The 144,179-nt window shown below is 40.1% G+C and overlaps 1 pseudogene; it reads left to right on the plus strand.

Annotated features, from left to right (window-relative positions):
- The first annotated feature begins 17,982 nt into the window (after window positions 1-17,982).
- LOC148539273 (uncharacterized) lies at window positions 17,983-59,209 on the plus strand (annotated as a pseudogene).
- Window positions 59,210-144,179: the final 84,970 nt, after the last annotated feature.

Here is a 144,179-nt window from a genome sequence, read left to right on the forward strand (position 1 = left end):
TATACAATAAATGAGCATGTAAATTATTATACAGATAGTTATCAGAGGTATCTGTTTAATACATTTTTGAAAAAGAAGTATAGAAACTGTTTATTTTTAAACTTATTTCAAAGCACTAAATATAAGAATTTAAACTGCAAGCATTCCAGAAACTGCTCAGTTGCAAAAATTCTAAATCCAATTTGCAGAGAAGTAACAGCAGTTTATGCATTTGAGGCAGCCCCTGCCCTTAATCATAGCTCTGTTGGGCTGGCAGCAATGATTAAGGGCAGATGCTGATTTAAATGCATAATCTGCTATCACTCTTATGTTAACATGTAAATAAAATAAAAGATTTAAACCTTTTAAACTAAGCAGTTCCTTAATGATATACTTTCTTTTTTCATATTTTTTTTAAACTGGACTATCAAGTTGCAAGTCCATGTGGAAATTGCAGTTATAATCCTAAGCTTCATTTAATTAGACATAACTGATTTGTTAGCAAGGGCTATTGTATATATTCGTTCACTCATTCTAAAGCTAAGCAATGACTGAAATGTTATGAATGACATTGGGCATAGGCAGGGCCATAACTAGGGTGGTGTGACATGCCACGGTACAGAGTTCTGCAAGTCAGGGGTGCTGTTCGATGGCACCTATCAATTTTCTATTTTAATTATTCTCTTCTTTGATCCCCAGCATATTCTCTTTGCTTCTGGTCACACCCTCTGCAGTATCTCCTCCCTGGCCATCTCTATCTCCCTTTGCTACCTGGCCACCTCATCTTCCAACCCTAAGTGACCCTTCAGTAACAGTCTCTTAATTTTAAAATACTGTCATACCTGGGATTAAAACCCATCACATCTAGCATGACAATCAGACACCATACACATGGAGTTATTTACTCCTGCAAAGAAAACCTGCAAACTCTAACTGTATGAAGCTATATATTTTTTTTTCTGAAGAACCAAACCGCACATCTCTAATATATAAATTGCTTATCTGTTCAAAAAATCTTCTACTATGTCTGAGGCTGCTGCACCTCAAGATGAATTTTTTATTTTGAGTTTTTTCTCCATTTATAAAATCAATTGCACATATTTTTTCTTCTTTTGTCAAAAACAAAAAACCTACAGTCTTTTCTAATTGAATTTAAAAATTATATTGTGTATTTCAAGAAGTGTGTGTTCAGACGAGTGATGCAACATATGTTACTGTTCTGTTTCCCCATCATCTGTACCACAAAACAACTCTCAAAAAGACCTGTTCCTCCAAATGCATGAAAACAATTACCAGTATTATTTAAGCATAGTGTATTGTGTTATCCTTCCAGTGTAAGTGATCATGTGTGGTGATGTCCCCCAATCATTTTGCACCCCAAAACAATTCTCAGGTGTAAATAAATAATTTCATGGATGTAAAAAATAAAAACAAACATGGATCAGTCTATAGAAGAGCATGGGCAACAATCAAGTACTAGTGCTGCAGTACGATAGTACTTCAACATCTACTAAAGGAGCTCAAGGAAAAAGAAGGTTTAAGAAAGGTTATCTAAAATATAAACAATATTTCACAATGTTAAAGAAACAAACATTACTTCTAACAATAAAGGGGAAATTTACTGCGGAAAAATTTAAAATTGCCAAAATGACAACTAGAAGCAGCATGGATAGATCCCAGCACATGCAATCTCCACTGCCAACACCTTCATCATCAATATCCTCATTAACAATCGGAGGTAGTCCACCTGAATCCAATTTGTGAAAGCTAACCAACTCATCCTCTATCTAGGATTTCCCTGAAGACTCCTTGTGTGCTCGGGCTGCTGCTGCTGCTAGGGGTGAATCTTCATCACAGAAGGAAACCAAGAAGACTAGTAGTATCAAACAACAACTGACTGTGAAACAATCCTTTGCAAGAGGATGCAAGTATGAAAGCAGCCATCTATTTGCACAGCGGGTCACTGAAGCCATGACGACTATGCTGGCATTAGATTTGCATCCAATATCCTCCACCAAATCTAGTTTCAGACAGTTATTTGAGGCCCTGTGTATCCGATGCCAAATTCCATATTACCAGAACAGCAATTCCTCGTTATTACCATGATGTTAAAAAAAAACGTATTCTTGGCCTAAAAAATATCACAGTTATAAGTATCCACTTCACTACAGATATGTGGACAAGCAGTACTGGTCAATTAAAAGATTACATGACTGTGACAACACACTGGTGTATTGCCTTCAACAACATCAGCAGTATCTAACACACAATACAGCTCAGTCACAGGCAGGCTACTCTCTGTATCACCAATTTCACTCAGAGGCATACTGGTGTCAACCTTTTAAAAAAAACTCAGCAATGTGATAGTAAAATGGCTTACTCCGCTAATACTCTCCTAAGGAATTGGCATTTTTGATAACGCAAGTAACATTAAACAGATGTGTCCTCATACTTCTAGCCTCATTACACATGCAGAGTGACTTGCCTGGCGTGAGTGAGCAACCAGGTCTCGTGTTACCCTGCTAGTGTCAGGTGTCTTGTTTTGCAAACATGCATCTAGGTCACACTGTGATGCAACTAGGATGCACCAGTAGACTGTACTGATTAATTTGATATGCAAAACTTATATACAGTATCTGTGTGCATCAGAGTCTGTATATGAACCATAATGGAACTTTATACATTCATATATATTCATACAAGTATTGTGATTTGTGATGCTGTCGGCCATACCACAGTGTAATATTCATACACGTATTGTGCGCTGTAGGTCATACCACAGGGTAATATTCATACAAGTATTGTGACACTGCCAGCAAAACCGCAGTATAATAATCATACACATATTGTGACACTGTAGGTTCATACCGCAGTGTAATATTCATACAAGTATTGTGCTGCTGTACTGTAGGTCATATTGCAGAGTAATATTCATACAAGAACTGTGACACTGCTGTCAATCAAAATGAACTACAAATTCCACAAGGAAGACCTTTACCGCCAATTATGTCCAAAAAATACAGAGGCACCTGTAATGGTGGATTCCACCGGGGACAAATTAATATTGTGTGAAGATGAAGTGCACACTGATGAGTGTGTGGAATCTGATGATGGTGATAACATCTTGCCTCTGTGAAGCCAGTTTGTGCATGTAGAGATCATTGCCAGCAATGTAAGCTGCCCATTGGTAGCTTGTTTTCTGGGAGCCCAAACAAACCAATCGCTTCAGCCACAAATTGACAGTCCTTGTCGCTGAAGTGATTGCTTTGTTAAACTGTGCATGTCCTGTTTAATATATACAACGTAAGGATGGGTGGAAGGGCCCAAGGACAATTCCATCTTGCACCTCTTTTCTTTGCATTATGCACTGTTTGGAGCATTGCTGACTATCTTTGCGTAGACGACAAACATTTTTTGTAGTTTATTAAACTGCCATCCTGTCTGCCACTGCACTGCCACTGTTTCCTAGATGTGCCATGTTGGAAGTCACACTGCCACAGCTGCTGAAATCTTCTACATGTGGTTGATGAATCCCAAAAATGTCCAGAAATTATTATGGCTACATACAGCATCCCCTGTATGCTCCTTTCATTTAAAAAAAAATAAAAATCTGAACCATCAAGTTGATTGGGTGAGCAAAACATGGTTGATTTTAAAATTTACCGTTTTTTTAATTGCTCTTCCCCAACCACAATCGGTTGCCCCCGGATCCTGGTGAATTAATAGGCTGTTATAAGTAACGGTTCAGCTCAATAAACCCCTTCCCTCTTTTGTATATAGGTGACTTTGGGCCTGATTCAGAGACAGAGGCTAATGTGATCGCAACTGCATTTCCATATGCAAAACAGCTGCGAAAATATGCTAATGTTAGCAAAGATCACCTAAGCATAAAGACTCCCACTGCTGCCTTCTTACCTGCGTGCAACGATGCATATCTACGTAAACATTGGTAACATTGAAGCACATTGGTGACCATCCTTCCCTTGTGGCAGGTTAGACCTGCCGCAGCCTTGGGTGCTCTTCTGACATGCACAGCTGCGTATGCAATCGCAGTGGCTAATTTATGCATGCCCATGTAACAGTGTTTAAACGGACAGATACGTCTGCATTTTTGTGACCACTCCCCATTACCACCCAAGAACACTGCAGTCTGTCACTCACTTAGCGATGGAAATACGTTTAAAACAAAAATTAGTTGTGTATATTGGTCACATACATACATATTTACATGGTACATACCGTGCTTAAAGCAGGCTGAGGTAACTTGAGGCTTGCCACCAGTTGTTGACAAACAACCAAATAACTCCCAGTAGGCCCAGCAAACAGCAGGAATGCTGGGAGTTGTAGTTCTGCCAGAGAGCTAAATGCTGCTTTCCTCTGATGTAAACAGCAAGTCTTGGACCCATTATCCCTAGCAACCTCCCTGAGCACAAAGTAATTGTCTGTTTACAGTGTGTACTATTTAGCAGCACCTCCATAAGCAAGGCCACCATATTCCTATTAGATGTATAAAAAAACCTCCTCCAGATCAAAGATGTCTTTCAGGAACTGAAGAACTTGATCCTACATTGATCCTCCCTCATAAATTTTCTTTAGAATCAAAACATTAAAATAAATAAATTAAAAATAATCAATCCTTCTGTCCTTTCCCTCTCTTCAGTCCATATTCCAACTCCATCAGGCCTCTGCCCAAGTTCTTGATTAATGAAAGCATTCTTGGTTTTTAAACTTCCTATGGAGTCGTATAATAATAATAATAATAATAATAATAATAATAATAATAATAATTTTATTTATATATCCCTTTTCTCCCATAGTATAGTTTATTAAACTGCTATCCTGTCTACCACTGCAGTGCCACTCTGTGCCATGTTGGAATCTGGACTGCCCACTGCTGTCACTTAGCTTAGTCAACCAGCTAGCTCGATGCAACCTTTTGGCCTAAACTAGATGAAATCAATATTGTGAGGTGGTCAAAATTGACTGCAAATGAATGGAAATAAATGTTATTGAGGTTCATAATACTGTAGGAACAAAAACAGGCCCAAATTATGTGATTTCAGCTGTTTTTATGATTTTTGTAGAAAAAATACAGATCCAAAACCAAAACACGCAATGGCGGTTTTGGCAAAATCAAATCCAGATCCAAAACACGATGGAGATACAGATCCAAAACCAAAACCAAAACACAGGGTCAGCGCACATCTCTATATATTACTCTATTTTACTGGGGCATTCTTGTTCTTTTGTATTTTGCAGTGCTATCCATCAACAGCTTCTCATTCATGTACACATGCCCCATTAACTGTAGCTTTTCAGCAGATACAGACTAGTACATCAAATCATATAATCATATAATTAATCATCCAATTTGATTGTTACTCTGAATTAAATCCTGATGAATCAATCTCATTGGGATTTTGGATGCTTGCTTTTTAGTAGTGTTTTCAATTTCTCTGCTTTAGTTTTTTTATAGTTAAATTATTAACACTGATCAATCGATCAATCAATCAATCAATCAATCAATCAATCAATCAATCAATCTCATTTGGATTCTTGTTTTTTAATGGTTTGTTCAATTTATTATTTTTTTAATTTAAAGTTATATTATGAAATCAATCAATCCTTCTTAATTAAAAAATACATTATATAGCATTGTATAGTTTATATGAAACTGCCTTCCTGTCTGCCACTGTGCTACTGTGTTTCCTAGATGTGCTATATTCTTTTTTAAACCGCCATGTGTTTGTTCTGCTGCTCTGTCGCTTCGTTTAGCCGGTCAGCTTGCTGCAGCCATTGACCAAGATGGGGGAAAATGGGATGCGGTCAATATCCCGACCACGGGGATTCCAGTGCTCAGAATGCCAGTGCCTGAATCTCGACAGGCGGAATCCTGACCTCCAGTATCCCGAAGGTTAGTAGCGGATTTGGGGGAGGGTTAGCATTGGTGTTAGGGTAAGGCACTAGAGGGAGGGAAAGGGGGGGGAGGGTGCGGGGAGGTTAGGTTTAGACACTAGGGGGAGGTTAGGGTCAGGTACCGGGGATGGAGGCTTAGGGTTAGGGTAGGTAGAGAGGGGAGGGTTAGAGCACTGACCGACAAGTGTCAGTATTCTGACCCTATCGGGATGCGGGCATCAGGATTCTGACCGCCGGGATCCCGAGCGCCGCCATCCAGTACCCATCCCGATGAAAACAATATTGTGAGCTGTAAAGTGGTCAAAATTGACTGGAAGTGATGGGAAATTATATTTTATTAAGGTTAATAATACTGTAGGAATAAAAACAAGCCCAAATTACATGATTTTAGCTGCTTTTATCAAATTTTAAAGAAATCCAGGTCCTAACCCAAAACATCTGAGGTTGGTTTTGGCAAAACTAAAACCTTTGAGAGTGGTTTTGGCAAATCCAACTCAAAACAATGGGGTTAGCACACATCTCTACTATTTATTAGTACCGTATATACTCGAGTATAAGCCGAGTTTTTCAGCACAAAAAATGTGCTGAAAAAGTACCCCCTCGGCTTATACTCGAGTCAAGTGTAGCGCTGACCGGACGGAGTTCGGTCAGCGCTACACACTGCCAAACACACAGCCGCCGGAGCCGGCAGCTGCGTGTTTGGTGTAATCAGCAGCCGCTGAGAGTCTGTCAGACTCTCAGCGGCTGCTGCTGCTCCCACTGCGGGAGCCATCTTCCGGCTCCCGCAGAGGGTAATGGGAGACACGTCGTCATGACGACGTCTCTCCCATGCAAAGCGGCCGGAGGAGCGTACAGCGGCGGGACAAGGAGCGGGAGTTTCAGGTAAGTGATTTTTTTTTTTAATTCTTGTCACGCCTCTCTCTACTGCAGGGGGGGGGAGAACTACAGGGGGTGATTATTACAGGGGGCATTATCAGGGGGCGATTACTACAGGGGGCACTAAAAGGGGGGATTACCACTGGGGGAACTACCAGGGGGGGATTACTACAGGGGGGGATTACTACAGGGGGGGATTACCACTGGGGGAACTACCAGGGGAGGATTACTACAGGGGGCACTACCAGTGGGAGATTACTACAGGGGGCTCTAAAGGGAGGATTACCACTGGGGGCACTACCAGGAGGGATTACTACTGGGGGCACAACCAGGGGGAATTACTACTGGGGGCACTACCAGCTGCTGCCATTTCCCACACTAGGCTTATACTCGAGTCAATAAGTTTTCCCAGTTTTTTGTGGTAAAAGTAGGTACCTCAGCTTATATTCGGGTCGGCTTATACTCGAGTATGTACGGTACTTTAAATATAGATATAAATAAAATAGAAATATGTAAATGTATGGTGACACCATATTAATTAGGGATGTGCAGGCTCGGATAGGTTCAAGTTTGCACGTTGAGTTCAGATTTTTCCCTCCAAAAAAACGGAACTCAGAAAGAGGCAAAACGTCATCTTGCATGGACGAACATCATCATTCCTGGACAAAAGTCCAGGAATGATGATGTTCGTCCATGCAAGATGACAAAAGTCCAGGAGTGATGATGTTCGTCCATGCAAGATGACGTTTTGCCTCTTTCTGAGTTCCGTTTTTTTGGAGGGAAAAATCCGAACTCAACGTGCAAACTCGAACCTATCCGAGCCTGCACATCCCTAATATTAATACTGCACTGGACAATAAGTTACATAAAAATCAAATTGTGCAGTTTTTGTCTTGTTACTCATTTCTCAACATTTGAATGATTAATAATTTCTATCATACACTGCATTTCTGCACATTGGCACCACATATTGTTTATGCTATACAACAAGCTCAGCTCTCAGAGCTCTGCAGTGCAGTTACAGCAGGCTGCAGTGGCTGACATGTAAATCTACACAGGCTGTCATTTTATTGTCATGGGCTGTACGCCATCTGAGGATGGCCTACAGTAATGACACCAAGTTCCAAAATTAATGTTTTTTCAGAACTTGATGAATAGTCCTGACACTTAATTTATACAAAGTATGTGAAAGTGTTAATTTTCACCTGTTTTTGTATACATTAAGTGATGATGAATGGACCCCCAAGAAACATTTCTTTAATTCAAGTTTCTAAAGTTATCTAATGTGAGATTCTCAGGAGCCTATTCATCAACTCGCTGCAAGTTCAGACAAAGTTTGGGAGGCATTCATCATGCCTCCTGTCTTACACTATCACTTCCGAAAAAACTGCTGTTTCTACAATGTCAGTTTTTCGGAAGTGACAGACTTTTCTCCAGCTCCTTCAGTTTTCACTGCCTGCCTTCAGGCTGCAAAGATTCTCACAAGACCGGAGGAGAAGGGAAAGTGCTTACACATGGATAAGTTGTTACACTTACCCCCATGTTTGTATGTCAGGCAGCTGTGTAGCCTCAGCATCTGATACATGCCCCATCAGCAGCTACTGAAGTCATTGGGTTCCTTGCTCCAGTCAGCAGCAGGCTTGTAATAATAATAGCAGAGCCTGGAGACCTGGAGACTACTGCCCACTCCCATCACTCTCCTGCCCACTCCCATCAGGTTTAACCAGCTCCTCAGCCCACAGATCCAACCTTCTTCCAGCAGCGGCAACAGCCTCGGCCAAAACTGTTCTGCCTCTGCTTGCCCACATTTGCAGTATAATAAGGTGCTGTTCACTTTATTTGTGTGACTGACCGGCCAAGCTCTGACACTCACCGCTGGCATGAAGACTCCTTTTATGCAGCGGTGAGTGCAGTGGAGCCAGGAGGAGGGATAGGGGAAGCTGGCAGCTGCAGGCAACCAGGACACAGCCGGGACAGATCTGAAAAGATCCCTCTGCTGCAAAACTTGCCATGTAAATGACAGATTGTGAAGATATTTGGGGTGGCGTACAGCTTCACTGTCAAGTTTAGAACAGAAAGCATTTTCGGAACTTCATGAATTACATAATTTCCACATCACCATATTAAAGTAAGGGGATTGTGGAAATTTTTTTTAATATATGGGATATTGCAGGGTTTTTTTTTTAATTCAATGCTCAGTAATGCATATAATTTCCACTACGGCATCAGGACCAGCAGTTTGCTGTTACACTAATCATTGCCTTGTTTTCTTTTTATCTCTAGTAATATCATTCCTCGCACTACATCATGTTACATTACAGTGTTTACGGCCCAAGTGCATCACAGACTTGTAAAATCAGTTTGCACTTTGTGATCTGTATTGTGTTGCTTGCACTGATGAATTGCAGTGAGTGATTAAAGAAAGGAGGTATAATAATAATTTTACCAGTTTAATAAAGGACATAGAGGACAAAGCTGATTGACAAATAAGTGTGGATAAACCCATAAATGAAAGATATCTAATGCTTAGTGATGCCAAGCTCTTTATTTCCCAAAAGCAATTTGCCACTGAGTTTTACTTTCTGTTTAAGTCTATGTATAATACCTATTTTTCCCTATAAACCAGTCAATTTATGACATCGCAAACTAATCCTGATAGAATAACTTGTGATAGAAGCAGAAAAATCTTTGTGCTCCACAATATTGTGGCATTATGTTCTAGAGATAAATAAAACAGCTGAGATTAAAATAACAGTAACCTACTTTAAGCTTCTCCTAAATCACCTTTAGATAATAAAGATACAACTGTATACATACAAGTCAATCTCATCCGTTTAACTGCAAATCTCTTTATGTCTTTCACTCTCTGAGGGGTACAGTATGTACAAAGTTCTGAGATTACGGAACGTGCGTGATTTCGTCGAGTTTGCCACTAAATTTAAAGCGTCAATTTGTTATGAGGCAAAACTAGCCATATAACTGATTGCTGATTTTAATTTAGCGGCAAACCTGCCAAAACACGCCAGTTGTGTAATAATGGAACTTATTACGTACCATATGCCCTCTGCCTCTCTTCTCTGTCTCTCCCTGGTTATTTATTAACTAGAGAAAAACATGGGAAAGCTTTTTTAACAAGGATATTTAATAAGTTCCATCTAAATCTTCTGCACTCTCAGGATCACGATAGCAAGAGATATTCAATAAAAAGGTGGTTTATTTATTTAAAGCAAGTATTTTTATCAACTGATAATATAAAATTTATATTTTTATATAGTATTACATATTGTCTTTAATCGTTTTCTGTTACAAGTGCAATTTAAAGCCCAAATCAAGGTCCATTGCCTGAATCTGCTAGCTGTGTCACACGTGTGCTTACTGTATTGGTCCAGCAAAGTGCAAAGTCTACTGATACCACTCCAGGCCGGTATCATCATGAAGCTGAACTGCCACAGAAGTATTTTATTAGTAAATCATGGCAATGGGAGTTTTTATATTGCTACATTTAGAAAACTATGCCCACTGCAACTTTTTAATAAATAGGCCACTCAGATTTTTACAAATTATCATTCGGTTATAACGCAGCTTTCACAACAATATCAGATAAAGTGAATATGTCCTCAGTGCATACAAAGGGAAAAAACACCCTTAAAAAGCATGTTTACCTGTATATGATGAGATGGATGAATGTCAAGATACATCTAGCTATTAAACAGTAGTAGCCATGGGCATATCTATAATGGGTGCAGGGTGTGCGGAGCAGGTCCAGGAGGGCCCACCCTTTAGCCCTTTAAAATTGTTGCCTCTACATTGGCGCCACAGGTATCCCTGGAACATGATGCAAGTGCCATATTTTCAGAAATCTTCACATGTGCACTACCGAAATTACTGGGAAAATGGCACCCGCACCATTTTCCCAGAGGTCGATCCATGCACAGTAGACCCCTAAATGAGAAAGTGCTTATCACCTTGGTCATAATGTTTTTTAGACATTTATTTTAAACAGTAGTGGGCAGGGGACTTTTTTTTATTATGGAGAGACCTTAACATACGAGACTTCAGATTACATATCATATTTACTTTGAATAGCAATGTATGCTGACCACGCAGAAGCTACAGAGGCAAAGCTAAATGTCCAGACTACAAGATATAACATAGGTGGATTTCAACCAATGCCACTTTACCTTTATCATTGCCTCTGGCTCTCATTGTTGTGTAACTACAAAAGCACAGTATGTCCTAGCAGGGGGCAAGCTGGAACTTGTAGTTCTATCATAGCTGAAGAGACATAGGTTACACTGATCAATAGTCAGCCACAAAAGTACTTAAAGTGGGACTGGTAATATACTATATTATTTGTCCCTAAAACCAATGGGCCACTTTTCATACAATGAGGCCACCGAGTTGATCTTTGTCCCTGGTGACAAAATGTTTAGCTTCAACCCTGCCCAGACTGAAAATGTAATTTTATGTAAAACTACAAATTATAATGCACATCCATATAGCACTTCTATGAGTTAGCTTTCTATTGCCAACTTTATTTTAAACAGTGCTGAAACTATTTTTCTTACACTGAAAACAATATGTAAAATCTCTGTGAATTACTAATCTAAACTCAATATACATAATAGAAACCAAATGCATATGATGAATAACATACTTTCCAGAAAAGGTCTAAACAATACCATAGCCGTTGTACGGAAATTAAAATAACATGATTTTATTTTTTCGCCATCATGTTAGTTTTGATGTACTACACATTTTCCATTAAGAATATAAAAGGCAAACATTCCTGCTTATGAACCATATAAAACTGAGATAAAATACAGTCATTAATCAGACTAGTTTAAGGAGAAAATTTAATTTACATGTGAGAATAAAAAAAAAAATCACACAATGTAATTGTAGGTGAGACAGACAAATTTTAGCACTATGAAAACTCAGGGGTATATTTACTAAAGTGAGAGTATTTAGAAGTGGAGATGTTGCCCATAGAAACCAATCAGATTCTACTTAACATTTGACTAGCACCTTCTAGAAGATAATAGCTAGAATCTCATTGATCTTCCTGGCACCTCTGTACCCTTCGCTAATCCCCTAGTGTGTCCTGATCACTGTGGCCAGCAGTGATCGGGTAGCCCAACAGCACCCCCCACCTTAAAGCCGTCGGCATAGTGTGAAGACGGAGCCAGTCGGCTATTGTGTAATCCCGGTGGCTGTTCCCTGCAGCCAGGGTAATGGTATAAAAGGAGCCAGAGGGCTCCTATCTGTACCCGGTGGCTGCTCTTCTCTGCAGCCACTAGGGTAGTGTAAAGATAATCCCAGTGGCTGTTCCCAGCAGCCTCTGGGGTAATGTCATCAAAAGAGCCAGAAGACTCCTGTCTGTACACAGCAGCTGCTCTTCTCTGCAGCCACCAGGGTAGTGTGAAGAAGGAGACTTTTGCTCCTGTGTAATCCCGGTGGCTGTTCCCTGCAGCCGCCAGGGTAATGTGATAAAGAAGTTGGTCTGCTCCTGTCTGTACCCGGCGGCTGCTCTTCTCTGCAGCCACCAGGCTAATGTGATAAAAGTGCCCCTGTGAATACTGCCCCCAATCCTACCCCACCCCACAGTGACTCTGAAGGTGGGTTGGTCCTTACATGCAATACAGAGAGGCAGGAATGGCCATTGACAATTGTTGATTTACAAACCATTGATTGGTAACCACCATTGGTTGATGAGTCTTGCCATCAATGGGGAGAACCAATGGTTTGCTCCCATTGATGGCACAGAGCCCATCAATGTCTTTTTTTAAAATCTCTTCAGTGCTGGGACATGGAGCACGGCTCCGCGTCTGATGCAACCCCACAAAACCCTGCCCTCGACTGTGATTGATCCAATGTCCTTTGAGTCAGAGAGCAGGGATGACAATTGGTGGGCAAAACCATTGATAGTTCCCTATGGATGGTTTCATACCATTGAGGTTAGCCACCAATGGTACCATCAATGGTTAATCTACCGATGGCCATTCCTATATAGCAGTGCCTCTGTTCTCCCCATGTGCAATGAGTTTCCGATATATTGTTTTTGTTTGTTTTTTTGGGGGGGGGTTTGTGGGGGGAGGTCGATATTAGTATTGATGGTTCCATGAATCTTTTTGATCATAGTTAAATAGTTTAATTTTCATTGATGTACAATATACCATAAAAATGACTATTTTTGTGGTATACTGTGTTTAAAAAAAAAATGTATTTTTTAATTAAATTGTGTTGGATAAGTGTTAAATAGATGTTCTTGACCTAATTCAATCATAAAAAAAATACAATTGTGGTTTTTGGCCCCCCAGTAAAATCCACTACTTTAGTGAGCTAAACTGTGACTGGAGGTGACTTCCCATTGGAAGCACCACCTACCAGTCACACACAGGAGAGGCAGCCCAGGGGGAGGTGTCTCCTCCCTCTGGGACTGCCAGTGAGGGCTGCGATTAGCAGAGAGCGGCTTCTAGTGGAAGCTGCTGCTCTGCCTTTCGGGCAGCCCTACAGGGCTTCTCGGGGCTGCAACCAATGCAGTCCCCAGAAGCCGGGGTGTAATGCGCATGCACTGCACCACCGCCGCTCATGTACATGTGCCAGCCAAAGCCAGACCAGCAGCAGTGGCAACCCCCCTCAGGTAAGATGGCAGGAGCAGCTGCTGGGTGGGACCACACAATTTGATTAGCAGGAGGGCTAATTTTAGTGTAGTTAACAATTTAAACACCCAGGTTTACCCATGATCCAGTTCCATTCCTAGAGGAGGGGTGGGGCCCTCAGACAGTGGGGCCCAATGGGGATTTCCCCTGTACACCAGTGGGCCAGTCTGACCCTGATCACTAGGCATGAAACGTCACAGACTAAATCATTTGCAGATGTTAAATTAACCATTAAATGGTCTGATTTATAATTTATCCAGGTAAAGTTCACATCTGGATGCAGTTCAGTGCCTATTTATATCTCTCTCCCATCCAGGAGGATGTACTGTACAACATATATGCAACTGCAGTATTAGTATGTTGTAGCACTGGTTGTTGGTACTGTGTTAGCTACCGATGTTAAATTAACAATTTAATGGTATGTTGTAAACTTATCAAGGTGAAGATTACATCTACCAGTCCTGTCTAATAACTTACAGTTCAGCGGCTATTTGCATCTGTCTCCCGTGTACATTGTATATGGGACTACAATAATAAAGTGTCATAGCACTGCCTGTTGTTGTATGGACACAGTTTATCAATGTAGTATCATCATGTTAACTTTACTGCTGCCAGGTTTACTGCACATGCTACTGATTGATCCCCAGATCCACCAAATGGTCTCAAAAGATGTGCTCATTTCTGATGTTGTATATGGAATGGGGAGGATGTCAGCGTACTCGATAATGACTAGGAAGAAAATGAGAAACTGATTACCCTGCAGTTGCCATTTTGGAAATGGGCTGAAGCCAGTGTCTTTTTAAAATAAAGTTGATTTAAAAATATCAGTTGGAGGAGTGACAGTTGGACCTGTGGAGAGAGCAGATTGGAAGGGAGGACATTGAGCAATGATAAGCAGCTGAGACAGAGGCAGAGAAAATATAGAAGAGTGGCTGGGTTTTGTAGTGCCACATAGAAAGCCAAGTTGAAAGTCCCGTCCAATTGCTTTCTCTGCCTACCTTTTGGAGGGAAAGTCACATCCTGATTTAGGTCCTCAATTTGGTGAGAGGAACCCATTATTACACACAACTTCCATGTGTGATATAGAGAATCTGGTCTTACGTCTTATATCATTGCTATGTGTCCTTCAGTTGTAAATACAATTTATGGGCCCCAACGTGTGCACAAAGAGTTAAGTGCAACCCAGGGTTATTAATGATATGTCATCTATATTAGGTTATTGGCACATTTTACTAATGTTTAAAAAACGTTGCTAATGTAGTCTAGGGAATAGTCAATTAGAAAAATGGTAATAGCTTTTGTTATTGTAATTTATGCAAATTATTGTGTGTTTATTGTTTATTGAACTAAACCTATTATTCTATAGCAGTGACCTATTCCAGTAATTTGGTTTACTAGAAAGAAATAAAGTGTTGTCTCCCATTGTGTGTGTCTGGTTGTGGAATCCTTGCTTCTCTGTATGGAATGAGTAAGGAATTGCCACCACCTTACACCTGCACCACACCATCTGTATCCTTACCAATGGAATATTACAATTGAGCCATTGATATCATGACCAACTCCCATTTCCAAAATCTATATTCTTATATTTATCTAAATGTAAATGAACTCTATGCGTCCTGCTTGCTCGGCCTCCCTCTTAGCATCATAATTATAATTATCTTCAAAATCAGAACACTGACTTAGTACTTCTGAATTTGGCAATCATACAATAGCACCTTCCAAGGCATTTGTAATCATTTGAAAATGCTGATTGCCTACACTAGCATCACCAGTAAATACCATATTTGTATTGTTTTTAACAACATTATGCTGTTATTTGTATCTCTGACTTGTGTCAACAGCAACAGGGAATAGTGCATTATACTCTTCTCATTGTCAGGTGGTGCTGGTGCTGCTAAGGAAAGAGAGTTACTTTACATTCTTTTAACACCAGTGATGTATAAGTCAGCTTGTTACATTGAAAATGTGTACCTCATTTCACTTTGTATACTTTCCTTCTCATTTACCTCATTAAGTCTAGATGGTTTTCTAAGCTACTGTAAACTAGATGGGTTTCAGAAGCTAAGACTGTTGAAAATATCAGTGTAGCGTTGCATACCTTTAGGTTTCTTTACTTATATAGTATTTAGATAATGATTTTTTATAACAGTCACTGTTTTGGTCCTGTATTTTACAACACTACGGGGTAAATTTACTAAGATGAGAGTTCTTAGAAGTGGAGATGTTGCCCATAGCAACCAATCAGATTCTAGCTATTATCTTCTAGAAGGTGCTAGTTAAATGTTAAGCAGAATTTGATTGGTTGCTATGGGCATCATCTCCACTTCTAAAAACTCTCATATTACCACTATTTGCCTGTTTCAGCAGGTTTAGTCAGTATTATTAATAGAAAAAACAAATATATATATATATATATATATATATATATATATATTGGAAGAGTGTGCTAAATATCAAGCAATTAATAAATGTAAAACTGTACTAACTGTAAAATGGCCCAGAAGAAGGAAAAGGCAATTGTTATATAGTGATTTATAGGTGTTTGTTAGCCACTCTCATGGCTAATATAATACTTCCTCAGGAACAAACCAAATTAAGATCAAATTATTTGAATTTCACCTGCTGTACTACAGTTGTCCTTCAGCAAAACCTATTCTCCCCTTAATTGGCTGTGGTGAAATTCAATGTGTGCACGTTTCTGTGTGTGTTGTCAGTACTGTATGTCTATGTGCACCGTCTGAGATAGTAAGCCTGACATGAAGTTGCAAATGTAACTGTCCACTGATATTGCTTTACATAGGTTTTTAAACGCTAATTACTAAATGTAACATGATGAGAGTATTAGCCATAGACCAGAAGACTAAAAACTTAATAATCAGTTCTAGCAACATTAGAAAAATATGATAATGCAAATAAAAATCAAATGTGTGAATCGGATCTTTTATTTTATTGCTACTGCAATGATTTGCTGTACTCATCCTCTCCCCAGTACTCAAACATTTCACACTTATAGACACCGATTAAGTTAAAGCAGCAGTTACGAAGACCAAAGTTGATGTGCATTAGCTGGACAAGTAAGATCATCTGCACACTTTTAGCTGTTAGCAAAAGTAACTTACAACGTAAAACACTTCTATACTTTTAAAATAATTAATATTATTATGAATATATTATGAATTCCTATTTAACCTCTATACAATAAAGTCGCTATTTAGCGTTGCGTACGCATATGAAATAATCACTTTCCAAAATTTGGGTGTGGTTCCAAAGCACAAAAGTTATTATTCACATACAAAGCAGATAGTTACATGCCTTGATCTATAATACAATTAGCACCAAGGTTATATAATATACAAGGTACAGTCGATACATACGCATGCGCTCTGGATCCAGATTTCCAGGAATCAACTATGAAACCTCCGCCAACAGAAAGAAAAGACAACTAACTACCAAATCCAGGGTGCTTGCATATGTACCCTTGCAGAGATAGGCAATACAATAGAACAAGTTGGAATAATCCCATTGGTTCTTCCTCCTGGTTCTTCTGTTACGATACAGTTCATAGGTCAGTTTGTATTGTAATAGTTCAGCCCTCCAACAGCTCTTTGTGTGCATTTTCCCGCCGAAGAACAAGTCTAAACTGGCTAATAAACATTACATTACAGAGTACATTTCAATGCCTATCTCTCTATGATCCATAATTCGCAGGCACATGGTGCGATCTCCTTGCCGATGGAACCGGAATTCTGCAAATAAACAGTGGATTAGAATAGCACCAAACACAGTCTGATTATCATTTACTAAACCCTAGATATCAAAATACCTGCATTTCACAATAGATTTGATAACATATAAAACCTTTAATATTAAACTTAATACTAGGGAACATTTTTTTGTAAGTATGCAATGTGTCAGTGTGGGGATATTAAGAAAAGACGCTAGTATGCTTTGTGCATCTACGTGTTTGTGGAGTACACCATGGTACGTGCTTTGCGGGGTTATTCATATTATATGTAGTAATAAATGTACGTATTTGTATAATGAGGACTTTTAACCTGGGGCAGGGGCAGACTCATTACGCTAATAATCATTACAGCGCTGTACCCGGGGTATCGTACAGTCGCTACTATGCGTGGTGCGTTTTATGTGTAGAGTGCTTTGCTAAACAGTGCAACTGTGAGCTGTGCATCTCGTATATTATATGCATGATTTAATGTGCGTATGGGGTATGGTGGGACTTTAAACAATATGCGGTAGAAATGTAGTCGCACGCTGCTAATAATAGCATATTAGCATCGCACATAATGGTTTCATGCTGACGACGCAAGATGGCATCGTCAGGAGCAACATAAAATGGTGTTGTGCAGATTCTAATTTTACAATTTAGGTCTCAGCCAATCATCTGGCTTCGACTATATATATATATATATGACAGGCTTAATCCACGGCAGTCAACCATCTGGGGTGCCCTTGGTATGTGACCACACCATCTACTTAAAAATATGTATGGATTAAAAAATCATTCAGCAAACACTGGAATATCCTGATGACGGACCCCATTTTAAAAGAGTTATTACCCACGAGACCACAGGTCGTTTACAGAAGATCTAGAAACCTCAAAGATCTGCTAGCTCCAAGCATGTTGAAAAAGAATGAAAAATCAGGTAAAGATGGAATCCAAAAATATAAAGGTTGCTATAAGTGTGGACACTGTAACATATGCAAGTACCTCCATCCAAAAAGAAAAATTTTCACTAACTAGAATGGATTTAAAGAATATGGTAACAAATAATTTCTCAATTGTAATTCAAACTCTGTGATATACCTCCTGGAATGTACATGTAGATTTAAATATGTCAGGAAAACAAAGATAATATTGAAACTAAGAATACAGGAACATATAAGGAACATTAAAAATAAAGGAGAGGGACACGCGGTTTCTAAGCACTTCATCAATCAACATAACTCTAACCCGGATCATCTGACATTCAAAGCTATTGTACATGTTACTTTAGGTGAAAGAGGAGGTGACCTGGGAAATCTATTATCTAACCGAGAGATGTATTGGATTTTTGAATTAAACACTCTTGCTCCCACTAGCTTCAATGAGAGTTATGAAATAGCTCCATTCCTGTAAGAACCGAACAATTGTGGGGTGTGATATCTACAATTATATAAACTAATAAAGAATGCCCTATCTGGAAGCAATACCTAGCTGAGCTCAATAAGTACCTGGAAGGGAGACCTTTAGGGAATACTGAGTACAGTAGATCTCCCCACCCACATGGAATAAGCCTGCTGATTATTTGAGATTAAATGAATATTCAGCAACTACTGATGGAAATTAATGGGATGAAAGGATTAAGGGTAGGAAGCTATGTACGACCATACCACTGTACACATGCTCAATCTCATCTGGTCTTGGAAGCCAAGCACAGACGGGCCTGGGTTAGTACTGGGATGGCAGACCCCCTGGGAATACCAGGTGCAGAGCATACCGCCACCCTGATGTATATAGCATCCTGCCCTTCGAAAACCACCATCTGAAGAAAGGAGAGAATTGAGAATGGAATACATTAAAGGAACTATAAGGGAAGAAGGAGAATAACACATAAACAAAGACAAATATACAGATAAAGCCTTATTGAACTAATTTGGATCCTAAAGATATGAATTTATGACAACAACCGCGTGTCCCTACTATATGTGTATATATATATATATATATATATAAATATTACAATCCCAATACAATAATGAACAACAAACTATAAAGTCCTAACTGCATAGTTTTTATTATTGAATGGTTAGGTCTTGGATTTTATACAGCTTTTGTATATAGATTAGTCCTGTAATCAGATCACTTGAAGATAGGACAGTATAGACATATATAACCTGTTTTTTATATCTACACTCCGTCTTTTAGTAATTTAGTATATCTGGAATTTTTTCATAAGGAATTTTTTCATTAGGTGTGTTTACCCACAAGAAAAAATACTTTTATTCTCGCTATTTATAGAATGTTTTATTTTCAGAGTATACAACAGAGGACGCTGTGGGAACAGTATAAGCCCACATGAATACAGCATGGGGAGCCGGGCGGATGTGACGGAAGTCGGGCAACATGGAGATCGAGTGACGTAGCTTCTTTCCGGAGGATGGTGTCGACGTGGCCCATCAGAAGTTTGGGCGGAAGTGGAGAACACCAGGAGCATGGAGAATAACATCCCCCTGAAGGCGCATGGTTCTGACATGGAAGGTGGAAACCACGTGATGTAGCGTGGTTCCGGAGGCTGGTGATGACGTAGGCCATCTCTATTCCTAGGGGAGAATCAGGGGACTTTTGGAAACAATGGATTTATATGAGAACCATGTGACCGCTACAGCAAGCAATTATGGATCTTGTAGGCATTTTTGCTTAGAGACACTCTGTAGCGGAAAATATACTAGAAAGACAATTCCAGAAATGACGTATAGGATAGACCTGTCACGTGGTCGCCGGAATAGAGAATCATGGGACATGTAGTTCAAGGGTGCTTAGGGAACAGCTGTGACAGAGGGAACACGATTGGATGCAAGTAGTATTTAAAGGCTGTGACGGATCGGTTTTGCATTCACCACTGATATTTACCTTGAAAAAGATTCCAGAATTTCGGGATCGAAACGCGTCGGTACAGACGGGGGACCTCCGCGCTGGCAGATACTTTGCAAGACCCAGACGGTTAAGGAGGTGAGCAGTGCCCAGGAGTATGCCCGGGATACTTACTGATGATTGACATCACACGCTCATTGAGGACTGTCCGTTGACAGGACTCTCCGCCATCCGGTAATTGCAAACATTTGTCACTGTGGATTATCCCACCTAGGGAATGCTTTTTTTAGTATTTTTAATCATTTGTTGTATATGTTGTATATCTATTTTGTAATAAATTGTGCTTCACTATGTACAATTTCTTTTGCTCTTGATCATGGTACATCACTTATGAGAGCCACACTGAACGACTGAATAAGATTAAGGGAACATCACCCCTGTTCGGATTAGCATACCAAGCGCAGGTCATGTGATTTCTGCTTTTTCTATATTTTGCACATGTTGGTGAAGGTTGGGATACCTTTGTATAGAGATCACGTTTGTCCCGCTGCATGAGGTTTTTTGCGCACAGACTGAGTTATCTACACACACTTATATATAAATATTAGTTGTCGCCGTTTACACATATTGTATATATATATATATATATATATATTGATATATATATATTTTAAATATGTCAAGACAGTATGCTAAATATCTCTTTATATTCCTTTATCATGACACTTCAAAATTATTACTGCCACCACGATTATCAATGGACCAGTGAGCGACAAGGACATACAGTAGATCATGCCAATATAATGTGGTGGATGAATACGGTCTGAAAAGAAAATGCTATTTTAGTTATATAGCCACCAAAACAAGGCCACTGTGTATTATTAGGTCTGGATTTAATTGTATCTTTGTGATCTGCACAGGGGGTAAGAATTATAACATCCCGTCAGATGGGAAAACGTGTCACCACTTTTAAAGATTACAGGAATGGGATTATTAAGATAACACTTTAAAAACCCAAGAGATGACAGAAACCCTTGATATGGTTCAGTGCTCTGTGACCACACACATGCAAAATAAATTAAAAGGCATGAAACTGCTCCACTATGTTTTAAGTCATGCTAAGCTAAAGCAGTGAGCTTAAACAGCAAAGCCCCACGGGTTGTATGGATAAGTGATTCCATGCAACTGTTATGAGGACTAAAAAGTACAGTATGTATTTACTTAAACCTATCAAGGAGTAATGTGGGACACCGAAGTGTACAGGTAGCAGATTTTTTTATATTTTTTAATATATATATATATATATATATATATATATATATATATATATATATATATATATACAGGTTGAGTCTCCCATATCCAAATATTCCAAAATAAGGAATTATTTTGGCATGACTGAGATAATGAAACCTTTTATTTTTGATGGTTCAATGTACACAAACTTTGTCTAAGGCAAAATTATTGAAAATATTGTATAAAATTACCTTCAGGCTGTGTGTATAAGGTGTATATGAAACATAAATGAATTTCATTCCTGTATACAAACTTTGCATGAGCCACAAAATTTTTGAAAATATTGTATACAATTACCTGCAGGCTGTGTGTATAAGGTGTATATAACACATAAATGCATTCTGTGTGTATATTTGGGTCCCATTCCCAAGATATTTCATTATGATATGCAAATACTCCACAGTACGGAATATTCCGTTATACAAAATACATCTGGTCCCAAGCATTTTGGATATGGGAGACCCAACCTGTATATATATATATATATATATATATATATATATATATATATATATATATTTATACTCTTCTACATTTTCCATTGATTTACCATCTCCGATATAAGAACTCCAAATTTATTTTTACAAATATCAAAAACTCTAAGGGGCCTATGTATCAAAGCTGGGAGAGAGAGAAAATTGTAACAAAAAAATTACCAACCAATCAGCTCCTAGCTATATTTTTTAAACACAGCCTGTAAAATGTAAATTGGAAGCTGATTGGTTAGTACTTTATCTCTCACAATTTTATCTCTCTCCCAGCTTTGATACATAGGCCCCTAAGAGTGCATAAGAACAAGATGAAGTTGGCATGACTGCCCAGCTTGACATAGAAACATGACTTATATATGCAGTGTAGGGTGGCCGTCAATAGCAAACAGTGAAGACCCTATAACATTTGGAGACCTTATAACATTTATGAATATTACAAATGCTACTGTGAATCAAAGTTTTTGGATTTTAAATAATAAAAAAATTTAAAAGTTCATGAGTTCAAAAATGCAAAAAAATTAATTTTGCTCCATCTGATTGGCCTGTCTTCACACATACCCATATGAAGGCTCTGTGATGCTTTTGCTATATTATTAAATATTTAATAACTTTTTATTTTACGTTCAATACATAAGAAAAAATAGGTAAATTAGGAAAAATATAGACTGTTCCATGATTTTTTCATATATATATTTTGTTACTTCTACTCAATCTGTGATTTCCTGAATATTATTGTAACAAAAATATTGTATATATTTTACTAATCAAACATGTAGTACCATGTGGGACCATGTGGGAAGTAGTCTGATTAATTTTTATTATCAATATTATATTATAGTAATACAGCATAGCACCAACACACCACAGATTTGAGGGGCCATAAATCCCATTGGTAAACTGGGAATCATTTGATTGGGTTGGATACGGGATGCTGGCATTCAGAATCACGATGCCGGCATCCCGAGTAGGTTACAATCGCGACAGAAGCACGTAAGTATACTACCCTTCCCCTACCCCCTAACCCTCCCTCCCTGCTGCCTAAACCTAACCCTCCCCAGCAGCCTAGCCCTAACTCCACCCCTGCAGACTAACTCTAACCCTCCTCTTAGTGCCTAACCCTAACCCCTAAATCTTACTCTCCTCCTATCCCCAATACTTACTGTCTGGATGCCTGAGCGCCATAATTGTGACTGGTGACGATATTCTGGTGCCAGTATTATGAGCGCTGGCATCCCAACAGTTGGGATATAAACTAAATCCCATTTGATTGCATTTCACTCACAGAGAAAGCATACTGTACTTCAGGGCCGTAACTAGGGTAGTTCGACCAGTGCCTTGGCACAGGGCACCGCAGGGCAGGGGGCGCTGTTTGACCCTGTCAATTTTACTGTTTATTATCATTCTTACTTGTTGCTTCCTCTATTTTTATATACAGCATCTCCTGGCCTCCCCTATCTCTTCCCTGGCCTTTCTCCATCAGATCACGGCACTTTTTCAGATGCACTATCTTATATCCCTATTTAAAAAATGGAGGGGGGGGGCGCCAATGCTCTCTCTGGCATAGGGCACTAAAAAGTATAGTTACGGCTCTGATGTACTTCCAGGATTAGAGATCTCAGCTCTGTCTAGGCTGGAGGTTAATCTGTTAATCTGCTCCTGGGACAGTGGCAGGTGGGGAGTTTGACTGGGGTGGTACACCTGTTAAACCATAACGCAGGTGTCCTAAGGTGAGTTCAGGGAGGACAGAAACCTCCCGTGGAGCAAAAGGGCAAAGGACAGGAGCTCTGTCTAGGCTGGAGGAAGTTTGTTTGTTTGTTGGTGTATATATTCCACAGCTCTCTAGGCAAAGCTGACAAATCTTGCTTAGTTATTTAGTATCGAAAAAGTAAGCTATAAGACAACAATGCAACAAAGCGACAAATCTTATATATAAAATTCATTGATCTGTTTGTTTGTTTGTTTGTTTGCCTGTCCGGTTATGCATTCAGACACATCTGCACTGATTGGGTTGAAACCAATGCAAGGTGATCCAGTTGGATCCTGGACAGTTTTTATGGGGGTTAGGGTCCCGGCCGGACCTCCCGTTGGTGTACGCTAGGCAGAACTTTGACCTGGGGAGTCTGGGCCTTCCACTGGATGGATTTGGCTGACATCACATAATAAAATTTAATAACTTGAAGATTTAAACCCGGGAAACGCCAGGTACTTTAGGTAGTACTTTTATTAGATATATGCGCCGAACCTCGTGTTTTGGATTTGGTTTTGGATCTGGATGTCCCCTGGTTTTGGATCTGACTCTGGTTTTATTTTTTTTCCTTTGTGTTTTGTTTTTTGTTTTGGAACTGTTTTTAAAACATCATAAAAACAGCTAAAAGCACATACAATGGGCCTGTCTTTGCTCCTACAGTATTATTAACCTCAATAACATTTATTTCTAGTCATTTCCAATCAATTTGACCACCTCACAATATTATTTTTTTCATCTAGTTTAGGGCAAAAGGTTGCATCCAGCTAGCTGGCTGACTAAGTTAAGCGACACAGTGGGCGGCACTAACGCGGCAGTTCAGCTTCCAATTTCCAACACTGATACAGTGTGTTATACAGTGTGTATGTTGGATACACCAATTGTGAACTTACTGTGACAGCAGTGTCCTCAGTACATGGAATGGCAATGCTGCGGTGCTGGCAGTATCCTCAGTGCAGAGAACCGGCAGTGTCAGCAGAGCGGAGGTGCCAGCGGTGTCCTCATTGCAGGTTTGCTGACTGTGTTGGCAGTGCATGGGTGTTCTCAATGCAGGGTGCCGACACTGTCGGTAGCATGGGGGAGCCAATGGTGTCAGCAGTGGGGCAGCCAGTGGTGTCAGCAGTGGGGGTGCCGACAGCTGGTGTGCCGGCAGCGGGGGAACCAGCACCACATTCTTTTTGGTGTTTTTTTCCTACATTCAAAGGGCTTAACGCTGATTGGCTCAGAGCCGTGACAGACGGCTCTGTCAGCCAAACAGCGCTTTGCCCATTGAAGGCAAAAAGATTTTAAAAAATGGCCTCTCGAGGCAAAACCTCGAGATCCGACAGCAGATCACGAGGTTTTTCCTTGGGAGTGGGATTCGGGGCAGGCAGGGAGATTGAAGCTTTGCTTGGATCGCCCCGGATCCCTGAAATTCGGGGGGAATTCGGTTCTCTGAGAACCCGCTCATCCCTAACTTTTATATTCTTATATTTTTTTCTACATGGTACTTAAATTGGTGCCTTTATTGTAGGATTTCATCACTAAAATTTAATATTTTGTTGTAAATTAACCACCACTTGCAATGCTGTCAGTTTTTTGCTAAATATGAGGCTTGATCTTGTTGCACATTGTGGACTTGTGGTTAGCAAGATTTCTCTACAAGATGTGATAATAACAATTAAGAATTTACCTTAATTTTTCCTGCTTTACATTAATGGACCATAGCCTATATATTATAGTGGGACAAAATATTACGTAATAGCTAAACTGTCATGTACAGAGAATTGTTTTCATTTGATCAGATTCCATAGGTACATTATACCCAGGGCAAGCTAGAAAGGAGTGGTTCGGATTCAGAGAAATCTGACAGAACTGAATTTTGGAGTACCGAGTCGAAGCGAGGCTTCCCTCAGTTCTTCCCAGCTAATTCAGTACTTAAAACAAGATAATGGAAGGAAATGTCGGATCTCGCATGATTTGCATTGCATATAAGTCCCTCCCTGTCATATTCCTTCTACTTTTCATTCATTCCTGAATCAGCTGCGCTTTTGTGCAAACTTTGTTATGTGTTAAAGATAGAAAAATTGGTTAATAAAAAAAAGTGTGGGGTGCCCCCCTCCCCCAAATCAGCAACCAGCCCTGGAACCCTGAGCCTGGACAGTTAGAGGAAATAGGAAAAATGTTAGGATCCCCCTTCTTCCCAATAATCAGCACACGGCTGAACCAGCCGTGGGGTGGGGGCGTATAACGTTAGAGCAGGGAGACACAGTGTAGGGTTCCCCTGACATAATGTTAATCAGCCTCAAACTGGTCAGCCCAGAGCTCCAATCCCTAAGAAATTTACCCATCTTCCCACCTTCCCCCTGAGGGGCAACCACCCCTAGGCTGAAAATTGGTTAACTTTATGGCAGGTGGACCCCATGGTGTATGTCTCCCTGCTATAGCGTTAACTCCCTGGCTGGTTCAGTCCAGCGCTGGTTATTGGGAAATAGGGGGAACCCCATACTGTTTTTACCCCTTATTTATCCAATGTTAGCCCAGGCTCAGAGGTCCGGGACTGGTTACTAATTTTCTATTAGGCCTTTAATTTTAGACTCTTAGTTCTTGATTAATGAAAAAAATCTATAGGGTCATATAGGTTATTAAACTGCCATCCTCTCTGCCACTACTGTGTCACTTTGTTTAATAGATGTGCTATATCCTTTTAAACTGCCATGTGTTTGTGCCGCTGCTCTGTCGCTTAGTACAGCCAGCCAGCTCGCTGCAGTCTTTGGCCAATAATGGTGAAAACAATATTGTGAGATTGTGAGGTGATGAAAATTGACTGGAAACGACTGGAAATTAATGTTATTAATAATGCCGTAAATAATAAACAGTAAACTCTCACACTTTTTAAACTTTGCCAATATAATAGAGTCAGAGAACAGACAAACTCGCATGTTTTTAGACTAAAAAAACTCTCACGATATAAACTCTCATCCAGATATTTTCCCATTTTGAAGATAAAACGTGACAAATGTGAGAGTTTACAGCTAAACTCTCACATTTTCTAAACTCTCACCCTATTATTATTATTATTATTATTATTAACCTTTATTACATTTGGCCCCATGTGTCATCATGTATTGTAGGACAAAATATATAACATTTGCTTAAAGGAATTGACAGTGTACAGTACTGTACATTTGATTACAGGTGTGAAACCCCCACCTCTTTTTCAGGACCAGTCACTTTACTGCATGAAACCACAGATTTCCAGATTCTTCCTTTCCTCCTTTCTCCTCTGTGTAAGTCGGTTTCCCCCTGATGATGGCATGTCACATCTGGGTCTTGCACCACCTTACATGCATGTTATCCCATGTGTGCAGAAAGCAAGAGAAGCAAACTGTCTCTGAAATGTACAGTCATAGATTTAAGAAGGAAGTATGGGTGGAGGGATTTTAACCTCTTCATTGCTTTTCACTCCTGTGCTGAGGCCATTTTTCAAAGCATTCCAACATCAATATCACTGATTTTTTAAGCAGTGCCTACATAAAGTCTACCTTGTTTTTTTTCCAGAAATAAATTTTTTTTAATAAAATAGTATTTTTGATCATTATAAGACATCAGATCATTTTTTTTATTGCATTTTCAAGATAGAAAAACAAAAGTACATTTTATTTTTTTTAATAAAAAAAACACATAAATACTTTGTGGTTCTTGCTTCAGCATTAAGTTGCCTTTCCAAAAAAAAAAAAAAAAAAAAAACGCACTTGAAAATTTATTTTATTATTTATTTTGCTAATTTTTGCTATCTATAATTAAACTTTTCTAAACTAGAAAATGTACTGCATTAAATAATGGGAGAACTTATTTGTTTGACACAAGATGTGGAGGTCTGGTCCTTAGATCACCCCAACTGTGGAAATTTGTATTTTTTCTGTACTATTTTAGTCATTGTCCTTGACAATGACTATCTACTAAAGGGACACACTGTTCTAAAGATGGGTTGATAGGACCCTCCTCCCATTTATGGAAAAAGTTTTCTGTAGTCCAGGTTATTATTGCTCATTGATCAAAGGTGATCACCAGTGAATAATGGTTAAATGAGCATATAGTTTTAGAGAGGGGACTACCTGATATACTGCATATGGTCTAGTGATCACAGATGATCATCAGACAATAAGTACTAAGGGGGATATTCATTTGAAAGAGGTGACCAATCTCTTAATGTTTGTTGGACAAGATCTAGTATGAAAGAGGGGACTTCCTCTCTATGCGCTAGTGCTGGGGACTTACAGTCCATCCCTAATTCCCTATAAATACTTTTCTTATTTAAACTGATGTCAGCATGTATGTGTGCTAGCATCACTGCTCTGATACTACCCACTGGTGATTAGGGCTTGTGAGGAGCAGGTAATTGCTTTTTAAGTGGGACACAGTTTTACAGTGTCTGCAAATAACAAGTCTGTCTCTTCAATGGCAGCATAGTGGTTAATATAATGTGGATGGCGGTTGACTATTAATTAAATAAGGTTTCAGCGGAGGATAATCATTTCAGTAGTGTATAACACATTTTTTTCTTATTGGTAAGGTAATGGGAAAATGTATTTAATGCTTGGTGATCTGGATGCTAGTAATTGAAAGTGTGTCAGAGTGTGAAGAGTAAGAGGGCTATTTATTAAATATGGACTAATAATGTTGTAGCTGTTGGTGTAGGAATAAGTGGGTTTATTACATGTGAATACTATTAATTTAATGTCTGTGTGGTTTTGGGGGTAGGGGAAATAAATGTATTTATTAAGTAAGAATGCTATTAATTTAATATTTGTTGGGTGGAAATAAGTAATTTCATTCAATTTCCAAGGTAATTTATACATCAATTTAATACGTTGATGTATACTATTAATTTGATTTCTTGAATGATTGGGGAAAATAGCTTGATTTAGTTAATGTGAAAGCTATTCATTTAGTAATGTTCATTTAATTTAATTTGCAATTTGCAGGTAAGGAGTAGAGTTGAGCGGGTTCGGATTTCGAAGATCCGAGCCCACCCGAATTTAGCAGATCTGAGTTGGATCCAAGCAGGCTCGATTTTCCCTGCCTGACTCAGATCTCAAACCGAGGCAAAACTATAGAGTCTGAAATCTTGCGGTTCGCAAGCTTTCATCTCTATGGTCAAAGTAGTATATAAGGGACCACCCGACGGACGCCATTTCACTCCGGCTGTGGAGAATGAACAGGGAGGGTGGGTAGTGTAGGGCTGGGAGAGGTGCTGTCTGCTGTGTCCTGGGCTGGTGCTCATCCATTCTGGCTGGGCTGGTGCTGTCACTGTGCTGTCTGCTGTGTCCATCTGGGCTGTTGCTGATCCATCAGGGCTGTCTGTGCTGTCTGCTGTGTCCTGGGCTCATACGTGCACGCAGGGGGGTTTTCCGAGCACCTAGAAACCCCCCCAGCACGCCACTCCATCGCAGCTCAGCTTTATTTATTTTTTTTGTAAAGAACCTGACTGATGCTGGCTGAGCTGGCTGTAGGGGGAGCTGCAGCTGTAATGCGCAGCTCCTCCCGGGCAGTTCCCATGGTGCCCTGCCATTGTGGAAGGCTGAGAGATCGGAGCCTGCTGGGTGAGTCAGTGACCGGCGTTCTCTCCCAGACCCGCACCACAGGTAGGTGTAATGTATTACATGTGGGGGGAGCCGGTGGGGGCGGAGAGGTGATCTGTAATTAGCCATGCCAGCGCTTGTGTCACTGTGTATTTCAATGAGTGTGTGTCTGCTTTGTCAGTGTGTATGTGTGTGTGCCTAGGGTATGTCAGTCTTGTGTGTGTTTAGCATTGTCAGTGTGTGTGTGTGTGTGTGTGTGTGTCTGTCAGTGTGTATGTGTCTAGGGTTTGTCAGTCTGTGTGTGTTTAGCATTGTCAGTGTGTGTGTGTGTGTCTGTCAGTGTGTATGTGTCTAGGGTTTGTCAGTCTGTGTGTGTTTAGGCTTTATCAGTGTGTGTGTCAGTCTGTGTGTATAGACTTAAGTGAAGTGTGTGTGCCTTTGTCAGTGTGTGTGTGTGTCTAGGCTCTGTCAGTGAGTGTGTGTGTCTGTCTGTATAGGCTTTGTCACAGCAGTTTGTGTGTCTCTCAGTGGCGGATCCAGGGGGGGGGGGCGATTAGAGCGATCGCCCCCCCTAGCAAAGTCCGTCCCTGCAGTCCTGCACTACGCATGTTAGATCCCTGGCTCGGTCTGGCTTGTAATGGAGCTTAGCCGAGTTACAGGAGCTGACTGCATGCAGGAATTACTTTCTGTACACTGCAGTCCTCCCCTACCACCGCGGAGCTCCTCGTTCACATAACAGCCTAATAAATTATGCAGGCTGATCCGTCTCTGCAGATTTAACTCCTGAGTTCACACACCCCCAGGAGTTAAATCTGCAGAGACGGATCAGCCTGGATGATTTATTAGGCTGTTATGTGAACGGAGGAGCTCCGCGGTGGTAGGGGAGGACTGCAGTGTACAGAAAGTAATTACTGCATGCAGTCAGCTCCTGGAACTAGGCTAAGGGCTAAGCTCCATTACAAGCCAGACCGAGCCGGGGGTGGGGGGCTACTGAACATTCAGCTCATGGAGCTGCTGAGGCTGAGCTGCAGTACAGAGATCTGTAATAGCAGCAGGTGTGATTCTGTCCCCCCCTCTCTCTCTTGGCCACACTACACTACGCCCTCTCAAGTCTGCACATGAAGCAATATGTTCACCCTGCTCTGCCTCACCCAGGTAAGTGGCTGCAGATTTGGGCACCCAGCTGGGGCTGAAAAATTACTATTGGCATCTTCCTGTGTCTACTTTAAGCAGGTTTTAGTGCTGTTCCTGGGCATTGTGCAGGGGGAACTTCCTGCACGTGTTTGATATCCTATAGAAATCTATGGGCTTCCTTCAGCAGAAATCTCCAGAGAGTGGGATCCTTCTGATCCCTTTTTCCCCCTGACAGCCACGGGCAAAAACATAGAAAGCATGGGACAGCTGTTATCGGAACAGTTGTCCCGTGAGTAAGTAATCATGCCAATATAGATACGGTAAGGGGTGGGATGTACATGATACATCCTGTCTACAGTGGCTGCATAAAAATATATCAGGTTTTTATCTGCAAGTGCAACAAAAAGGAATAAAAAATATAGAAATTGTAATAAGCCATACAATGGACCAGAAAGGGGAGGTGCCAGGACAGGAGTCGTGATAAATTATAAAAATCGCCCCCCCTAAAAGAAAAGTCTAGATCCGCCCCTGGTCAGTGTGTGTGTATATAGGCTTTGTCAGTGTGTGTGTATGAGCTTTGCTAGTGCAGTGTGTGTGTCTGTGTCAATGCGTGTGTGTGTAGGCTTTGTCAGTGCGGGGGTGTGTGTCAGTGTGTTTGTCGGCATTTCCAGTGTGTGTGTCTGTGCGTGTATATATCACTGTGTATGTTGCAGTGCCGCCTTTTTATTTCTTGGAGGAGCTGAAAAGCTCCACATAAATATAGACAAGTAGACCAGCGCTCCAAATTAAAAAAGTTCAACAGCCGGGGTGCAGAGCCTAAAAACTAAGCAGACCGCTCAGTCTTGAACATACAATCAGATACAGGGAGCACTAGTCCTCGGGTACCCAATAATCCAAGCTTGTTAATCCGTTACTGTACAACGTTTCAGATGCAATTATTACATATTTCGCCACAGTAATGGATTAACAAGCTTGGATTATTGGGTACCCGAGGACTAGTGCTGCCTGTATCTGGTGAGATTTTTTGCCATTGGTTTTGTACCCAAGTATTGGAAACCCCCCTTTCAAAATCCTGCGTTTGCCACTGGGGCTGGTGCTGCTTGTCCATTCTGGGCTGGTGCTTTGCTGTCTTATGTGTCCATCTGGGCTGGTGCAGAACTGTAGATACATCCGGGCTGGTGCTGTGTCCATCTGGGCCCAAGTTCTGGACTAAAAAAAAAATATATATATATATATAATATATATATATATATATATATATATATATATAATAAAAAAAATAAAAAATAAAAGTGTCTTTTATATTTTTGTGTGCATGCGTGTTAGGCTTAACTGCAGTGCTGCACAACATCCAGCCAGCAACGCAAGTGCAACCTAGTGCTGCCCGACTCCAGCCGTGCTAAAAAAAAAAAATCAATAAAAGTGTCATTTATATTTTTCTGTGTGTGTGTGTGCATGCGTGTTAGGCTTAACTGCAGTACCGCACAAAATCCAGCCAGCAACGCAAGTTGCAATCTAGTGCTGCTCGACTCCAGTCATGCTAAAAAAAAAAAATCAATAAAAGTGTCATTTATATTTTTTTGTGTGTGTGTGCGTGCGTGTTAGGCTTAGCCGCAGTACCGCACAAGATCCAGCCAGCAACGCAAGTTGCAACCTAGTGCTGCCCGACTCCAGTCGTGATCAATTGGTGCTCTGGGCCCAAGTTCTGGAGCTGAAAATTTTTTTTTTATCTACTATTTTTGTATGTGCGCACGACTGCACGTGTGTGAATTTTGCAACCGCACCTTAGCTACACTATTGGTGCTTGTGACACTGCTTCAAGACCACAGAAAATATGAAGGGTTGTCACATGACAGGAGAGCAAGGCCAAGAACCACATGTTGTAGCAGCCGTCAGCAGTGCAAGGCCGTCAACTTCCTCGTCCTCTATGAAGGCCCATGCCCCAGGGCTTAAGTCACGCCATCGATATGGTTAAGCTACTTTTACTGAAGTTAAGAAAAAAAAATCGAAAGGAAATTTGCCTTTAGATAAACAAAAAATTGTCAATATGCCATTTACTACACGAAGTGGCAAGGAAAGGATAAGGCCTTGGCCTTTCTTTATGAAGACTGCTAGTTCTGATTGTGATTGCCCTTTGCAAAAAACAACTGTGTGCCCTGAGAAATCGAAATCACAAATCCCCGAGGAGAGTGCAAGTGTGTCTGCGGTTGCCATGTGTGAGTCAGGCCTAAATACTAGTGTACTGGAGGATCCTCCAAGTTCCAACATTTGTGTGCCCTCTGTAAATGTGGGGAAGGGCAGTCAACATCTTGCAGACGTAGTCAGTGAGGATGCTTCTGTGGAATTGCACATGGGGAGGAGGATATTTTGGTAATTGAAGGTGCTAAGGATGATGAGGATGTTGTTGATGAAGATGTTGGTGATGAGGATGTTGATGCCGAGGATGTCCTTTGTGTAAGTAAGCCAACAGCTGTTGCCCATGGATTGAAAAAGCCAAAGCCCATTGTTGTCATGCCAGGACAAAAGACAAAAAAATCCACTTCTCACATGTGGAATTATTTCCACCACAATCCGGACAAAAGTTGTCAAGCCATATGTAACCATTGCAAAGCAAGAGTGAGTAGAGGGAGGGACCTAAACCACCTGGGAACCTCCTCCTTGTTATGTCACTTGGAGCGCATTCATCAAATATCAAAGTGTATGTCGCCACGTTCCAAAACTCAAAACGTAACAAGTCCAGTGTCACCTACCTGCTCCCTCTCTGTGGGATCCAAGTGCCTTCGATCTCCAACACCAACACCTGCATCATCATCAACATCCTCATTTGTGATCAGAAGTAATTTAAAAAAACAATTGGCTATTAAACAGTCCTTTGATAGAGGAAGTAAGTATAACAGCTGTCACCCAGTTTCACAGCAGATCACTGATGCCATGACGGCTGTGCTAGTATTACATGGTGATAATACCAAGGAGTATGAAGGGGAAATTTGTGTCCTATCTGACGCTTATGTGGATGTTGATGATAAGGATGTGGTTTGTGTAAATCAGCCACCAGTGGCAGCAGTTCTTGCTAATTATAAAAAATAAAAGCCAGAAAAGCTACGTCTTGGGTGTGGAATTATTTTAATCTAAATTCTGACAACAGTAGTGAAGGCATCTGTTTCATTTGTAAAGCCAAAGTTAGCAGAGGAAGGGACGTTAACCATCTAGGCACCTCCTCCCTGTTATGTCATTTGCAGTGAGTTCATGCAATTTGTTTAACAAAATTATCATTTGTAAATTAATAACAAGCAGTCCAGTATCAGCTTCCAGCAGTTTGGACCAGCACATGCAATCCCCACCACCAACACCCTCATCATCAACCTCCTCCTTAATAATTGTAGGTAGTCCTTCCAAAAAATGTTTTGTGGGGGCCCAAACAAACCAAGGAGCCACAAAAGTATCAGTCCTAGTGGCTAAAGTGCTTGGTTTGTTAAACTGTGCATGTCCTTTTTAATATCCCACATAAGAGTAGGTGGGAGGGACAATTCCATTTTAACCTCTTTCCTTTACATTTGGCACAATTTGGGGCATTGCCAACTGACATTATTATAGTTTATTAAACTGCCATCCTGTCTGCCACTGCTGTGTGGCAATGTTTCATAGATGTCCTATATTTTTTTAAACTGCCGTGTGTTTGTGCTGCCGCTCTGTTGCTTACTTTTGCCAGCCAGTTCGCTGCAGCCTTTAGCCTGTATTGGTGAAAAATAGTGAAATTAATGTTGTGAGCTGTGAGGTGGTTAAATATGCCAAGAAATACCTGAAAATGATTGTTATTAAGGTTAATAATACTGTAGGAACAAAAACAGGCCCAGATTATGTGGTTTTAGCTGTTTATATCATTTTTTGGAAAAAATACAGATCCAAAACCAAAACCTAAAAGCAAAACACCAAGGAAAAAAATCCAAAACCAGATTCAGATCCAAAACCAGGGGAAATCCAGATCCAAAACCAAAACCATAACATGGGGGTCGGCGCACATCTCTAGTAAGGAGGTCTAAGTCTTAAATATGGGTACTATTGAATTAAAACTTGGTGTGGTTTGGGGAGTGTGGCTTGATAATTGTATTTACTGTTGATAATGTGCTAATAATAAATGAGTTATTTTTTACATTAATTTTGTTTTATAATGTATTTTAACATATGTGTTATGGTTAGGTGCCTGGGAGACAAGAAAAAAATATTTCCAGGTAAGTGAGAGTTAGTTTATTAGTTATTAATTAGTTTAAAATTACATTTTAATAGATAGGATAAATTGTCTGCATTACAATGCCATCCACAGTAGGACACATTGCCTGTTTAAAAAAAACTAATGCTCTATATTATTAAAAGTAATTTAAATGTTCTCCATGTATTTAAAGCCATATTCAAATTTAAAATGAAACTAAAAACAATATATTGGCCTGAAATGACTGGTGGCAGATTATAATAATTTGTAGCACAGTTGATGAATTAAGATTAAAGGATATTTCCACCTTTGCGGTAGAGATGAGTGATTAATTTTTACTCGGTTATGTATGGAACTCAAAAATTGCATCTTATTGGCTATCCGGCTCTCTCTGCTTGGATAGCCTATAAGATAAATCCGAACTTGTGCTAAATTGTCGAAAAGAACCAAATAAAACCAAACCACATCTCTACTTTTTGGACAATTTTGTATTTAAATATTTAAATACAAAAGGCCAATAAAATCATACTTTGTTAACTATTTTACATTAATACTGACATATTGTGAAAATGTAACTAATAATGTTTAAAAATATTTTCCACTAGAAAATCAGTGGTTCGTTTTAAAAACAAAAATTCTATACAAATGATCCATTACTGTGGTTAAGATGTAATGTATAGTAATATATGGGGTTGTTATCTTTATTCAATGTTTGGAGAAACCTATCAACAGTAGACTAAGATCACTGATCGAATTAAACATCTTAAAACCGGCTGCATATTTCTTAGTGATTCCACAAGATTCATGATAACTTATTTTAGAGTTTACTGCGAGGTTATAAAAATAAATATGACCTATTAGTAAGAATGACTGTCATGAATCCTAGGCTACATACACAAAATTACTTCAAGATATTATTAGTCTTGTCAGATAGGCCAGACTCCTACCACCATCTATCTGGCATTTTCTAGAGATAGAGTCAGGCATATTGTTACACTTTGTCCCAGAGGTCTATGTGGAGCCTCTATTATGACAGTATATTGTATTTAGTCTGTACAGTAATAGAAAACTGAATATGGAAAACACTTTTTTTAATGAAATGTTATCAAATAACTTTTTGTTTATTACTTTCTTTTATTTACTTGTAGTTAAAACTACTACAACTTATCTCTCTTAGGGGTCTATTTACTAAGCAGTGATAAGAGACAGAGTGAAAAGTGATAAGGAAGTGATAAGGTGCCAGCCAATCAGCTCCCAACTGTCATTTTTCAATGGCACCTTATCACTTTTCACTCTGTCTCTTATCACTGCTTAGTAAATAGACCCCTTAGGTTGCAAATAATAAACAATTGGAATTTGCACAGTATACATAACATTTTGTTAAAGTATACAGATAAATCATATTACTTGGCAATATGAGAATGGTACATTATAAGGCCACCGAACATCACACACATGCAGTATGTGCTTATGAACATCTCATTTCAAAACCTTGGGCTTTAATGTGGAGATGGTCCCCTTTTTGCTGCTATAACAACCTCCATTCCCCTAGAAATGCTTTCAAATACATATCGGAGCATGGCTGCTGGGATTTACACCTATTCAAGCACAAATGCTTTAGTAAGGCCGAGCACTGATGTTCACAAGACTTAGCTCATATTTGCAAACCAGCTTATCCCAGAAGAACTCAATGGGGTTGAGTTCAATACATGTGCATACTTTTTTGGTACACCTGTGGTACAGAAATGCATAAACATGTACATCTAATTCAACATGATCCCCATTATTTTATCCAAAATGTTTTAATTCCATAGAAAATTATTCAATATACAGAGTTTTGTTTATTTAATATCATTTTTAGTATAATAACTATTATTAGGAACTGTGGAAAAGAGAAGCTTTTTGGATATTTGCTCTGAGAACCTTGATGCCGGGTGGGCTCAATGACAGCATAGAGCTCAATGGCATATGTTAATGAAGGTACCTGAAGAGCCGTCTACAATGTCCGAACAGACTGTGTTAGGAATAATATTGCTGTTAATTTGCTGCACTGCCATATTCTGCACTTCTGTACATGGTATCATAATAGCGGTCTATGGCCTGGTGTTATGAGTGGATATTTTTAGATAGGACTCCTTATAGTTAGGTCTGTTTTTCTATTAATTTACTCAGAACTTCAATTTATAATGTTCTTTATTTTATTATTTTATTTCATATTCAGATTCTATATTGAGCACAAAAGAGTCACAGTATAATCTTAATGGGTTTATTTACTAAGCATCAGGGTCTAAAACCCGGCGTGTCCGCTCATGTTTATGCCCAAAATTTAAAATGGCAATGTATTTACTATCCGTGCTTTGCTAGTAAAGTCATTGTCCTTTTAAATTAGAGCATAAACATGATTTAAACCGTCTGGTTTTAGAATCCAATGCTTAGTAAATACACTTCTAAGTTTCACTTTACGATAGGATATAGATAGATAGATAGATAAATAGATACATACATTCATACATGCTGTACATACATGCATACATAATACATGTATTTATACTTTTTTTATACTCACATCTCCATTTAAAATATCAAATTGCTAATATTTTGACTGTGCATGTTAAATGGTCTGAAATTCACAGCCTATTTCTAATGGCTGGGTGTTCTTGTATAAAGCCTGTTTACAAATATTCTGCTGTATCCTTGCAAACTAATATAACTTCCCCTAACCTAGTCATAAAGATTCCCATCCTTTTCCATCATTGCCTCTTGTAACTAAATTGTACAGTGTTGAAATACCTATATAAAAGGCATATTAATTTAATTTGATACTGTAGCCCAGACTAGACTTGACCCATATCCCCACTACACTATTTTAATTCATACTAACCTGTCCCTATTGTTTCCTGAAAAAGGATACGTATGGAGATATTTCACTCCCAGAAGGTTTAATGTATGTCGGATTTAACTTTATTAGTGGAAATGAAAAATGTTGATATATCCCAGTGGACAAGGACATAGGGATCAAAGGAATTTACAAGGATGATCAGCTTAACTAAACAAATTGCAGTCAAACCACCACATATGATCTTTAACACATTTAAAAAATTCCCAAGTGTTGACTTTTGGCTTTCATTTGCTCATTACTACAGCTGTGTTTCCACCTGGTATTCTCCTTACAAGAAGCCAGAAATCTATTCATGATTAAGGCCTCAAAGACAATTTCTCTAGATCCTAAAAATAAATCCCCTATTTACAATAAATAGTAAAGTTCATTTTTTAATGGAATATAATTGATAGCTTATGGTAATTTATTGGGTCATAATAATTGTATTGCTATGCTCATTACCCAATGCATTTTGTAAATGAAATAAATTAAACTGTATGCTATAGAGATTTAAAGTTTGATATGTAAGGATAATCAGTGTCTTTACTGTAATGTCACATAATAATTTAATTAAATATCAAAACCATTGGTGAAGCCCAGATGGATTATTTGACTACATGATTTAATGATATAAGGAAACATTTATCATAGTGCCATCAATAGAATTATATTTTAATGATAAAACAATTACATATTATACAGCGCTGAACTTTCAAGGGTCATAATCGAGACATATTCACCTAAAATGTACTATGTGGCACTGTTCAAGCTTTCATGTCTGCAGTGGTTTTGGCCTTTGGATTTAAAAGGGCAATTTTATTTAATTCAAAGCCAGGCATGTTTTGTATTGAATATAATTGCCCGTCTAAATCCAATGACTGAAACTGCAACAACACGGAGGCTTTGAAAAATGCTGCTTAATAAATTTGGGGTAGAGATGTGTCCTCATACATCTAATGTAGCGGCACAAACAGAAAAAGAATATAGCATATCTATGAAAACAATTGTAAGTGATTGCAAATCACTTCAAGTTTACTTTTAACAAACATAAAGAGCCTGTTTGCACTGTATTGCAGGTGCCAGCTTGTGTCAGACAAACATACACAGTGGCAAAGATGCCTGCAGACTTTTACATGCTTCCCACCCACTAGATCTACCTACTACTCTCTCCAATGGCGATTAGTATGTAGTATTGCAGCATGAACTATAGCCCACACCCTCTCCATACACTCTCCCGTGTGAAATTGCTTGAATTCACGAGGGAGGGACTTACATGTAGGGAGGCCTAAAATTGTCAAGATTTGAAATCTGGGATTGGAGCTTCCAAACCCAAGATTTTGGGGCTAGTGATCGCATACACTGTTTAGTTTTTTTTATGTGGGGCAGCGCTGAGCAACTGCAGCACTCAGATTCTGCCCCGGCCACTGGCTGTGCGGCTGTGCGCAGGGTGACGTGACATTGGAGGTCATGCTGGGCAGTCCACCCCTTCAGCCGCGCCCATCTGCCCCATTGACCAATTTAATCCTGGGTTTCCTGGGAATCCCAGGATTGAGTATTTTTCACTCCCGAATCCCGGGATTGAAAAAATTACCTGGGATTGGCTTCCCTATTTAAATGCAATCCAAAACATGTAAGATCTGTTTCTTAAATCCTAGATCCAAACTTTGCGAGAGACAGGTCTCAGTTGACTTGGAACCCCAATATTCAAGTGTTTCCGGTTTTTAGCAAAACCAAATTTCTCATCTCTAGTAATAATTAATATATAAAGTAGCAGAGTATAAATTTTAACTGTTAGTGGAGAAAGTTTTTTTGGCAGCTATAGAGCGGAATTATTATCAGCCACCAATATTAAAGCAGCCCTTCGTGACTGACATTCTTTTGCAGCTTTTGGTGGTCTGGTGCAGTTGGAATGAGGAGAGAGTGAGAGAGAGAGAGAGAGGAAGTTGGAGGCAGTGTCCCACCAGCCCCCAGTCTCTCTCCAGCCTCCACAGTCTCTTTCCAGCCTCCAGTGGCCCTCTAGCTGACACAGTGGTTTTCCAGCCCACACAGTGGCCCTCCAGCCCACATAGTCTCTCTGCAGCCCCCACAGTCTCTCTCCAGCACCCAATGTCTATTTACCAGCCCCCACAGTCATTCTCCAGCCCACATAGTTTCTATCCAACCCCCCTGTCTCTTCCAGCCCACACAGTTGCTCTCTAACCCACTGTGACTCTCCAGGCCCATTGTGACTCCAGCCTCTAGGGTCCCTCCAGCCCACCCAGTTTCCCTTCAGCCCCACAGTCTCTCTCTTGTCCCCATAGTCTCTTTCCAGCCCCCACAGTCACTCTCCAGCCCACACAGTGGCTCTCCAGCCCCCAGGGTCCCTCCAGCCAATAGTCAGCCTCCAGCCCCTATAGTCTCTTTCCTGCCCACACAGTGGCCCTCCAGCCCACACACTTACTTTCTTCTGGCAGCCCACCATGGCTCCTCTGCTCCGTTGAAGCTGTGCAGCATTGAATGATATCATGCAACTGCGCCACAATAAATGAAAAAATCTTTATTGCACTAGCCACTGCCAGACAGTGTAGTTATATAGGATCTACAGCAGCTCCCCTGATGGATCTCACTGATTGTGCCCTGCTGATAATTGCAGGAGTGTAGGCAACTGTTAGATTTAGTTAATCTGTGTAGTTCTAGGGCTCCCTGGAACCTCAGGGCCTAGTACAACTGTGCCTCTAGGCTCCAGCTGTTGCTGGACCTGCTTGGAAAACCCAGACTTTGTCCTCTGTACACCTACAAATTGGGGCTGACATGCCCCATTTGTAAATCTTTCCCCATCACCGCCCCCAAACGGCTAAAGGCTGTCACGCACCTGATGTCTGCAGCCACACTGTATTCGACGCAGAACCCAATCTGTCCATGTAGCATCAGGTAAAAAAGTACATCACTGAATTATCTCCATTGTCTGTTCATAGATTTATTTTAATACATTTTGATTGAATTTATTATATACTGTAGTAGCAAGACAGAAAAAAAGAAAGGGGTTACACAGGAATTATTACATGATAAATGTGGAATAAAGCTATAATAAATGTCAAGTATTAATTATTGAAAGGTTGACAGTGCTAGTATAGGGTTTTTTATTTTTTCATAAAAGGTATGATAAGGTTCTTTTGGGTATCATGGCAAATTTTATTATGAATGAGATTGAGATTTGTTTGAAGTAAGTATAGAAGTTTTGGTAAAACTATCATTCTGTCAGTTTCTAATCTGCCCAAAAAGGAAATTCCTATAATGTGTTTATTGTTTATCATGTGTTTCATTTCTGTTAATAGAAGATTCATGTGGCTTTCATAGAGTTGAAGGTAGGAGAGGTACAGTATAATGATGCCCAGATGTTAGAGTCTATGCCGGTGGCATATTTCTTAAGCCGCCATAGAAAGCATGTTTATTGTTCAGGTGAGCCATTTTTGCTTCAGGCTCAAGTCGATGTACTTTACCACATTGGTTAAGAAAGTCAGTGCAGGCATTGCTCACAGGCTGCTAGTCCTATTAGTGTCCTGAGAGCATGCTTAGTAATAGAGATGAGCGGGTTCGGATTCCAGAGATCCGATCCCACCCGAATTTAGCAGAACCGAGTCGGACCCAAGCAGGCTCGAATGTTCCCGCCTTACTCGGATCTCTCAAATCGAGGCAAAACCACAGAGACGAAATATCGCGGTTTGCAAGCTTTCGTCTCTATGGTCAATGCAGTATATCAGGGACCACGCGATGGACGCCATTTCACTCTGGCTGTGGAGACTGAACAGGGAGGGTGGGTAGTGTGGGGCTGGGAGAGGTGCTGGTGCTGTCTGCTGTGTCCTGGGCTGGTAACTGCTGATCCATTCTGGGCTGGTGCCTGTGACAGCTGTCATTGTGCTGTCTGCTGTGTCCATCTGGTCTGTTGCTGATCCATCTGGGCTGTCTGTGCTGGCTGCTGTGTCCTGGGCTGGTGTTTTTCATGTCTGCTGTGTCCATCTGGGCTGGTGCAGAACTGTAGATACATCTGGGCTGGTGCTGTGTCCATCTGGGCCCAAGTTCTGGACTCAACAATAAATATATTATATATATATATATATATATATATATATATATATAGTGAAAAAAAGAAATCAATCAAAGTGACTTTTATATTTTTCTGTGTGTGTGCGTGCGTGTTAGGCTTAACCGCAGTACCGCACAAGATCCAGAGAGCATCACAAGTTGCAAGCTAGTGCTGCCCGACTCCAGTCGTGATCAATCTGTGCTCTGGGCCCAAGTTCTGGAGCATAAAAAAATGTAAATCAATTGTCTTTTTTTCTAATAATTGTCTGTGTCTGTGCGTGTTAGGCTTAGCTGCACAAGATCTATGAAGTTGACAACGCAACCTAGTGCTGCCCGACTCCAGTCGTCATCAATCTGTGCTCTGGGTCCAAGTTCTGGACCCGAACCCCCCCCCAAAAAATAATAGTGTCTTTTGTCTATTTATTTTCTGTGTGTGTGTGCGTGTTAGGCTTAGCCACACAAGATACAGCAACGCTACCTAGTGCTGCCCGACTCCAGTCATCACCAATCTGTGCTATGGGCCCAAGTTCTGGACCTGAAAAAAAAAATTGTGTCTTTTGTATATTTTTTTTCTGTGTGCGCACGACTGCACGTGTGTGAATTTTGTAACCGCACCTTGGCTACACTATTGGTGCTTGTGACACTGCTTCAAGACTCACATGACAGGAGAGCAAGGCCAAGAACCACATGTTGTAGCTGCCGCCAGCAGTCATTGTGATAATGCAAGGCCGTCAACTTCCTTGTCCTCTATGAAGGCCCATGCCTTCAATCCTCAAAGGTATCCCAACCATCATCTTTGCACAGTCCTCAACTCTATTAATAATTATATCAATCAGTTTTGAGCCAGCAAGCTGGATGCAACCTTTTGGCCCTTTAAACTAGATGAAAAAAATCAATATTGTGAGCTGTGAGGTAACCAAAATTGACTGGAAATGAGTGGAAATAAATGCTATTGAGGTTATTAATACTGTAGGAACAAAAAAAGGCACATTTTATGTGATTTTAGCTGTTCTTTTGATTTCTTAAGAAAAAAATCCAGATCCAAAACCAAAACACGAAAACAAAACACCAAGGAAAAAAATCCAAAGCCAGATTCAGATCCAAAACCAGGGGAGATCCAGGTCCAAAACCAAAATACGAGGGTTGGCGCACATCTCTACTTATTAACAGTACTGTCCCCCTCTATATATTACAACAATGTGCTGATGTACAGTAATTCATTACTCCTACTCTATTTATTACTCCTACTCTATTTAGCAGTCAGTGCTAAGTTATTAGTCTTCACTAGACTATTCACCTTGTTACTCTAAGGGCTCTATTTACTACAATCCGCATATTGAATGCAGATTGTAGTGTGATATTACCAACTGAATTCACATGCGAGAAAGCTCTTTCCCTGCGAATCCCCTCCGCACACTAGTCACAGTATTTTCGACAAACAATATGTGACTAGTGCCCCATGCATGCGCTGACCGGCCGCAGCTGCTACCCCCCTCGGCGCTAAGCCCCACCCCTCGGTGCTAAGCCCCGCCCGCCATGATTGTGGATCCCCCGCGACCCCCCCTCCTTAATTACACTGATGTGATGTCCTCCATGCCTCCAGTCAGCTGATATCCCGTACTGCACTGGGACCCGATCACCTGATGACCGGGCCGCAGTGCAGTATGGGAGACCAGCTGAACGGAGGGAGGACATCACCGGAGCCCCGACCACCGGTCAATGGAGTCAGGTAAGTAAATTTTTTTTTTACAATTTTTTTTTAATCAGTGTATCAGCGTGTGGTCTGTTTAGACCACACAGCTGATTACTGGGGCCGGCACCGGGCTCTGCTCTCCCCATCAGAGCAGAGTAGGAGTCCGGTAACTGGGGGAGACCCTGGATAACGCCACCTCCATCTGGCGTTATTATCACATGGCCTCCCTAGGTATTTTTTTCACAATTTATTTTTAGTAACTTTAGAAGATCACATTTCCTATTACAATTATGGGAAATGCAATATGATTACTAAAAATAAGTGATACTTAGGGGTTGGAGTAGAATTTTACGAATTCTACTCCAATTGCCCTGTAATAAATATAGGTGATACTAAAATAATGTGAAAATGGTGTGAAAACACCCCTTTTCACTTTATTTTAGTAAAAATAATATTAATAAATAGAGCCCTAAATCTCTGTATTGGGCCTTGTTCTCTTTATCCTGCTTCCCTGTCTACTGGACATTGAATTTGAATCATCCATGTCTGTAATTCATTGTCATGACTTCCAGTTTATGTCGGATACCACCAGCATGGATCGTAATTGCAACCGCGTATGCAGATCGGCTGATTGTTTCGTACTGCCCATGCGTACGCACCGCACTGCACGTGCTTGGTGATCACACTGCGATTATGAACGCACTCTGTGGAATCCATCGCAGAGTGAGTGACAGCAGGCCATGAGCATTTGGGGGTGGTGACGGGGGAGTGGTTGCAGAAACGCAGACCTGTCCGTTTGATCGCCGCTGCATGGGTGTGCATAAGTTACCCACTGCTATTGCCTACGCAGTATGAGTACTCACTGCATGCGGCAAGACTTGCAATTTCTGAGACAGGTCAAACCTGCTGTAATTGTGCGTGGCGGGCCGATGTTCTCTGATGTTACCGATGTATACGCAGGACTGAGTATGTGAGACGGCAGTAGTGGGCGTCTCTATGCTGGCTGAGTGGCAGCAGACATTAGCATATTTTCACGACTTCATTGAGTGCGATCCGTGCTGAATCAATCAGGCCCCAAGTTCACTGTGTTTAATTTGTTTTTATAGTTAAAGCACAGTGCTTCAAAGCTCAGAGTTCATGTTCTGCATGCAGTGTATCCAGACCTATGTCCTGACCAGCAATCAGTTTAGAATGAAATGTAATATATTATTGCAGTATTGTATGGAGAGTTTGTAGGGAATTCTCAGGATGTTTATCATTAACAAGATGTCAGCAGCATCATAATTACAAAGCCGCACTTTACCTGACTATGAGGATTCATAAATAGTCTCACAAACAAAGCAGAATCTGGATTAAATTATCTATTTATTATCTAGATGGTACTTTCTATGTGAAATCAGGTGGATAAATTGCCCTGATAGATCAGTATTCTATGAGATCGGAACTGCTGTTTAGTCAGGATTGACATTTGATCTCAATTGGTTTAGAAGTTGATCGGAGGTGGTAGTCCGGTATATACACAAAACAACCACATTGTTTTGTGTGATTAGAATCCTCAGCATTACTTTGTAATTTCCCACTGTTTTACTATTAATGTAACTGTTTTATATTTATGACATTTTGTGAATCTTTTCAACTAAATGATAAATGATACAATCAACTTAGGACTTGACTAAAGACTAATTCTGAGATGTATGTTCATCTCAGGATATGTTATAAACATTAAGCACATGTGCAGAATGCAGACCAGCCAACCTGCAGCGTGATTAACAAGCTGCCTTGTAGGGCCCAACTTGGGATCCATTTATGCAAATGGAGGTGGGATGGCTCCATTTTCAGTGAGGCATTTACATTGGAGATGGATGCATTTGCCCGGTTGTTTGTGTGTTGCAGTACAAATCCGTGTTTATCTGAACATGGCCCTAAGCTAGACCTTACTTCACCATATATTTTTAAAAATCACTGCAGCAAATTTCACAAAATATAAAAAAAAAATCACACTACTTTACTACAGTATGTACCTTAAGGCACATCTTCTGCCAAATCCGCTAAGCCAGTCTCGGAAGGGCCTTGGATGGAAGAAGCCGCATAATTGACCCAGATGATGGGGACTGATCCGGCAGAGTTTCGACAGGGGAGTAGGGAGGTTGGGTAGGGGAGGGAAGTTGGTTAGGGGAGGGAGGTTGGTTAGGGGAGGCTGAATGTGGAGGGGATGCTGAGTGGCAGGGCCGGCTCTTCGGGTGTTCGACCAGTGCGGTTGAACAGGGGCACCACCCCATAGAGCGCCACTCTTCCCAACATCCTGATTTCATCCACTGTTCCACCCTTGAGCCAAAGTGTCCCGCAGCTGGTCAAATCGGGAGGTTGGGTACCCCCAACACTGCAGTGGACCCCAGAGTAGTTGAATGGATGCGGCATCTATTCAGTGCCGGGAGAGGGTTGGGAGAAGCCCAGCTAGTGACGGAGTGCTGGGTTCTCCCCCAGCCTGACATTACACGGGAGGCGTGCCATGCAGGGACGCCCCCAAGTAATGTCACTTAGGGGGGTGGCAAACGGCACTTCCTGTCAATCATCATTGAGAGGGTCTGCGTACACACTGCGTGTAGTCTGCGTACCCCTACCCGATCGCACTGGCTAGTTCGCACAGGCACAGTGCAATGCATACGAATGCACAGTGCAAAAACATCGGCCGAGTGCGTCCGTTTTCTCACTTGCGTTCCTTGCTGAATCGGACCCAGAGTGATATATTCTAATTGAGCTATCACTGAACCATGGGACTAATGGCCAGATTCAGCAAGGATCGCAATTGCAAAGCTGCATGCAGGCAGCTTTGCAATTGTGATCCTTGCAATAATATGCAAATATTATCCTTACACGCTGCACACAGGCAGCTTTGCAATTGCGATCCTTGACATAATATGCAATTGCAGCAGGAGGTGCATGACACCCACTGCTGCATTTGCTATCCCAGCACTGCGAAGCAGACTGGGATCACCATCGAGACAATCAATGGTCGATCGGCGAGATTGTGGATGGCGCTGGGCGGCCGGCCAGCTGAGTAAGTCTCAACTTACTCAGGCTGGCCGGCTTGTAAGCCCAGCAGACTGCGTACGTCCACACAGTCCCTGGGCTGGCCACTCCCGGAAACGATGCAGACACGCCCCGTTTCCGGGAACGACGGTCGACCCCGACCCTCGCACCACCCCTTAATTGCCTCTGACTTTCAATCAGGCAGAGGCATTCAAGGGCTTGAATGTGTCTTAGCAGAACACTCTCACAGAATGGGTCCTGCTCACGTGCAGATTCCCGATAATCGGGAATCTGCATTCAGCAGTGCACTTGCTGCTAGTTGTAAAGACAGCATAAGCTGTTGCAGAAGTTCCCACCAATGTGTTTATTAAGGCTTATTTATTAACAGTTGTTTTTGTAGTGCACACATATTCCGCAGCACTTTACAGAGAGTATTTCAGTCATTCATATCAGTCCCAGCCTCAGTGGAGCTTACAATCTAAGGGGTCTATTTACTAAACAGTGTTAGGAGAAGTGAAAAGTGAAGAGTTAAAAGTGATAAGGTGCCAGCCAATCAGCTCCCAACTGTCATTTTTCAAACACAGCCTGTGAGATGGCAGTTTGGAGCTGATTGGCTGGCACTTTATCACTTTTCACTCTTCACTTCTCCTAACACTACTTAGTAAATAGACTCCTATGTTCCTTATCACATGCACACACACATATCCACACTAGGGTTAATTTTTTGTCAGAATCCAAGAAATTACGGTTTGTTTTTTTTGCTGGACAGAGGAGCTCCCAGAGGAAACCCATGCAAACATGGGAAAACATACACACTCCACACAGATGGACCATGACCGGGATTTGAATTCATGACCTCAGTGCTTTGAGGCAGTAATGCTAACCATTACAACATCTGTGCTATCCAACTATCCAAAGGCTTGATAAAGCGCTGGACTATGCCCAAAACATTGCTGTTATACTGGTAATTATGATACAAACTTTAATAAACACTTTGGTGAGTTTTTTAGAACCCGGAGTGCCAGGCCTTTTCTACACCCTGCCTTCTCTGGAAATATAAATAATAAAAACTATATATACACATACAGTCATGGCATGTGAGGATTATTACTACTACGGAAAAAGGCACGAGTAAGCATATTGAAGTGATAGCCTCAATGATAACTACCTTTGAACATTTTTGAATGTTCTTGGATGTTTCAATAAACTTGTTTTTATTTTTTCAAAGAGTTTTTGTGCCGGTCAGTCATGCCTAATTACTGATCACCTGTTTTCCAGTGCACTCCCTCCCTCATCAATTCCCAACAATCCCCAAGTCGTTTTATTGCTCGTAACTGAAGCAGTTGCATGTCATTTATGTGTCTGGTTTTCAATTTTTAAAATCTACATCTTACCACGAAAACAAGGGTTTTATTTGTTAACTAAGAAGTTTAGTGGTTTTTAAGCAGTGTTCTAACATATATTAGTAGCAATAATAATGTGCTAAACAACATAAATGGGAAGTGCTATCTCCCATAAAATGGCCACCCACCTCTTTGTCAGCATTCCTGAACAGTGAGAAGTGCTGACACCGAGGAGTGAGGCTTGCTATGGAGAAATTCAGCTGTGCCCAATCAACTCTAGTGCCAGTCTCTCTCATCTATGCCATTAGTTCTTATATAACAACCTTACCATGTGTTTGGTTTTGTTTTTGCATATATCTTAAAATATTTCGTAGTTGCATCTTGTGGGGTTTGTACTGTAGCCTTACTGTTAATTCTGTAGATGGCTGCTTTGTTCATCAGAAAGTGATCACATGAGCAAATAGGCAATTGGCTTCCTACTGTTTATATAACTCCTCTCTTGTGTTTACCCCATGCCTATGCAACAGATTGTACTACATAAAAATGTTCTTAATATATTGTGGACACTGACCTTAGTTTCTTTTTGTATTTGTGCCGGCCAGGGGTATGTGCAGAATCAATGCGGTGCCGACCACAGTTCAGTAGATTATGGCTTAGTGCCAGAATCTACAGCAGTACTGCGCATGAGCAGAGTCTTTGGGAAAATGGCTGCTGCCATTTTCCCAGTGATTTTTGCTGCTCTGCAGCATCGGCAACTTTTTTGCCATTGCCTTTTATTTAGTTACCTTGCACTCCAGTAGTCAGCAGTCTAATAGTAAGGGGTATATTTACTAAAGTGCGGGTTTTTAGAAGTGGAGATGTTGCCCATAGCAACCAATCAGATTCTACTTAACATTTATGTAGCACCTTCTAGAAGACAATATCTAGAATCTGATTGATTCCTATGGGCAACATCGTCACTTCTAAAAACCAACTCTTTAGTAAATATACCCCTAAGACTCATTTGGATCTGTGACCTGATATAACTTTGCAGCAGACCCCAAGTCATCACCTGAGGACCTTTCATGAAAGTCAAGGGTTACATTAGACAGGACTCCACACCTTAAAGGAGGCTATGCCAACCAATAGAGCACAACTCTAACTCTGAGCTTTTCACTTCGATCAGAACATGAATCCAGCTGACATCCACTTGCCAACCCTGCCTATGCAAGATCATTTTAAATATATTAATAAGCAAGAAGGCGGACAGGATAAGATTATCCACCTAATACAGACCACTTTGAGTTATTGTGCTTTCTCTATAGAATTTCAACTAGTTCTTAACTTACTGTTATTTCTCCCACTGCCATGCTGATACTTCTCCTATATCTTCTATTGCTCGCTGAAGTGGGACAGGAGGCTTTTATGGATTTCCTTAATCAGTGCTCCCCTTTTGTCTGTCTGGAAAGTTTTTGGGAAACGTAAGATAGTGCCCTTGCCTTCAGTCTGGATATAAGGCAGGGTACGAGAAACATTAGTATGCTCCCTACCTTTGGAATGCTCTCCCTCTCCCTATCAGACTCTCCACCTCTCTACAAATCTTCAAATGGGCTCTAAAGACCCACTACTTCATCAAGGCCTTTCAGCACTTATCCTAACCCACCTCATGCTCTTTCCTTCCTATCTTCCCCTTCTGTGTCATGCCTGTCTGTCTGCCCGCCCCTCCCCTTAGAATGTAAGCTCTCATGAGCAGGGACCTCTTCCCTCATGTGCTTCTCTTTACATTTTCTTCTACTCTCTACTACCCATTAGGGCACCTTACACGGGACGCCAACTCCCGGCTGCTTATTGTGAGTACTTTAATCACTATTTCAGCAATGTATATAAGTCGTGTCCTTGTCCTGCACTGTAATGTACTGTAAGTTACTTGTTTCTTGTCCACCTATTAGTTCTATGTACTATGTAAGGCGCTGTGGAACACTTGTGGTGCCATATAAATAAAAGATAATAATAATAATAATAATAATAATAATATGGTCAATATGCCTCTCAGGTCCATATCCTAGCTTTTAGATTGGCTAGGAGAATGAGGCACTTGTATCATTGTTTAGGAATGGTTTTATTGGCTGATTTAAGGATTTACTGTAGTTACAGAGAGAGCACTCCCAATCAATCTTAACAATTTGAATTCAGTATTTATCAAGGTCAATATCAAGGGCTCATAAACTGCAGGTCTTACAATTTCAGCTCTCAATCTGGTGATAAATCTGGTCAATCAGGAAAATCATAGAAACACTTGCAGAAAAGAGGAATGATTATTCTAATTATATGGTTCCAACTTCCAAGTGACACTTTTTCCTTCTTAAGGTGCATATCCACTAGCAGACTGTGAAACAACTGCACGATTATGACATTGTAATCGTGCACTCATTTCACAGTCTGTGATGTGCCTACACTGAACAATCAGTCGTTCAGTGTAGCACCCTCCCTCATCCCCGAACATGGCCAATCGATCGTTATCGGCAGATTGACCTGCATGTTGGGGCACTGATGTCAAAAACGACCAGCGGGAGCGCGCATCGCTGGTCGATTTTGACATTAAGCTGCCTGATTTGTACCCAATTAACAAGCGATTGAACGATAACGATGTCATTATTGTTCAATCGCTCTGTTTAATCGGGTAGTGTATAACCGCCTTTACTCTCAAAAATTAAACACTCTAGTCTTCTGGCTTGAAAAAGGCTACATTGTAGACGAAACGTGTTGCTGCTGTTGCTCTTCCTTAAAGGATTTCCTGGATTCCTTCCCTGCATGGTATGAGGATTTATTGACTGCTACACTGGCGTGAGATTTCGTTGGAGAGGCTAAGACTGGGACGGAGACAGGTGTTGACTGTGGATTGACTGTGGATTCATTACATGCAGCTATCCCGTTACTATTCATCACCTGATTGTGCTTCCTGCTTTGCAAATCAGTGAGACGGGAACTGCCGGCTGCCTGCCGCTACTTGTCCTTCAGCCCCGCTTATCAAGTGAGACGGGAACTGCCGGCCACCTGCCACTACACGTCCTTTAGCCGCTTTCGTCCATTACATTTCAGACAAATTATATTTCACCCACGGAGCCGCCGATGTATGCAGCTTAAGTGCCCAACTGTCTCCGGTACTTAGTTCGATTGTCCCCGGCATTTGGTCTGATTAGAGACAGGAGTCTCTTTTGTGGCAGGTTCCTGAGCTATCCAGATACCCTCCGGGGCAGGGCCGGATTAAGGTCTGTGGGGGCCCCTGGGCAACAAACATGTGGGGGCCCCTATTAAATGTGGACAAACTGGGGGCATGCACAATGGGGACCTTATGCAGAGGCCACAGTAGTGGTGCCCCTTATGCAGTGCCCCCAGTAATGTCAGTGCTCACAGTAGTAGTGTCCTATATGCAGAGCCCAGAGTAGTAGTGCCCCCAGGAGTGGTGCCACTTATACAGTGCCTATTCAATACCCCCATTAGAAGTGCCACCTGTAGTCATGCCCCTATTGTAGTGCCCCGAATAGTAATGCCCCCTTTATAAATGCCCCCAGTGGTAGAGCCCCGAATAGTAATACCCCCCCAGTAGTAATGCCCCCTGTGGTAGTGCCACCAATAGTAATGTCCCCTATAGTGGAGCCCTCTGTATAAATACCCCCAGTAGTGGTGGCCCTGTATTAGTGCCCCCAATAGTAATGCTCCTTCTGTAATAGTGCCCCCTGTGGTAGTGCCCCAGTAGTAATGCACCGCACCCAAGTAGAGCCCCCAATAGTAATGCCTCCCCTGAGAATTGCCCCCAGTAGTAATGCCCCCCAAGCATTGTCCCCAGTAGTAATGCCCCACAAGCATTGCCCCCAGTAGTAATGCCCCCCTGAGTATTGCCCCCAGTAGTAATGCCCCCCAAGCATTGTCCCCAGTAGTAATGCCCCACAAGCATTTCCCCCAGTAGTAATGCCCCCCCAAGCATTGCCCCCAGTAGTAATGCTCCCCCCTGAGTGTTGCCCCAGTAGTAATGCCCCCCAAGCATTGTCCCCAGTAGTAATGCCGCCCGAGCATTGTCCCCAGTAGTAATGCCGCCCGAGCATTGCCCCCAGTAGTAATGCTCCCCGAGCATTGCCTCCAGTAGTAATGCCCCCAGAGCATTGCCCCTAGTAGTAATGGCCCCCGAGCATTGCCCCCCGTATTAATGTCCCCCCGCATATTGCCCCCAGTAATAAAGCTGCCTGCACACACACACAAAAAAAAAATAATACTTACCTTAAACCCCGCTCCCACGTCCGCTGCTGCCGTCTGGTCCACTCGGCTGCTCCTCTGCACTATGGGAGAGACGTCATGTCTCTCCCATAGTGCACACTGCGTGAGCCGGAAGTCGGAGCTCTCGAGTGAGCTCCGACTCCGGCTGCTGCTGAGAGGAGAGAGCTGGGTGCACGCTGGTTACCAGCGGGCGACCAGTGTGCGCCCGGTAAATTGACCCTCTCTGCGGCGCCGGACTGAGGTGGCTCGGAGGAGGCGGAACTGGTTCCGTCTCCTCCGGCGCATGTTAACCTCGAAGGGTGTGGGGGCCCTTTACGTGTGGGGGCCCAGGGACGATCGTCCCTGTCGCCCCCCCGTTAATCCGGCCCTGCTCCGGGGTTACATTGTTTTCAACCACAGGTATAATCATATTCCATATACACAAGTGCCTTAATATACGGGACTATACTATTACCTGCAGGGATTTGCATTGGAACTTCTTTAGACCTTTTCTATTATGGTCATATGTGTCCAATTATAATCAACTTTAGTCCATGACTTACATAATACTGTAGGGATATTTATATGTGTCTATTGTCGTGTTAATTGCTATCTCATTTATTTGTACTTTTAAGATTTTTAACTATTTTGCCAAGTGGTGCGCTATATTTGTATGGTTAATGATTTCTATGTGCGGATTAGGAACTCGATCAACTCCTGTCTTGCAATAATCGCTATACTGCTAGTGTGATTCAATATATATGTTTTATTACATTTTCTTATGTGTTTATCCTATGCTAAGGTGGAATAAATTGTCTATTCTCTAGAATATATTTGTGCACATCTATTTGTTATCGTCTATGTCTCAACATAATTATCATAGCGCAGTGTTTTTATGTTTTTCAAAAATTAAACATTCTAGTCTAGGGGATGCAGGAGAGTTCTTGCAAAAATTTTCTTCTAGTTATTAATTTAATTAATTCCTTGTTTCTGCTATTCTGGTATTGGGGGCAGCTGGTAAGAGTATCATATTGACTTTGCCTCTGAAAGTTAATCTGGCTTCACATGCATTGATGGAAAAATTATTAAAATACATGCATTCTAGTTGAACTGTGTACATTCAACTACAGTAAACACTGTCATAATGCATTCTGAGAATTTCTTCTTTTTATGTATTCCTAATGCTTTTTTACCCATGTTTGTGGACTTCCTGGGTTCAGGAGCATGCCCCAGACTTTTTTTTTCTGAGGGGGGTGTTTCAGGGAGGTTGTATAGTTTTCACAAATGCTTGGTTGATTGTCAGCCTATTTTTTCTAAAATTCTTAAATTGTACTAGCCCTAGTTACACAAATCCTTCCTTGTATACAAGTGTGACGAAGGGACTGTGGAAGTTAACATTAGCTCATGTCTTTGTGACTCTTTGCTAAGAAAGCAGATACATCTGTAACATCTAATTTGTGCAATGCCTAGCATTTGTGAGCACAGATTGACATGAGAGTGTAACCATGAAGTGTAAAACACATAGAGGGGTATTCATTATGAAAGGTTAACTTCCCTGGCGAAGTTAACGTTTCATATCAGAGTTTTTTTCTGCGTAAAGGTATGGTGCGCGCTCCCGCTTATCCCCGTAATCAAAATAAAATTAACGAAAACGGGAAACTCCGAAGTTGGATTTGCGTAAAGTTACGAATTTTTCCTTAAAACAATTGTAAGACCCCCCTAAAGTTGTAAAAACATGGGGGAACACGATGGGTACCCCCGTTTTAGCTTTTAATGGAAAGTCGGGGATTTAAATAGCCGCAGCAGGTGTTTTTTTTCCGACATTGAAGAAGTGATGCAGAAGAGCACTTAGGTTATTTTTTTCGTATTTTAAAGTGGTCCCATCAAATTTGGGGTACATGAAAATGGGTACTAGCATATTTTTAAGTCCATAAAGTCAGTTTTAAAAAATTCTGCATTTGTGCACCTGCCGCTATAATTCTATTCTAGAAAACATCTGCCGCATACTTGCAGAATAGCCCTGAACCTATTTCCCTATTGTTTAACAATTTTTTCCCATTTTTTTTTTTTGCACCCCAATTTTGAAATTAATTTTTTGGGGTGTCCCTATTTTTTTTTTAAACTTTTTTTGACACAGTTCTTTTTTAAATGTCAATCTCAGGGGTGCAGGCTATTTTTTTTAAGCCTGCACCCCTAAACCCCAATTCTGCACTTTTTTTCGACACCTATTCAATGGTGAAAAGTTATCACCGTTTTTTATCAAAGACTTTTCAAAACGATAAGTCTTTGATATTGAATACGGTGTAAAACTAAAACCAGTGATATTAACGCAAAAAAGTTAAAAAGTGCGATGTTAACACAAAAAAACGATGTTATCGCACCCATATTGAATACCCCTAATAATCATTTTGTGCAGGCCAGAAATTGCATTGGAGCGTGTAGTTATAGACTATAAGTCAACCCTCATCTGATAAAGATTCACAAGGTTCATTCTGTTGAGCCAAAACCTATGAATGACCTAATGATTTGACAGAGATTCTGTAGGCTAAAATCAGGCCTATTGTGTCATTCTATGTACTGGGTGCACATTGTTAATGAGGTTTTTCAATGATGTGAAAACCTTTGCAGCACATGCTGCTGCTGCTCCTCCTCCTACTTCCTTCTAACCATTTCATCATCCTCAATATATTGCAGATGAATTAAGCCAAGCAAATCAGCCATTTCACCAATCATCACCATTTTGAAACTCCTTCAGTAGCAGTAACATCTAATTTGTGCAAGTAAGGTTTCTGCGTCTTCATATTCCAATGGCATATATATGTGCAATCAGAACAATGTCTAACATTACTGTACTTACATTTTCTGGTAGTTCTATGTACTAAAAGTGCCCAATGTCCCCCATCATGTGAACTGTATACTCATATGCAAAGGGGGTTCTCTTTTCCTAACAATGAGGCCTCTTATCATGTGTTTTCATAAGGTAATGACACCTTACACTACTGTACAGAAAGCACACCAGGGATGGGTGAAGACGGCACAAATGTACCCAAGTTTGTACCCTCATTTAAATGACGCAGTCCATTAGTAGTTATTGATTGCTGATCATATTTTATCACCAGAAAAAGAAACACCCTACACTAAAGAAAACATTAAGGAATCCAGTGATGGGGGATCCTGGACCCTACACAGCATAAAACATTGTCTCCCTAGGACAGGGGATGTTATAAATAATGCCCAGATCTCCACCACTATGGCTCAAATATACTCAGAGGTCATTTCTTTTGGCAGTTGTCTAATTTTTTAAAACGGCATGCTTTGCTGGGCTGCCCACATTATCTCATATACATTTTATGCATTTTATTCATAATTGGGCTTTCTGTTGTTTTGGAAAGATGGATGTACATGTATTGATGCCAAAACAAGAACCACAAATCATTTATTTGTGGTATTAAGAAAAATCAAACACAACATTAACTTTTAATTCACTTTCTGATATTTCAATAAAGAAAGCAAAGTTTTGACCATTATTTATACATTTTCTATGCCATGTGAGGAGGTATAAACAAGCTAATAGTATTAACCACAGTTCAAAGTTTTCTGAAAAAGCAAAGTATAATTTGTGGGTTCTGAAAAATCAAATTGTTGATTTTGGAATATGACCAGAATAGGCCCAGGAAAGTGGAGGTAAATGCATCAGTAGCAAAGTGGTTAAAAAGTGGGGTTGTGCAGGCTCGGATTAGTTCAGATTTTCCCGCCAAATTCTGGTTTTTCCCGCCAAAAAATCGGGTCGCAGAAAGAGGCAAAACGTAATCTTTTTCATGGACAAGCATCATCATTCCTGGACAAAAAGGATCTGTGTTCAATACAAAATTAGATTTAAGATCCTTCTCCTAGAATGTGATCCATAATCGTGTCCTTGTCTACCTGTCGTCCCAAAATATCTCTTGACTTACAGTATTGTATAAGTTTACCCAGGTCAAATTATACACAAGTCAATATATATCCAGGGCTGATGCAAGGTTTCTCTGTACCATAGGCAGAACATCAGCCTACTCCCCCCCCCTCACCCCACCCATAAGCCATCCTAAATGAATTCTAAAGAGGTTGGGCCCGAGAGGCACATGCCTCCCTGTTCCTGTTCCCCAAACTAGCCCACCCCTGCTGCAGGCACAGCTCAGAGCCCTAAGTAGCCCAATCTGTCAATTCCCCCCACCACCACCACCACTATACCCTCAGTAAAGTGACAGCTACAATGTTCATTATTTTTAATAGTTTCATAGATTTTTATTTATTTATGTTATGTTCTGCACATACACCAGGAACCAGCAGACCCTTCTGTTCTGCTGGTATGGTGGTCTTATGTGTAAGATTATATAAAAATATTTTTTTTACTACAGTAGTAGTTTAATTATTTTCATATAAGAGCACTACACAACAGAAAACTTGCTGAGCTGACTTACCATCACTGGCTATAAGTTTTTTTTTATATTCTTCTTCTCAGGCCCAGCTCAACCATAGGTAGCCTGCCAGCCTGCTCCTCATCTTCTGCAAAGGAGGAGGAGGAATTAGGGCAAAGTGAAGGAGAGAGCAGACTGGCCAGAGGGGTGGGTGTCCACATTAATAAACAACAGTGCACTTCAACACTGCACCTCTGATGGCACATGCAGCCAGATGTGGAGACCTCACTCTGGCAGTGAGGTGAATCAGAGACAGCGGTTGATTAGACATGTGACCGCCACTAGCGCAATTGAAAAGAAGGATGTCCAAGACATGCTTCGTTTTTTAGTATAATTGACTCAGTGTCGCCATCCAGTGGCCGGCACCCCAAGGCAGCTACCTAAAGCTGCCTAATGGTGTTGCCGGCTCTACTTATACCATCGGTGAGTTCTGAATAATGTGTTCTATATTATTAACTAGGTAAGGGACCTGGCATATACCAGGTCACCTCAGTCTGTCCCCTGCTCCTCCCCGCCCTCGCTCTGTACCACTTTGCCCTTTTATGTCTGCTGCTCCACCCCCTTCTCTAATTGCTAGGGATGGAAATTGGAAGCCCGGCATCGAATGGTTGCCAGGCTTCCGACATCAAATCCAGCGATCGCATCGCAACTGTTAAATAGTTTAACCATCTCGATGGTTATACTCGTAGGGGAAAAAGGGGATGGGGCCTATGTGGAAGGGGTGAAGCCTCACAGTTCTCCCCATCCACGTCATTGTGGGGGCATGCCCAGCAATCTCCGATTTGTTGGGATGCCCCCGGACTCCCCCTACACAGAGAATAGATGCCGTGCTGCTCACCCACTGCTCTGCTATTAAGAATAGTAGAGTGTGCTCCCCCCACAGCCAGCCATCAGATGGGCATCGGAATGCTGCATCCGATGGCTAGCAACCAATCAAATTACCGATATTCAATGGAAAAAATACTTTGAATAGTAAACATTGATGTTTGCTAATCATTTGTTTGTGATATCTATCCCTACTGACTGCTACTCCAACCCACCCCCTCTCAGCTGCTCTGTCCTGCTCTGTCCACCCTCTCCCAGCTTCATCCTGTCACCATACTTACCCGGTTCTCTGCAGCCCGGCATGTTCTCTGACTCTCCCGCTAGGTCTGTCCCATATCCCTAGCAGTGGAAGCCATTGAATGGGCAGCATGTGCCCTCTCTCCCACTGCACATGCATGTTGGAGATGGGACATACCTTGGCAGATTATCATATAGATGATAATTCAATAACTCTGTCCTTCTATTATTATTATTATTATTATTATTATTATGATTGCTATTATGATTGTTATGATTGTTATTACTATTTAAGTTAATAATAGGAAATATATTTTATTTTGTTATTATCATTGTCATTGCTTCCTTTTAAAGCACCAACATATCACTTTGTGCTGTACATTAGATCATGATACAAACAAATAGCATACAATGACATGAAACTTAAGGTACATCTCAAATATGTCCAAATGCAAATATGGTCTAAGAGATGTTAAGAACAACTGAAGCATAAATTAGTGGAATAACAATTGTAGGTAGTGGTGGGAAAAATGTGTGTTGCTATAGTAAGGCAGAAGCTTTATAAGCTCATGGTGTGGTACAGAGTTCGGATGAGAAGTGGCAGATGAAGTTGGGTACATGTAGAAATGTCTAGACTCTCAGATGCTGGAAACCATAATAGTCAGGTTCACTACGTATGTATTTGAACTGTCGTTGGATTTTTGTGGAGAGTAGGAAAACTATACATTTCTGTAAACGTTATTGTATAAGCAATCAGAAAAAGCAATGTTTCCATTTGCCTAGATACATACATGGCCGCCATCTTGGAATTTACAAAATGGCTGTCGGAAACAATCTATAACTCGGCTTCTAACTAACATAGAAATTTGATTATCACAGCTGAACTATCATTTTCAGGGCCAAAGAATCAAATGCTCCTAGTTGCAGATGTTGCAAATGTGTTGAGACAATTGTTACAGCAGTTCTTGTATTATATTGTAGTTTACATATTGTTGTATACAGCAGTTGTTGGATTATATTATATTGTAATGGTTTTTTTGTTCTATGTTGTAGGCTTTAAACATGAGTGATAAACCACAAGCTGCTGAAAGGGCTACATGTCCAGCTCAGGAGTTTATCAACTGGAAGCAGTGTACTCTGTCAGCCTGGTGCTAACAATGAACAGTTGGTGCTTACATCCATGGATAGACTCCTACCAGCGTGTGCTGGATGTAGTAGTAGAGAGAGCCAGTGTGCATGATGGCAACTATGTTGAAGTTCACCGATGACTGCAAAGCTGTACAGTAAACACACTCTGTGCAAATCAAGCAGTCTATCATCATTGTTGCTATGCAAATGCAATTAACAAGGACCAAATACAATGTGCCCGAGACCGTCATGCACATGCATTAGCTACTGGCCTCCACACTGTCAAGAAACGAGGACAGAAAATAATAAATATTGAAATGGATGAAGCAGGCCCATAAACATCCAGCTATTCAACACCATTCACTAGGTCACAGACTTGTCTACTGAATAAGGAATGCTGTTTCTTCTGTAAGAAAGATGATGATGATGAGCAGCTGTATCAGGTGAGGACAATCAATGCTGGGAACTCTTTTAAACAATCTGTTGAAAGAGGCAATAATGACACACTGAAAACAAGACTGACCTCATGCATTGCACCAGGTGATGCACATTCAATTGATGTTCACTATCACAAAACCTGCTTGAGAAAGAATGTTTTTCATTGACGGCGAGATGCCAGCACCAGTTGAAGCAGAACAGGCAGCAAAGTACCTTTGTTACAGAGTGCAAGTCTGCTTGAGCTGATCAACCTCATGTCCAAACACAGAACCAAGCATAAATACCTATGGAAGATATCGAAACCACATACGTCAATATGCTTGGCACAGAAGGCTTAGCAAATCACGTACCTTCATTCAATTGAAAGTGGGTAAAAGAAAACATCATCAATGCGATATTACTATATTTAGCTTGGTATACGTAACTTACTTATGTATTCATCTCACTAAGTCCTTCATTAACCGGGTTCCACGTGTGTATTAAGTGGGTTACAACTGTTTTTAAATATTTAAACACCATCTCCTATTTAAAGTCCTGGAGTAAAGAGAGGGGTTTACCTCTGAGGAAACAGCTGGTATTTTAGGCTGAGAAACGAGTTAGGTTCTTTACCCCCGCACGCTGGTACACCTGGGACTATTACTACATTCCCATTGATTTTTCAGCTGATTCCGGCACTATCACATGACAAGATTGCACATCTTTTATCCAGCACATTCCTTTTGCTGCAACAGTCTGTGGACATCAATGCTACACCACGGTCCGTGTCTCCACGTGTGAGGACTTAGATACTGACAGATGCCAGGCATTGATGATCGTTTTGCCGAATGATTCAGGAGAGGCCTCTCCCAAGATCCACGCTGTGTCAGCAGCAATACGGTATCATGACTGTCTGTGAGCGGAGAGTGTGTTAAGTCACGCACTGGTGGATCTAGATACATATCCCCAGATGCGACCTATAACAGAGATCATTTATATCATAAATTGAACATATGTTTCTGCAATAAGTTTACCACTAGGTGGCTGTATATATTGAACTTATCCCATGCTATCCCAGGATTAATCAAATAGAACCCATATTTGTTTCTGTTAAAACCTTGGAGAAAGGGAAGGAAAAACAAAATAAAGATATATATTTATATATATATATATATATATATATATAATATATATATATATATATATATATATATATATATATAAAATCCAGAAAACCCGGCACTCATATCATGGGGACAGGGATACTTGCTAGGGTGCCTTTCCAAAGGTGCATGACGCCTCCTCCATATAGCATAAAACAGACGGACGGCACTCCATAGACTGATTTAAATGAATAAAGAGGTCCTTTAATAAGCCGACGTTTTGGGGTTCCCCCCTTCGTCAGGGACAGCAGTACAAATAAAACATACATACATGACAAACATATAAAGCCATATAATCAATCCATAATTAACTCACCAGAGGGACGCCAGCCTCCAACCTCCAGGACCCGCGAGCGGGAACTCGGGCGCTAAGCCCGTGACGTCATCAACCAGCGCCCCGCAGGTGAGCTGAACATGTGATCCTATCACTTAGCAACCCTCTACACAAGACGCTAAGGATTCAATTTTGTAACAACTACGCTATTTAATACATAAACATGGCAGTCACCATCGCATAGCATACGATACTAACAAGGAATTATTCAATAACTACCCAGCAAGCAAGAATCAATAAGTATCAATAGATTATACAAATATAAATACAATAAAATTAGCAAATTAAACTAAATATGCATTTACCATTATTGAAAAAAACACATTATTACAAAAAATACATTATTACAAAAAACATTGCAAACCCAGAGTCTCATTAAGTCCCCTTGGGGCAATAGTATCTAACACATGTATCCACCGGCTCTCCTTTTACATCAAGATTTTATTTCTGTTGCCACCCCTCACAAGTGGGGTACATGATCTATAATGATAGATCTAATAGATGCTACCCCATGCTTAAACTGGGCACAATGTCGTGCCATAGGTTGTTCACTGCCCCCACTAGCCAATGCCTGTCGTATGGCTGAACGATGTAGTGCCATACGCTCCTTAAATTGGCGCTGGGTTTTACCCACATAAGATAAGCCGCAGGGGCAGGTAAGCATGTAGATGACAAACATGGTGGAACAAGTCACTGCAAAATTAATTTTAAAACGTTTCCCTGTATGGGGATGACAAAACGAATTTCCAACAGTTAGACTTCTACATGTGACACAGCCCAGGCAGCGATGACAACCTGCCTTAGTACTCAAAAAATGCACTGGTTGTGATTGGCGATCAAGGCCTGTTATATCCAACCGCATAACACGATCCCCAATATTTCTACTTCTAGTGAAACAAGGCATAAGCCTGGAATCACTCAAAGTAGGTAAATCTCTATCTGAATTAATGATAGACCACCACTGCTTAGCCCGTCTGACATGATGTGGGCTATCATTACAAAATCTATTCACCCACGGAATACAGTTACTGTCAAGCTGCTTCCTAGGTTTACCAGACCTTAATAGATCAGCCCTAGGCATTTGTAAGACCTTATCTTTTAACTTGATTAATTCACGGCGATCATACCCGCGACAAACAAATTTTTCAACCATATCAGTCAAAGCTAGTTCAGCCAAGGCATCATCCGAAGTGATGCGCCTGACCCGTAGTAGCTGGGAATATGGTAAGCCTTTTCTCAATGGCAAAGGATGAAAGCTGTCATTCCTTAGTAGTGTGTTCCTGTCCGTGGTTTTAGTGAACAAAGAGGTGTCGAAACCGTATAAATTGGTTGCGATTGCTTAATCCCATGCCCCCGCAACTCGTCATATTGTGAATGGCGAGCCATGCTTCTGTGCTCACAACAGTTAAGCGCCATTTTTACATTACATAAACACATAAAGTTAGTACAGCAATACTGTTTAAATACTGTTTTGCGTTTCAATCGCATAGCCAGCTTTTAAGTATTATTATCGGAAACCTTACCCCGACGGACAGCAGCCTTTCCTTACAATAAACTTATATCCCATTTAACCCTAAACTGACTGAGATACGCACAATGCTATGTGTTTTAAAGGTATACAGTGAATGTTACATGTTAAATAGCAGTTATATGATATCTGGGATTAGGAATAAGATAAATGGGTCATGAGTAGTATCTACCGATTTCCCTCTGTCTCAACAGGAATATGAAACCAACAGAATGAATATGGAAGGGATCACTATCGAGTTATGAAGACCTGCCAAGAATTATACTCTATACTGTATAAATCACTGTACACCTCCCCTGTAGATTTGCATGCCAAATGTTAGTACAAAGGGATTTTTTTAACAGTTCAACCTCCAGTGACGTCAACCATTTACTAACAAATGAATAGCAACAACCATTGTGACTCAGTAATAAAAGGCCAATAGGAAACCCCTCTGAGTATTCAGCTTATGGTCAAAGGTAATTGTACACCTATAAATTGCCATGCAGTCTGGATCCCTTCCCTTTCCTTTGCTACCTTCCTCCCTGCCTGACCCTAAAGAAACACACAGCAATCCTGATGGACAGCTGATTAGTCTAGGATCCAGACCGCATAGCGAAGTGTTGGTAATTGTATCTTTGTCTTTATCCTGTATATAGCTGCATTGTATAGATTAAGGCTGATTATACCCTTTTTACAATATAGTACCTTTGTGTGTGTTGGAACCGCAAACTGTTTCTGTGTGACAAAGTTATTTTATATTGAAATGGGAGGTATGGGCAATCTATAGCTAGATAACTCCTGTGTTCCCTATTATAGGTGGTACTGTGCTTGCCTTAGTAGGTATTGCTGTGTTCCCTATTTTTAGATATTAGCTAACTGTAGAATAGGTGTGTGGAGGCAGCCTATCGGTTAATTCTTCCACCGGTCTCATCATTGTTGTTTTTTTTTCGCAAAATGGGCGCAAAACAGTCAACAGGGATGGTAGACGATGCGCTGTGTATGCAAGGTCCGACCGGGTCGGCTCTTCATATAATGTACACTAAATATGGTGCGTACGCAACGACGCACTGTACTGTGTGGGTTAAGATGACGGGTAAGAGTGAGAAACCTTTCCCAAAGATTGGAAGCTTTAATATGGAGATTTTAAATAACCTTAGGGATCACATATGTAGAGTGAAATCCCTAAAGAAAAGAGTGGAGTATGATGATTCTTTGAAACTCTGGCTGAATGAGAGTCGCACATGGGTTAATGGCGTGCATGGGGCACCGCGTGGAGCCACGTGCATGCCTAGGGGTGATGCGCACGCAACGCTACACAGCGTAGCATACGCATCACAGGGAAATGCAAACTTGCGGCACGGTAGCGTTGCCAAAGGTATTGCGAATCGCGCTTGCGCACCCCCGCCACCTTATGTGGTGGGCGGTGATGATACATTACCACATAACAAAAACTATAAAATTGTTGTAACTGAACCAAGTAAGTTGTATCCGGTCCTGAGTGAATATTTGGAAAATGTCTATGATGCAGAAAGTGATCCTGTAGCAATGTCTGCTGTATCCCATGCTGTGCAGTTATTAAATGTCCCTTCCCAGCAAGTACAAGTAGCTGCCCCTATGGCATCAAGAGGGGGGGAGGGATCCTTAGCTCATGGGGGGGAGGCCCTAGTAGAACCCATGGTGGGGGAGGCTCCTTTAATAAGGGTGCAGGAAGTATTAGAACCAACTGCTTCAATAGCGGAGGTTACTAATACCGTTCGCTGCAGTAATAGGCTTAAAGGTATAGAGGTGGGAGGCATCCACCCTGTAAGGACAATTATTGTCCCTAATGGGAACGCAGATGCGAATGGTGTCGTACCCACAAGGGAAGTAGCGATGCACTGTCCTTGGACACGGGCGGAACTACATTCCATTATGTCTGAATTTCCTGACCCCAAGAAACATCTGGCAAAATGTCAGCGTTTCATAAAGGATCTAGGCAATGCCCATGAGCCAACCAACAAGGATTGGCGAGTGGTGTTAAGAGCATGTCTCCCAGAAGGTACAGATGTGAAAAAGTTTATTACAGCATGTACTCTGGATGAAGACATCCCTTTAACTGATCAAGGTAATCAGGATTGCATTGCCCATATAGTTGCCCAACTAGCCATATTTTTCCCGTTAGTTGTTAATTGGAGTAAAATCTCCATTAAACAAAAGGAAAGTGAACCTGCACAAGATTACTTTAATCGTGGGCTGCAGACGATCACTCAGTACACTGGGATCGAAAACATTAAGGATAGCACGCACTACCGGGGAATGGTCATCACTGTTCTAATGGACGGTCTAAAAGACAGTTTGAAAGACAGAGTTCAGACCTCACACCCTAGTTGGAGAGGGATAACAGTTGATGCGCTCAGGGAAACTGCAATAGACCATGACAAAAATATCACCAGGAAACGTGAAGCTCAGAGCGAGAAACTGATGGCTGTTAGCATTCGAGCTCTAGAAGATATGCACTTACAGCCAACAGACACATATCCACCTGCACAGTTACAAGTCTTAAACACCTACCATCCTGCACAGGCCCAACCCATACAATTCCCTCACACATACCACACCAGACCACAACACACTCTTCACACACACCCAAAACCATCATACCCACACTCAAAATCCCCTCCTCCCGGACTTCAACAAAATTTCCCCAACAGATCAGCTAAGAAATGTTTTAACTGTAACCAAGTAGGACACGTTAGGAAGGACTGTAGAGTCATAATTCAGGAACCCCACATGCAGCAACGTATTGATGCATCTCGTAACCATAAGAACTACCAGATAAATCCTACCCACATAGTTGCTGCAAATGCCTTGCTGGGGGAAGATAGCCAACTATAGGGGTTAGGTCATACCTGTAGTCTGCAGGCAGGATAACGGGAGGTACTGGGGAAGAGCCGGTAATAAAGGTTAATGTAGCTGGTACTGAACGTTCCTTCCTAGTAGACACAGGGGCGACCAGGTCTGTTTTAAAATCTCTTGAAAATCTACAGATAACAAACCAGACAGTACCAGCAATGGGTGTAACAGGTAGCGTACAGCATTACCCTTTAACCAAACCCACGGGGTTACCATTGGGCTTTTGCATGCCAGGCATTCTTTCCTCCTGGCAGCAACAGCCCCTACTAATCTCCTGGGAAGAGATTTATTGTGCAAAATGGGATGTATTATCTATTGTACCCCTGACGGGATATTTTTGGATGTCCCAGGAAGGTTTGCACATGAGGAAAGGGATGTGCTAGACACTCCCCAAAGGTTAATGCTGCACACCATAACATCAGACAAGGGTTCAGCTCAGGTAGATGAAATGTTAGAACAAATACCTAGTTTCCTTTGGACTAAGGATGGACAGGACACTGGGTTAATGGCAAATGTAGCTCCCGTCATGGTAAACCTGGAAAACGGTAGACACGCTCCTAAAATTCCCCAATACCCATTAAAGCCAGAAGTGGAGTTAGGGGTTCACCCCATAATTGAGCGTTTACTACAACAGGGAATTTTAGTCCATACAGCCAGTGTAGCCAACAGTCCCATCTTCCCTGTGAAAAAGAGTGGTGGGAGGGGGTACAGGCTGGTACAGGACCTTAGAGGGGTTAATAAGGTGGTAGAAAGTCAATTTCCCGTAGTGCCTAACCCAGCTGTCATCCTTATGCAAATCCCATCAACCGCAAACCATTTCACGGTAATAGATTTATGCTCCGCTTTCTTCTCCGTCCCCCTTCATCCTGATTGCCAATACCTATTTGCCTTCACATACAAAGGCGTACAGTACACATGGACACGACTACCCCAGGGCTTCATTGACAGCCCCAGTATCTTCTCCCAGGCCTTACATGATTGTTTACAGTCTTTTCAACCTGCCAATGGATCGGTACTAATCCAATATGTAGACGATTTGTTGTTATGCTCTGATTCGTTTATGTCATGTTTAAATGATACTAAACTTTTGTTGCTTCACCTCTCGCACACAGTGCATAAGGTTGCTAAGGACAAGTTACAGCCGTGCCAGACCAGGGTTAAATACTTGGGACACTGTCTTACCCAAGGCCTCCGACATCTGACAGCGGACAGAATCCACACCATACAGACCATGACACTACCGCAGAACCAGCACCAGATCCGTGCCTTCTTGGGCATGTGTAGGTATTGCAGGTCATGGATACCCGGTTTTTCCATTCTGGCTTTACCACTGCTGGAGTTAGTATCTTCCACAAAACCAGACCGTGTCTTGCACTCTGAAGAGTCAGAGCAAGCCTTCCTTAATCTTAAGGACAGTCTGATAAGAGCACCTGCATTGGGGATTCCAGACTATGGGAAACCCTTTGATTTATTTTGTACGGAGGCTGCTGGTTGTGCGGCAGGAGTTCTCACACAAAAACATGGTGATGCCAATAGACCAGTAGCATACTACAGTGCCCAGTTGGACGCTGTGGCAAGAGCACTCCCAACGTGTTTAAGGAGCATAGCTGCAACCGCACTCTTAGTGGAAAAGAGTGAGGATGTAGTGTTAGGCCATGACATGACTGTACATACACCACATGCTGTTTCTGCCCTGTTAAATTCAGCCCAGACCAAACACGTTTCCTCTGCTAGGTTCACTAAATGGGAACTAGCGTTAATTGCACCGACCAACATTACTATAAAGAGGTGTAATACTTTAAACCCTGCTACATATTTACCAAGTGTGCCTCATGATGCACAAAGGGTGGAAGGTAAAGGTGAATCGTTACCAGTGGTAGAAGGTGAGTTTGGTACAGGAATTAATAGGTATGACTGTATGGAGTATTTAAATCAAATTTTACAGCTAGGCCTGACATTCATGACACACCGTTAGAAAATGCAGACTTAACGTTTTACACGGATGGGAGTTGCCATATACAGACTGATACAGGTGAGTTATGTACAGGTTATGCTGTGGTTGATGACAAGGACGTTATAGTGGCCGAACCACTCGGTCCACCCCATTCAGCGCAGGTGGTGGAACTCGTGGCACTAAGGAGAGCGTGTGAGTTGGCCGAAGGAAAAACGGCCAATATTTACACAGACTCCAGGTACGCTTTTGGGGTGGTGCACGATTTTGGGGCCCTATGGCATCTAAGAAATGTTCTAACGGCAGCAGGCACACCAATCACACATGCACATCACATAAAACGACTGTTGACGGCAATACAGCTACCCAAGACAGTAGCTGTCATTAAGTGTAAAGCCCACACCTGCGAAGATGAACCAGTATCATTGGGTAACAACAGGGCTGATGAAGCTGCCAAATGGGCAGCAGGTTTAAAACTTAATCAAATGGATAAAGTGTTGGTATTTGAAATGGTTGACATGCAGAAACTGGTTGAAATGCAAGGTCTGTGTACCCATAAGGAAAAGGCAAGCTGGAGATCCAAGGGATGTGAGCAAGAGTCCTCTGGGCTCTGGAGAAATGGACAAGGGAAGCCAGTAGCTCCTAAGGCATACTACCCAAGCTTAGCAGAAGCAGCACATGGTCTGACCCATCTGGGTAAGCAGGGTATGTGTAAGTTAGTGAAGGCATACTGGTATGCACCTGGCTTTTCTTCCCAAGCAGAGAAGAGGGCAATGTTCTGTTTGACCTGCTTAAGGAAGAATATAGGAAAAACTACCCACCGAACCAGCTCACATCCCTCCAGCAGACGGCCCTTTCCAGGTCATACAAATTGACTTCATCCAGTTACCACCCTGCAGGAACTTGAAGTATGTTTTGGTTTGCATAGACGTATTCTCTAATTGGGTAGAGGCATACCCAGCTGCTACCAACACTGCTGCATTCACGGCAAAGAAAATAGTTCTAGAGTTTGTATGTAGGTATGGTATCCCTAGAGTAATTGAAAGTGATAGGGGTACCCATTTTACCGGAGATGTTTTTCAATGTATGTGTAAGTTGATGGGTATTAATAGTAAGCTTCACACCCCATATCGACCGCAGGCCAGTGCCAAGGTGGAGAGGGTAAATGGTACTATTAAAAACAAGCTGAGTAAAATCATGGCTGAAACTGGTTTGGGATGGCCAGAAGCTCTGCCTCTTGTTCTCCATAGTATCAGGACCACCCCTAGATCCCCTCTTAATCTTTCCCCATTCGAAATACTGTTTGGGAGGCAACCTCATTTAATTATAAGTCCTCAGGAAGATTTGAAAAGTAACAACGAGGTTACTGTGAGGTACCTTATAGGGATGAGTAAGCAGCTCCAACAGCAGCAGCAGAAACTAAAACTGTTATCACCTGATATGCCTGAAATGAACTGTCATGATGTTGAACCTGGAGAGTATGTTATGATCCGAAACTTTTTACGTTCAGGTTGTTTGACTGACCGTTGGGAAGGACCATACCAAGTGCTACTGACAAGTACAACATCCGTGAAAGTAGCTGAGAGAGACCCCTGGGTCCATTCCAGCCATTGTCGGAAGGTCAAAAATCCTGAGGAGAACCAGACCAGGGGAGAGACAGAGAACCTGGACCTGTCAATTGCAAGCCTGTTCCGTGAAAGCTACTAATTGTATCAGTAGCACTTGAACAAGGCTGGTAAGACCTGGTATGGTGAAGGGGTTTCAGGTTGTAACTGCTTTTGTGTATCCTCCTAGAGTTCACATCATACTGTTGTGTCTCGGGATGTCCTGGTTCTGTGCTGGTGGTCGGAGGATGGAGAGAGAGATCGGTAGTGGTGTTGGTAGAGAGGAGCTGGGAGAGAAAGAGCTACAAAAACAAGGCCAGTACCTGACCAATATTAGCACTGTAATGGTTAAAAGGTCTGCTCTCTTGGAATCTCGGCAGCAGTGTGAAGGTTTATTGTCTGAAGAGTATTGTATATGCGCAAATTGTGGGCCTGTAGTCAATGATAAATGCATCCTACGATGTCAGACCCAGAGTAATTTATACTTGGGCGAGCATCCGTTAGAGGACTACCATTCCCTAGTAGGCAAGGTTTTGAACCAAACCGAATGTTGGGTATGCTCCCAGGTTCCTCAAGGACAGCATAATGTAGGGTTAGTCCCATTCCCCTTAAAGGTCTCTGAAGTCATTGACTTACAGGGAGGCAAACCGGTGGACAGAAAATTTAACATATCCGATTCCCCTAATTTGAAGCTCCACCAATATCAAGTAGATAAATCCCTGTTATGTTTCAACTTCACCAATCCCAACAAACCTGGGAATTGGGAAGTCACAGGAATTAATCAGACAATGACCTTCTCACTGAGAGCCGATAATGTATCTATAGACTCAGCACTTTTATACAACATTGTTACAAGTGGGAAATTCTATAGGTACAGGTATACGCGGAGTAATGTTAAAGTGATGGTTGGAAGAGTACCACCCGGGTACTGTGCAAAGATCATACAACCTGATACTTGTATTAGCCAAATGGAGGAGATAGGGATGGGATCATTCATAGAAAAGATGTGTACCGGTATCATGAAACATTCCATCCCATTCATCCTCCCAGATGATGTATATTATATTTGTGGTAGAAAAGCGTATAAATGGCTCTCTCCAAGTTCCAGTGGACTATGCTATTTGGGAAAGGTACTCCCTGAAGTCATGACTCTTGCACATAATGAAATGATTGATGTCCATAGGAACATACCTTCTCCATACCTTCATACGCATTATGAACACAGAAATAAGAGAAACATGATTCCTGGTGATGTGCATAAAGCCACTGAAATGATAAGTAAGACGACTGGCTTCCAGATTTTAGTTGCACTTGATCCCACCAGGATTGCTCGGGGATCTCTAAATTTTAGGTACTGTATATTCAAGATCTCGCAAAATTAATAGATAATATCACCGAGCTATATGATGACACCTTTAGGTACACTGGTAAGGAGTTGCAAGTGTACAAGAAAGAGCTGGTCCAACATCGTTTAGTGCTGAATTATTTAACTGCTGTCACTGGAGGGTATTGCGTAACCCTAGCCACCCAGTTTGGTGTTCAATGTTGTACTTATATCACCAATAGCACTAGTGGCCCCAAGGAGGTGATAGACCGGAAAATGGATGAAATTCTGCAGTTGAAATGGGAATTTCGGAAGAACCATAATGCTTCAATCGCTGAAGTGGAGGAACAGGTCGAAGAGTGGTTCTCCTGTTTGAACCCTATGAAATGGTTCTCGGGTCTAGGAAAGTGGGTCCAAGGACTGATTGCGAGTATAGGGAAACTCCTGATCCTAGTGTTGGTGGTCATCCTAATAATTGGCATATGTATCAGATGTGTTCCAGGGGCTATGAAGTGTGCAAAAGGTTCCAATGGAAACCAGGAAAATGAAATAATGATGGTAGTTACCCATGATGCTGTGAATACTAATGTAACTAATACCCTACATTATAACCCTGAATTAGAGAGTATGATCTAATGTTTGCTTTCATATTGCCATGTATAATAAAGTATTGTCAATGTTTCTTTAGAACACCCTTGTTTAAATGTAGTCTTCATCTCCCCTTTCTTCCAAGGTTGTCCTCTCCATGGAGTGGTGCTTTCCCACATTAGCTCCCCATTGGTCCTCGACTTAGAGTCCACGTGGTATGCGTACGAGGGGCTACTTTATGTCCCCAGGGGCGCATTATTCAATGATTCAAATGACCACACGGAGTCATATCGTTAAGAACATTGAACAATACTTTATAATACAGTGTCCACATGAAATAAGATCCGAATGATAGTAGAAGTCCCATAAGAACACGTACCTTGTAATGATGTGATTTGGATTTGTTTAGCAGTGCATAAAAGTGTTATTAATGCTATTTCAAAACATCTTAAAATGAAGTCTCTAAACAATTCAAAATTATCCTTATGGGTTAGGTGCATTCCCACATCTAACATATGGTCACGACCTCTTCAGTCTGGCCTGTGGTGTGCACATAAGGCTAGTTTTATGTCCCTTCCCCCAAGAGCGCTTCATTGATGGGTAAATTAACAACTCTTGCCATCCCATAACAATAACATTAACTAATGTCTTATAGTATGGCTAATCAGACAACCAATTATTAATTGTTGCTTGCGTATGGTGATAGCGTATAATTGCTATCAAAGGGTGGACTGTCGAAACCGTATAAATTGGTTGCGATCGCTTAATTGCGCACGAATCGCAACACGACATCCATTGGACGATTTGATCGTCCATGGCCATCTTATGCGAACACAGGCTCCCGCCGCATTTGCGCACGCACTTGCGCATGCGCAATTGCACATGCTCGCTATACATGCACACGCATCCCATGCCCCCGCAACTCGTCATATTGTGAATGGCGAGCCATGCTTCTGTGCTCACAACAGTTAAGCGCCATTTTTACATTACATAAACACATAAAGTTAGTACAGCAATACTGTTTAAATACTGTTTTGCGTTTCAATCGCATAGCCAGCTTTTAAGTATTATTATCGGAAACCTTACCCCGACGGACAGCATCCTTTCCTTACAATAAACTTATATCCCATTTAACCCTAAACTGACTGAGATACGCACAATGCTATGTGTTTTAAAGGTATACAGTGAATGTTACATGTTAAATAGCAGTTATATGATATCTGGGATTAGGAATAAGATAAATGGGTCATGAGTAGTATCTACCGATTTCCCTCTGTCTCAACAGGAATATGAAACCAACAGAATGAATATGGAAGGGATCACTATCGAGTTATGAAGACCTGCCAAGAATTATACTCTATACTGTATAAATCACTGTACACCTCCCCTGTAGATTTGCATGCCAAATGTTAGTACAAAGGGATTTTTTTAACAGTTCAACCTCCAGTGACGTCAACCATTTACTAACAAATGAATAGCAACAACCATTGTGACTCAGTAATAAAGGGCCAATAGGAAACCCCTCTGAGTATTCAGCTTATGTTCAAAGGTAATTGTACACCTATAAATTGCCATGCAGTCTGGATCCCTTCCCTTTCCTTTGCTACCTTCCTCCCTGCCTGACCCTAAAGAAACACACAGCAATCCTGATGGACAGCTGATTAGTCTAGGATCCAGACCGCATAGCGAAGTGTTGGTAATTGTATCTTTGTCTTTATCCTGTATATAGCTGCATTGTATAGATTAAGGCTGATTATACCCTTTTTACAATATAGTACCTTTGTGTGTGTTGGAACCGCAAACTGTTTCTGTGTGACAAAGTTATTTTATATTGAAATGGGAGGTATGGGCAATCTGGTCTGTGCAATCAAATCTCTCTAATATCGATGCTGTTCAAACGGTATCAATAAAGGTTTTAAACAGACCTGCCTCAAAAGTTATATGTACATCCAGAAAATTTACATCTGTAAAACTACATTGATACGTGAGTTTTACTACACTATCAGATTTAAATCATCCAGGAGGGAAACCAACTGTGCTTCTGGACCAGTCCACATAATTAACAAATCGTCAATGTAACGTATGTATAATGCTACTTCAGCCTTTAAATGACCATCCACATAAAATAATGCCTGTTCAATAGAATACATAAAGGTGTTGGCATACGATGGGACCACAGAGGACCCCATCGCACACCCTGCCACCTGTAAATAATAGCTACCATCAAAAATAAAATAGTTATGGGTCAAAATCAACCACAATAATTCAATAACAAATTCCACCGGTGGGCCCATATGTTCAGCATCTTGTAAAATAATATGCTTGACCGCCTCGACACCTGCACCATGGGGGATGCAGGTGTAGAGGCTCGTCACATCCGCAGTGCACATTACCAATGCTTTGTCAGCAATAGTCAAATTTTCCAATCTTAACAGTAGCATGCTGGTATCCTTCAAATAGGCAGGCAAACGTTGTATACAAGGGTTAAGAATAGAATCCAAGTATACAGCAATGGGATGATATAAGGATCCCCGGGCAGAGATTATCGGACGCCCAGGAGGATTAACCGGATCCTTATGCAGTTTTGGCAATACATAAAATAAAGGCACAATAGGAAATTCAACTTCAAGCGAGGACTTCAATGCTAATGTAATCACCCCCTCATCAAGTGCACGATTTAACAGTGCATCTAACTCTCTCTTATACATAGCAGTAGGATCATGGCCCAAACAAACATATGTCGTGGGGTCACCCAATTGGCGATAACATTCCCCCCTATATTGCTCAAGACTTCGCCTGTTTTATGTTATATATATATATATTAACATTTATTCATTGGGACAATTTTTTGTGCATGAATTTTTTCATTTATTTGCCTGTGGCCACAGTGCTTCTTTTTATATATTGATTCAATTCCTTTTGGTTATTATTTTTTTTTATATTTCATACAGTGTATATTTATTATGTATATTTGTATCCATTTTCATTATTACATTTTTATGAATTATTAAATACATGTTAATGTCTATTTAGCGCTCCCAGTTTTTCCTGTATAACAAACACAAAGAAGCAGACACACTATCTACCAGGCTGTCCTGGCATCACAGCGAAACCCACCATGCACGGATGGCTTTCTTCTCCCCAGACACAGATATCCTTGTGTTAGTCATAGCAAACTATGACCTCATGCTGAAGAACACATCCATTTCCATGGCCTCTGTGGTTATGGAGATAGAGCCAATATGGAGAGCCATAGGGGCAGAAAGAGCAAAGGCTTTGCCAGCATTCCATGCATTCACTGGCACTGACACCACTGGAAGGTTCTCTCGTATAGGCAAAGCAACCTGGCTGAAACTCTACATGAAGGCAGGTATAGATGTAATACACTCTCTGCAGATGCTTTCAACAGAGACAGAAGTGATGGAAACTATGTTGGTCACTCTGGCTAGCTTCGTCTGTGCAGCCTACTCCCTCAAAAGCATCCACATCAAGACAATCCCCAAACTACGATGGCATCTCTTCTGCAAGCATATGGTGGAAAGTGACAAGCTACCTCCTACTCTTGAAGTTCTGAGACAACATGTCCTGAGAGTCCATATCCAAGCCAAAATGTGGGGACAGGCAGCATTGCTCTGCAGGATCTTCAGTTGGATCCACTTCAGAATGGCTACCACAAGCAGTCCGATGGCCAGCTGAAACCAACCATGACAGTTGCCCTTCCAGCTTCAAAGGCCATCATTGAGATGGTTAGCTGCAAATGCAAAACAGAATGTTCTTCTGCCAGATGTTCTTGCAAAACAATTAACTTATCCTGCACTGACCTTTGTCTGTGCGGCAGTGAGTGTCAGAATGATGAAGACATACAGAATAACTATAGAAGTGATGATGATGAAGATGGCGGCAATATGTAAGACTCATTGTATTATTGCATTGAAATTGGTTACAAAATTAATTATACATTATACAAAATTAACATTTAATATTATATATAAGTATAATAATACAAAATACAAAATTGAACCCATTTCTGTCATGAAGAGTGTTTCGGTACTTAATGGTCACTTCCTCAGTGCAATGTTCATGTATGATCGCTTGTAGAACATTGAATAAAATGGAAAATATCAGTCTAATAGGTTTGTGGTTGCATCTACTTTATCTACTTTGGTACATTTGATTCTTTGGCCCTGAAAATGGTAGTTCAGCTGTGAAAATCAAATTTCTATGTTAGTTAGAAGCCGAATTATAGACGAAAACATTGTTTCTGGCAGCCATTTTGTAAATTCCAAGATGGCAGCCATGTATGTATCAAGGCAAATGGAAACATTGTTTTTCTGATTGCTTATACAATAAAGTTTACAGAATTATATAGTTTTCCTCCTCTCCTCAAAAATCCAACAAAATTACAGAGTGAACCTGACTATAACTGTCCTTTACAATTTATTTAATCTGAACCTCCCTCATCATTTGATTCTAGAAAAGGCTTTTCCTTTTGTGGTGCATGGGCACTCCTATGCAGGGCCGTAACTAGGGTGGTGTGGCCGGTGTGCCCACACAGAGTGCATATGCGCATAGGGGGAATTCAATAATGACCGTTAACTTAATAGGAGTGTAAAAGGGAGGTAGCCTCTAGCTTTATCGCCTGAGGATATTCAATTAGCCTCCCTTTTTCATTTGCCATGTTTTTAATACCCGTTAAATTAATGTGTTAAAGGCCGTTAACACGGGTTAATGGTGGTCAATTGGGTACATAAAAGATTATCATACTATTTTATCTGTTTTACATGAAGCAATAATTGTCACAATTCAAAGTGTTCTACCTTTTTGTTTTTATTTCTTCTTTAGCTATTTTTAAAATTGTATAATCAGATATTGCCAGATTTCTGTGATTGGTTACCTCATACTGTAAATCACATTACTGAACATTTTGTAAGTAATATACATATGAAAAGAATATCACTCTGTACCTTTTTAAGCTATGCTAGTTCTCTTTATATCACAGTATAATGCAGATGACTTCACCTATATATTTCTTTAAGATGATATATGACTGTTAACATACTGAGGAAATGTTATTAATTGTTAAGATCATTAAAAATTATTATGCACGGGCTAAGTAATAAGGTAACTTTTGATCTTCATTTATTGGTCAGTATATCCTGTGCACACTGTGTATGTATTTCTAACAACAGGAGAACATTTGTCCAAATACTTATCCAAATGTGCTCTACAAGGAAAAGCAGCTTAACATGACATACCGTTACCATATAAAATACAGGAATTTACCATATATGTTTTATAGTTTATCTCACGGAGAGCCTAGAAAAAGAGTCTGCTGAACAATTTATGATAAAAAAAGAATAACATGTTGAACTATTTGTAAAGGTCATGAGTTTATACATTTTGAAAAATGATTCAGAGAGAAATGTGTAACATGGTCAGGTGCAAATATGGGAATTTGGAAAAGTAAGTTTGTTTGTCCTTGTGTGCAAAACTGTATGTTACCTATTGTATGAGGATTTGTGTTTTATTAATAGGTAGTGTTCATAAAATGTATTCTATTTTGATTGTATTATAAATTTCAGGACGTATGCCCATCTTAAGATTTTGGAAGCCCCCGTCCCTAGAAAAGTATCAGTTTACACAAAAGAAACACAACAATCATTCTAATAATGTACTGTTGTATAGTTCAGGAATCTGGAACAGTATAGATTAAACAAAAGACCTCAATGTCATATATCAAAATGAAAAAAAAAAACACAGTTTACTGGTCTTGTCTGGAAATATTGGACCACAGACATCTCAGGGCAATGTACTCTATAACCTTTAATGGCTCTCCTTTTGGGTAGTAAAACATAAGACAGAAATCAGAAGTCTCCATTACAAATGCAGATGTCAGTAAACCAATTTCTGCAATATAAAAGTATACCCTATGCATTTTCCCTATGCGCTTTGGTTCCATCACCTTACCACTGGCTGCACTGCTGCTGCTGTCTTGGGGTGTAGGTGGAATCCATTTGGAGTGCACCAATTCTCCTGGATTCTTGGTATGGTTAGTAACTTAGTAACAGGCTTGAGTAACATACTTGGAGTGAAGAGCTTAGAGGTATCCAGCACATTTTGTCCTATGTTCGGACACTGAAACAGTGTCTTAGATGCCCACTATTTAAAGGGACATTCTTTCAATAAATTTTAGTTATAAAATTGCATATAAAAACTTTGATAGCTTAATATTAAATTACCAGAAAATAACTTTGGTATGCACGCAGTTCAACTGCGATAGTATGTTAATTAATTGCGATCACAATGCCATATGTAGCACTACATAAGGACACCCACTTTACCTTACACATATGCGTAATGCTTAGCAAGACTGTGGATACATCAGTACAATCGAGTACCATCACAGCCTCACACACACTAGCACAAGCCCTGACCTTACTCAGATATCGCAAACTACCACGCATGCTATCAGGCCTCAGGCTGCACAGGCCATCGCAGTGGATAATTTATGCATGCCCCTTTAATGGCATTGAACACACTGGCACGCCTGCGTTCGCCCGACCACACCCACATCACCACCCACAAGCGGCACTTCCTGTCAATCACTCTGCCATGGGTTCGCATAGTCACTGCGATTGCAGTCCTAATCGCTATGGCTAGTTCAGACACATGCACTGTGATGCATTCGCATACGCAGTACTCAACAATTGGCCAATTGCGTGCGTAATCGCAGTTTAGAGTCATAACTAGAGAGTATTGGTGCCCCCCACATTTTTTAAATAGGGACATAAGGTAGTGCACCTGAAAAAGGGCCATGGCCTAATGGGAAGGGTCAGGGAAGAGAGGGGAGGCCAGGAGATGTTGGGGATAAAAGAAGAGGAAGATACAAGTGAGAATGATAATAAACAGGAAAACTGAGAGGCCCAAACAGCACCCCTTGTCCTGCTGTGCCCTGTGCCATGGCATAGGCCGCACTAACCTAGTTACGGCCCTGTCGCAGTTGCAAATGGTAGTGAATCAGGCTCTTTATTCACATTTTTAAAATAAATGTTCTCATCTCTCTTAGTTAAAATAATAACTTTGTTCATTCCAGACTGTATTATAAAACTATAAAAGGTCAATTTTAGTAAATTATAAATTAGACCAGATAAAAAATAATTGTTTTCATCTCCTCTCCAGCAAAATGTAAAACTGTGGGGTCCCTACTAAGTAAATCAAAGATTAATGAAAACATAATGGGAAGATTTTCAATTGCAATTTTGTTGGAAGTTTGCACAGTGGGCCTGATTCAGCAAGGATCGCAATTACAAACCTACATGCAAGCAGTTTTGCAATTGCGATCCTTGCAATAATGCAAATGCAGCAGAAGGTGTATGACATCCCCTGCTGCATTTGCGATCCCAGCATTGAGATGGAGGTCACAGGCTGGGATCAACATTGTGACCATCGGTGGTCAATGGTTGCAATGGTGGGTGGCACCGGGCAGCCTGTCAGCTGAGTAAGCCTCAGCTTACTCAGGCTGGCTGGCTTGCGAGCCCAGCAGACTGCATACATCTACAAAGTCCCTGGGCTGGCCACTCACGGAAAATGGGGCAGATATGCCAACTTCACCCACGCATCGCCCTTTAAATGCCTCTGCCTATCAATCAGGCAGAGGCATTCAAGAGCTTGTGTGCATCTTGGCAGGACCCATTCTGCACACTTGAAGAATGGGTCCTGCACACGCGCAGATTCCCGATAATCAGAAATCTGCGTTCAGCAGTGCATTTGTGTGCACTACTGAATCAGGCCCATTGTCAGATTAACTAAACCAAACTGTTAAAAAAATGCTGTTTTTCAAACCTTGGCCTTGGACATCTTCATTCAGATTTTATTACATGGTAAGTTTGGCAAACCATAGGATATTCTGTAAGAAAAAAGAGGTGGTTGTCACAGGCAAAATTACTTAAATCGCAGGGAAATGGTACAAGCAGCAGGACTCACTGAGGCCATGCAGAGTCCGTGTTTCTTGATCACATTTTGCCCTAGACTCTCTTTCAGTTGAGTGAGTTATTTTGAGTGTTTCTGGTGAACTGCACAAACCTACTGAACCTTTATGAGCAGGTGTGCGATGATTTGGAGTCTTTATTATCATGATTCAATGCAATATCCGGGCTATACACATTATGTTCTGTGCACTCTTGAATAGTAGGCATAACAATTTTTTTATTTTCAAGGGACTTTTCTGAAATGATGGATACACTAAAAACACTGTTGCATAGATTACAGTATTTTTGGGAAAGGAAATACTGTATATTTTGAAATAAATACAGTATCTATTCATAATCCTTGCCAGCCAGGAGGTACAGTGCTATGAGTTAAAGGTAGCATTCTTTAAGCTTGAAGGGATACCTAATGTCTTGGGAGCAATAGATTGCACACATATTGGTCTGAGGTCACTTAAACACAGAGCTACAGTCAGTTGTCACCATTGTCACTTATCTGAATGAGAATTTGGTCTGTGATGCAAACATGCATGTTTCAAATATTGTATAAAACTATTCAGGTTCATGCCATGACTCCTATATCTTACAACCCTCACATTTCAGATCTGTGAAATGCCTATTTCAATATAAAAGACCTGATTCAGAAGCCTTGATAAATCAGGTGGAGTGTCTCTAAATGCTCCAGCAAATATACAGTATACTATATATACATAGATATATTTGTTGGTTGATGTCTACTGCATACATTTTCTTAACAACATTGCATTTGGACTATTGAACTAGACAGCAAGGAAGCAGGGTTCAGTAAACCATCATCTTATTTGGACAACAGAGAGGACGGAGGCAAGTTAGGAAGTCAACCACTGTTAACTATTTTGCATGTAAGGGTTTTCTTTTTTATGGTGGAAATAAAAATACTAATACTTTATTTTTTTATTTCCCTAGATTGAAACATGAATCATTTGGGATGAGGCTACTCTGGTCTCTGATCCTGAGTTTGTTTGTGAACTTAGATTGTAAATTCTATTGAGAAATGACCTATTGAAAGTTATATTAAAGTATGTTGTTGCAATATAAAACAATATATATATTTAATGACTATGGTATTGATCACTAAATTTTCACTCACGAAAAGGGCAAACATATAGCACATCCCTTTACTAAATGAGAGGGACTACTAAATACATATTTATAACATTTGTATACAATAACTTTTTTGAGCATTGTTATTCATACTTTGCTACCGTAAACCTTGTTTCATCTGTTGTATTAATAATTTGGGTTTGTGTTTTTTTTAAATGTTATATAGCTGTTCTCATGTCTACATCAGGTTCCATTAGTGGTGAAGGGAGGACTCATTTCCTGCTCAGGTTGCTGAGCATTTGGGGCTTCAGTTGCTATAGATGGGTTAGAGTCAACATGAAAACAATCCAGGATTATGGGGATTTCCTCCTCTGCCTCTGCTGGCATTTCAACAACACCAGGTTCCTGCTCTACAGCATTGAGGTTACTGTAAATAAAAAATTATTTGTTTACACACATTATATTTATGAAATGTTTTATTGTTTGGCCACACAATTGTTTTTCCTTTTTTGGAGAGCAAATGAGGTTTGTACAATATCAGTGTTGGCATAACATTTTTTCTTGTTAAGTTGCAATCACCTTGCCATCTGCTCAATTATGGCATGCTGTCTGGGTGTGGAAACATTAGGCTTTTAGGGGTATTCAATATGGGAGCGAAAACATCGTTTTTGCGTTAATATCACACTTTTGGCATCATTATCACAGGTTTGACTTTTACACCGTATTCAATTTCAAAGACTTATCGCAGGTTAGAAAAGTCTTTGATAAAAAACGGGGATAACTTTTCACCATTGAATAGGTGTCGAAAAAAAGTGCAGAATTGGGGTTTAGGGGTGCAGGCTTAAAAAAAATAGCCTGCACCCCTGGGAATAACATTTAAAAAAGAACTGTGTCAAAAAAAGTAAAAAAAAAAAAATAAGGACACCCCAAAAAATTAATTTAAAAATTGGGGTGAAAAAAAAAATGGGAAAAAATTGTTTAACAATAGGGAAATAGGTTCAGGGCTATTCTGCAAGTATGCGGCATGTGTTTTCTAGAAAAGATTTATAGCGGCAGGTGCACAATTGCAGAATTTTAAAAAACTTACTTTAGGGACTTAAAAATATGCTAGTACCCATTTTCATGTACCCCAAATTTGATGGGACCACTTAAAAAAATGAAAAAAATAACCTAAGTGCTCTTCTGCATCACTTCTTCAATGTCGGAAAAAAACACCTATTTAAATCCCCGCATTCAATTAAAGGCTAAAACGGGGGTACCCATAGTGATCCCCCATGTTTTTACAACTTTAGGGGGGTCCTACAATTTTTTTAAGAAAAAATTCGTAACTTTACGCAAATAAAACTTCGCAGGCTCCCGTTTTCGTTAATTTCATATTGAATACGGGGATAAGTGGGCGCGCGCCCGATACTTTAACGCAGGTAAAATCTCTGATATGAAACGTAAACTTCGACAGCGAAGTTTACGTTTCATATTGAATACCCCTATAAGTGTTGAAACCTGTGAAATGAACCATGATACAAGAAATATAGTTATTTATATATTTTCTGGATCTTTGAAAGGGTGAAAAAGATGGTAGACAAGGAATTGTTCTTGTTTAGTTTGTTTACTTAATACTAAATGTTTTGAAAGTTTGGACAGTTATTTTTTTTGAATCACTTTAAAGTTTCTGGTAGGTATTACTCTGGTTAACAGCATGTAATTTCATTGAGATATTTATCTGTGTATAAACTGATCAGGCCTCCATTTTTGTCAGCTGGATTTATAACAATCTCCTTACATATGTGCAATTCATGATCACATCAATGATAAAAGATATATCACAACATCCTTTATGGCATCAACAAGTACATTACCATCAAATTTGTGACAACATATGCATACTGTATGTATGATCAATATAATAATTTTGTAAGGCTGTCTTATCTCCACAATGCGCACACAATGGAAGCCTGGATGCACAACGCAATGGCTCCCGCTGTGAGTGAGGGAGATGAGACAAACCTGGAAAAAAAGACTGCTTGCTGGTGTAAGTATGGGAGTGGAGGTGTCAAGACAAAGCCATGTGCCAGGGGTGGGGGTTGGGAATGAGCCATGGTGGGCGAGGAACAGCAGGGAGGAAGAGGGGGTGGGGCCAAACATAAGATGGAGACAGAGGCCCGTTATACAATTATATAATAAAATAAGATCATTAGATTAATTTAAAGTGATACATATGAAATTATTCATGAAATGTAGATATACATATATATATACATATATATATATATACAGGGTTGTGGGACTCTTGGTGTAAAGAAGCAACACACAGCACACAGAAGATAAACTTCAACATTTCAATCTTAATCGATTTTCTTCAGGAACTTCCTGACAAAAATTGATTAAGATTGAAATGTTGAAGTTTATCTTCTGTGTGCTGTGTATTGCTTCTTTATGCCGAGAGTGCCACAACCCTGTGGATATATTGTGCTTGCTTGCATTGTAGGGACACCTGGCTAAGATTAATACTTATAGTGAGTGTCGGACTGGTGACTGCCTTGCCTTTAAAAGCCATTAGCTGGCAGGTGAGCTTTAAACCAGTTAACATTTTTTCAGTTTAAACTCTGTGATAGCAGCTGCCAGGTTTGCATAATTATGACAGATAGTGTAGGACCTGCAGAGAAGTGGGGTCCCATGATGTGGGCTGCAGGCTTAAATGCATTGATCAATCCATGAGCCAAAACCCCATTATTTATTATATATTGTTGTGACTGATTTAACAATTGTGAGTGCTGAGTTTTCTGTTTTTATTTATTTAAGCAATGTGGTCAGAAGCCACTTGCACCCCATGCCTGGGAGTGGCGAGTGCAGTGGATTTCTGACTTTGTATATTTGGTTAATTTTTAATTAACCTTTTGTGATCATAGCTTTCTCATGCACCCCTGTGCAAGCTCATTTATAATACCAACTGTCTTTTTGGTTGTATGATAGAAGCTATGTTTGGTGACTGCCTTGCCTTTCAAAGCCATTAGCTGGCAGGTGAGCTTTAAACCAGGTAACATTTTTTCAGTCTAAACTCTGTGATAGCAGCTACCAGGTTTCCATAAGTATGACAGATAGTGTAGGACCTGCAGAGAAGTGGGGTCCCGTGATGTGGGCCACAGGCTTAAATGCATTGATCAATCCATGAGCCAAAACCCCATTATTTATTTATATATTATTGTGAGTGATTTAATAATGGTGAGTGCTGAGTTTTCTGTTTTTATTTATTTAAGCAATGTGGTCAGAAGCCACTTGCACCCCAGGCCTGGGAATGGCGAGTGCAGGTTTGCCCGCCAAATCTGGGAGTGGCTAGTGCAGTGGATTTCTGACTTTGTTTATTTGGTTAATTTTAATTAGCCTTTTTGTGATCACAGCTTTCTCATGCACCCCTGTGCAAGCTCATTTATATTAACCTGTGTCAGCTGCCTTTTGGTAGGATGATAGAAGATATGTTTGGTGACTGTCTTGCCTTTAAAAGCCATAAGTTGGTTGCAAATAAGCTTTAAACCAGTTAACATTTTTTTAGTTTAAACTAGGGGTGAGCGGGTTCGGATTTCGGAAATCCGAACCCCCCCGAGCCCCCGATCCGAGGCCGATCCGAGTCAGGCTCGACTTTTCCCGCCTGACTCGGATCTGAAATCGAGGCAAAACGTCATCATCCCGCCTTCTGGGTCTCGCGGGTTTTGGATCCTATATAAGGTACCCGCGTTGGTGCCATTTTCTCACTCGGCTGTGGACAGTGAAGAGGGAGGGTGGGAGTTAGGGCTGGCTGGGCTGTGTAGTGTAGTGTAGTGTTGTGCTGTGCTGTTCTGCTGTTGTCCATAGGGGCTGTGTCCACTACTTCAAAGTCCATAGGGGCTGGCTGTGCTGTGCTGCTGTTGTCAATAGGGGCTGTGTCCACTACTTCAAAGTCCATAGGGGCTGGCTGGACTGTGTTGTGCATTCAGTTGTCCATAGGAGCTGTGTCCATTCCAAAGTCCTGTGCAGTGTCCCAGTCCTAAAGGGGTGCTGTAGTGTTGTCCAGGGGGTGCTCTATCCGTCAGGGGTGCTCCCCCCAAGTGCTAAAAAAAAATATTTTTTCTGTGTTTGTGAATTGTGTGCGCAGTAGCCGCACGTGCATCAACAAAGTAGTGCCAAGCATGCGCCTGTGTCATAAGTAAAGGGCCGGCTGGCTTGACCGTTAAAGGGTGCTGTAACCCCCAAAGTACACTCCAAACCAAATAAAAAAATATTTTCTGTGTTTGTGAATTGTGTGTGCAGTAGCCGCACGTGCATCAACAAAGTAGTGCCAAGCGTGCGCCTGTGTCATAAGTAAAGGGCCGGCTGGCTTGACCGTTAAAGGGTGCTTTAACCCCCAAAGTACACTCCAAACCAAATAAAAAAATATTTTCTGTGTTTGTGAATTGTGTGCGCAGTAGCCGCACGTGCATCAACAAAGTAGTGCCAAGCGTGCGCCTGTGTCATAAGTAAAGGACCGGCTGGCTTGACCGTTAAAGGGTGCTGTAACCCCCAAAGTACACTCCAAACCAAATAAAAAAATATTTTCTGTGTTTGTGAATTGTGTGCGCAGTAGCCGCACGTGCATCAACAAAGTAGTGCCAAGCGTGTGCCTGTGTCATAAGTAAAGGGCCGGCTGGCTTGACCGTTAAAGGGTGCTGTAACCCCCACAGTACACTCCAAACCAAATAAAAAAATATTTTCTGTGTTTGTGAATTGTGTGCGCAGTAGCCGCACGTGCATCAACAAAGTAGTGCCAAGCGTGCGCCTGTGTCATAAGTAAAGGGCCGGCTGGCTTGACCGTTAAAGGGTGCTGTAACCCCCAAAGTACACTCCAAACCAAATAAAAAAATATTTTCTGTGTTTGTGAATTGTCTGCGCAGTAGCCGCACGTGCATCAACAAAGTAGTGCCAAGCGTGCGCCTGTGTCATAAGTAAAGGGCCGGCTGGCTTGACCGTTAAAGGGTGCTGTAACCCCCAAAGTACACTCCAAACCAAATAAAAAAATATTTTCTGTGTTTGTGAATTGTGTGCGCAGTAGCCGCATGTGCTTCAACAAAGTAGTGCCAAGCGTGCGCCTGTGTCATAAGTAAAGGGCCGGCTGGCTTGACCGTTAAAGGGTGCTGTAACCCCCACAGTACACTCCAAACCAAATAAAAAAATATTTTCTGTGTTTGTGAATTGTGTGCGCAGTAGCCGCATGTGCATCAACAAAGTAGTGCCAAGCGTGCGCCTGTGTCATAAGTAAAGGGCCGGCTGGCTTGACCATTAAAGGGTGCTGTAACCCCCACAGTACACTCCAAACCAAATAAAAAAATATTTTCTGTGTTTGTAAATTGTGTGCACTGTGGCTGCACGTGCATCAACAAAGGAGAAGTGCCAAGCGTGCACCTGTGTCCCATAAGTAAAGAGCCGGCTGGCTCATTTCTAAAAGGGTGGTGTAACCCACAAAGTGCACTACTCTCCAGCAAAAATTAAAAAATATTTTCTGTGTTTGTGTGCGCCTTAGCCGCACATATATATCAATATAACATAAATGGAGGACCAAACTTTCTCCGATAAAAATAAAATAGGGAAAGATCAAGAACCACTTCCTCCTAGTGCTATTGCTGCTGCTGGGAGTTGTTCATCATCCCAGAGAGGAAGTAGGAACACCACTACTTTTACTAAACAATTGACCCTCCAACAGTCCCTAGCGATGAGGATGAAGTACGACAGCAGTCACCCTGAAGCAAAACTTATAACTGAGGCCTTGACTGCTATGTTGGTGTTAGCCGTGCTTCCGGTATCCGCCATTAGTGCAGTGGGATTTAGACAATTGATGGAGGTAGTGTGTCCCCGGTTCCAAATCCCGTCTAGATTCCACCTGCATCCTCAAAGCAGCAGCGACAAGCGTGCGTCTGTCTGTTAATGGGTGGTGTAACCTTCAAAGTGCGCTCCACAAATAATACAAAAATTCTTCTTTTTTTTTCTCTTTGTGAAATGTGTGGGCTGTAGCCGCACCTGCATCCTCAAAGCAGCAGCGACAAGCGTGCGTCTGTCTGTTAAAGGGTGGTGTAACCCTCAAAGTGCGCGCCACAAATAATAAAAAAATTCTTCTTTTTTTTTCTCTTTGTGAAATGTGTGGGCTGTAGCCGCACCTGCATCCTTAAAGCAGCAGTGACAAGCGTGCGTCTGTCTGTTAAAGGGTGGTGTAACCCTCAAAGTGCGCTCCACAAACAATAAAAAAATTCTTCTTTTTTTTCTGTCTTTGTGAATTGTGTGGGCTGTAGCGGCACTTGCATCCTCAAAGCAGCAGCGACAAGCGTGCGTCTGTCTGTTAAAGGGTGGTGTAACCCTCAAAGTGCTCCAAAAAATAAAAAACAATTTTTTTTATGTGTTTGTGACTTGTGTGCGATGTAGCCACACGTGCATCAACACAGTAGCAGCGCCAAGCGTGCGCCTGTGTCATAAGTCAAGGGCCGGTTTGGACATCTGGTCTGGACTGAAGGACGTGCCAACAATTTCTGACAAGTCTACTGTCACTGCATATGATACTGTCCTCAAAGCAGCAGCGACAAGCGTGCGTCTGTCTGTTAAAGGGCGGTGTAACCCTCAAAGTGCGCTCCACAAACAATAAAAATATTCTTCTTTTTTTTTCTGTCTTTGTGAAATGTGTGGGCTGTAGCCGCACCTGCATCCTTAAAGCAGCAGCGACAAGCGTGCGTCTGTCTGTTAAAGGGTGGTGACACCCTCAAAGTGTGCTCCACACACAATAAAAATATTCTTTTTTTTCTGTCTTTGTGAAATGTGTGGGCTGTAGCCGCACCTGCATCCTTAAAGCAGCAGCAACAAGCGTGCGTCTGTCTGTTAAAGGGTGGTGACACCCTCAAAGTGCGCTCCACAAACAATAAAAAAATTCTTCTTTTTTTTTCTGTCTTTGTGAAATGTGTGGGCTGTAGCCGCACCTGCATCCTTAAAGCAGCAGTGACAAGCGTGCATCTGTCTGTTAAAGGGTGGTGTAACCCTCAAAGTGCGCTCCACAAATAATAAAAAAATTCTTTTTTTTTCTGTCTTTGTGAATTGTGTGGGCTGTTGCCACACTTGCATCCTCAAAGCAGCAGCGACAAGCATGCGTCTGTCTGTTAAAGGGTGGTGTAACCCTCAAAGTGCGCTCCACAAACAATAAAAAAATTCTTCTTTTTTTTCTGTCTTTGTGAAATGTGTGGGCTGTAGCCGCACCTGCATCCTTAAAGCAGCAGCGACAAGCGTGCGTCTGTCTGTTAAAGGATTACATCAGTGACAGCATCCAAGTAGGCATGTCAGACAGTCCGTACCTGTACTTGCAGAAAAAAGAAGCAATTTGGAGGTCCCTGTACAACCTGGCTCTATTTTACCTGAGTTGCCCCCCCTCCAGTGTGTACTCCGAAAGAGTGTTTAGTGCAGCCGGGAACCTTGTCAGCGAAAGGCGTAGGAGGTTGCTTCCACAAAATGTGGAGAAGATGATGTTCATAAAATGAATTATCAACTCTTCCAGGGAGACTAGCCTCCAGAACGTACAGAGGGACCTGTGGTTGTGGATTCCAGCGGGGACGAATTAATACTCTGTGAGGATGAGGATGTACACAACACTGAAGAGGGTGAGGAATCGGTGGATGAGGAGGATGAGGACGACATCTTGTCTCCATAGAGCCAGTTTGTGCAGGGACAGATTAATTGCCAGCTTGTTTTGTGGGGGCCCAAACGAACCAATAATTTCAGCCACAGTCGTGTGGCAGACCCTGGCGCTGAAATGTTTGGTTTATTAAAGTGTGCATGTCCTGTTTATACAACATAAGGGTGGGTGGGAGGGCCCAAGGACAATTCCATCTTGCACCTCTTTTTTTTCTTTGAATTATGTACAGTTTGGGGCCTAGTTTTTCAAACTGCCATCCTGTCTGCCTCTGCAGTGTCACTCCTAGATGGGCCACGTGTTTGTGCCGCCCACTCATATCTCTTAGCATAGTCATCCAGCTACCTCGGTGCAACCTTTTGGATATAAAAACACTATTGTGAGGTGTGAGGTGTTCAGAATAGACTGGAAATGAGTGGAAATTAAGGTTATTGAGGTTAATAGCATAGGAGCCGAAAAACCCACAAATTCTGTGATTTTAGCTGTTTTTATGCTTTTTAAAAAAAAAATACAGATCCAAAACACAAAACCCAGAACCCAAAACACGGAAGGGTGGTTTTGGCAAAACCAATCCTGATCCAAAACACGAAGAAAGATCCAAAACCAAAACACAAAACACCAAAAGTGGCCGGTGCACACCCCTAGTTTAAACTCTGTGATAGCAGCTTCCAGGTTCCCATAAGTATGACAGATAGTGTAGGACCTGCAGAGAAATGGGGTCCTGTGATGTTGGCTGCAGGCTTAAATGCATTGATCAATCCATGAACCAAAACCCCATTATTTATGTATTACTGTGAGTGATTTAATAATGGTGAGTACTGTTTTCTGTTTTTATTTATTTAAGCAATGTGGTCAGAAGCCACCTGCACCCCAGGCTTGGGAATGGCAAGTGCAGGTCTGCACCCCAAATCCGGGAGTGGCGAGTGCAGTGGATTTCTGACTTTGCATATTTGGTTAATTTTTAATTAACCTTTTGTGATCATAGCTTTCTCATACACCCCTGTGCAAGCTCATTTACCTGTGTCAGCTGCCTTTTGGTAGTATGATAGAAGCTATGTTTGGTACTGCCTTGCCTTTCAAAGCCATTAGCTGGCAGGTGAGCTTTAAACCAGGTAAAATTTTTTCAGTCTAAACTCTGTGATAGCAGCTACCAGGTTTCCATAAGTATGACAGATAGTGTAGGACCTGCAGAGAAGTGGGGTCCCGTGATGTGGGCCACAGGCTTAAATGCATTGATCAATCCATGAGCCAAAACCCCATTATTTATTTATATATTAATGTGAGTGATTTAATAATGGTGAGTGCTGAGTTTTCTGTTTTTATTTATTTTATTTTTATATATATAGTCCATCCAATGTATGAGGGTCCACCAGGGGCTCAAACACAGACAAGGCCAGCACACTCTCTCCAAATCACCAATTTGCTTTATTTATCCAAAAGAAATTACTACATGTCAGCACAAGCATGAGTAATAAATCAATTGTCTTCAGCATATCATACTTTACATGACACTTGTGTGCCTGCGCTTCTGGGGTCCATCATTACACCCAGCGCATGATCCAACAGTTGTTTCGGAGTCAACTGTCATCAGGGGAGAAGCAATGGTAAAGTGCAAGTGCAGCATATAAATACACATCATAATCACAAAAAATAGAGCTCACCTGTTAAGTCACCTGGGAAGCCACCACCTTTCCAGTCAGCGGGGAAGCGTGTAGCTGCGGCAGGTGCTTTCAGACCCCGATGACGTCAGATGGAAATGACGGCGGCTAATCATCATATATTTATTTATAAATATCAATTACTATTTGAGACTAAATAGATTACACTACCATCAGTTAGAAGGATCCCAGTTTTAGCATCATAAAAACTTTAGTGACATTGATGGGTTTAGAGTGGATATAAATTATCTACAACACTACCCCCTACTGTGATATTGCATTTTTGTGAATTTTCAGGGATAAAGCTAAAGTTGCCAATCAGTCAATCAAAATAAGATTCTTTGAAACACCAACAAAAAAGCATAAATCCAAACTTTATTTGAAAAGCTCACATTTATCACTGTTCTGTGATACATGTATAGGATCAATAACTGGAGGGTATCTAATCCTTGTATTGCCATATTGGAGGATCCTGGGGTGCCTCCGGGTGAGTTTACACTCAATTTAGAAACACATGAATATATGAAGAGTGTTGAGGAAATTTGTGTTTTGTTTTTTCTTGTCTCGATTAAACCCCCCCCCTTTACACAAAACTGTGTTATGCCAATAAATTGACTATGAGCATCTCGCATTTTGTGTATCACCGCCTTCTCATAGCAGCAGTTAGGCTGACAGAGACTTTTATAGAGATTTATGCATTTCACTCCAGGGGCACAGAACAGAACCAATAAGGTAAATCTCTGGGCAAAGCAAAAGTGATAGAAGGAATTGCATGCTGAACCGTTAAAAGCAAGTTCTGCAAGAGAGAAATGCTAATTTTTTATAACCAAATAATTCTGCAAAATTTGAGATCCCCAAGTCTATCTGTCCTTGCGCTGTTTATTCCAATTTCACTCCACTGCTTATGCTGAGTTTATTTAAAAAATTTTAACTTTCAAACTAAATCTGCAAAAAATATCCAAATAGTCTGACTGAATGCAAAGTTTGACAAAGTTTTTATAACATCCATGGGAAGTTGTTAATTCTAGATATACTGCATTGCATCCTGTATTATTTAAATCTTTGTCTACAAAGTCTACTTCCTTTCCTCTTCTAAAAACATATTACAGTATATGACGTCAAAAGTTGTGAAAGTAATATCCTGCCCTAGTAGGAAGTTAGTGAACTTATTTTTCCTGGAATTTAAAAGCATTGCACCATTCATATCAATTAATTGGCCTCCTCTTAGCATGTTTTAGAACAGGGTTGGGGAACCTTTTTTCTGCCGAGGGCCATTTTGATATATATGACATTATTGGCGGGCCTGGTGCAGGCCTCGCCCCCCTAAGTGATGTCACATGGGGGCAGGGCCACAATCACCGGTGATTACAGCAATACTTGGAGCATCCTGAGGATGCTCCAGGCGGCACTGCTGCATAGATTCTGGCTGCAGGGTGCCATTTTAGGCACCCTGTTAGCCAGATGAGGCTAGCAGAGAAAAGCTCAGAGGGCCAGACCGAATGATTTCGAGGGCCTTATATGGCCCTCGGGCCTGAGGTTCCCCGTCCCTGTTTTAGAAGAACCTGCTGAAAGTTAGGTATAAATATTTTTTCTTCAAAGTTAGGACATACGCAATGATTTTTGTAGCAATGACAGTTTGACTTTTGTAGCAATGACAATTTGACTTTTACATTTCTGTTAATGTTAGAATAGTTTTGTTTGTTCACTTATTTTTTTTTACCAGCAAATGTACAGTACAAATAGAATGTTTACAAAACTAAAAATAATACAGTTATCAGACAATTTAATAGCTTCAAATCCATTCCATGCCATTTACTAGTGTTTCTAATGCAAACAATGGCATGCAAATAGATTTGGCAATAGAAACCATTCATATTGTTAATTTATATAGCACAAATCATATGACATGGTGCTGTACAGAGAATATGTAATCATTCACAATGTTCCCTGTATCAGAGGAGGTTACATTTAACTTCCCTACAACACACACAAAACATATGGGCCCATTTTGTTCAAAATCAATTATCCTACAAATGTGTTTTTGGACTGTGGGAGGAAGCCAGAGAACTCGGAGGCAACCCTTGTAATACAGTATGTGTTTTTATTTTTTAAGAAAGAAAAAAAACTAGTAGCTGAGTAGCACTGAAGACCTCAGAGAGGTCACCTTCCTGCAGCAGTGTCACCACCAGAGTTTCTGCGCTGGTCACCACCAGAGTTACATAAGTATAATATAGGACTGATGCAATTGTTAAAGTACCAATTTAATACTGTAGGAAACCTATTATTTTAAGAACATCATACAATAATCACATCACAAACAAATACAAACAAAACATAAGAAGAAGACAAAATAAAATATATCAGTCACAGATATAGAAACTGAGTAGATTGTATAGTCATATTACATGCACCCATATGTAGTAGTAAGTAACATTCTTTCAAATACAGTAGCATACAGTAAGTCTCATATAATGATTCCTCCAATAGTTGCCAAAATATATTAAAGCGTGAGTATCCTCCCGGGGATATAATCAAAGTCTGTCCCACTGCAGAAGTAGTTTATAGGGAGTACACAGTCTTGCTGTTAGTTGAAGTGTGCATGTTAGTCTTAAGTGGGATAGACAATCTGATGTTAGTGCATTAAGTAAGCTATTGGAACTGTACCAGATATACTGTATGCATCCAGTTTGTTCTTATGTGCAGAAGCCATTCCACCTGCTCCTGATATTGAATTGCCGCCTGTCTGACAGGTGGAAGGTCCAGAGAGAAATGCAATGGTAGCAATGGTTCCATCAATTAGGTTCTTACTTCTTGTGCATGGGTAAAGAACACGGGTAAAGAACATGGCTTAGAAGTGATGTGTTTCATCATCATTTATCATCATTGCTTCCTGACCTTGGGAAACCAATTTAAATCAATAGATGCTGGCAATCATTGGCAGAACTTCTTCTAATTCTCCTGGAATAGTGCCCTGGCTCCTAGTCCTCCCTGAGACTCCAGTTTCTTGGTGTGCCTGTGTCTCCAGCAAGATTCAGTGCAGGGGCGTTTTAAGAGAGGAGGTGGCCCGTGTGCACTCCTGGAGGCAGGCAGACGACTGACTCGGCTGGCCAGCCACCAAACCATTAGTAGACTTCGGGCACTAGAGTGTGCCCGGAGTCTACTGCGCATGCGCAGAACACCAGAAAATGGTCGCGGTGGCCATTTTTCCAGTGTTCTGAGCAGCAGTGACACCCGACGTGGGACCTCGGACAGGTAAGTTTAAAAAAAATATGGGTGCGGTGTGTGCCCAGCACACACTGCACCCATTATAGATACGCCACTGATTCAGGGCCTCCAGTACGAGTATCTCTGATGGTGCCTTGTGCCCCACTGTACTTATAAGTACTTCAGTAACTCCACAATTCTCGTGTGATCCCTCAGAGTTGTCTACTCCATCAGCATATCATTCATTCAGGTGTCAGTTTTTTACTTGCAGTGCAACAGCCTCCATACCTCCCACCTCTAAGTGTCTGAGTGTTTCACATCACTTTCCACTGGGGTTGCCCTGTGCTCACTTGGAGGGCCAAGTCCATCTCACCTTGCAGCAGTTCTTGGTTGAAACAAGGGAGTCTGGTAGCCTCCCACCTCCTGATTAGTAGTGTCAAATTATGGTAGATCAGCTCTTGATCCTCCAAATCCCAGAGTGACATCGTGATATAATCCACTTCAAGTTCCCATGAATTTTCCCCATTGAAGTCTTCAATTTAAATGTTTCCCATGGAAGTGTTTCAGGGCAAAATGTACTATCTTATGAATTTTCCACAAATCAACAGTAGTTTTGCCCTTTTCTAATGAAAATTAATATCAAATAGCACTGATTTGTGGTATGTTAACAACTGCCAAAAACAGACAAGTCTGCTGTCAAGTTATACTAATTATATAAAAACAATAATAAGAATCACATGATTTGCATTTCACTTGCCCTATGTCAACAGGGGTTGCAGGAGTAAGCATGGAAATTCTACAAGTTTGGAGGATTTTTGAGTAGTAATTAGTTGAGCATTAATTGATTCCTGATTGGTTTGTTACAGTGGCTGTGTACTATATAGTCTTGTTCTTTTTTGGTATTGGTGCTGGTTTTGGTCTTAAAATTATTGGTGCTTGTGGACTTTTTTAAAGTCTTATTATCTTCTTTGTATGTGAGTGGTGTGTGATTGTTGGGGTTCATTCAGGTTTTTTTCAGTGTTTAGTGTTTTGTCTGTCATTGTTTTCTGGTTGAATGTAAAGTGGGAAAAGAGAGGATGAGAAAGTTAGGGACAGTAAGGTGGGGAACACATTGGAAGTAGAAGATAAGGGTGGAGAGGAGTTTTAGGAGGGAAGAAGTCAGTTTGCCCCTGCCAAAACTAATGCAGTCCATTATGTACATGTATGAAAACAACTACGCTTTGCTACAAAGGTATCTGCTACTGTCAATGCAGTTGGCACAGTGAAATGGATTGGAAAAGTGTGCAGAACTGCCACAAGCTCTTCGTTGATATAAAACATGTGTCATGGACAAGTTATGAAAGGAGAGCACCAACAAGGAATTGAAGTGGCCCATTTCTACATATTGAGTATGCTTCAAATGAGGAGGAACTGGGGCAAATATTTCCCCCAGAGGTCCTGTATGGTCTCCACATACTGGATATGACTTGTGAGTACATATTATTGTAATGTAAGCACATATTTAATGTAAGTTTAACATTTTGTAATGTGTAATACTTTACATTCAAAGTTGCTATCTGGCAGACACTTGTAAATATATTGATGTGCCATGTCTAACCATGTCTACAACTTCTGTAGGTCTGTGTTATAGAATCTGCTGGACAGTGGCCTTAATTGCAGGGGGATGCAGTGTTTTTTTCCTCTATGTTTCAGAAAAATGAAGCTTGTTGGGATTCCATCTGAGCCCATGTGCTAATAGTTGCAGTTAGGGCTCTGTGTCCAACATATGTTCACACGTAACAACCGAGGCCAAATTTAATTTATCATAAACATGATTTACTGTAAATGATGCCATTATTGCATTATTGTCTGTGTCAACATTGTGACATTTGAAATTCGATTTAATATACCAATCCCGGTTCATCCTTTTGGCCACTCTGAACTTTATTAAGTTGCTATTAAGAGCCATTTTTCTTAAGTATATGACATTAATGTTTGTCCCATACAATTAACCTGTCAGCAGCAGATAATTCAGGACTATTTATTTACCTTAGTAACAACTTAATTAAAACACAGATAGTGATTGCAGTAAGCATAAGAAAAGTAATTGTACTAACACATATATGGCTAGTTATTATGGGGTGTTTATTTTAGTCTATTCTGACATCAACAATGCTTCCCTATCATCCAATTTCTTAATTATTTCAAGGTATATTACCTATATCGGACGTGTTACTTTACTCCTCCCTTACTCCTTATTAATTCTCCCTCCCAAGACTTTGCAATAGCCTCATACATTTTAAAAAGTCTCTTGTACATCTCTAATCGTTCTCCAGGGACCATACATTGTATTGTGTCCATTAAACTTCCTCTTTATCAGGCACATCTGGAAACAGTATTGGTGACCAGTTTCATAGCTACTCCAGCACGGATTAAACTAACAGGCTCTAGAACTGATGGCACACAACAGCGAGCCAACTTAACCATGTGTTTTTTATTCCATCTCTCCCTTTAGGCTAGAATCACATGCAATGTTTGAATCTCACATTTTTCCAGCCAAAACTAAACTACATTTTAAAGTTGACATAAGTTCCTTCAATGAAACATTAAGGACTCATACACACAAACGTTGAGAAACAACACTCTTTGATGAGTAGGTATTTTTACTTCGCTTTAGAAGAGCTTTGAAAGGCATTTATTAACGTTTCCAAGCTGTGCTCAAGGATAGTCTTTTACATTGTGCTTTGACAGGTGTTCCCATTGAACTGAATTTTACTGGGCTTTAACATCTTTGAGCACTGCAGACAATATTGAAATTGCGATGAATTACAGCAAATACTTGTCAGAAACCATGTGTGTACAGGTCCAATTTAGATACATTATTTTTAGCGCCCCAGCTTCAGGCAGACTGTGTTGATGGGCATCAAATGTGCTTTATGCACTTGAAACTACTGCATACACTGTGTGTATGAATTCTACAGGTAATTTCCAAAAGTGGAAAAATATGGAAGTAGCACACATATGGTACACAGGTTCTGGTGTAGCAGATGGAGCAGGGGCTTTGCAAGACCCTAAAGTCTACTTCTTTGTTAAGGTGGTTTTCAGTCAAAACATTTCCTACTAATTCTAACCCCATTTGACTTTTCTAACAATGGCTAAACATAAATTAGTGTACTTTTAATTTTCATATAATCAAGTCCTGTGATCAAGCAACATCAAATGAAATAAGCAGTGTGTCAAATATATGTTCTTTCAAACAAGAGACTCAACTTCATAATATAGCTTTTGCTTCACCAATAGTAATGTGATTGGCAGCAATTTATTATTTCCGCAGGATCTTAACCATATTCGCTTTATAAATGGTCAGAACCATAAATCAATATATAAGCCCTGATATATATATATATATATATATATATATATATATATATATAATGTCCTAGGGTGGCACTCCCAAAAAATGAACTGAGAAGGTGGGTGCCCTCCAGAGATAACAGAGTCAACTGTTATCATAAATATAGCAAACAGGCGGCACTCCCAGCACAAATAAAGATCAACACAGGAAAGCGATCTGTATCACCACCGACATTTCCCCATTAATACCCCATTTTCAAGGTTGTGCAAACAAACATACAGAACGAACATTTATACTCACAATACACCTCGTGTTACTCGTGCCTCCACGGCGCCTGGTTGCGGGTTGCCGCATGATGACATCTATCCGCCAGACAACACGTGGACGCGGGTAACAACCCCGTCCACATCAGACCAGCGGACACACCCTCATAACTCGTGTCCCCGTTGCCAAGGTAACCTGGCTACAGCGAGTCTGATATAAAAACAAGATGGCAACAAAAAATCAAAAGAATGATACATATACAAAAATGCAATTACAGGAGACATGTATCTATATCTGCCGTGAACAGTAATAATCCACAGTAGTATGGAAACACCAAAAAGGTGACGTGTACCACCAATTATATTATTTACATGATCATTTGTTCCTGTTCTCTTACTTACGTGGGGAAAAATGACAGGACTCTTAGAGAGAGGATGGCAGTACACAGGTCCGCCATTAGATCTGCTATAGCATCAGGTAATAGCGACCAACCAGTGGCCCGTCATTTCGCCAGGTGTGGACATAATCTTGCTATGTTGCGCTATATGATTATTGACCATATTCCAACACTTCATCGAGGTGGTGATCGATCTCAGTTACTACTTCAGTGTGAGGCATGCTGGATTTTCCGATTGGATGCTTTGACCCCACGAGGACTCAATGAGCACCTTGGCTTACATTGTTTTCTCTGATTTATTAGTATTGTCTATACTGGTCTACTATTATCATTTACACTGTATTATGTGATCATTTAATATGTGCTGTTTGCTTAGTTCATTACTCCTTTGAAAAAACCTTTTTGGTGTTTCCATACTAGTGTGGATTATTACTGTTCACGGCAGATATAGATACATGTCTTCTGTAATTGCATTTTTGTATATGTATCGTTCTTTTGATTTTTTGTTAATATACGAGACAAAAAAGAGAAAAAGTTTGTCTATACTTCGGCGCACATGTTTTAGATTCCTTTATATTAAAATCATATACTTTATTAGATATACATTAAAAAGTGTTGTTTTCCTAATCCCAAAGGGGGAATGGTATTCAGCGAAATAATGGTTTTAAAATAATAGAGAAATAGATAGTGTGTATAGAAACAGAAATGTGCAATAAAATGTATTTGCTTCCGCTGTGTGTCCTCTTTAATTATTCTGTATTGTTATAACAGATAATGTGTTTAATATAAGGAGATAAATCAGTTACAATCTCTCAACAATGTGTAGATGACAGTTAGATGTTATAATATATCAATGGTATGTCACTACATAGGTTGATATTATCAATATCGTTAATTAACTAATTTGCTGGGTTATCAAAGATTATTCCAGACCTGATACACAATATGTGTGATATTATTATATTATTGGTGATCAGTTAACATAAAAATGGTCTGGTTATTGTCAAGGATTATATCCCATCCTAATTCCCTAACGAATTCTTACATGATATTGTGTCAACATTGAAGGTGTTTCTACTCCTATTACTGCTTAAAAAGGTTATTTTATCACCAAACCTCTACATATACTTAGTAGCAGTGTGGTTGTAATCAGTTTGAATGGAATCTATTGGCAACAATGTTGCTATTCCAATCCACTTTTAACTGATATGAACCCAAACCACCAATCTTTTATACTCAGTGCGCGGGGTTATTGAATCTCTAACACCTGCTTATTTCACATGCAGCATACATTTAAACACATAAAACAAATCAATTATTGTCAGAATTACAAGGAGCACACAGCGAACATGCCGATGCGCGTTTCGCTGTGATATGCTTTTTCAAGGCAAGCCGATTGCCTCTACAGCCCCAAAATTTATTCATCCAGGAGGACCAATCACGCTCCATTTTAAGGTAACGTGTTCAATGCAGCCAATCCAGCGCTTCCTTTCATCTCCCTTAGAGGCTCTCTATTTGAGCCAATGGTTGTTAGTCTCAGATATTGAAATAGAAGGTGTGTTCCTTTTCACCAATCACACCGCAGTCTATTCTGATCATATGCTTCCATTATTATGAATGGAACTAACGTTGGTTAACGTAATAATCCAGTCATAGATACTACTCCATTGTGTAGGTTTGACCACTATAATAATGCTTTACCCTTATTGTTATATACATCTCATACTTATTTATAATCATCTTTCGATCCAGTTTTATTACATCATGATCTATGTCGATATTCATGATATGAGCATTAATGAATTATTAATTGATAAGCATATGTTGCCCTAAATGTATGTATTTGTTATAACTACATAAAAATTGATTCATCATCCAAAATCAGTTGTTATAATGATAAATTCAAGAAAACCATAATGATAATTACCTATAGTGAATTAACTAAATAAAATAAGATAAATTAAAAATGTGTATACAAGTAAATACATGTGCTATTCATATGTGATAAAGAATGTGAAAAAATAATGTATATCAATTCATATGCAATCGCATATGAATAATCAAAAATAATACTATCTATTAATTTAAAAATACAGTGATTCCTCCTTATTATAATAAATTGTATAGTAATTTACCTATACAGAAAATACATTTAAGAAATACAAGTGAAACTATATGTAAAGTGAGGGGGAAATTAAACTACGTGAAAATCTGTGAATAATAAGAAAGTGAACAAAAGTGTATAGTGAATATCTTTATCAATCATTATTATGAATATTTCATCTAACTTTATAGTGATCCTATATATTTTTTATTATATTATGTCTCCCATATACTGTGTTAGCTAATATTCAGGGCTTCAAATTATCTAATTCATCAAAAGTATATCAAAGATCATATAATGGATATCCATATTTTTTATATGAATAGATGTTTCCTCATTAAGTCCTACTCTTTTTCTTCCATTTTTCAGGATTTTAGGAGTAGACCCATCCCCTCAAAAAACCACTCATCAGGACCATCCAGTAAGTATAATATGTTGATAAGGTCATTTTAATCCAAATTATACTGATATTCAAGGCTTCAAATTATCTAATTAATCAAAAATATGTCAAAGATCATATAATGAGTATACCATATCCATATTTTTATATGAATAGAGGTTTCCTCATTAAGTCTTACTCTTTTTCTTTTCAGGACTTTAGTAGTGCACTCCATCCCCTCAAAAAAAAACCCTCACCAGGACCATCTGGTAAATATAATATGTTGATAAAATCATTCTGATCCAAATTATACTTGGACATATATCCCAGGTCATAGTTAAAGAATATCACAAAAATGAAGCATAGCTATTATTCTCATTTAGCCCTTTAGGGTATACACTGTCCATTAAAAAGATCATCTTAGCTTCAATTTTTAATAACTCCTTATCTATATTTCCTTCACGAATCCCAATTTGAATATGTTTCATCCTGAATGCTTTCATAAGATTAGGATTGGTGTCATGAAACTTATAGAAATGTCTAGCTACAGATGTTAGTGGTTTAAATTTTGCTAGGTCTTGACTGGCATTTCTGATTGTACCTGCATGTTCCAGAATTCTTGTTTTTAATGGTCTTGATGTTTTCCCCACATATTTTTTACCACATGGGCACTCAGGTTGGTAAATTGTGCTCACTGTGAAATATTCATAATAATGATTGATAAAGATATTCACTATACACTTTTGTTTACTTTCTTATTATTCACAGATTTTCACATAGTTTAATTTCCCCCTCACTTTACATATAGTTTCACTTGTATTTCTTAAATGTATTTTCTGTATAGGTAGAATTACTATACAATTTATTATAATAAGGAGGAATCACTGTATTTTTAAATTAATAGATAGTATTATTTTTGATTATTCATATGCGATTGCATATGAATTGATATACATTATTTTTTCATATTCTTTATCACATATGAATAGCACATGTATTTACTTGTTTACACATTTTTAATTTATCTTATTTTATTTAGTTAATTCACTATAGGTAATTATCATTATGGTTTTCTTGAATTTATCAATATAACAACTGATTTTGGATGATGAATCAATTTTTATGTAGTTATAACAAATACATACATTTAGGGCAACATATGCTTATCAATTAATAATTCATTAATGCTCATATCATGAATATCGACATAGATCAAGATGTAATAAAACTGGATCGAAAGATGATTATAAATAAGTATGAGATGTATATAACAATAAGGGTAAAGCATTATTATAGTGGTCAAACCTACACAATGGAGTAGTATCTATGACTGGATTATTACGTTAACCAATGTTAGTTCCATTCATAATAATGGAAGCATATGATCAGAATAGACTGCGGTGTGATTGGTGAAAAGGAACACACCTTCTATTTCAATATCTGAGACTAACAACCATTGGCTCAAATAGAGAGCCTCTAAGGGAGATGAAAGGAAGCGCTGGATTGGCCACATTGAATACGTGACATTAAAATGGAGCGTGATTGGTCCTCCTGGATGAATACATTTTGGGGCTGTAGAGGCAATTGGCTTGCCTTGAAAAAGCATATCACAGCGAAACGCACGTCGGCACGTTCGCTGTGTGCTCCTTGTAATTCTGACAATAATTGATTTGTTTTATGTGTTTAAATGTATGCTGCATGTGAAATAAGCGGGTGTTAGAGATTCAATAACCCCGCGCACTGAGTATAAAAGATTGGTGGTTTGGGTTCATATCAGTTAAAAGTGGATTGGAATAGCAACATTGTTGCCAATAGATTCCATTCAAACTGATTACAACCACACTGCTACTAAGTATATGTAGAGGTTTGGTGATAAAATAACCTTTTTAAGCAGTAATAGGAGTAGAAACACCTTCAATGTTGACACAATATCATGTAAGAATTCGTTAGGGAATTAGGATGGGATATAATCCTTGACAATAACCAGACCATTTTTATGTTAACTGATCACCAATAATATAATAATATCACACATATTGTGTACCAGGTCTGGAATAATCTTTGATAACCCAGCAAATTAGTTAATTAACGATATTGATAATATCAACCTATGTAGTGACATACCATTGATATATTATAACATCTAACTGTCATCTACACATTGTTGAGAGGTTGTAACTGATTTATCTCCTTATATTAAACACATTATCTATTATAACAATACAGAATAATTAAACAGGACACACAGCGGAAGAAAATAAATTTTATTGCACATTTCTGTTTCTATACACACTATCTATTTCTCTATTATTTTAAAACCATTATTTCGCTGAATACAATTCCCCCTTTGGGATTAGGAAAACAACACTTTTTAATGTATATCTAATAAAGTATATGATTTTAATATAAAGGAATCTAAAACATGTGCGCCGAAGTATAGACAAACTTTTTCTCTTTTTTGTCTCGTATATTTACTAATAAGGTATTTAGGGCCTGATTTAGAGCTGCTCGTAAGCGGTCGCTCATTCGCTCCGAGCGATGTGTGGCCAGCTGTGCATGCGTACGGATCGTTATACGCATGCGCGAACCAGTCAGTGCGGTCGAAATTCATGTGCTCGCAAAATAACGAATGCCTGATAATTTGAGTGACAGAAAGAGGCGTATGTGGGTGGTAACAGGGGATGGTGCTTGAAAACGAGGAGTGGAGATCCGAACGCTGGCGTGCTTAAAGGTCAAAACAGGCGTTTTATGGGTGTGCATAATTAAAACAGCAGCGTCATTGACCATGTCACTGGGTTACTTTATAGTCAGAACTGCTCGCAAGATTGTTGTAGCAAAAACCAACCACAAGAATAGCGAGCAGTTCATACGCTGGTTGATGTACTCGATTTATCTAATAAATAGCGGACATGACGTAGGATGCGAGCGGCCAGGGGGCGTATTTTTCCAAAAAATGACCACAATTTTTGTTCGCTCGTTCAGACCTAGAGGCGTGAACAGACTGCAAAGAGCGAACGGTTAATTTGAATAGTCACCCCTATTTTCTGGATGAGCGAGCGCTAATTGCGTCCGTTTCTGAATCAGGCCCTTAGTACCATTTGTCTATTGGCAGCACCCCCTATAAAAAATATATATTATCATTTGAATATTAAATATGGGGTTACATCACGCAATTAAGAGATGTGTGCGGATATAAATGTTTTCCCATCAGTATCTTCTTTGATTTTTTGTTGCCATGTTGTTTTTATATCAGACTCACTGTAGCCAGGTTACCTTGGCAATGGGGATGCGAGTTATGGGGGTGTGTCCGCTGGTCTGCCATGGACGGGGTTGTTACCCGCGTCCACGTGTTGTCCGGCGGATAGACGTCATCATGCGGCGACCTGGAACCAGGCGCCGTGGAGGCACGAGTAACATGAGGTGTATTGTGAGTATAAATGTTCATTCTGTATGTTTGTTTGCACAACCTTGAAAATGGGGTATTAAACGGCCCCGAAACGTCAGTGGTGATACAGATCGCTTTCGTGTGTTGATCTTTATATGTGCTTGGAGTGCCGCCTGTTTGCTATATATATATATATATATATATATATATATATATATGTATATATATATATACATATCAGGGCTTGATGTGAGCCGGTATACAGTGGTATGCCATACCGCCACTACAGCCAGCTACACCTGCATCAGTCGGCAGTGGTGCTGGGAGCAGAAGAGAGGCTGCTGTATAATGTGGAGATGTTTTCCGCTGGGAACACATCTCTGAGTAGCGTTGACTTTACCATGCATCAGGTGACGGCGGGCCGACGCTACTACAGATGCAGCGGCAGTACACAACACCTGCGCTGGTTGTGACCCAATCGCACACCGGCGCCCGAATAAAAAGATTCATCAGCGGTGGCCTTTTAAATTGGCACTGGCTGCTAGCCAATCACGGCTTGCGGAACGGCAGCCAATCAGAAGCAGATATGCAGCTGCATCTGATTTGCTTCCGGTCTGTGCCGTGATTGGTTCACAGCCGGCACCAAGTCCACTATAAATCACTACCGCATCTGCCCCAGCACTCCATCTCAGCTCTGATCAAAACAGTGTCCCTTGATGTTGAGCCACCCATGAGAGGCCACTGCCAACCAGAGGACAAGGTGGCGGAGTAGCCGGACTCTGCCTGTGCCGACTCCATACATGGAATTAAAGGTACAGAGGGTTAGAGAAGGAAGGAGGTACTGTAAGGTGCAGAGGGTGGTAGAGGGAAGTAGACAGTGTTAGGTGCCGGGTGTGGTAGAGGGAAGTAGGCAGTGAGAGGTGCAGGAGTTGATATTGATGTAGAGGCTGAATCTTATTATCAAAATCCCTAAAGATTAGGGAGTGGGGTTCAACTAAAATGTCCATACCCCCACTTCAGAATTCCCACTTGGAGCACTGATACATATAGATATGTATATATACAGTATATATATATATATTAGGGATGAGCGGGTTCGGTTCCCTGAGAACTGAACCCACCCAAACTTCAGGGATCCGGGGCGATCCGAGCCCAAGCTCGGATCTCCCTGTCTGCCCCGGATCCCTCTCCCGAGGCGAAGCCTCGAGATCTGCTGTCGGATCTCGAGGTTTTGCCTCGAGTGGGCATTTAAAAAAAATGCCTTTGCCTTTAAAGGGCAAAGTGCTGATTGGCTGACAGATCCGTCTGTCACGGCTCTCAGCCAATCAGCATTATGGTGCTCATTTGCATGTAGCACGGACCCGGGAGATCCGTGCTACATGCATCCGTGTGATTGACAGTGACACAGAGCACAGATGGGTCAGTGAGACCCGTCTGTGCTGCTGTGTATTTCAATGACACAGATGCACGCACGGACCAGGGGATTCGTGCTACTTGCATCTGTGTGATTGTTACAGAGCACTGACGGGTCCGTGAGACCTGTCTGTGCTGCTGTGGTAAAAAAAACCAACCTGTGAAATAAAAGAAAAAAATGGCGTGCATCCCCCCAAAAAAGAGCAACCAGCTCCGGGCATTAGTGACCCAGTGCTAGGTGTGCTTAAATACAGGGGACAAACGATGTAGGGGTTCCCTGTACTTAAGCACAACCAGCACCGGGCTAGTCAGAACCAGCGCTGGTTGCCAAAATACGGGGGACAAACGATGTAGGGGTCCCCCGTATTCTGCGCAACCAGCTCTGGGCTCTGATCTGGTCCTGGTTCTGGAAATACAGGGGAAAAAAAATGAGTAGGGTTCCCCTGTATGTTCCAGAACCAGCACTGGACTTTTTCTAGCGGGGGGCTGATGCCACAGCCAGGGGAGCCCTTTCACCGGGCCCCCCAGCCGCAGGATCAGCCCTGACCGCTAGTCAGCCCAGGCCGGGGATCCCTGGAGAGCTGGGGACCCCCCCAATAAAGGGGTCACCCTCTCCAGGGCACCCCAGGCCCAGGTTGATAGCCCGGGGCTATCCCCACCACCCCTGGTGGCGGTGGGTGGCGGGTTGATTTTGTGGTGTGGTGTAAATAAATAATATCAAACATTGTCTTTACAAGTAGAAGGAGAACCACAAGTACCAGCATGCAGGGCATTAAGGGCCCACTAGTACCTGTAGTTCACCTGTAAAAAAATGTTTAAAAAAAAACACAGGACACACACACCGTGACAGTATAAGTTTATTAAACATACATACACACATGTACACATACTCACCTATGTAACCCTGTAGCATCGGTCCACTTGTCCGGTAAAGTATCCATAGGGGACCTGTGAAAAAAAACATACTCACAATCTCCTCTGCAAGGTTCTGTCCTCTTCGTTCCAAAGTAGGCATCCCTGGACTTGGCAAAAAAAAAAACGAAAACCCGATCCACGAACTTATTACCGTTCTATAGAACGGTACTTCCCGAATGAGAGCTTAGTGGCAGGGTATCACCATGGAAACCCCGCTGCTAAGCGTTCATTGGCTGAGAGAGGTGATCCCCCGTCTCTCAGCCAATGAACGGCTCCCTCCATTGTAGTCAATGGTGGGAACCACAAGGTTATTAAAGTTTACCATGTATTTTGGCAACCAGCGCTGGTTCTGACTAGCCCGGTGCTGGTTGTGCTTAAGTACAGGGGATCCCTACATTGTTTGTCCCCTGTATTTAAGCACACCCAGCACTGGGTCACTAATGCCCGGGGCTGGTTGCTCTTTTTTGGGGGGGGTGCACGCCATTTTTTTCTTTTTTTACACAGGTTGTTTTTTTTTTTTACCACAGCAGCACAGACGGGTCTCACGGACCCGTCATTGCTCTGTGCCAATCACACAGATGCATGTAGCACGGATCTCCCTGGTCCGTGCTACATGCAAATGGGCACCATAACGCTGATTGGCTTCCTGTCTGCCGCTGCAGTGCCACTCCTAGATGGGCCACGTGTTTGTGCCGCCCACTTGTGTCGCTTAACATAGTCATCCAGCTACCTTGGTGCAACCTTTTGGCCTAAAAACAATATTGTGAGGTGTTCAGAATAGACTGGAAATGAGTGGAAATTAATGTTATTGGGGTTATTAATAGCGTAGGAACAAAAAAGGCCCATTTTATGTGATTTTAGCATTTTTTTTATTTTTTAAGAAAAAATCCAGATCCAAAACACAAAACCCAGAACCCAAAACACGGAAGGGTGGTTTTGGCAAAACCAATCCAGATCCAAAACACGAAGAAAGATCCAGATCCAAAACCAAAACACAAAACACGAAACGTTGCCGGTGCACACCCCTAATAGATACATATATCTCCACAGTTCTGCCAGCACTCTGAACAATATTGTGTCAACGTGGTCCTGTGCCAGAATCAAAAAGCCATATACCTCCAAAAGCATCAACGGCACTAGGACACAAATATATAGTGTAACGCTTTGTATTGCAAAATCAACAGTTTCGGAGCTGCCGCCCCATTGTCAGGACCATACAAACATATAAATGACAACATACACTCATATATACATACCCGCACCCAGAACATCTCCTCCCCGTGCATCGATGTACTCACAAATCCACTTCCGGCTTGCGGAGGCAGTGACCATTACGTCACCCCCTATGTCCGCACACAGTGTTGTCAAAGACACTGCTGCACATGCGGTCCACCTTGCTGGGTGGACCGCAAGCGCAGCAGTGTCTTGACAATCTGATGATGGTCGTCAGGATGACTGTCATGTTCGGGCCGATGATAGATGTCGGAAACGACCAGTGGGCGTGTGCCTCGCTGGTCATTTTAGACATTTAAATGCCCAATTTGCAGCCGATAACTGAGCGATTGCACGATTACGATGTCGATGCAATCGCTCAGTATTATCGGCAAGTGGATGGGCACCTTTATCTTGTTTAAGGCACTCATTACGGATTTTACTTGTGGTCCGTGATTGACAATGTCTTTTATTGCTTATTTTGTTTCTTTACAATACTTTAAAATTATCTAAAATCTGGTCATAAACTACCCCAGTAGACAGGGACAGGTGAGGAGATGACTATCCAATAGTTTAAGTATCTCCATACACTACAGCAGTGATTCACAACCACGGTCCTCAAGGCACACTAACAGTCCTGGCTTTAGTGATATCCATATTGTCAAATGATAGACCATATTGTCAAATGTGTCTCTAGAAGAGAACTTGGGGTTAAACATACAGGCAGTTGTGAAAAAAGGAACTGCACTAAACAAATATTTGGAACTTTATATAGGTATACTTGAATCAAATGAGAAATAATTTGTGTCGATTTCTGATAGTTCATATTGATAGGTGGTATACATTATTAAATGTAATGGAGCGTTGTGTCACATATTTTAGTTAAAGGAAAGACCCAGAAAACCAATATATACTGTAGTTCTCCAAGGAAATAGCTGTTGGGTTATTATATTAAGTAAACTGTATTTAAATGTACATAGACCCAAACAAAGGAGGAAAGAAACTAGTTTAAAATAGGATAAATATACAAGAAAACTTATAACAGCACAAACAAAAAATGGCACAGTCAGTGAAAAATAGGAAAAATGTTCTTTTGATAAACTAGTGAAAAGAACATAAATAAAGGAGATGGCAATAGGGCTAAAATATAATGAGATGCATATATAGAAGGTGACAGCCAATTTAATGTTAAAAATAAAAGGGTCACATGCATTGGAGGGAAATACATACTTTTATTTGCTATAGACACAAATTTAATTACTTTAGAAAAACTTTTCATTGCACTTGCAAATATAAAAGTAGGTAAGTCAATGGGTCCAGATAGTAAACAACTCTAATCTTTTAACATAAACATATTTTCCTTCCTTTACCATCACATGACAGCTAAGGAGTTTGGGACTGGCTGGCTCAGTCAAAGAGATCAAATTACATTCTCTTGGCAAAGGGAATAGTAAGTTATATGAGGACCTATAGGTGCTTGAGTTTCATGTTAAAAATGTACAACACTTGCTGTTTAAGTACAACACTAAAATGTATTAGGGAAGACTATGATTACTATAGACATGTGAGTCTCAAATCAATGATTTGCCACTAGAGTACGAGAGTTGTCCAAAAAGTAATGCCTAAATGCTCATAACTCTAAAATAATATGCAACATTTATTTGAAACTTTGTCAGTTTGTAGTTTAATATGTATGCTAGCTATATATGTATTTTTGTTTAGGTAGTCCAAGAAATACCATGGATTCCAAGATGAAACAAAGAGCCATCATTGAATTTCTGGAAAAAAAAGGCTGCAGTGCTACAGAAATCCACAGAAGACTGAAAAAAGTGTATGGTGAGCATACAATTGACTATAGCAATGTCAGAAGGTGGATGAAGTTTTTCAATTGGGAGAATTGTACATGTGCGACAAACCTCTTGATGGCAGACCATCAACTGCAGTGACAGCAGAGAACCAACACAAAGTCGATGCCATGATTCAGAAAGACCATCATGTGACCATCAGAGATATCAGTGATGAACTTGAATGTAGCCATGGCACTGTAGAAACACTAATCAATGATTTAGGATATCGTAAAGTGTGTGCTAAATAGGTTCCAAAGCAATTAACCAAGGATCATAAGGCCAAGAGGGTGGAAGTGTGCAATGACCTTTTGATGATCTTTGAATCCAACCCTGAGATGTTTTTGGATAATGTCATTACAGGAGATGAGACCTGGCTATTCCTTTATGACCCAGAAACAAAGGCCAATCAAAACAATGGAAACACCCAAGTTCACCTAGGCCAAAAAAGTTTAAATCACAGCGATCCATAGTCAAAGTTATGGCCACATTCTTCTGGGATTGCCGAGGTGTTATTCTCATCGATTACATTGAATCAAACCAATCAATTAACAGTGATCGATACATTATTACACTTAAGCAGCTGAAAGAATCCATCCACAAAAAAGGTCAACAATTCCACTGTCAAATGTCATCTTACACCACAACAATGCCAGATCTCACACTTCGATGGCAACATCTGCGGTCATTGCCAAAATGGGGTGGGCAATAATGTCACATCCACCATAGAGTCCTGATTTGGCCCCTTCTGACTTTCATCTGTTTGGCCCTCTCAAATACTGTCTCCTGGGTTAAAATTTGAAGACATAGAGGTTGTTAAAATCGTCACACGTTCCTGGGTCAAACACCAACCACTGGAATTTTTCCAAAGTGGATTCACAGCTTGGGTTTAGTGGTGGAGAAAATGTTTGAGGGCAGATGGTGAATATTTTGAGTAGAGTCATTCTGTTACTAAGACTTCAAAGTATTTTACTGCAAATTTTCAAATCTGTATCTATAATAAAATTTTAGTTGTGAGCATTTAGGCATTACTTTTTGACTACCCTCGTATTATGTCATATTCATTTGGTTGAGTATTGGTCTTGTTTTGGTAACTAAAGTGAAAGACGGGTATACTGTATGAATGGATAGACTTTATTTAGATTTTAGCAAGGCATACTATATTCCATAACTGATCCTCATTGGTCTGTCCTGTGTCTTATCTTGTTTAAGGCACTCATAACAGATTTTACTTGTGTCCCATGATTGACAATGTCTCTTATTGCTTATTTTGTTTCTTTACAACACTTTAAAATTATATAAAATCTGGTCATAAACTGCCCCCGTAGTCAGGGACAGGTGAGGAGATGACTATCGAATAGTTGGAGTATCTCCATACACTACAGCAGTGATTCACAACCACGGTTCTCAAGGCTCACTAACAGTCCTGGTTTTAGTGATATCCATGCTTCAGCACAGGTGGTTAAGTCAAATTAATTGAGGTACTAATTAAGTCACCTGTGCTCAAGTAGGGCTATCCTTAGAACCTGGATCATTAGTGTGCCTTGAGGACTGTGGGTGGGAACCCCTGCACTACAGGATGTATGTACTATAGGTGGTCTCCATTTATAGCCTTATGACAGTAGAGTGGATCGGACAGATTTGAAATCCAAATCAAAAGATCCAGATAATTTTTCACCCATTTGATTGCTGTGAACAATCTTTGTTCAGTACCATACACTGCATGATAATTGTTCATTCAGTTGGCTGATTTGCATGATTATCATGCAGTGTATTTCAATCTTAAAACAGCTACAGAGTGTTGTGTACAATAGTTATTGTATCAAGGAGGCATAAAACTCACAATCACAACACAGATATATATACAAATATATTTATAAGAATCTCTTATATATATATATATATATATATATATATACACAGTCAGGTCCATAAATATTGGGACATTGACAGAATTTTCAGATTTTGGCCTCTATTCACCACCACATTGGCTTTGAAATGAAACAAACAAGATGTGATTTAACTGCAGAATTTCAGATTTAATTTGAGGGTAATTACATCCAAATCAGGTGAACAGTGTAGGAATTACAATGGTTTCTATATGTGCCTCCCACTTTTTAAGGGGCCAAAAGTAATGGGACAAACTAAACATTCCTAAATCTAACATTCACTTTTTAATACTTGCAAATCCTTTGCAGGCAATTACAGCCTGAAGTCTGGAACGCATAGACATCACCAGACGCTGGGTTTCATCCCTGGTGATGCTCTGCCAGGCCTCTACTGCAAATGTCTTCAGTTCCTGCTTGTTCTTGGGGCATTTTCCCTTCAGTTTTGTCTTCATCAAGTGACATGCATGCTCAATCGGATTCAGGTCAGGGGATTGACTTGGCCATTGCATAACATTCCACTTTTTAGCCTTAAAAAACTCTTTGGTTGCTTCTGCAGTATGCTTCGGGTCATTGTCCATCTGCACTGTGAAGCGCCGTCCAGTGAGTTCTGAAGCATTTGACTGAATATGAGCATATAATATTGCCCAAAACACTTCAGAATTCATTCTTCTGCTTTTGTCAGCAGTCACATCATCAATAAATACAAGGGAACCAGTTCCATTGGTAGCCATACATGCCCACGCCATGACACTACCACCACCATGCTTCACTGATGAGGTGGTATGTTTTGGATCATGAGCAGTTCCTTTCCTTCTCTTCTCTTCCCATCACTCTGGTATAAGTTGATCTTTGTCTCATCTGTCCATAGGATGTTCCAGAACTGTAATGGTTTTTTAGATGTTGTTTGGCAAACTCTAATCTGGTCTTCCTGTTTTTGTGGCTCACCAATGGTTTGCATCTTGTGGTGAACCCTCTATATTCACTCTTGTGAACTCTTCTCTTCATTGTTGACTTTGACACATATACATCTACCTCCTGGAGAGTGTTCTTGATTTGGCCAAATGTCGTGAAGGGGTTTTTCTTCACCAGATAAATAATTCTTTTGTCATCCACCACAATTGTTTTCCATGGTCTTCCGGGTCTTTTGGTGTTGCTGAGCTCTCTGATGCGTTCTTTCTTTTTAAGAATGTTCCAAACAGTTGATTTGGCCACATCTAATGTTTTTGCTATCTCTCTGATGGGTTTGTTTTGATTTTTCAGCCTAATGATGGCTTGCTTCACTGATAGTGACAGCTCTTTGGATCTCATATTGAGAGTCGACAGCAACTGATTCTAAATGCAAATGTCACACCTAGAATCAACTCCACACCTTTTACCTGCTTAATTGATAATGGAATAATGAGGGAATAGCCCACACCTGTCCATGAAATAGCTTTTGAGTTGATAGTCCCATTACTTTTGGCCCCCTAAAAAGTGGGAGGCACATATTGAAACTGTTGTAATTCCTACACTGTTCACCCGATTTCGATGTAATTACCCTCAAATTAAATCTGAAAGTCTGCAGTTAAAGCACATCTTGTTTGTTTCATTTCAAAACCATTGTGGTGGTGAATAGAGGCCAAAATCTGAAAATTCTGTCAATGTCCCAATATTTATGGACCTGACTGTATATATATATATATATATATATATATGTATATATACATGTGTATATATATATATATATGTATATATATATATCATATGAATATATCTGCACATAGACACAGACCTCCCTGTAATTAACGGCCAAGGTGCACAGCAACAACAGAACAAAGGAAGTGTTTGTTACAGATATTTCTATTCTATAGAGCATTTGTCAAGGAAAGTTTACTGTAGGTGTATGAAACCATAATGTATGACAAAAGTGAGCGGAGCAGTGACGAGTTTAGTGAAAAAAGTAAAAAAAAAACAGACATCCGAGCACTGTCTTGGTTTACTCTGCCTAAACCATTAAAGATATATTACAACAATAGATTTTATTTTATACCATGTAGAGATTGATACGTATTATCTGGTTTCTCCAGAAAAAAAATTATGTAAGCCCTGTTTACTGATACAAAATTTCAGTTTTTCCCTTTTTGCACTGTTATTATTTAATTTATGTAGAAAATTATTCTTTCATTTCAAACAAGTCCAATTCCCAGTAAGAGTCTGCTTTGAAATGACAATAGATAAAACACAGGGACAGACACTTAATGTGGCTGGATTTAAACCTAAGTGGAGACTGTTTTGCTCATGGACAACTTTACATGGCCCGTTTGCATGTCACTTCAAAATTAAACATGTTGATGTTATTTGGAAAAGTGACTAATGTAATTTACAATGCACCTTGTCTAAAAAAAGACTGTTGCCATAAATTCAAAATTGCTCCTGAGTGAAGCTGAGGTGGGTCACTAATATATTTGTATTGTCAGATGATCAAACTAGGATTGCCCTCTTCTGGGGTAGATAGGCACTTCCAAACACACAGCAACCAGCAAATAACACACCAGTCTAGGGTTTCTGTACAATTAGCAAAAGCTAGTTTATTGTGCAGTAAAAGAAAAACATAAAACAAAATCCTAACCTGTCTGGGCTCTAACTCAACACACAAATTCCCTCTCTCAAAAATGGTAGAACCTAATGCCAATACCACAAACATAGGCATATTCACAGTACTCACGGTCATTAAATCACAGTGTCTCTTAACAAACCTGCTGGCTCTTTCCCCAGGTAGTGATATGCTGAGTAAAAACCCTAACACAACTTTAACAGCCTCTTACAGGTGTAAGAACTAATTAGCCTGTTCTCAGGCTGAACACCTGATGACCCAAAATGGGCCTAATAGACTGAGCCCTCCCTCACTTTCCATCCATAACCCCACGAACCCCATACCAACTTTTACTAAAGCCCAAATGTCTATCAAGTTTTGCAATCACAGACTGTTCACTATACCATTTTGTAATCACAGATATCTTCCTGGGGTTTTAATACATATAGGTCACAAATCTGGGACAAATATATCTCTCATGTATAACCTTACCAGTGTTTTTGCCACATAATATATAACATATGCAATTATCTTTAATCTTACACACCTACTGAAATGTTTATACTGTAAGTACATTTCCTCAGGTACTGTATGTGTGTACATGCATGTATCCAAACCTACATGTTAGTGGCATTAGCTCATTATTATCATCTAGTGAAGCAATAGCCTAATATAATAATCTAGCACAATAAAATACAAACAAGTCAGAGAAGAGCTAATAAAATGGTGCATGAGGGGCATAAAAGAAATTAGAAAACACACTAAACACTTAAACACATACAGCTTTAAATTGAGAAGTGACAGAGGTGATATGACAGAAGCATTCCAATATATCAAAGATTTTGGAAAGTTATTGTGTTTTTTTAAATAAAAGCATTTCTAGAACAAGGGAACATGCTGCTTTGGAGTGAGCAAGATTGAAAAGTAACAGCAAGATTATCTTTTACAGAAAGGGTAATTGATCCGTGGTATTTTGGGAACTCAAAAGCATTTCAAAAGTGCATGGGACAAATATATAGATATGGGGAGGCTTAGATCTAACTTTTTTTAAATAGAGGGAGCTGATAACTTAAATATAGTTAGTTATAAAATCCAGCTCAGTAATTCACAGTCTTTGCTATACAACTTATACATTTCAAATTTGTAATATGATGTTTCTGTGCATCTAATTAGATTTTACTTTAAAAAAAATTCTACAGAATAGGCATAAAGCCTTAATAACATTTTAACTATATATTTTCATAGATTAAATTTTATTTATATTGGCTCTCATGAAGTCTAGAATTGAGTTAAGACAAATCTACTTCACTTCTTATCAGCTCTTAACATAGTACTTGGCTAAACATTTGTCTAGCTGTGTACTCTAGATAGATTTAAACCTCCAAAAAATTAAAGCAAAGAAATGCTCATTACTTGGTCTATCAAATAGAATTGTGTTTACCCTGTGATTAATTAAAAATAAATATTTTTTCTAAAATAGTTATTTCATGGAATTTAGCTAAAAAACAAAATGTACCTATTAAACAATACAAAATATAATTTATACTAATTCAGCTAATTGATTAATCCAAATGCTGTCTGTGATTGAAGGATGTTTCCCACTGATGATTGTATCTCTTAATTTGAATTAAAGGTTAGTATGGTAATTTGCCATATGTTTCAGCCTTTTAAGTCTGTTTGAAGTAATGCTATGTTTCAATTTACTACTATTTCAGTATCAGTTACAATACCCCAGGCCTGTACTCTATATGAAAATCAATTAGTGAACATATTGTTTTAGGCTATATTTTCTTTTATATTCTTGGAATCCCAAACTCACAAATCTTTTTTTTTTAAATGCTTTAAGATCACTCTAGAAGTTCTACTAAGAAAGGTCAAAAAGATTTGCAAAAAGCTAAATAATGTTTTTTTTTATAAAAGATAGATGCCTGAAGACCATAGCTTGTGCCTCTCCCCACCACATGAATGACAGCCCTTTGCTAAAACCTTAGAAAAGCTTTTAATTGTGGTGATTAAAGTACACTTAACCCTGAAGACAACCATCTTGACTTTGTTTTTTTAATGGATATCCCTTGAATGTTAGTTAAGACTGCATATGGTTAAAAATGAAAATAGGTGTATTAAAGTATTATAACTAATTTCTCACTAATTATATAAAATGCTAATTTAATGATCAGGTAAAGACCAATGTCTGTCAAACTTTTGAGAAGCTCCATTGTCCTGTCTGAAAACTTTAAAGCTGATCAGTGGGCTTAGAAATATTCATGGTTGTTACACGTGAAGTTAAAATTCTACATCTATAATTTAAATTAGAAAGATATTTATAAATCTATTTTAAATTCAAATCCATATGTGTCTGGCAAACATCATAGTGGCATTTGTGACATGAAGCCCTAAAATGTGAAAATGGATTTGAGCTCACATAAGAAGATGTATGACTCAGATTGATGATGTCATTACCTGCACCTGACCAATCTGGTAAAACATGTTACCAAATGTGAGCTCCCAAATTACTAAAGTATTTTGGATCCATAACTTGTAAAAGTGAGCACATATAATACAATTTTTTACAGCGCTATATAAAGATGGTTCCAGGCAAAATTCCTCTGCATAGCACACAGAGAGACAAAATGCATGGGACATTTATAAGAAAAAAAACAGTAGTAAGTGGATTTTTTATTTGTGAATTCCAGAGGCCTAATTGTGGTATTCTCATATAACTTGTTTTCTTTCACTTATTTTGGAAAAGTCACCCACGCTAATAATGAACATAAAACTATCCACCTTCAGAGTTTACCAATTTGTTTTACACTTGAGCATATATGTCCAAATGTACTTTTAATAACAGTTCACTATTTAGATAATACAACTAAAAATAATAGCTCTGTAACAAATTTTAATTTATCGAATGGTTAAACTCTAGCATAGACCTATAGCAAATAAAATTTATGATTTTAAATAAAAGCAAAATAATACAGTGCATATAGACAAATATTTATATATATTTATGTTATTACAACAGTGTAGTCCAAGCTATTCATGGTGATGATACTTGATACAATTGTTGGTTTCAATAAGTTTTGGATTTGTACAGAGAAAAAAAAAACATTAATTGATTTATTTGCATAACTTATCCTTTTTGGTAAGCAAATGTAGTCACAGATGTTATGGATGATTCAAGAAAATGTCAACTGGCCTATAGTGTAAATACCTTTCTTTACGTCACAAAAGCAGCCAGTATTTACTTGCATTCAAAAATAGTAAATGCACCCCTTGTATTGCAACATGGTTTGTCCCAGATACAAAGTTACTTGCTTTTGTTTTCAAAAGTAAAATTAACCTATAAATAAGATGCACTTCTCTCTGTACAGAGGTAGACACGCCCTAGAGTACTAAGTCTACACATGTATGCAATAAATTACTGTTACATAGAGTGTATTATTGCTTATAAGCAGTGGTGAATTTTACCTAGGGGCTGCGAGGTTGCAGCCCCCCCCAGTAAAATCAACCACTTCAGTCAGTGAGCCAGTGCAGTCCGTAACTGCACTGGCTCCACTGTGACTGGAGGTGGCTTCCTATTGGAAGTGCCATCTGCCAGTCACACTTAAGACAGGCAGCCCCAGGGGGAAGTGTCTCCTCACCCTGGGACTGCCAGTCCAGGCTGTGATCAGCAGAGAGGGGCTTCCAGTGGAAGCCACTGATCTGCCTGTCAGGCAGCCCTACAGGGCTTCTCGGGGCTGCAACCAATGCAACCACCGCTCATGCGCCAGGCCCGGCGCCTGCCAGATTAATTGAGCAGGCACCGGGACCCAGGCCAGCAGCAGTGACAGCCCCCCTCTAGAAAAAGGGCAGGAGCCGCTGCTGCTTGCAAGTTATAATGAATAGGATTTCATTTTTAAGAGGAAAAAAATCACATACATAATGCACACTGACACACTCATTCAAATAATTTCCAAGGACACTTTTTTTTAAAAGAGCCAAAGCATTCAAACATGTCATATCTTGGCAGACCTTGGAGCAGTACAATCCCTGTCATAAAATCTTTATTGGCTTAGAATAAAACATACTTTTTGCATTTTAAATAATTCTTTTCAATGCATATTAACTTTGAAAGTCTAGAGAATAAAAAATAAATGGTAAGAATGAAATTTAACATATATAATTCTAATCTGTAGGTGGTCAATATAAGAAATGGGTACATGTCCAGAGATAAATCTTTAAGACCTTGGGCTGTACCTGGATATTGATGACAGTTGCAACTATGATACCCGGCGTTGCCCGGGTTTGAGTACTGGGCCCTGGAGAACACCTACAGCCTCTATTTATTTACATTTCCTCACCTATAAGGACCTCACTGTTGGCTAACATGAATGCAAACAGTGGCGTAACTACCATGGGCACAAGGGGTGCTGCTGCTATGGTGCCCAAGCTGCATCTGTGACATGCTGCTCCCCCTGCACCCAGTGATGCACACAAGGTGGCCTGTCCAGTTAGGGCCATAGGGTTAGCAAATGGTTAATAATAGTATTGTCCTTTTCTGGAACATTACTGGTTACAGAAAGCCCTGTCTTGCCAAATTGTTCAGACTTCCAGGATATGAAAGGGCTTGCTGGCACCTCTAGTGCACCTGCAAAGGAAATATATCAAAACACACACACAATTGCAAAACACAATTATTGAAATAAAACTCCCCAGACCCCTCTTTTGATTATTTACAAATTGCTATGGGATAGGACCTCCTTGGCCCATGTAGACATCCAATGGATTTTAGTTAAACAAAAAATTCTGAAACATTTCCATGATTGAGCTTGAAGCGAATGAGAGGTCACTCATAGACACTCCAAAGGAATTAATGGTTCAGCTCTGATTTATCAAAGTGCATCAACTCCCCTGGCTTTGACCAATAGGAACAGCTCCCACCTTGTCCTTAACCTGTTAATTCTCTCAAATAAAATTAAGTCTCTGCATTCAAAATATTATCTTAGCCTACAACCTGCCCCTGGAGCCTATTCCTTCCTAACTTCTCTGCGCCCTTTTTCCCACTACATGCCCAATACTATCTCATCTTTCCAACCTGTTGCTCTTCACTTCATTGGTACATTTCCATCATCCTATCGAAAAAAAAAAAAAAAAGCCTCCTGATCCAGCCTCTATTTCCAACCACTGCCCTAGTTTTCCTTTACTTTGTACCTCTAAACCACTTGAGCAAACTAGGTACAACTGCTTATATCACATTATTTTCTCTAACTTCATTCTTTACTCTGCAATTGGGCTTCTGCCATTACCATTCTATTGAGATGCTACCAAAACTCCTATCAACTCCTTCATCTACCTTTATTACTGCAACCTCCTCCTCTCTGCCACCTATCCCCACTTCAATCCATATTAAATACCACATAAAGACTGATCTTCCTCTATGGATGCTCTACATCTGTTAAAATTTCTACACTGTCTACCAATGTCCTCCACAACTCAATTTGCATTTTTAACTCTTTCAAACAAAGCCATCAACAAAACCCATTCATATATCTCAAATCTCATCTCAAAATACTCTCACTCTTAAATCTAGTTCTGACCTGTGCATCACCTTTGCTAACAACATTTCAAACCCACATACAAGTTTTCTCCAGTGATCTTAACCAACTTATGAAATTTCCTACCACATGTGACCAAACTGATCCACAGCCTTTCAGTCTTTAAATGCTCTATGAAAACCCATCTCTATATTAGAGCTAACTGTACTCCCACCTATACTACTCTCACTAATGTACCCTCACAACTGTCCCTATTACCCCTCTGTGCCACACTTACTATTCTTGTTTTTGTGCATTCTTTCAATACTACATGTGTGCTTTATTATGTGCAGGACCCTCATTACCTTTTCTTTTTATGTCTGCATTTTTTGTCTGCTTAGTCCCTGTTTTATGTACAGTATGTAGGTATGTATATCATGTCCTGTTTCTCATGTATGGTGTCCTGAAGAAGACCGCGCTTGTGCGGGCGAAACGTTGACCTCCTTTTATGCTAACATGATGTGAATATTAAAGTAGGTTTTGCAAAAATTTTTTTGAAGCCTGAAGAGAAGCCCTGGTGAGTGTGTTCTTTATGTTTGGCTATATATATATATATATATATATATATAAATGAAGGGGTGTGTAGGGACAGCGCACAGTAAATAGAGGTTCCCTCAATCTAATTTAAATGACGTGATACTACAATATCTGTATATTAATATGTAGACAGTGCAAGAACTGGTATGAAGTGTAGTCAGTGCAGTCACTAATCCTTATATGAAAAGGCGGCAGCAGTCCTCTTGGGGTCCGTTTGGCTTACCCATGGAGTAGTTCTGGAAAAGAGGTTTAAGAAGACATGCGCCTGATAGTGTAGTAATTTAAACAAACGATATAACGGTGCTCAAATACTGTTTGTGCATACCAAAATTAAATTCTTTTAAGCTTATATGAAATCCAGAAATGAGTGGTCCGCTCTGGATGAATAATATGGGATGTTGTCACCTGGATCACCTTAAAACAGAGCTTGCACAAGCTCACAGAGGGAAAAGTGTGTATATAGTGTAGTAATTCTTTTTAAATCAGCAGTAAAATTAGATAAAGAGGCTGTGTACCAGAATAAGCTAATTCAATAGCCTGTAGTATGTCTTGTTCCACATGTCTCCTAGTACCCTTTCTCTGTCCCTCACTGGAACGTGTACAGTCAGTATAAGCGAGCTGGATGCAAAATGATCCCTCACTTTCTATATATCCCCTTGGGCTGGGGGTGTGTACTGCAGTACACACCCCCAGCCTTAGGGGATAAATAGAAAGCACTCCACTTACATATTATTACTCCTGAAGAAGTCCCCAGAGGACAAAACGCGTTGAGGCCACCTGACCCAGGCTCTCTACCTTTTTGGACACTCACCTAAGAGGATTGGGTACCATTTTAAAAGATAAGCATTGCTCTTATTATTTATTTTTTGTTTTGTTCATTTTTGTATACTGTCTCCCTTCACCCATGTAACCCAATAAAAATCCGTGTATAAATATACTAACGAGGGATCATTTTGCATCCAGCATGCTTATACTGACTGTAAACATTCCAGTGAGAGACGGAGAAAGGGTACTAGGAGACATGTGGAGCAAGACATACTACAGGCTATTGAATTAGCTTATTCTGGTACGTAGCCTCTTTATTGAATACTGCTAAACCTGGTTGCTTCAGATGTATGAGCTGTGTGACTTGCAGATCGCTATTGATGGATCCTACCTTCCCACATCCACATAGTGGGAAGCCAATCAGGATCAGATTTAAACTTCATTGTCTAATGGACCATGTCATTTATTTGCTAACTTGCCCTTGCGGTCTTGTCTATGTGGGCTTAACTACCCAGGTATTCTGGGAGAGAATGGCAAACCATTGCTGCTCGATTAGAGAAGCAATCTCTTTGGGCAAATTGGATTAACCAGTTGCCGTACATTTTTTGCAGGCAGGACACCAAGTGGCCGCTCTAAAATGCCGTATGATTGATTGGGTCCCTAAACCATTAAGAGGTGGAGACCGGGAGTTGAGCCTCCGTAAACTGGAGGCAAAGTGGATCTTTGCTCTGGATACTGTGCCCCCTAGAGGCCTGAATGAGTATAATCCCTTGAATGTTTTTGTTAAATAAAGGTAGTGCCTTGGACAGATTGAATAGGGAAGGAACCTTTTCTCCTTTTTTAAGGTTGTGTTAGGAAGTCTTTTTGGGACATTTTATTCAATACAAAATATATTAAAGTTTATTAAATAAAAAATGACAAAATTAGCTTTTTCTATAAGGATTAAATTCTAAAAAGTAAGTGTTAAAAGGAACAAGTGTTTAGAGATGAATTAATATATTATAACTCTATAAAGGTTTTATGTATAGATATAATTTATTTTCTGTGTACAGATAGTGCTGATTGTTGTGACTGAGCCTCCCTGGATAGCCCCTCCCCTATGCAACCTGTGAGGCTGTGTATGATGCATAGGCTTTTATTGTTGGCTGCCTATTGGATACGAGCCAGCAGGGCACTGATTTTGGTTATACTGATTGGCAGTATACATGGGCCGGAGTGCTTGACTATATGTTTATTTACTTTGATGGTGCTCCTTGTTGCGTCACAGAGCGGTCTGATAGACCGCAGAGGTGACTTCTGGTTTCGGACCATGCATTCAAAGAGGTGGAACGCATGTGACTTTCCGGTCAAAACACCACGAGCATGCACGCGGGAATGGCAACTATTTAGGGAGACTCAGGTAAGACACTTGTTTGATGCTGTTCTTTAGACAGCTATGCTGAAGCTGTGATGTGTTGATACTTTGAAGCCTATCTTGGTAAAGGTCAACTCTTGACCGAAACGTCGACATGACATACTAAAGGATATGTGACCATTAAAAAATAACTGTTGCTGATACTTGCTCTGGTGAGTGCCCCATTTATTATTGACTGTATATATATATATATATATATATATGTTCTTATCTTCACCTAATTAAAGAGAAAAATTGCACTGTATAGTGGTTTTCTTTAGTAACTTTTTACCTGTTTTTTCCATTAATTATTTTTAATGAAAATATACCTTTGCTGAATGGAGCAAAACACAAAAGGTAGGGAAATCACATCCTTATGTCTTGAGTAAGACTTCATGTATAAAGTATATATGTTATTTTATTTTATATTATACACTTGTAATCTGTTTAATATATTTAGTAATCACTCTAAAATATTTCTTCTAACATTGTAAGTAAAAGCAAATAATTTATTTTGCAGCAATCTAATTATATTTAATTTATCTTATCCACATCTAAACCTATTAAGTGAGTCAGTGCGATCTACAAGGCCTCCAGGCAACACCAGAATAATACAATAATATTTGTTGAGAGGTTTAAGTAAGACCTCCTACACTGCTATGTCTTGTTGGTTAGAGGACCATTTTGCCTGCACTGGTAAATCACATCTAGAAATGTTTTACAGACATGCTTATTACCAATCAAAAGCATTTTCTGTTGTTGTTTAATATGGTTCCTTATTCATTTAGATTAATCACAACCAGGAGTACTTTTTCTCCAAGTAACTCCCATAGGGATTTTATGCATATTTAAAAAAAAAAAGATTTTAGTGTTATTATTCAGCACAGGTTTATTTAAATTTATATATGTTTTTTGTTAACATTTAATGTATATTGAAGTCCAACACAAACACATAAATATCATAAATTTAAAATGTAATAAAAAGGTATGTGCTCTTATTTAAAAAAAATAAAAACTTAACTTATCTGTATATGAATAAAAATTATCTGGACAATGTTAAAATATTATGTTGTACATTCTTGTACATTAAAACATTTATATTTATTCATTGTAATTTCTCTTTTTCTTTAAGAAAAAAAAATCACTGTAATTGACATCGGAGTTTATTTTAATTTTGTTTTGTATAGATGTTCCAGAAAACATAAATTAACCAGATTTTTCTGCATATTCATGGAGATTTTGCTATCAGGCATTTAGATCTTTATAGTTAGAGTAAAGAAACTATGGTGTAAATTTACTAAGAATCGTGTCTGATCGAGATTGCCCGATTAGAAACTCGATTTGCATTGCTGAAACTCGGGTGAGTTTAGCTTGATGAAACTCCCAAATTTACCAAGAATCATGATTAGCTGAGATTGTGTTTTCTGATGGTATATGTGATCAAGATTTCTCACCCGAGTTCCCTGAGTCTGACTGCAGCCAAACTCTCCTGAACTAGCAACACAGTCAAGTAGCAGTGAGATATGTGCAGGCTGCTAGTGTGTTTTAAAAGTATTTAAATGGTTAATGTAAAAAAAATTATGTAGGGTCCCCCCCCAAAAAAGCATAACCAGCCTCAGGCTCCTAAGACAGTCCTGGTTCTTAAAATATGGGGAAAAAAATAGTAGGTTTCAACCATATTTTATATACCAGCACTGGGCTCCCAGAGCCAGTCCTGGTTTTAAAAAGAGGGGGAAAAAATGCGTGGGGTACCCCATATTTTTAAAACCAGCGCCAGACTCAATTCTAACCGGGGTGTAATGGCACAGCCAGGGGACACTTTCACCGGATCACCCCGGCCAAAGCATTAACACCCCAAGATAGTCAGCACAAGCTGGGGATCTTAGGGGATCTCCCTCTCATGAGCACCCAAGGCTTACAGTGAAGCCCAGGGCTCTTCCCTGCACCCCTGGCTGGTGTGTGAAGGGGTAATAGGGTAAAGAATAGATGAATACTATTGTTTTTTACAGTGGAGCTACAGGTACCAGCATGCTTGCCCTTTAGCACATGTGGAACTGCAAGTACCAGCAGGCAGCCGGCACGGTAAAAAAATAAATAAAAAAAAAACAGTACTCAAACACTGTAGATTTTACAAATTTGTTACACACCTAACACACTCGCAAATACTTACCTTCTACCAGATATTCATGACCCCTTCTCCAAGTAGAATTCCCATAGGTTTACCTATGAAAAGAAATTCCAATACTCACCTATCTACTGGCGCAGGTCGGTCCCCGTCTCCAGCAGTGTCCAGGGATCTTGGCAACCAAAACAAACTGAGTGCCCAATCCATTGGACATGTATAGATGTAAAAAACAAAAGTATTAATCTATTTTTTACACTATTACCCCTGCACCCATCAGCCAGGATAGCAGGGAAGAGCCCTGGTAGCATAAAAGAGCGTCTCAGACCGCACTAGCTATCCACACTGTGAATCTACTTAACTGTACAGACTTGCTGCTCGGATTGTCTCATCGGCACGTATCAACAGTACGAACCCTTGAGATACTACTACTACTACTACTACTACCTGCAACGCTGCCTGACTTCTAAGTCGCTGTTGTTGCTGCTCATTACCGTGATCTACCTCTGCAACTCTGCCTGACTTCCGAGTCACCTTTGTTGCTGTACCCTGAGCTTCTACAGCTGTTTCCTACAGTATCAACTCGCTGGTACTGTAAGTACGGTAGCTTGCTATGTTAAGGTTCACGGTCATTTTGCAGTTTGCTGTGTTAGACGCTGATTTGCGTAGCAAGGTTTCAATGCATATACGGTACCGTTTTGTTTTGCTCGGTGGCCATTTTAGTTTCAGTCGCAATATTGCTGTGTTTATCGTCCCGCTGCCTCGGTATGCCCCGTCCTTCACCCATCCCCGTAGAGGCTTATTTGTGAATCGAGTAACTATTACACACACACACTGATCATTCCTAGCCTCCCGTTGCCCCTCATACTCTCCCGTGAGTGACCGTCCTGTCCCCGCCGCCATCTTGTTTTGCTCAGTGGCCATTTTAGTTTCAGTCACAATATTGCTGTGTTTATCATCCCACTGCCACGGTATTCCCCGTCCTTCACCCATCCCCATAGCGGCTTATTTGTGAATCGAGTAACTATCACACACACACCGATCGTTCCTAGCCTCCCGTTGCCCCTCATAGTCTCCCGTGAGTGACCGTCCTGTCCCCGCCACCATCTTGTTTTGCTCGGCAGCCATTTTAGTTTCAGTCGCAATATTGCTGTGTTTATCGTCCCGCTGCCTCGGTATGCCCCGTACTTCACCCATCCCCGTAGAGGCTTATTTGTGAATCGAGTAACTATCACACACACACCGATCGTTCCTAGCCTCCCGTTGCCCCTCATAGTCTCCCGTGAGTGACCGTTCTGTCCCCACCGCCATCTTGTTTTGCTCGGCGGCCATTTTAGTTTCAGTCGCAATATTGCTGTGTTTAACGTGTGTTTGCATTATTGCACCACTTTGCACATTTAACTTTTACACTAATGGTTTTAATGGTCATGTACACACTAACTTTTGATTTATGTTATAAAAATAGCAAATTTGGCGCTCTACTTTACAGTACTGTACTGTATATCAGTTCAGATATTCACACATTTTATTACTGTTGAGCTGACACCTACCTTACCATACAGTACTGTACAGTATATAATTAGGGAGTGTTTTTTAGACATCTGTATTTATCATATTTATTATCTTGTGCCTCTATACAATCTCACAATAGTGGTTAGTGCTTTAACAGTTTTAGCGCTGTGTAATCTCCTATATTTACCTGTATATACTGTATAACACACGCACAGTCTTAGGAGACAGTGAAACTGTAAGGTACTTTACCAACCAACCCTTTCACACAGTAAAAATCTGATCAGCAATTTACTGCACTAAGTACAGTGCAGTGCTTTACTGTAAATGCTACAGTACTGTAATTTGCTTTTCTGTGTGATAGCGTTATTACTGGAGTTGTATAGAGTACAGTAGCAGCACATTCTTGAAAGTGCAGTATGAGTACTGTAATTGTTTACAGTGTTGTAATGTGAAACATTTACTGTATACAGTACATTTATTTCCACTATTTTACTTAACATTGTATTTAGTGTCTTTATACTTGTGTATTTCAGAGTGCACCGAACCGTCAAAATGGTGAAGAGCAAAGGTTTTTACAACGGAAACGAATCTTGCCCTATTCCAATGACCAAAAGGCTGAGTGCACTAGTCCCACAACGGTCTACAAGCAAACCTTCCAAGAAGAAAACAGGTAAGGAAAATTTACAGGTACCTCTTCTAGTCAAGGCAAGGAAGAATGCAAAGGCGAAGAACAACACTTTGCAAGTGGACCAGGGAATATGGAGCAAACCATGAACGTCCAGAACCAGGAGGAAACACCAGTTATTTATGGGCCAGAAGAATTGGACACCTTTGAGCCTCTTGTTGAAGATGTATCCCACTCACCAACTCGTCGAAAACTGTAATTCCAAGAAGATAACGCATGCACATGTAGCTGTGCTAGGATGGTGATAGACCTCGTGGGAAAAGTTGGTCAACTGGAAGCAAAAATTGACAACTTGAAAGAAGAGCTGAAGGAAGGGCTGAAGGACACCATTGCAGAAGCAATGAAAGAAGCAATCCGGCAAAGTAAAGAAGAATGGCAAGAGGCCGCTGCCCAGAGTACCAGGAAGAGACATGACCAGGCAATCCAGTATGAAATGGTCACACCGGATGAATTTGAGCCTGAGGATAACGATGACGATTTCAACTTGGAGACTGACCCATCCTTCCACTTGCTAGATATGGACAATACAGTGGCATCAGAGCACTTGGACATGACACCAGTGCCATCATGCAGCCTGCCTCAGTGGGAGAGTACACCAGTGGCATCATATCGCCTGCCTGAATGGTCAGTTGAAGAATCAAGGATCAACAATGCAAGCATGCCTGTACTTTCACCAGGAATACCTGTCATGTTGAGCACCCCAGCACCACTGACTGTATTTGGAACACCCTTACCGGACATACCACTGGCTGTGATCAACGTTGACAAGGACAATGAAATTTACAGAGCTGTCAATTGTGAGATGCATCGATATGCGCAAGCAATATTTCAGGAACACGTGCCCTACGACCTGTATTGCAATTGGACGAAGCGGGTGAACTTTGATGGAAGTCGGAAGAAAGTGCCAATCCCCAACAATTTAAGAGAAGATATCCTCTCAAGATGCCGGACAAGATTCAGGATTGGAAAAGAAGAACTTACCCAGATAAAGGACACGCTGAATGGGGTGCATGCACATGCCAAGGAAACATGCATGGAGGACAGTCATGCATACAAGTACAGATCTGCAATCAACAAACACGACTTGAAGGGACTTGTAAGAAGACAGGAAGACCCGGCGCCACCGCTGGCCAGGACGTGGCAGCGGCAGAAGAAAGAAGCTGAGGACAGGAGAGAACTACAGGGGTGGAAAGCAAAAGAGCTAAAGAAGTTCCCCCCCCCTCAAAGCCTCTTCCACCATAACAGATAGGCCCTATGTGAGGCCAACAGAACATTAAACCCAACCTACAGTAGACCAACAGGTCTGAAGAGAGGAAGACCCGTGTGAAGAGAGAAGCGGAGGACAGGAGTGAACTACAGGGGTGGAAAGCAAAAGAGCTAAAGAAGTTCCACCCCTCAAAGCCTCTTCCACCATAACAGGTACCGGTAGGCCCTGTGTGAGGGCAACTGTACTGTACATTAATATTGTAGTTTGTTAGGCTGGTGAGATACAGTAGGGCTGATATCAATGTTACAGTAGATTAGTGTGACACACTATTAGAGCAGGAAAGGGCCTTGCATGGCATATTCTCTCTCCTACAGGGACCTCTGTGTGGGATTGAGCGGGACGAAGAAAAAGAGTATCTCTGGTGAGTACTGTATGTACCGTACCTGTGTGTATGTCTTTTACTGTCTGTTCGTCTCTGCCTATCCTCCTTTCTTCAGGGCATACAATGGACCTTGCACTCCGATGCAAGGTAGAGTCTGCACCTGGTATAGGTGAAACTCTGGATCTGAGGCAAAAAGTGCCAGTGATGATTTTAACTTAAAAGCCTAATCTTTTTGTGTACTGTAGTCCTCGGTCCAGTAGGGCGTATTGGTCGGCATTGAGGAAGGACTGTTCTCATGTCATATCCTTCCTCCTATGTTCTGTACAGTAGTCATGTCCGTGTCCAGCTTGGAATTCCAGGACATGCAAGCGGCAGAAGAAAGAAGCGGGGGACAGTAGAGGACTACGGGGGTGGAAAGCTAAATAAGTTGCCCCCCTTCTGTAAAGCATGTTACTGTAGGTTAAATAAAAATTGTCATTAATTTATAAAATTGGTGTTTGTACTGTATGTAATTCAGTCTTTAAGTGCGCTTGAGACCCAACACGTGCATCTGTCATTAAAAAGGTACAAAAAGTGAATAACACACAGATGCAGGGGTGTATCGTCCTATTGGCCAGGATTTCACTTACCAGGGGCGCGCCGGCCAATGGGGGTTGCCGCCGACAGTCATATACTGTACAGTATCCCTGTTGCCCATCCCACTGATTTCACAGCTGCCCGGCACTTACAGTAGAATACAGTACAGTAGACATACAGTACTGTATACACTGAGGGCCGTTTTCAATTTAGGGGTGGTCTATTTACTTTTTTTAGCCGGTCTCGTCTTTTCACTCCAAGGGGTCTATTTACTGTACTAAGCAGTGTTAGGAGACAGAGTGAAAAGTGATAAAAAAAAGTGATAAGGTGTCAGTCAATCAGCTCCCAACTGTCATTTTTCAAACACAGCCTGTGAGATGACAGTTGGGAGCACATTTGTTGGCACTTTTTCAACCATTGGAGCAAAAACACGTGATTGGCTAAAAAAAGTTTACTGTTGTCGTGTATTTATTTAGTTAAAGCTTAGACAGAGATAAAATTGTAGATAAATAGCACCAACCAATCAGATCCTAACTGTCACTGTACAGGCTGTGTTTGAAAAATGACAGTTACTGTAGTAGCTAATTGGTTGGTGCTACTGTATTTACAGTTTCTCCAATTTTATCTCTCTCCAAGCTTTATTAAATCACCCCTTAAGAGTGTTGTGCAATTTATAAAACTACTGAATGGGTGACTTACTGTACTGTATTTTCTTACCGTTTAGTTGCTACAGTATCAATAAATTTAAATACAGTATACTGTACTTTATCCACAGAATACATCTTCTGACACTTCTTTCTCATATTATAGAATTACAGAAAAATATTTATTCCCATAATTCTGTCATGATGGGGATTTAGGGGGTCTATGCACTAATAATCATGGCACTGCCGTGATTATTATGTATCCATCTTGCTGGGTATATTTTCATTTTTAATTAAAATATCCCCGCTATGTACCAAGGAGAACTTGCACAGACAGCAGTTGCAGTAGCCGTCGTCCCTGCAAGTTACATCCCCAGCATTTAGGAGCAGTCTTTCACTTAAGTGAAAGACTTCCCTGAGGATGGGGGGCTGACACTGCGCAATCGCACAACATCAGCTTCTGGGGCTGGCCGGGGGCTGCGGGGGAGAGATTGAAAGATCTCTTTCCTGCCCCCGGGAGCCCCCATGGCTTACAGTAGTTGACACTATCTGAAGATGGTATAAACTACTGGGACTAAACTCCGAAAAGCTTTGCTATTTGAACTTTAATACATAGGGGATCAGATCATAGTCCCCATTGACAATAATGGGGACTGTGACCTGAAGTGCTAATTAGCACTTTGCTGGAAATTTTGGTGAAAATTCCTGCATTGGCCTATTAGTACATAGGGGCAATACATAAAATTGCAGTTTCTGCATAATTGTATGTAAAAATCAGCTTGGTACATATGCCCCTTAGTGTACTGTAATTATGTTATTGGACTGAAAAATTCAACATTGAGTACAATGTGAATGAGTGGAGACTCTTTACTGCTAAATCGAATAGAAGTGTAAAAGCAGTGTTGTTACACAATGGCAGCAAGTATGTTTCAGTCCAAGGTAATCATTCTGTGTACTTGAAAGAAACGTATGAAATTGTAGGCTTAGTTCTCATGAAGATCAACTACAAGGATCACAGATGGATGATACTGTATGTGGGGATATTAAAGTACTGACAATGGTTCTTGGACAGCAAGGAGGATACACAAAGTACCCATGCTTTTGTGTGAATGGGATAGCCAAGTGAAGTGCCAACAGTAGATCAAAAAACAATGGTCAAGCAGGGTTAATTTAAAGCCTGGATACAAAAATGTTAAACAGGAATGTTTGGCTTATCCCAAAAAAGCCAACTTTCTTCCTGTTCAGCAAACTAGGACTTATGAAATAATTTGTAATAGTTTTCTCAAAAGAGGGAGAATGTTTTAAGTATCTGTGATAAAAGTATATGGGACTGTCATGTGAAATTGAAAGAAGGCATTTCTGTTCTACCAGACATTTGAAAACACCTAAAAGATAAAGAGTTTTTTAACAAAAAAATGAACACAGTTGATAGAGAGTCTTGGAATGCTTTTAATGAAGTTGAATAGTTGTTCTTGTGAAACTTGAAAGATTCCAACTGCAAGCAAATAATGGAAAACATGCTATAAAAATACAAAGCATTGGGTTGTTCAATTACCTGTAGCTTAAAATTGCACTTTCTGAAGATCACTTGGAATACTTTCCTGAAAACCTTGGAGTTATTCGTGATGAGCAAGGAGATAGATTCAACCAAGACATAAAGGAGATGGAATGATTATACCAGGGAAGATGGAAACTCAACATGGGAGGGAAGGATTCTATCAAATGCTGCATAGATGAGACCTGCAAGCAGTATATAGAAGAAAAAGTACTAAACAAAGCTTTACAGGGAAAGAAAGAGGCAGTAACATTGTAAAATGGCCCTTTGTTACATTTTGTTTGTACTTCAGAATATTTTTAACAGTAAACTTATATAAAAATGAATAGTATTAAAACCTATGTCTGAGCCAAAGCAAAACAATACAGAGCCACATTTTATACATAAAATATCACAGGCAATGCATTTGTATACAAAAAGTTCTATTAAACAATAAAGAATAAAAATATCTATACATTGTATAAAGTATGCATCAGTCTGTTTGTTTGGGCTAATCTTGAGAATCACTGTACAGATTTTGATGCAGTTTTAACTATTCTATAGAGCATTTGTCGAGAAAGGTTTAGGTGTATGAAACATTAATGTATGACAAAAGGGAGCCGAGTAGTGACAATTATAATGAAGCAAGTCAATGAAAAAATGGCAATACGAGCGCTTTCTTGGCTACCAATTCCCGGTAAGAGTCTGCTTTGACTTGACGATATATAAAGCACAGGGACAGACACTTAACGTGGAGACTGTTTTTCTCATGAGCAAGTTTACATGGCCCTTTCGCGTGTCATGTCAAAACTAAGGTTTTTTTTCATGTAGATCTGCAGTACAGAATTGTTATGTATCACTATAGATTGCATCAGTTCGATATGATCCATAGCTTTGCTAAGTTGCAATTCATGTACCCTGATCTGTTTGGAGTAGCAATGCAGTAAATCCTGGTGTGGTGGTCCGGTCTTCTCTTTTTTTTCAGAATCTCTTTTTTTTGCATTTCCTTTACCATTCTGTTCATGCGCCATTTTGAACTCCTTACTGCGCATGCTCCTGCACATTACACCGTAGTAAGAAAGCGCATTACACCATCCTGAGATGCCAAAGTTTTTTATGGAAGTAAAACAGAAAACTGAGCTTTCTGTACTTCTGTGAATCATTCTCTCTATACTACTGTATGGGGAAGCGATATCTACACTGATCAGGGGTACTGCAGGAGAGATCTCAGATTTCTCCACGGTGACCCCTTTATATAAATTGCTTTAAATAAAGTAATATAATTTAACCATTCTTATGTAAATTTCCATGACATTAGATGGATCATAAATTGCTATTAACTTCTTAGAACATGTGTAATATTTAGATGTATTAATCTTTAGTTAGTCAACACTCAACTCATATGAATTATACTTTTTATAAATTCAATGTCTTCTGAAAACTGAGGTATAAATTGTCCAGATACTGCATAAATAATTATAGATATTGATTTTGTAATTTAACCAGTCCAAAAATGCATTAACAGGTTAATAGTAATTATTTATTAGATATAGAATAGATATTAATTTTAAAAAGTAGCTTGACTTTCTCTTTAAAATGCCTGATTCCTTTTAGAAAATGTTATTTTACTCTCCAAAATACTCCTTCTTAAATACTATGTCTAAAATAACTTGGTTCATGATACCACCAACATGATTAGTACAAATACAAAAAATACACTTAACATTTGAGAAAATTGTGACTATGTGATTGTGTATTGTGAAATTAAATATATTCCCTTTTGTTAAATTTTGTTTAATTTGGTGACTATTTTTATTTTTGTATGGAATACCCAGAGGTTCCCAAACATGGTCCTCAAGGCACCCCAACAGTTCAGGTTTTATAGATATCCATGGTTGAGCACAGTTGGTATCATCAAATTAACTGAGGTACTAAATAAGTCACCTGTGGTCAAGCATGGATATCCTTAAAACATGGACTGCTAGAGTTCATTGAGGACAGAGTTTGGGAACCTCTGTACTAAGTATAACCCTGTCCCAAGTACAGTTCAGGATATCCCAAATAGAGTTTCTGTTACCATCTTATGCACTCCCACTGCTTTTCTGCTCTACCTAGCAACAAGTGCAGCACTTGCCTTATCTCTGACAGGCCAACCCTAAATTATAAATCAGTAGTGTGCAGGAGAAGAGAAGCAGCTGGATATCAAGAACTATGTACCCTAAGGAACTATTTGGGACCATGTTGTACTATACCACCCAAAGTTTGGGTGGCTTTGTAAAACATGATACTACTGTACTAACTAATCAGCATTTTTGTCTTTAGTAAATCATGTATATCAGAGAAGTACTGTAGAGGTAATATTACATATCTAATCTTCCAAACAATATAATTTTAATGGGAAATTTAGGACTGCACACAGAAAATAGTCTTAGCTGTAAACTAGCTGTTTTATTGGTGAATTGGGTACTCCGATTACTCCCTCTAGGCAGGTAACAGGAGACAGATCTTCACAAATAATGGATCCATTCATTTTGGTATGTGAACATCTAAACTACAGGGAGTGCAAATTCCCCAAGTCAATGACCTGTTGTTTGGTAATATCTTTCAGTGAAAGATGACTAAGAGATATGTACTTCTTACTGCCTATTTTGCATTACATTTCAATTGAGTATTTTCCTTTTATTTAACAATTTCATGTTGTCTTCCTAACAGTTTTTATGTGTGAGAATTGCAATCTATTGTCTGAAGTGAGTTATCTTAACTTTTTAATACATAATTAATCATTGGCTGTTTAAAAGTTTGCTTAATGTATACAATTCCAAAAAAGATAAAATATATATTGCTTTAATAAAAAATTTTTTTTTTGTAATGTTATATTCATTATGCATGAGTACAGTAAACTTTTTCTTAAATGTACAAGTTACATTAATTAGTAATGGATCAGCAAAGGATACATGTGCAAAAGCATAAAATGGGAAATTCCAAAAACAGTGGCAAGTCAAATGTTTTTACTTATTTGTTTATTTTTAAAATGCAGCCCTATTATCTCAGCATTGGCATATTTATGATGGGTATAGGGAGTGCGGTGCAAAAGGGCCCCTGGGTCTAGGAGTGCTCCACACCCTGCACCTGGAGATACTTAGATACTTCACACTAGTGTCAGGCCTGCTGGGAAGTGGGTTTTTATGTGGCCTGCACCATATTTCCAGTGATACTTTCAGAAAGATGGTGCCACACATTGAAAGCAAAGACTCTGGCACTGTACCAGAGCATTTGCTATCTTCTGAGCATGCGCCATCTTGTAAAATATAACTGGGAAAATGGGGGTGGCCACAGAAGTTAGAGGACCCCTGTCCCTCAGTAATCTCATTCTTACAAGACAAACCCAGAGCACTCTTGTGACAGTTCTATATCCCCCACAATGCACATTACTCTTTATGGCCTTCTGCATAGTTAGTAAAAATTAATCTTGCTGTCCCCACTTTCCTGGTAGAGAGTCTGTAAAGTGCACTTTTGTTACTGTGCAATTAGATTTCCTCACCAGTGCATACTGTGTTATGCTATTTTACAGTCTCTACCACAAGGGAACAGGGGATCAGCAGGGCACTGTGTTATTCGTGTTTGGATAGAGCACAAATCAAAATATTCAATAAATTTTAAAAAAATATTTTATTGATTGTGTCACTATGAGCCTCTAAAACAGCAATATATTTTTTTCTCTTAGACAATCACTTAAATTATTAGGGAAAGTTTTGTTGCATTTATCATATAGTATTACATAATGTACTGTAATAAGTTGACAAAAAATTATAAAACTGGAGGTTGAATAAGGCTGGAGAAAATTAAACCCCCAAGGAAAATGTGTTGACAGACAATAAAGGGCCAGATAGGTTATGGTTAAGCTTGAGTTTATATATGGGAGGTGTTGCCTGTGCCAGTCCTCTTTCTTCAGGTAAAAAATACTGTGAGTATTGCTGCCATTTTGTTTGCTTAACTTGCATAGTATTTCTTACCATCTTCCCTAAATTTCTGTTTTGTGCCATCTTTTCTTCTCTTTCTCTGCTGTTTTCTTATGTTTTTTTTCTTTTCTGTCTCTCTTGTTTTCTTTCTTTCTTCTTTGCGATACGAGGCTCTACAATTGCTGGCTTCCGCCAATGTTCCACAGGAATAATGTACAGGAGGTGAATGCCCTTTGGAGCCAGCTCCTGGTTTTTCACAGGACACAGGGAATGAGGTGACCCTGATTATGTAGTCTTTTGTTTGACCAGTACCACTTGTCCACATATATGTATGTAAGTGTATAGTCAATACAATGGTGAGTTCTAGAGAATTAATGGCTATGCCTTTAATCTCCTGCTACAGCTGTTCAGGAGAAATGGAACTAAAGTGGAAAATGGTGGTGTGGATAGATGACATCAACTAGCCAGCTAAAACCTAACCTATGCTTACATAGATGGCAGTGATTTAGTGATCCATTGTGCAAAATTTTACTGCCTGTCATACATGGATCCTCTTGTGGGCTACACACTGTGCAATAATTGGATCAATCAGCCAATTCTCAGCTAGTCTGTTTGATTATTGCACAATGTGTATTTGGCTCCCATGACCAATAATTAAGTGCAAAGCAGTCGGATCAGATTATTTGATCTGACCTGCGGCACAACATTTTTCCTAATGATGAGTAGAATCAGTCAGTACATCATTGAGGTGTGTACCAAACTTTAATATTCTTGAATACCTTTTGTAATAAAGCAGCCGAAGGAGTATACTTACTAAAGGTTGATTTTGATCAATTTTGATCTATTTAAAATCGATAAAAATCGATCAACATCAAAGTTGTGTTTCTGGGGCTAAATCACACATTTACTAATACTTAAAAAACAAATCAAACCATGTCTGTTAGTAAATGTGTGATTTAGCTCCAGAAACACAACATGTTTATCTATTTTAATTGATAAAAAAGCAATTAAAATAAATCCTTAGTAAATACTGGTTCGGGTATGAAATACCGGCGGCTCAATAGCCACAGGTTGAAATCCCGTCTCTGAAAGGTCATTTATTGAGGATCTTGACAAGGGCATTTAAGTAACCTAGCCCCCCCTCCCTAAGTGGTGCCTAACCCTAACCTCCCTGGGGGGGTGCCTAACGCTAACATCCCCCTGGTGGTGCCTAACCATAACCCACCCTCCCCACAGCCTAACTCTAACCCTCCCTGAGGCATACCTAACCCTAAGTTCCCCCGGGGATGCCTAAACCTAACCCCCCCACCCTACTGTGGCTAACAGCTACCACGGCCTGGCTTTCCTTTAATTGGGATGCCGTCTGTTGGGATTCTGGCATTGTAAGTAGATGGGTGGCGGGATTTAGGCACCTATCTTTAGTCCCAAGTTGGGATTCCAACACAGGATTTCAACAGTTGGTATCCCAGCCGTCGGTATTCTAACTACATTCCTTAAATACTGTATACCCCTTAGTGTGCAAGGATTCTTCTTGGGAATAATGAGGAGTCCACTTGCATTAGAAATTTGGATGCAGGACTACCTCCTAATGAGGAGGTTGATGATGAAGGTATCAGTGGCTAACAATGTGTGAAGTATTTCTTTCCATGCTACTGGTATCTGATTCTGGAGTATAGTATTTGTTATGAATCACTTGATTGAATTTGCTGCAAATAAAGTGCTATTGAGGTGGTGCCTAGATGGTTGAAGTTCCTACCGCTACATAGATTGGCATGAGAAAGGCTTCAAATGCTTTATGGGACGGGATAAATATATTTCCACATGTTAGATATGGATTAATTTGTCTGTTGCCCAGACATGAAAGTTCACTTATCATGAGCATGACTACAGGTTGCTGCCATACTGTACTTGAAATAATAAACAGCATCCTCAATATATTCTTCAAGTCCAACACATTCATCATCATAATCCTCATTATTGTTCCGATCCACAATTTCCACCTGCATCCTGTTGCATCATCATTTTCTATTTCTAAATCATCATCATTTGCACTCAGTTATCACATTTCTAAATGGTCAAATATTGTGGAATGAGGCTTTTCTATAATTACATTATCGGAACCTGAAATCTTCAACTCATTCATAGTACTCATGGACACCCTTAGACTATTCTCAGGATTCTGTAAATGACAATTTTTTTCTTCAACCTCAGTGTTCTTTTCAGGCACTGAGGAGTCTGTTATGGGGGTGACACATCTAGAAACAGAGCATGAAGAAGGTTCAAGGGAAAAACTAGTAGCAAACCATGTTGGGTGCTAATTTTTTTGCTCTGGGCATTCTATTATACATTAAAACAATAGCAGGTATACTGATAGCAAAAAGTGCCCATGATCTGTGCTTTTCCTTGCCACTGTAGGCGGTGTATGGAGTGTTAGCTATTTTCCTTTTCTTAACAAATCACCCCATTCACCAGTAACTTTCAAATTCAAGAAGGTTGCAGGGTGGGCTTATTAGTTGCAAATACACTGACTCAGTAACTATATAAAATGTCTTCCATAGTATTAAAACAGGAGGACAGTTTTATTTAAGTAAATGGTGAATCACCAACTAGTTGCTAGGAACTGATTGTTAAGTTTTATAGAATATATTGCTAATCTTTCATATCTTTACATTCCATTGTCTCTCCTCATTGAACTGTACCATGCCATTGTTAGTTGTACAAAATTACAACTAATGGCCAATGGCTGCTTTAATGTTAGTGGCTGATCATTTTTGTGCCTTACAGCTACAAAAGTTTTTTTACTACCTTATGTATCAATTGTGTTCACCCTTCTTAGGAGGTTCGATAGGGCCATTTTTACATTGGGTTTCTTATCATTGTATATATCCTCGTCTGGAGGAATTCCTCGATCTAAGAATGTTCCTAAGAGGTTTTATTTTAAGCCTTAAAATAAATTTGGTAGCAAATGGACAACTGAGTGTGAAACAATCTTCATTCATTTGAAATGGAGCCTTACTCATGCCCCTGTGTTAGCCTATGCAGATCCCACATTACAATACATTTTACACATTGATGCTTTCTAGAAGGATTAGGAGCCCTTTTATACCAGAAACAAAATAAAAGAATAAGGGGCCTATGTATCAATCGGGGTTTTACATAAAATGATGCAGAAACTGCAGTTTCTTCATAATTTTATGTATTGTACCTATACAATAATGGCACAATGCAGGAGACTTCACAGACCCCAAAATCCCATTTCTTATATATTAGCAGAGGATTATCTATTAGAGAAAAAAAATTATCCAGTTCATAAATTGGACTTTTTAGCCCTCAAATTTGCTGTTGTTGACAAATTCCATGATTACCTTTTATGGATTACATTTTGGAGAACTATCTGATAATAATCCTTTCACTTGTATTACTATCTATGTTAAGTTAGATGCCACAGGGCATTGATGGCTGCCCATGTTATCCATTTATGACTTTAGCCTAAAGTACTGACAAGCCATCAATAATGTTGATGCCGATACTCTATCTAGAATGCCTAAACAAATGAGTGCATTGGATTGAAGTCATAGTGCCTGAAGTTCAAGGATTACATCATTATCATTCCCAAAATAACTGAATTCATTAGTGGTTTAGGTGCCACTGAAAAAGGATCCCATATGTTTATTGTTGGCTGAGTCAAGTGGAAATGGAAGGTATAAAGTCAATACCCAGAAATAAATTGTCGGAAGCACAGATACATGAGTCTGACATAAATGTTATCATAGAGGTTTTAAAATGGAAATGTGCCCTTCAGGGTAAGGAGAACCTTTTAATTCAGTCTAAAATATTACTAAAATAATGAAAACATTTAGTAATAAAGAATGGTATGCCATATTGGAATTAGCTAAGACATGATGTCAAATATAAATGGCAGTAAGTACTCCATACAGAATACAATTCATTTTTGATGAATTACCTCCATGGTAAACATTGGTACCTATATGTGGACAAAACCTTAGGATTTCTAATTGACCTCTTTTATTGGCCTAGAATGAAAAATAAGTTAGAAAAGTACTGTAAAATCGAATGACTTTTTTGTTACGGAAGACTTTTCCTCCAAAATCTACTATTTTCCTTAGAAGATAAAGGTGGAAAAAATAGTAATATACTAGTGATTACTGATCATTTTACATGCTATATACAGGTCTAAAGAGCAAAAAACAGGGACCACCCCTAAAACTTCATGTGAAAAGTTCTTTATCCATTATGGACTGCCAGCCAGACTGCACTTGGACCAGGGTAGGGACTTTGTAAGTTATTCCAGAAACTGTGATTATTATGTAGCTGCTACATAATAATCACAGTTTCTGGACTAATTTACGATCAAAGTCCCTACCCTGGTCCAAGTGCAGTCTGGCTGGCAGTCCATAATGGATAAAGTAGCAGAAAAAAAATCACATACTATACTACCCTATATTACCCAAAGGGGGGCCAAAATGTGTTAATTGGCTCAATATAGTAGGTACCTTGGACTCGGCAGGAGTGCTTTGTTGTCCATAAAGAAGGGGCACTGTCTGTGTTGTTCATCAAGGGGCTGCTGCCTCATTCACGGATGCTCTTCCCCAGTGTAAAAAAAATAAAAGTGCTTTTTTTTTGGTGTGTGTCCATTAGCATCTTAGCTGTGCTATTATTGTTTGGTGACATTGCCGGGCAGACCACAGTTTATTGTCCACATATTGTCTTATTGTGGTACTATAAGTTGTAGTGCAGTGTGTTATTCTTATTCAGAAAAAAAATTGTGAAACTAAGTGGTAGAGCAGTGTTTTACTCATAAAAAAAATCTTGTGACACTGTAAGTTGTAGCGCAGTCTAATATTCAACTTTTCACTTCTTTCCTCAATCGTGAATAAATGATTAGTCTACACACCGACTAAGACCACAACAAAGTGCTAAATAACATGCATTATATATAAAACATAATGACATCACTGTAAGTGGTAGCACAGTCTAATATTCAACTTTTCACTACTTTCCTTAATTGTGAATAAATGATTAGTGTACACACCGACTAAGACCACAACAAAGTGCTAAATAACATGCATTATATATAAACATAATGACATCAATGGCAGCGCAGTGTGTTATTCTTTTCTTATTCATAAAAAAATCTTGTGACACTAAGTGGTAGCGCAGTGTGTTATTCTTTTCTTATTTATAAAAAATCTTGTGACACTGAGTGGCAGTGCAGTGTTATTCTTTTCTTATTCATAAAAAATCTTGTGACACTGTTCATGGCAGTGCAGTGTGTTTTTCTATTCTTATTCATAAAAAATCTTGTGACACTGTAAGTGGTATTGCAGTGTGTTATTCTTATTCATAAATAATCTTGTGACACTACGTGGCAGCGCAGTGTGTAATTCTTTTCTTTTTCATAAAAAATCTTGTGACACTGTAAGTCATTGATACCGCAGTGTAATATTTAAAATTGGTACAAATTGACGTGTGTGCTGTATCCCACTGCATTTATGTTTGTTGATATGGAGAACGGTCAGTTGAGAGGAGAGAAGGAACCACATACTAGTACTCGAGCTGCTGCCAGTGCCACCAGTCATAATGATACTAGTCCATCTACGTCATCTAGTAAAGCCAATCCCCAAGGTCATACAGGGCTTAAATCAGGGCATCCAAAATCAAGAACCAATCTTTTACAGTGGTAAAGAAAATACCTCAAAGGGAAAGATAGTTGCAGAAAGACATAAAATTGGCAATATCTCTTTCACCACATGAAGTGGCAAGGAAAGGCTAAGTCCTTGGCCTTTATTTATGAATGGTGGTTCTGCCTTTTATGATGATGTAAGCACAAGTGAACATGCTGATATAGAAATCGAGGATGGTTCTGTGGAAGTGTACCAGGATGAGCAGGATATTTTTGTAGCTGAAGCTAATAAGGATGTTGTTGATGAGGATGTTGTTTGTGCAAATCAGGCACCAGTGGAAGAAACAGTTATTGCCCATGATAAGGAAAAGTCAATTGTCATGGCTGAGCGCAAGATAAAAAATCCACTTCTTATGTGTGGTATTATTTCTACCCAAATCCGACAACAATTGTCAAGTCACCTGTACCATTTTAAAAAGCCAGAGTAAGTAGAGGGTAGGAACCATAACCATCTAGGAATCTCCTCCCTGTTATGTCATCTGCAGTGTATCCATCGAAAAAGTTTTTTGTGTTTTGTGTTGACTCATCTGCATCACCAGTGGGCCTTTTGGGAAAATTTCATTTTTTCTCGGCAGATGCACTTGCTGGAGAAACTAAAAGATCAGCCATTGCTGCATCACTTGCCACTTGAGCTGACAATTTTCTTAAATAGCTGTTTGCATCTCTTCAGTTCTGTGTCCATTGTAAAGAAAGACACAATGTATGACTTAAAACTTTTGTCTTAAATCTTGTGTTTGCTCTGTTCAGCTTGTCCACATATCTGTGGTTAAGTGGACAGTGGGTACATCAGCATTTTGGAGGCTACTAATTAAGTTTTTTAATGTCCCTGTACATGTTATGAATTGCTTTTCTAGTGAAGTGGAATCTTGATGGGATTTGGTAGCAGGGACACAGGACCTCAATTAACTGTCTAAAACCAACTGCATTATTGGTGGATATTGGATGCACATCTAATACCAGCATAGATGTTATGGCATCAGTGATATGCTATGCAACTGGGTGACTACTGTCATGCTTGCTTCCCCTTGCAAAGAATTGTTTAACAGTCAATTATTTTTTAAAGTACTACTAGTAGTGTTCCTGGTACCTTTCTGGGATGAAAATCCACTTCCAGAGCAGCAGGCATAGCACTCAAGTATTCTTCTGGGGCAAAGACTGATGTGAATGATTTAAATATTTTTTGTGAATGCCTTCCCTCCTCCTTCCTTCCCCTCCTTTCTCATATATTTGCTTTAAAATAAAAAAAATAAATTAAATTTACTACTAATCAAATCTTTCTTTCCCTGCCATCAACTACATACATACTCCAACTCCTTTGGGCCTCTTGAATAATAAAAACAATTGTTTCCTGATGTGCCATGTTGGAAGTTGAACTGCCACTGCTGCTGCAATCTTTGACATGCAGTTGCTGAATGCCAAAAATGTCCAGAAATGTTTATGGCCACAGACAGCATCTCCTGCATGCCTCTTTAAAAATAAAATTATTCTGAACCACCAAAGTGATTTTGTGGGAAAAATATGGGACATTTTGTTCACCCATGCTCCCCCCCCTCATAAATTTGTTTTGGAATCAAAAAATTTAATTAAATTTACTAACAATCAACCCATCCTTTCCCTGCCTTCAACTACATACATACTCCAACTCCCTCAGGCCTCTTGAATAGTTAAAACATATGTTTCCTTATGTGCCATGTTGGAAGTTGAACTGCGACATGTTTGTGCCGCCGACTGCTGCCGCTTAGCTTAGTCAGCCAGCTAGCTTGGTGCAAATTTTGAGCTTAAACTGGATGAAAACAATATTGTGAGCTATGAGGTGGTCAAAATTGACTGGAAACGAGTTGGAATTAATGTTTTTGAGGTTAATAATACTATAGGAACAAAAAAAACAAATGATGTGATTTTAGCAGTTTATATCAATTAAAAAAATACTACAGATCCAAAACCAAAACACACAAGGGTTGGTTTTGGTAAAACCAAATCCAGATCCAAAACACAAGGATATACAGATCCAAAACCAAAACACAGGGGGTCGGCGCACATCCCTAATTATTATTATGAGGAAGTTGAGTTTCCCCACTCAGGTCAAACTAAGATTCAGTCAGCATCAAGTCATGATAAAGAAAAAAATGGTCATTTCCCAAATACAAGTATTGAGCACCACATTCATTTCAGCTTATCATATTTACAAGCGCCATGACTATCCTGGCCATAAAAAGGCCTATCTTTCTGCTAAGCAAGTCTACTTACACAACAGGCACAGACTAAATATGCCTATCAAAGGAATACGTTTCATAGGTGAAGGACTCCACACTAGGATATGGGTAGATGCTATAAATAGCTCTGGTACTATTCTTTCTAATACAACCAGAATTTACTCCGAATTTATGCATTTTTACAAATCTTTGTATACTGTAGGCCTGGATGATACTAAGGAAGGTTATTCCTTTTTAGAGGAGACCCATTTGCCTAGACTTTCCCAGGAAGAGTGGGATTTCCTGGACTGCCCTATCATGGAGGAGGAGGTTCTCAAAACTATTAAATCTTGGCCCTGATGGCTACAAGATGCTTAGTGGAGAATTGACTCCTACTCTGACAAAACTTTATAATCATATTCTCACCTGTAGGGAAACCCTGCTTTGGATTAATGAGGCCAAATAATTGCGTTGGCAAAACCTGGTAAGGATCTCTCTCTTGTGGGCTCTTATCATCCTATATCGCTCCTCAATCAGGATTTTAAAATCCTGTCTGATTGAATGGCCAATTGCCTACAAGCCTGCGTGCTATGCCTGATTTTGCCTGCACAACTTGGTTGTATTAGGAGCAGTCAATCAGTACAGAGAATTAGAGCAGCCATTGCTGCAATAACTTATACTCATCTTCACAAGGCTACCAATAATATCCTTGTTAATTTAGATGCAGAAAAAGCTTTCAACAAAATTGCGTGGACCCACCTTACTAGGGTACTTCACTATCAGCATTTTGGCATGGTATTTTGTAATTTGGTGCAAACTCTTTATACTGAACCCACTGCACAGGTAGTGGCTAATAATGTGATTTTTCTTCCCTTTAACCTTGAGTGAGGTACTAGACAAGGATGTCCTCTCTCCCCCCTTTATTTTATTTTAGCATTAGAGCCCTTTATTCGTTATATCATGCAATTACGTGGATACCGGGGTATCAATATAGATGACCGAGATTTGCGCATCGTTCCCTTAGCAGATGAACTGCTTCTCTTCACATTCAACCCTAAACATTCTATGCCTCTTTTGATTGCTGCTGTAAATAGTTTTTTCACTTTCTCTGGTTTCTCAATCAATTTTGATAAGTCTAAAGCTCTGTCTATATTTGGGCAGGTGAGGTCGAGCCAGAATGGCTCCTTTCCTTTTCATTGGGCGAGCACTTATATTACCTATTTGGGCATTGCACTCCCCCCACACCCTTGTCACTTAAACACATATAATATTAATCTGATTGTTCGGAAAATACAAATAAAGCTCAGTTTGTGGCAAAATTTACAACTAAATCTTTTAGGATGCTGCAATCTATTTAAGAAGGCCAACTTCCCGAAACTTATATATATCTTGCAAATGACTCCCCTTCTGATCACGAGATCAAATTTATCCTTGCTTAAAGCTAGTATTTCCAAAATCATTTGAAATAATAAAAGACCCAGAATTATCTTGAAGAAATTATGGGGTGAGTCAACTTGCCTAATATTAAGCAACATAATTTAGCTTGTTTCCTTCGTTATGCCATGGATTGGATTAACAGAACCAATCTCCCACTTACTTTTAATGAAGTGGTTGAAAAATATGGGATCAAACCTCAACATAGATTTTCTTATTTTCAAGATACCCATTATTTAAAATCTATTCTCTCCAAATTAAAGGATTAAGATTATACAAATCCCATATTCTATTTCTACGATATATGCCCGTATATGTATAGAGATTGACCCGGAGACCTGAATTGGGTAAGTGGGCCTCCCAGATTACCTCTTTCCTCCTGACATAAAAATCAATCTGAAACCTATTCCGGCTAACTCATAACAAGAAATGTCTCATAAAATATTACACAGGGCATTTTTGTCACCAAAAAAATGCTATTTAATGGGTATCTCTGAGGGGGCAGGGTGTACTAGGTATCTGACTGCGGAAGCAGATATTAAGCATTGCTTTTGGGATTGTCATTACATCCAACAGTTCTGGGGGGATTTACATCATTATGGCTCTATAGTTTTGGGTATACCCTTTAGGTGTACTGCATCTTGACTGCTATTTGGCTATCTGGCTGACTAACCTGAAATCCCCAAGACTGATAAGAAACTAATTGTACTTTTGTCGGCGGTGGGATGAAATGCCATTTTACAACAGTGGATCCATGAATCAGCACCCACCATTTCTATGGCAACATCTTGATTACTTTTCCTGTTCAATATGGACTGGTTAGAGGTGTCTTTGGACTAAGAGACCTTGACCCCCTGCTTTGATTTAATGCTGGGATAAATACATCCAGACACTACCTTTACCAACTAAATTGGTGATACAGTGCTGTTTTCAATTCAATTCTTGGTACTCCTATCAGCTTTTAGATAATCAAAACCGAATTTGTTTTTATTTTCTTATTGTTTATTTATTTATTACCAGTTATTTATATAGCACACACATATTCCGCAGCGCTTTACAGAGAATATTTGGCCATTCACATCAGTCCCTGCCCCAGTGGAGCTTACACTCTATATTCCCTAACACATGCGCACACACTAGGGGTACTTTGTGTTGGGAGCCGATGAACCTACCAGTATAGTTTTGGAGTGTGGGAGGAAACCGGAGCACCGGAGGAAACCCACGCAAGCACAGGGAGAATATACAAACTCCACACAGGTAGGGCCGGGGTGGGAATCGAACCCATGACCTCAGTGCTGTGAGGCAGTAACGCTAACCATTACACCGTCTGTGCTGCCTTCACCTATTTGTCTCTTTATATATTTTCTTTTTCTTTCTATATTCTATCTAAACTCCCTCTATCTCATCTCCCTCTTTTGTACTTTTTTTCTTATGGATGGACACTTCCAGGGATGGATCGACAACAATGGTTTTGGGTAGGCACTAGTTTGTACTAAATTTGTATTTCTCTTTACTGTATTTAATATGGTAAGGTATTGTTCTACTTTTTCTTTTTGTTTATTTTATCTTTAATATTCTGATATATTAGTATATATATATTCCTATACAGGTTAATGCCTGATACTAAATAGTTTTTTTCTGTTTGAATCTAAAGATCACTATGTTACTGCATCACCTGACAGTGGGCCTGATTCAGAGCCGGACGCTATTTGCGCTCGCTCGTTCAGAAAAAGGGACTGGCTATTTGCGGTCTGTTCACGCCTCTATGTCTAGAGCGAACAAAACATGCAAACTTAATTTTGAAAAAAACGCCCCCTGGCCGCTCGCATCATACGTCATGTCCGCTATTTATTAGATTAATCGAGTACATCGAAAGGCGTCTGAACTGCTCGCTATTGTGGTTGGTTTTTCCTACCGCAATCATGCGAGCAGTTCTGACTATAAAACAACCAAGTGACGTGGTCAATGACGCTGCTTTGTTAATTATGCACACCCTTAAAACGCCCGTTTTGACCTTTAAGCATGCCTGCGTTCGGATCTCCACTCCCTGTTTTCAAGCACCTTCCCCTGTTACCACCCACAAACGCCTCATTCTGTCACTCAAAATAGCAGGCATTCGCTATTTAGCGAGCACACGATTTTCAGCCGCACTGACTGGTTCGCGCATGTGTATTAAAATCCGTACGCATGCGCAGTTGTGCGAACATCGGTAGGAACGAACGAGCGGCCGCTTATGAGCGGCTCTGAATCAGGCCCAGAGTTACATAATTTTGTCCATGCTTTTACCTACATCAATTATATATAAAACTTCCAAAAATCTTATTGCTTTTTCACAAAGTTTTAGTGTTAATGACTGTTAAGTTTATTTTTTGTGTGATCTGATAGATTTTATTCTAAAAGGTGGTACTATTTCTCTTCTCTCTGTGTATGTTTATACTGTGAAAAACTTCAATAAAATACAGTATATATTGGAAAGAAAAAACAATACCTTCTTAAGAAGTTGCCTGCAGAAATAATGGAAGCGGA

Source organism: Taudactylus pleione, unplaced genomic scaffold, assembly GCF_031769625.1.
Source record: "Taudactylus pleione unplaced genomic scaffold, aTauple2 ptg000026l, whole genome shotgun sequence".
NCBI classification, from domain to species: Eukaryota; Metazoa; Chordata; class Amphibia; order Anura; family Myobatrachidae; genus Taudactylus; species Taudactylus pleione.